Source organism: Anabrus simplex, chromosome 8 (genome assembly GCF_040414725.1).
Source record: "Anabrus simplex isolate iqAnaSimp1 chromosome 8, ASM4041472v1, whole genome shotgun sequence".
Classification (NCBI taxonomy): Eukaryota; Metazoa; Arthropoda; class Insecta; order Orthoptera; family Tettigoniidae; genus Anabrus; species Anabrus simplex.
In genome coordinates, this window is record NC_090272.1 from 217,671,582 (window position 1) to 217,815,760 (window position 144,179).

Sequence of the window (144,179 nt, forward strand, 5' to 3'; positions counted from 1 at the left end):
CCAATAATGTTTTTTTATAAAGCCTATTGGGATGTTATCTGCTCCTTTAGCTTGTGACTTAACTGAATTTAAAATACGCTTTACATCATTTACACTGACAGAGTGAAAAGAGAAATTATTTTCGTTTTCTGTAAGGTCACTGATTATTTTATTTAGATTGATATGATTTTGAGGTTGAGATTCCTTTATTGGGTTAGTTACGAAGTGAGAGTTAAGTGTATCGAGAGATATAGTTGGCATATGTGGCTCTTTGCATTTTCCAACACCCATAGCTCGAAGTTCGTTCCAGGTTTCACGTGCATTTAAGTTCCGTGTTACATTTTTAATATGATTAAATTTGCTATTGCGAATTAATTGCTTTGCTCTGTTACGTAAAAGACGATACAGTTCGAAATCTAGTTCATTATTTGTTTCCTTGTATCGGCGGAACTTTGCGTCACGGCGAGCCATTGTTGCTTTTATATTTACAAGCCGACAGGAGTTGCTTACGATAAAATATTACTGCACTGGATGAGGGAGTAACATTAGATGACCCACTGTCATAGACGCGGTCGGTTTGTCGTTATGCTAAGATAGTGAATTCGGTCCTGCTTTAGGTCGGTGACATTTAGGGAATCACTGGTTTCTCGGTACATCCGATACGGGGTGAGCTACATGTACTACCATGTGAAGGTGATATCTGTGGGTGTAGTGTAATTGTACGGGCTAGGAATGGGAAAAAAGCTGTCGTGGCCTTTGAAAAAGATACCATCCCTGCATTTGCCTAAAGTTTAATGGGGAAAACACGGAACACCTCTTCGAGGATGGCCGACGGGTGATTAGAACCGATCTCATTCCCAAGTACATAGTTGGTAGCCATAACTGGCTGTGCCACGATACACTGAGCTAATTTGCTCGGTTATTGTCTCCTAGTGGACTGTCAATGCATTGCCCCTACGAATAAGGCCTGCAACGTCTTGGAAAGGTGTGACTATTCTATTGAAGATTCCGCTGCCACACTGAGGTGAGTATTTCACTGTCTCAGTCGGTGTGACACATGCTGAAGAATATTCCCAATCTGAGTAAAACTGTATCCCATTGCCCCCCCCCCCCTCTTACATCCTCATAGACGTGCAGAAGTGGTACCGGTACGGTGCCCATCGGCACACACGTCGCGATGAAGGGAACACATTTCTGTGGCATATCGTGGCCATTGACGAAACATGCGCACGAACCAAAGGGACAATCGAATGAATGACACCACTCAGGATCGCCGAATCCGAGGAAAATTCGGTAGGAACATAGTAGAGTGAGGGCCATGTTGGTAGGTGCATACGACACCGGAAATGTCGTCATTAGTCATGCTGTACCCAAGGTGGAAATGCCAATGCAGCGTGATATCGCCGTTTCCTTGAGCACCACTTACGTGTGACTATGTGGCGAAAAAGTCCATATTTCTTGTGGGATAATCCACCTTGCATCTTGCATGACAATGCGCGTTGTCATTTGGCAGAAGTTGTGTCTACCGTGTTAGAAAGTCATGGAACATCCTCCATATCACGCTGACAAGAGCCCTTGTGACTTTGGTTTGTTGAATTGGCTGAAAGAAATTTTCCGATTCATCAGATTTCGTGATAATCCGTCAGGTGCTCCGTCGCTGTGATCAACCGAGACCACCTCGCTGACGGCATTTACAGCTGCCACACATTTGACAGCAGGTCCAGTACTTTGGCGGTGATTATATTCAAGGGAAGTCATGGCATTTTGCTGATGACTGCATTACACTCTTGGTATTACCTGTGTTTCCACAAGTATTTACATAGATATGTTTTATGGCTGGAGGTCATCTGAAAATTTTGTGTTGCGAAAGTATAGCCCTAGCAACCATGCAGGCTGCGCTGTAAGGTATGGATGGACGGACAATGTTACCTAGCAACCATGCAGGCTGCGCTGTAAGGTATGGATGGACGGATAATGTTACCTAGCAACCATGCAGGCTGCGCTGTAAGGTATGGATGGCCGGACAGTGTTACCTAGCAACCTTGCAGGCTGCGCTGCAAGGTATGGATGGACGGATAATGTTACCTAACAACCTTGCAGGCTGCGCTGTAAGGTATGGATGGCCGGACAGTGTTACCTAGCAACCTTGCAGGCTGCGCTGCAAGGTATGGATGGACGGACAATGTTACCTAGCAACCATGCAGGCTGCGCTGTAAGGTATGGATGGCCGGACAGTGTTACCTAGCAACCATGCAGGCTGCGCTGTAAGGTATGGATGGCCGGACAGTGTTACCTAGCAACCTTGCAGGCTGCGCTGCAAGGTATGGATGGACGGACAATGTTACCTACAAACCATGCAGGCTGCGCTGTAAGGTATGGATGGCCGGACAGTGTTACCTAGCAACCATGCAGGCTGCGCTGTAAGGTATGGATGGCCGGACAGTGTTACCTAGCAACCATGCAGGCTGCGCTGTAAGGTATGGATGGACGGATAATGTTACCTAGCAAACGTGCAGGCTGCGCTGTAAGGTATGGATGGCCGGACAGTGTTACCTAGCAACCATGCAGGCTGCGCTGTAAGGTATGGATGGACGGATAATGTTACCTAGCAAACGTGCAGGCTATGTCTTACGGCTGGTTGTTCATTTAAAATTAGCAGTCGTTGATGAATGGCCATAACTGAGACACATGTTATGATCATTTGATTTTCGCAAAGGAAAAGCTTTTTTCAGCCTTCGTAGATAAAAGTTTTTCCTGATGTTTATTTTTGTTTCATTTTGATTACACATAAAGCCTGATACATGTTTTGTATGTCCGCCTCTGTGGTGTAGTGGTTAGTGTGATTAGCTGCCATCCCTGGAGGTCCGGGTTCGTTTCCCGACTCTGCCACAAAATTCGAAAAGTGGTACGAGGGCTCAAATGGGGTCCAGTCAGCCTCGGGAGGTCATCTGAGTAGATATGGGTTCGATTCCCACCTTTGCCATCCTCGAAGTGGTTTTCCGTGGTTTCCCACTTCTCCTACATGCAAATGCCGGGACGGTACCTCACTTAAGGCCACGGCCGCTTCCTTCCCTCTTACTTGTCTATCCCTTCCGACCTTACCTCCCCGCACAAGGCTCCCTGTTCTGCATAGAAGGTTAGGCCGCCTGGGCGAGGTACTGGTCCTACTTCCGAGTTGTATCACCCGTCCCAAAGTCTCGCGCTCCAGGACACTGGCCTTGAGGCGGTAGTGGTGGGATTCCTCGCTGAGTCCGAGGGAAAAACCAACCCTGGAGGGTAAACAGATTAAGAACGAAAGAAAGGCATGTTTATATTTTAGTAGGAAAAATATAAGAAGAGATTTACTAAGTGGCATGTACATTTTCGAAGATTAGAAATTTTTAAAGATTTAGATACACATTCCTAAAACTCTGTATTTTAAGGCCAACTTCTGATTTTTTTCCAGTCAATTATATTGACTATTAACAAGCAAGTTTCAGGCTATTCTCGTCCAGGTTGGCTCACTGTAGAGTGCAGACACGACAGAGTCATGAAAAGATAAACAGGGCCGCACACACTGCGGTCGGTGTTTGGTTTTTGAGCACTTTGCAGTAGTAATAGCATTTATGCGATGCAAATCAAATAGTTATATGATTTATCAGAGTAGAGTGCAGTATTAAAAAATCATGCAATGGCTTCCACCTTTCGGATTTGAAATGGCGTATGGGTTTTAGTGCCTGGAGTGTCCGAGGACATGTTCGTCTGTTATATGACTCCCGTAGGCGACCTGCGCGTCGTGATGAGGATGAAATGATGATGAAGAAGACACATACACCCAGCCCCCGCGCCAGCAAAATTAACCAATGATGGTTAAAATTCCCTACCCTGCCGGGACTCCTGTGACCAAAGGCCAGCACGCTAACAATTTAGCCATCATACTAGGTTGTTTGAAAATAAATAGCCGAAATGCACAATGTTGATGTTCATCCTCCGTCGTATTCTTTGTGTCTGATATGCGATCACGATGCCAAGGACGAAAGTTACTAATTATAAACAAAGAGAAACAATCTGTTACCGCAGCGCGAGCGGTATAGTCACGTCTTTGTGAAACAACAGTGAACTGTCTTATAAATAGTTACTGTTGTTTTGGTCATCAGGCTATCCACTGATTTGATGCAGCATTCCACGCTACCCTATCCTATGATACCCTTTTGATTTCTACGTAACTACTGCATTGTACATGTACTCCAATCTGTTTTTCATATTCATTCCTTGGACTATCGTTTTTACCACATGAACTTCACTCAAAAACCCAACTTAACAGTCCCTGGGGTCTTAATATATGTGATATCATTCTATCTCTTCTTCTGGTCAGAATTAGCCACATCGATCTCTTCTCAACAATTCTATTCAGTATCCCCTCTCACCTTCAGCATTCTTCTGTAACACCATACATTTCAGAAGTTTATATCCTTCTTTCTTGTCGTCCATGTTTCATTTCCATACAGTGCCACGGTGCAGACGAAAGTCTTCAAAAATCATCGTTTTAATTCCTATATCAATGTTAGAAGTGAGCGAATTGATTTTCTTAAGCAAGGAATTCCTGGCATGTCTCCGACATGGCGCGCTCCGCCATTCGCGTAGAAAGAGCGAACGGTTCGAACCAGGGTCGGACCGCGACCTCCCAGTACAAGAGAGGTGCAAAAGAACATGTAGTAGATTTAAGAAAGAAAAGCTTAACTACAAGAATTACAGTGGTATCGCAGTGAAACGAAAGATAGTGAAGTGACAGTGTTCAGTGTAACAAGAAGTAAAGTGAGAATAATTTAATACATATACGAAACCCTGACAAGGCGATACAATTCCCTGATGGCTTAGAGTGGAGCCAAGGCATAACGAAATATTGGACACATCATAGCTCTTAGTGCCAGCTTACCACCGGTATGTAAATATTCAAAAATCGGGAGTTGGGAGCTTCAAAGACGCATGTAGACAATAAATGTATCCGTTGTCCTTAATAATTCTAGAACATGCTCGTGGTGACATCCTTCCCTGGTAAGGGAAATGGACAACCAATGAGGAAGGGCCAACTCAGCGTCAAGAGCAGGGCTAGGTTGGCTATCAAGTGGTTGGTTCTGGAAAATAAGAAGTTATTTAAGGAGGTGTAGAGGGCGAATTCCAGGAATTTGGTCTGAAGAATTCACGGGAGACGGTCCGGAGAGGGGACAAGGGAGTTTGTCAGAAGTAGTCGCGGGAATTGGTTTTGAGAAACCACGGAAAGGGCCTGTCAAACTAATTGGCAACGGAAGTCTAGGATGGGACTCAGGGACTCAGGCTAGTGAGAAAGGGAACGGAGTATGGCTCTAATGAGTTAATCCAGAGAGTTTATTGAGAAGAGTAGCTGTGTCAGTTCGAGCGGGGAGAAATCCTTGAATAGAGTCGCGATTGACGAAGTTAGCGGAAGTATACTTTTAATATAATAGCCTGAAGTCCTATTCGAACAGATGTTCGATTGGGAGAACTTAAGAGGACTACTAAGCCGTCTAGTTCAACGAAGTTATTCAGAAGCCAGCCCAAGAGTCTCCAATACGGTGAGGTGAATACAGCCTACTAGAGAGAAGAGCAACGTCATATGGGAAAGTGGTTCGCGAGGCAGGTTGAGAGCTTTTAATAGAACTGCATTTCCTTGATAGGTTTGGTGAGACGTGAAGTGCTGAAGACGCTCAAATGGCAACGAAACCAGAAACAAGCAAGAAAAGAGAAGACAATGCTTCCTGAAGCTAAGTATTTACCGTAATAGACAATCTTAAAAGAAGGGAAACAAAGACTCCTTAGTTAACTCATTAATGTGCAGAAGAGGTAGAAAGTTCCCTCCATTGAGAAGAGTGTATATTTGTGTATAATTTTACATATGGTATAAACCTGTATAATTCATTTTGGGTGCTTCAATATAAATTAACTAAACAATGGGCCAACTGACTGGTGTACTTAATTATTGTTACTGCTCTTGCAGCGTGCTGTTTAATTTCACTTTCCGTGTTTGCGATAAGAGAACAGGGTTTGAATCTAGGTTCTTCTATTGTAACAAATCAGAGTTCGAAATCTATAAAGATTGTTTTTTCTGTTGCATGTGTTCGCATCCCGCAAAATTTATCTTGTTCAGACAAAAGTATCCTCTGCAAAGTAGTAAAATGATTTTATCTGCAGTAAATAAGAAGTATGTCGGACAGAGATATACAACATTTGCAATTCTATGTGTGCGCGCTGAGTGCGACTGTATCAACAGAGAGAATAAACTTATAATGTTTCTGTTCTGAACACTAATAGCCAACATGTTTCGTCTTGTTCTACAATCAGTTCTAGTAAGAGCTTGTCTTGACGAAACACCTTCCTCCTCTCCCTTCTCCTCCTCCTCCTCCTCCTCCTCGCAGTTACTAAGGTTAACTCAATCCCTCCTCTTACGGATTAGTCCTTTATCATCAACATTAGTGTGTGCTTCGACATCGTACGCTATGGAACAGAACAACAACAAAACTGTCAATGTGCATGCTGTTCGCATGCTCATACGCAACATCTTACTTATCTCACACGAGTAAGTGAGGCTATTAAGATGTTCTATAAACACGGAACCTTGATGCCAAAACATCTGATTCAATGTTTTTTTTTTTTTTTGCTTTACGTCGCACCGACACAGATAGGTCTTGTGGCGACGATGGGACAGGGAAGGGCTAGGAGTGGGAAGGAAGCGGCCGTGGCCTTAATTAAGGTACAGCCCCAGCATTTGCCTGGTGTGAAAATGGGAAACCACGGAAAACCATCTTCAGGGCTGCCGACAGTGGGGTTCGAACCTACTATCTCCCGAATACTGGATACTGGCCGCACTTAAGCGACTGCAGCTATCGAGCTCGGTGATTCAATGTTTACCACCAAGATTTTTATCTACGTACGCTGCCCCTTACGTACATGTTTTTTGGGACATCATTCCTCTCCATAGTAAGATGTTAATCGATGTAGTTTTATGCAGAACCTGTCAACGTCATTACAAGCATCGAGGGGAAAATGGTGATGATGATTGGGATGGATCAAATCCGAAGATTGAACACTGTACACAGTGTATGGATAAACTTTTCCTAGTACATGATGATGATGATGATGATGACGATGATGATTCAGAAAAGGAATAACAACAAGGTAAGAAGTGCATTATCTTCTTTGGAAAGCATAACATACTTAGTATAATACATTTCTAAATGTTTCGTTTAATTTCAATGTTGCAGGAGGCATTACAATTTCGAAAGCATGCCGCAGAAAGCTCTTAAGAAGCATAGCAACATTGTCAGCAGCAAAACTAAAACTGTTTTAGTACATTGTAAATAAATATTTTATTGCATTCAAATATATTGTACTTGTTGCATTCCTTACACCTATTCATTCTTGAGAAAACGATCAAGTCTAAACGTGCACAATAACGTCATCGCTGCAGCACGTGCTCACTCTTGCCTTCACGATGCATGTTCGATAGAACTATGCCTTGAGAGAGGACGTCATAACAGCCTAGGTATAGCCGCCATCTTGTGTAGTAGTCTCTAAGCTAGGTTTCTTCATAACAGCAGCCGCCATCTTGCGCAGTAGAATGCATGTTTAAACTTGTTTGATAAGGAGATAAAGCTATGCCTTGACAGAGGAGGAAGTCATAACAGCCTATGTATAGCCGCCATCTTGTGCTGTAGCCTCTAAGCTAGGTTCTTCATGAGAGCCTGTGTATAACCGCCATCTTGCGCAGTAGAATGCATATTTAAACTTGTTTGATAGAGAGATAGACCTATGCCTTGACAGAGGAAGTCATAACAGCCTAGGTATAGCCGCCATCTTGTGTAGTAGCCTCTAAGCTAGGTTTCTTCATGAGAGCCTGTGTACAGTCGCCATCTTGTGTAGTAGGCCTCCTCAGCCAGGTTTTTATCCTAAGAGCAGTCTATACGAATAGAGTATAGCAGTTATCCTGCAGTTACCCTTGCCTCATTTTTCGAACTTCAGGATGATCAACAGACCAAATGCCAAATGGCCTAAGTAGAAACCGAACCGTTGATCTCATCATTAGACTCCTTTTTTTTATGTTATCGTGTTCCTGACACAGCGAACCTCGGTATAAGGCAGAAAAGTTTTGTCCGTTTTGCTCTACGACGCACCGTTTTCGAGATACTTAACATTTTGCATTTAAGCCCCAAATTTACTGAATCGAACCGTTGTTTCTAGCACGGCACGTTATACTCTATACCATATTAAGACCTGATCAAGTTATGAAAACTTGCTCCAAGACACAACATAAGAGGCTAAAACAGATCAAATGCCAAAGAGTCTAAGTAGGAACCGAACCGTTGATCTCATCATTAGACTACTTTTTTTTTATGCTATCATGTTCCTGATACAGCGAACCTAGGTGTTGGGCAGAAAAATTTTGTCCGTTTTGCTCTACGATGCACCGTTTACGAGATATTTAACATTTTGCATTTAAGCCCTAAATTTAATTAATCGAACCGTTGTTTCTAGCACGACAAGTTAGCCTCTAAGCTAGCTTTTTTTAATAAGAGCAGCAGCCATCTTGTGCAAGCGCCCTTAAGCCGTCTCATAAGAAGCTATGTATAGCCACCATCTTGCGCAAGCGTCCCTAGGGCGTCTCATAAGAGCCTTTGTATAGCCGCCATCTTGTGCAATTGGCGTCGGGAAGGGCATCCTGCCGTAAAACTAAGGTTAGTCCATTCCATGAGGTTAGGCTTGCTGTCTTGTGCGTCAAAAGTTAGGTTAAGCCCCTCCAAGATAGCGGATGTAAAGTAAAGCTCACTCTCTTGGGCGTCAGGAAGGGCATCCGGCCGTACAACTGAGGGTAAGCCCCTCCATGACGTTAGGCTAGCTCTCTTACGCGTAAAAAGTTAGGTTAAGCCTCTCCAAGATGGCGGATGTGAGGTTAGGCTCGCGCTCTTAGCCAGCGCAGTCAATTAGGCGGAGGCCTCTGTGGAGGGACCTGTGGTGGCGGTGGCGGCGGAGCCCTTTCCCGAGAGCGTGTGGAGGAGGAGGAGGAAGAGGAAGTGGCTGCTGAACCCGTAACTTATACTACTACTAATCAGACAAAGAAATATTCCGTTAAGCCTGCCTTAAGTGAGATACATCAAGTTTTATGTTTTAGGCCCTCTGTGAACTTTTTAACAAAATTTAGCCAAGATCCTACTTGCCCTTAATCTAAGCTTTAAAATAAACAAACATAAATGTCTCCACTACACGGAAAAATCATAAAATAATGGATACGTTCTGAAAACATATTTGTTAAATTTGACAGACTTCCACACATTAAGAGCAGGAAATATACTACGTTCACAAAATGTCAAAGGTCTTCCTATAATATTGTATGGAATGAAGCTTGTTTAGTCAGTTTTCGAAACTCGCACCTGAACTTATGCAACCCTACACGACTTGCAGTCTCGGTGCGCTTCAGCAGAACACGTGCTGCATTAGTACCCGCGTGTTGAGCAGCTACGTGCTTCCTGAGAGAGCTCAACCTCACCATATTAATTCTTTATTCCTATATCATTCACGGTCCCATAAATTTAACAACACAGATTTATTCAACTCCTGAAAGTAACAGAACTGATATAGGCTCTATTCAGATATATTTTTTAACATAAAGGAATAAAAATAACGTTTTAATGATTATCTCAATAACATCGTGAACAACCCCCATGATTTACGTATCATTAAAAATCCTATATTATATGTGCGAAAATAAAATTTCTTTCAATATTCTATCTCAAAATGTAACTAATATATGAACCTCAGAAGTCACGAAAAATATTATTACTATTATTATTATTATTATTATTATTATTATTATTATTATTATCTACGTATGAAACGCTAACGTGTATGTTTCACTAAATTCAAGCTCTACCACCTCAGCAACTTACTCTGTATCATGATCATGTCGCGTAGCGAAGTCAATATACTTCCTTTGACTTTTCAAGAAATACAAGATTTTTCCTGTACTATTGGGACGCACTTTTTAACTCCCTGTGGTTTAAGAGCTTGGGTTTCGCGAAACATACACGTTAGCGTTTCATACATAGATAATAATAATAATAATAATAATAATAATAATAATAATAATAATAATAATAATAATAATAATAATAATAATAATAATTGTTACCGTGTTTTGGTGGTAGTTATGCATGAAAGAAGGTGCTGGGTGGTGAATAGATCTCAAGCTACTAAAGTGAAATTAATTTTAAAATTTAACAAGGTTATATTTTCTTTTCAAAATTAGGTAACAACAAATCCCACTATCGGCAGCCCTGAAGATGGTTTTCCGTGGTTTCCCATTTTCACACCAGGCAAATGCTGGGGCTGTACCTTAATTAAGGCCACGGCCGCTTCCTTTCAACTCCTAGGCCTTTCCTATCCCATCGTCGCCATAAGACCTATCTGTGTCGGTGCGACGTAAAGCCCCTAGCAAAAAAACAAATAGAACAGGTACTTAGTAGCCGAAACACGATTGAAAAATACATTTACATAGGTTCCCCATTTGGGGCTTCAAAAGTCAGAAACATAATTCTTGAGCAATGAGCCCAACCTTACAATGAACACCATACAACAAAGGGGCCGAAAACTCCCAAACATGCCAGAAACATTTGCTTCCAATTACACCCAAAAGCCTCCTTGAGGCAGAGACAATTTTCAATAAAGGGCAACTTCCCCTTAAAATACAAGCCTATCATAGGCCACTCCGAACTCCACTTTTAAGCTGTCCTCCAAGGACGTATACACAGGGGTAAAATACCCAACCTACTGAGGTCTGTTAAATGACAAGAAAGTCAATACATGACCTCTAAAATACAATTTGAGAGGAGGCGAATTTGCACTCCTAATACACTTTGCTTAAGACCTACTTGGCACTAGGCCATTAATACAAGGGCTAATCCCATACTACAGAGGTGACTTAATAACAATTTACATTACATTACGGAAGAATTGGTTGAGAAAAATAAGTTCACCTCAAGACGATGTGAGTGGGAGCTCGAGAGGGTTAAGCACTCTCTATCCCGATATGTCGTTTTAAAAGAGAATATATGAAAAGAGTAGTTACATTTTAGGAAAAGGTTACATGGTTGAACGCTTAGAACCCGCCCCGAAAGTTAAACTGCTGAGCTAGCAAAGAAAGAAGTTATTAATCGGCCATTACCTTGTTGTTGACCGCTGCCGAAGAAAGAGGCGCTTCCCGCCCCCTGCTATGTACTTAACACACTGAAAGATGGAACAGAAGTGGCCCGGAGACCCGAAAATCAGCAGTTTATATCCTCTAGCGGAAGGTTCTAGGCGTTAGGGGAAAGAAAACACCCTCCCACAAACTCTTTATTGGGTAGGACCCCGCAACAGATTCAAGTTGGGGGAAGATACACCAGATTGGTCAGAAATTAATAGAAGAAATTCGGGATTGGATACATTCATAACAAGGGGAAGAAAGGGGTAAATATTGCCAACTTAAACAATGACAGAAAGAAATTTAACAGAGAACAAACTCTTGAAATTAAATTTTCTCCAAAAAAATAGTTCTTTGACTCCGCACTAGGTTGCACTATTGTAGATCTTCAGTAGTGTCCTCTAGAAGAGAAAGTTCACACTTCTTACTTCAAGCGAAACAAAAACACATCAAAAATGACACAGTTCAAAAACTCAAAATTTTCCACGTGGTGACATCTTCTGAGAAGGTAAAGAATTAACAGCGTAGATAAAGTTCAGACTTCCTCCAGCAGAGGAGTTTCACCTGGCGCAATTTTTAAATTAGCGGCGTGGAGGTGTACCGCCCGGTACAGACCTCCCCCCCCAAAAGTTCCTCCAGGGGTGACACATGAAATCTGTTTGAAACAAGGTCCAAGTTATGCTGTGGATATGAAGATTGATTGCAGAAGCCTTTATAAGATTTCTTAATTTGGTTTGATTTAGTTTCAAAATTTTGTTGTTGCAGATGAAGTAAAGTCTTTATATTTGTAGAAGTTGAATTTCTGAAGATAACTTTTTATACTTGCAAGTGAAGGAAAAAAAAATTTTCAAAGTCCACCAAATATTGCAGTTGAATTCCCAAGTGTAGTCATTACTTATAGTAACTGTTCATGTAGTAGATGGTGATGAAGTGGGATGGCCAGACCGGCCGTTGCGGCTTGCGTCCAAAGGAGGCCGCTCGGACCCCTCAAGTACCCTGAGATACCGCTCGTCCGCACTATGAGGGGAGCAGAGGTGTTGAAACACGCCGCGCCCGCGGTGAACATATACAGGCTGCGGGCAAGTAGCAGGTCGTGCGCCGCACATCCGCCTTGGCCGGGAGGAGAGCTCCGGCTCGCCGTGCACACGTCGTCCTCGCTGGGGCCGAGGGGGCCCGTCCTCGGACCCAACCGCGGCACAGCGCCGCGCGGCTGCGGGGGCACTGAAACATTAAAGCTAGGCGGCAGAATTGTGTTGGACCATCATCATGGTTTTGAGGGCACAGGCTTGGTGAGGAGGTTGAGGGGTCAGCGGCGTGCAGATATCCATGGCATTTACTCAAATCAAGCCACAGTGTGTATTGAAGCAGGAGACGGGAGCGTGGTAATGGCCGAGGCAAGGACAGAATGGCAGTTTAACGGATCGGGGAAGGTTTTACAAGAGGCTTACATATAAGACCAAAATATTATAGAAGGGGCAGAAAGCCTTAAAAGTTGAACTCAAAAAAATATAACCTTCATATTCCTTTCAAATTATATGAAGCAAGTTGACACAAAATTTACGCTGGTTTCACCTGTGACAGGTGAACCCTAAATATCCTCTCGGTGGCTGGATTGCTTACTAACAACGTAACTGGCGTAAGAAAATCGAGAATTATACAAGGCCCATGAAATCTGGGGGCAAGCTTGCCCGCGGGAACAAAATTCTTGACCATCACCTGGTCACCTACCTTCAAAGTGGTGGGTCTCCGTCCACGATCATACTTTTCTCTAACCTTTTCATGAGATACCTTAAGATTGGCTTTAGCCTTCTTCCAAAAACCTTTAATATTGTCCGGATCTATTGTCTCGGGCAGAATGTCACTCAGAGACCAGAGGTTAGAGAGCGGCGTGTTGGGAACAAACTTGAACATCAAAGAAGCTGGAGTGAATTTATGTGATTCATGAACCGCCGAATTCAAAGCAAAAGCTAACCAATGCAGGGACGTGTCCCACCTGGAATGATCATCATGATGATAGGCAATCAATGCGGACCTGAGATTACGATTAACCCGTTCAGCCAGAGATGGTTGAGGGTAATACGCAGAAGTAGTTACATGAGAGATGGATAAGTCAAAACAGAATTTACGAAATAAATTAGATGTAAAAGCCTTAGCATTATCAGATACAATGTATTGGCACGGACCAAACGAAGCAAAAATAGAATTTAGGCAAGTAATGGTAGACTGAGCGGTAGCCAGCTTAGTCGGAAATAACCAAGAAAATCTGGTAAAACCATCTACACATACAAAGATGAATTTGTTGGCATTTCCCTTCGACTGGGGGAAGGGTCCTACATAATCAATATACAGGCGTTCCATGGGGCGAGATGCTTGATGCGAAGACAAAAGGCCTACCTTGGTGGACATGGTCGGTTTACTGAGCAAACAAGATTTACAAGCTTTTACAAGTTCACGAATTTCGCCGTCCATACCTTTCCAGATGAACATTTCACGAATCTTTTCACGGGTTTTAAAGATTCCAAGATGCCCTCCTAATGGGGTCTCATGATAATACTTGAAGATCATAGGTACAAGAACCGCTGGAACAACAACTTTCATCAACTTATCATGCCTCGAAGGGCAACATAGAACACAATTCCTCAGAACATAAGGGACAGCATGTTCCCCAGAAGAAAGGGTTTCCATTATCGGAGCCAGCGTCGGATCTTCACGTTGGTATTTCTCAATATCCCTAAAAAGCATGGGAGCATCTGTTAAGATGGCAATAACACCAGATAGTATGGACTAGGAAGGTGATGAAATGTCGACCGGTTCGTGGGTCTCGACGTCGTTATGAAACATACGGCTGAGTCCATCAGCAACAACATTTTCGGTCCCTCTGATATGTCTAACATCAAACTGGAAGGCGGAAATACGAATAGCCCAGCGGGCTATACGACCAGTACGACGCGGCCTACCTAAGACCCAGCTTAAGGCTTGATTATCTGTCTCCAGGTCGAATTTGACATGTTCCAGATAGAGACGGAACTTTTCTAAGGCAAATAAGACTGCCAACCCTTCGAGCTCATAGATGGAATACTTGGCTTCTTGAGCCGATAGAGTCCTAGATGCATAGGCGATGGGTCGCCTCCCTAGTTCAGTCTCTTGAAGAAGGACTGCAGCTACAGCTGACGATGACGCGTCCGTTTGGACAATGAATTTCTTTGAGAAATCAGGCATAGCAAGGACAGGGGCATTACAGAGAGCTAATTTCAGATCTTCAAAAGCGGCTTGTTGAGAAGATCCCCACTCGAATTTGATGCCTTTCCTACGAAGAAGGTTTAAGGGCGCCGCTCTATTAGCAAAGTTAGGAATGAACTTTCTGAAGAAATTCACCATACCAATGAACCTGGCGATACCTTTAATGTCCTTGGGAGGTTTAAAATCACGGATGGCCTGTGTTCTAGAATGATCGACTGCTACACCATCAGGTGACACAATATGTCCTAGGAAAGACATAGAGGGCTTAGCAAAGGCAACCTTGGACAACTTAACCGTTAACCCAGCCTTACGAAGGCGGTCGAGAACTTCTCGCAGATGATCTAGATGTTCTTCAAAAGACTCTGAAAATACGACGACATCATCTAAATAGTGATATAAGTACTCGAATTTGATGTCGGAGAAGACCCTATCTAGTAGCCTAGTGAGCACAGCTGCTCCCGTAGGGAGCCCGAAAGGCACGCGGTTGTATTCATATAAATTCCAGTCCGTGGCAAACGCTGTAAGGTGTTTAGACTCTTCGGCAAGGGGAATTTGATTATAGGCCTGATTTAAGTCCAAGATGGTGAAGAACTTGGCCTTACGAAACCATGAAAAACAAGAATGAAGGTCAGGAAGGGGCACAGATTGCAACACCACCTTCCGATTGAGAGCCCTGTAATCAATGACAGGCCTGAAGCCGCCTTGGGGTTTCGGGACTAGGAAAATAGGCGATGAATACGCCGACTTAGAGGGCCTAATAATACCATCCTTCAACATCTGATCGATAATTTCTTTCAGAGCCTTCATTTTAGGTGGAGATAGCCTATAAGGTGGAAAACGGACAGGAATCGAATCCGTGACCTCAATTTTGTATTCAATAAGGTCAGTAACACCAAGAGTATCAGAGAACACCTCGGGAAACGACTGACACAGTTTGCGAATACTATCAGCCTGCTCCTCAGGTAGATGTCTAAGGTCTAACAACATCTCATCCTGGGTAGGCGAAATAGAAGAACATGACACAGAATTACACTTTAATAGTGGTATTTTACAACTAGAAGCAAATTTGAATGTGCACGACCTAGACTGGAGATCGAGCACAAGACCAGTGTGAGAAATAAAGTCAGCTCCCAATATAATGGGGCAAGACAATTGCTTGGCCACAAACAATTTAATTTTCCATGTAAACTTAAAAATACGAATCTTGACCAGTAAGGAACCTAGAATTTCTAATGGAGATGAATTAGCCGAAACGTATTGAACAGGAGAAGAGACATAGTCAGGAAGTTTACAAACCGATTTCAATTTAGAATACCATTCAGCCGAAATAATCGAACAAACACTGCCTGAATCTAAGAGAGCTGTTATAGGCTCGTTATTTAACTCAATCTTAAGAAAAGGAAAAGGTGCGGGGGTATCCGCCGCAATCCTAAGACATTCTTTAGGGCATTCAAAAGATGAATTTGAAGGCTGATCGTTCTCTGCATTTACAACCTGTTTACTACGGGCTGAGTCTCGGGAAGATGGATTAGTCGACTCAGCCGAAGCCACTAGTCACTTTTTATTATTGGCATAGGTGGAATTTGCACCAGAAGTTGAGCAGGAGGGGGTGCTATTTGAGTTGGGACAATTCTTGGCAATATGTGAGAAAGCCCCACATTTAAAACAGCCTTGTGATGACCCGGCTCCATTCCTTGTCCCACTTGACTTGATCAGCGGACACTTGTTGCGCAGATGGTCAGGCGACCCGCAAGCATAACATTTACGGGGATTGACTGGTCGGCGAGGTGGAGGCCGAGTGTTACTAAAGGAAGGCGGGGGTTCTTTCGCGACACGCAAAGAATCGGCGTATCTAACTCCTTCCGCTGAGACGGCCAATGCTTCAAGTTCAGAGAAGGTTTGCGGGCACGCCGCGAAACACAAATACGACCTATAGGGAGATGAAATTCCCTCTACAATAGCCTGTACAATCTGATCTTCAGGAAAATGAAGGGCAAACACCCTAGTATAAAACTTAATGTCTTGTATGAAATCAGCCAAGTTTTCATCCAAGCGCTGTACACGATAATAGTACTTCTGAATAAGGGAGGACCTGGCCCTAGCCGGGATGAAGTTAGCTAGCAAATGGGCATGGAAATCCTCAATAGATGATTGCTCGGCAATGGCTCTAACTATTTTGTCTGAGAGAATACCTATAGCATACGGATAGATAATTTGTAAAATTTGACATGGGGACAGAGAAAACACAAGGGCATGATCCTGAAATTCAACTAGAAATCTTAAAAATGAAATTACATCACTGGTGGTATTAACGGAAAACTTAGATATACCTCTGAGCAACATTGCCAATGGATGAGGCAAGCTACTAAACCCGGGTGACATAGTAGGTAAAGGCTTCAATGGCAAAGAAGTTAATTCAGAACGGATGTTACTCAATGATGCGCGACGTTCAGATTCGTTGTCCAATGGGGCAGAGATAGTTTGAGCAGCGATGGTTTTCCTATTTACTTCTCCCTTAGCAGGTTCTTCCTCGCTACCTACATTCACTATGGTGGGCTGATCAGATTTGGGAGGAACTTCCCCAGTTAACAATTGAGTGACCTTACTAGATAATTCGGAAATATTTTCCAGGAGCGTACTAGCTTCCTTCCTCTGAACGTCATTCAGTTTTAGAGACAACAGATCGTTAACCCTATTCGAAAAATGATATAGCCTGCCTTGCACACGCTTAATTTGATTCGGAGACGGATCATTTTCATCAAAAAAACTAACTACAGAAGCTAGCCCAGTAACATTCTCCGTGATCGTGGAAAGAGAATCGTCAATTTCTTTCTCTCCCAAATTGGGGATGGAAATGGGCAAATCAAGGGACTCTCTAAGCTTGTTAGTGTCTACTGCAACCGTGCCTCCAGATTGCACATTTCTGATATTTAATTCATAGATCAACTCCTCTTTGCGCAAATAATTAAGATGGAGAATATCGCGAGGGCCGGGCATGGTGACAGAACAATTTTGAAAAAGTCAAAAAATTCCAGCAGCTGAGAAAATGGTTAGAGTTCGGATCAAAACAATGTCTAGCCGTCAAAAGGGGCTAAATTGAGACCCATTCAACCACGCTCTGCTACCACTTGTTACCGTGTTTTGGTGGTAGTTATGCATGAAAGAAGGTGCTGGGTGGTGAATAGATCTCAAGCTACTAAAGTGAAATTAATTTTAAAATTTAACAAGGTTATATTTTCTTTTCAAAATTAGGTAACAACAAATAGAACAGGTACTTAGTAGCCGAAACACGATTGAAAAATACATTTACATAGGTTCCCCATTTGGGGCTTCAAAAGTCAGAAACATAATTCTTGAGCAATGAGCCCAACCTTACAATGAACACCATACAACAAAGGGGCCGAAAACCCCCAAACATGCCAGAAACATTTGCTTCCAATTACACCCAAAAGCCTCCTTGAGGCAGAGACACAATTTTCAATAAAGGGCAACTTCCCCTTAAAATACAGGCCTATCATAGGCCACTCCGAACTCCACTTTTAAGCTGTCCTCCAAGGACGTATACACAGGGGTAAAATACCCAACCTACTGAGGTCTGTTAAATGACAAGAAAGTTAATACATGACCTCTAAAATACAATTTGAGAGGAGGCGAATTTGCACTCCTAATACACTTTGCTTAAGACCTACTTGGCACTAGGCCATTAATACAAGGGCTAATCCCATACTACAGAGGTGACTTAATAACAATTTACATTACATTACGGAAGAATTGGTTGAGAAAAATAAGTTCACCTCAAGACGATGTGAGTGGGAGCTCGAGAGGGTTAAGCACTCTCTATCCCGATATGTCGTTTTAAAAGAGAATATATGAAAAGAGTAGTTACATTTTAGGAAAAGGTTACATGGTTGAACGCTTAGAACCCGCCCCGAAAGTTAAACTGCTGAGCTAGCAAAGAAAGAAGTTATTAATCGGCCATTACCTTGTTGTTGACCGCTGCCGAAGAAAGAGGCGCTTCCCGCCCCCTGCTATGTACTTAACACACTGAAAGATGGAACAGAAGTGGCCCGGAGACCCGAAAATCAGCAGTTTATATCCTCTAGCGGAAGGTTCTAGGCGTTAGGGGAAAGAAAACACCCTCCCACAAACTCTTTATTGGGTAGGACCCCGCAACAGATTCAAGTTGGGGGAAGATACACCAGATTGGTCAGAAATTAATAGAAGAAATTCGGGATTGGATACATTCATAACAAGGGGAAGAAAGGGGTAAATATTGCCAACTTAAACAATGACAGAAAGAAATTTAACAAAGAACAAACTCTTGAAATTAAATTTTCTCCAAAAAAATAGTTCTTTGACTCCGCACTAGGTTGCACTATTGTAGATCTTCAGTAGTGTCCTCTAGAAGAGAAAGTTCACACTTCTTACTTCAAGCGAAACAAAAACACATCAAAAATGACACAGTTCAAAAACTCAAAATTTTCCACGTGGTGACATCTTCTGAGAAGGTAAAGAATTAACAGCGTAGATAAAGTTCAGACTTCCTCCAGCAGAGGAGTTTCACCTGGCGCAATTTTTAAATTAGCGGCGTGGAGGTGTACCGCCCGGTACAATAATAATAATAGACTCTTACTCATCTAATGTGGGAATGACGTTGGGAGTAAATAAATGTAAGCTGCTAACAATTGAAAGTGGTCGATACACAGACTCCCAACCATTTAAGTTCCATACCGGATCTTTAACTGAGGGAATGACACAAACAGAGACATACAAGTACCTTGGATATGCTCAGAATGCAACTCCGGAGCACAAGAAAATCAAGCAGGAACTCATTGATAAATATACATCGAGATTGAATCAGATTTTGCGCAGCTACCTAAATGCCAAGAACAAAATTAAAGCAATAAACACGTACGCTATTCCAACTCTTGTTTATTCATTCGGAATTCTGAAATGGTCTGCTACAGACATAGACAGCATAGCATACAAAGAAAAACGAGAACTTTGCTCACCACCTATAGATTACATCATCCAAATTCATCCACGGAAAGGGTCACTCTCCCACGAAAATCGGGAGGCCGAGGAGTACTGGACCTTCAAGTCATGCTCCTGAATCAGATAAAGAACCTACGGAGATACTTCCATAAAAAGCAAGAAAACAGCCTTCTCCATAAAGCTGTAGTACTTGCTGACAGGTACACTGTTCTGTATCCACACAATGTCTCTGACACACACACAAATCACCAAGTATCCCTGCAGGAGAAAGAAAGGACATGGCGAGAGAAGACCCTCCACGGAAAATACTACAGCAATCTAAACCAACAGAGCATAGACAAGAATGCGTCATGTATGTGGTTACAAAGTGGGCGCTTATTTGGGGAGACAGAGGGATTTGCAGTTGCTATACAAGACCAAGTAATAGCTGCAAACAATTACAAAAAGCACTTCATCAAAGACACCAGCGTACTCTCCGACAAATGCAGACGATGCTCCGTTCATCTCGAGACCTTCAACGATATCACTGCGGGCTGCCCAGTACTTGCCCCCGTAGAATACACGAGACGACACAATCATGTCTCGGGAATCATACACCAGGCCCTTGCTCAGGAAAACCTATTAATTCAGGAGCGTATCCCTTATTACAAGTACCATCCAACACCACTCCTGGAGAACGAGTCGATCAAGCTTTATTGGGACACTGCTGTAGTGACAGACAAAACCGTCAACCGTAACAGACCAGACATCATACTGGTAAACAAGAAAACTGGGACAACTTTCATTATTGACATCGCTATCCCCAATGACACCAACATTGACAGGAAGTACCGTGAAAAAGTCTCTAAGTACAAAGAACTTGCAGAAGAGATCAAGAGGATTTGGAAGATGAAACTGGTACGGATAGTCCCTGTGATTCTGTCAGTCAACGGCCTCATTCCACACACACTTCACAAGAGTCTGCGAGAACTTGGTCTTCCACCGAGCATCTGCAAAATTATGCAACATTCTGTCCTCCTGTCAACATGCAACATTGTGCGATCGTTCCTCTCGCAATAATGAAGATCCCGTGATCTACAGTTTTGTAGATACCTGTACATCATTGTTTGTATTTAATGTGTAAATACTTTAATTATTGTAAGGCACTTGGTGCATCCCGTGCCCCGTTACTACCCATATTTCCTGTGGAGAAGTGTATGAATAATAGTAATAATAATAATAATAATAATAATAATAATAATAATAATAATACCTGGAACTAAGGTAAGGGCAAGGGTTATTCTGCCCGAAGGCAGGTCCAAATCTCCGTAGATGTGTTCCTGAGCCGGAGTTTACGTGCGGTAGGGTGGCCAGTTCCTTTCCACTCCTCCATTCCCTTACCCCCCACCAACATCGCGTGGCAACCCATCCAACTCCTGACCACGCCCAGTGTTGCTTAACTCCGGAGATCTCACGGGATCCGGTGTTTCAACACGGCTACGGCGTTGGCTGGAACTAAGGAACAAGAAATTTATGGTGACCTTCGTCGACTTGAAGAAGGCCTATGACTCGATAGATAGAAACAGTGTTATTCAAGTCCTAAAGTAATTTGGCTGCCTCTGTGGATCCGTGGTAGAGTGTTGGCCTCCGGATCCCAACATAGCGGGTTCAAACCCGGCAGAGATGGTCGGATATTTGAAGGGTGGAAAAAAGTCCATTCGACACTCCATGTCGTACGATGTCTGCATGTAAAAGATCTCTGGTGATACGTTTGGTATTTACCCGACAAAATGAATTAAATCTCAGCCATAGACGCCCAAGAGAGATCCGGTTTACTCTGTCTGCCATCTAGCGGACCTAGAGTAAAACGGAACGTCGAAATTGACGAGCAGACAGCCAGATGGCGTCAAATCGAAATGTCTGCACACGGTAGCTGAGGCCATACGATTATATTTATTTTTTTTGGCTTGGATAACAAAACCAGGGTAATCACCGAACGGACCCTAGCTGACACAACCACCAGAGCTAGGAGAAATTTCAGACACTTTCATCATCATCATCATCATCTGTTTACCCTCCAGGTTCGGCTTTTCCCTCAGACACAGCGAGGGATCCCACCTCTACCGCCTCAAGGGCAGTGTCCTGGAGCTTCAGACTCTTGGTCGGGGGATACAACTGGGCAGTATGACCAGTACCTCGCCCAGGCGGCCTCACCTGCTATGCTGAACAGGGGCCTTGTGGAGGGATGGGAAGATTGGAAGGGATAGACAAGGAAGAGGGAAGGAAGCGGCCGTGGCCTTAAGTTAGGTACCATCCCGGCATTCGCCTGGAGGAGAAGTGGGAAACCACGGAAAACCACTTCGAGGATGGCTGAGGTGGGAATCGAACCCACCTGTACTCAATTGACCTCCCGAGGCTGAGTGGACCCCGTTCCAGCCCTCGTACCACTTTTCAAATTTTCGTGGCAGAGCCGGGAATCGAACCCGGACCTCCGTGGGTGGCAGCTAATCACGCTAACCACTACACCACTCAGACACTTTCAAGATTTAAAAAATGTCATCCGCAAGTGGCACAAAGAAATCAACAACGGTGGGCTTCAAAATGGTATAAGATTTGGTTACAAAAACATGAATCTTTCAATTGTTTGTCCCCATTTTGCATATGATCTGGCAATTTCCTCTGATTCTTTAGACATGGCTACAGAGCGAATTAAGCACGTGAAAACGCAGGCAGAAAAAAGCAGGCCTCCAGATCTCTTTGGAGAAAACTCAGTTCATAACTACCAAGTCAGCATCAAGAGAGCTAAAAGTAAACCAGGGGGCAATCAAAAGGACAAGTAGATTTAAATATCTTGGTGAGTGGATGGAACCAAACATCTCTGAAAAAAAGAAGCTTCGGCGGCGTCGCGCATTAATAAAATGGAAATGGCTTACCAACTGATCAGAGATGTTTACAACAAAAAGTCTATATCCATGAACGCAAAATTCAGATATTATCGCACTGCCATAAGACAAGAGGCTTTGTATGCCTCTACGAACAAGGAAGTCCTGATAGAACAAGTGGAATTTAAATAAATTAAGAAAGAAAGAAAAGAAAGATCTCAAGGAAAATTCTTGGCCTAATGAAAGACAAAGATGAATATAGACGTCGGCTCAAGCGTGAGATGCATATTCATGCTAGAAGACCTCTGATGTCATTCGAAAAAGGAGAATTGCATTTTATGGCCACTTGCTAAAGCTGAAACCAACACAATTATCGGACCAGATCGTTACCTATTTTAAAGATAACAAGACCCAGCCAACTTGGTTTAAGGAGGTGGAAAAGGACTTACAAGAGATGGGGATCACTTAGAACGCAATCCACTCAGGAGGAAACTTAAGGACCACCAGAGTTTTCAAGAAAGGCCAAAGTTGAAGACAGGAAAGACGTGGACGGAGGAAAGAAAACAGCCACACCGCCAACGAATGAAGAAGCACTTGGCAAAGATCAAAGCCGATACAGACAAAGAAAATAATAATAATAATAATAATAATAATAATAATAATAATAATAATAATAATAATAATATCCGCCTCTGTGGTGTAGTGGTTAGCGTGATTAGCTGCCACCCCCCGGAGGTCCGGGTTCGATTCCCGGCTCTGCCACGAAATTTGAAAAGTGGTACGAGGGCTGGAACGGGGTCCACTCAGCCTCGGGAGGTCAACTGAGTAGAGCTGGGTTCGATTCCCACCTCAGCCATCCTGGAAGTGGTTTTCCGTGGTTTCCCACTTCTCCTCCAGGCAAATGCCGGGATGGTACCTAACCTAAGGCCACGGCCGCTTCCTTCCCTCTTCCTTGCCTATCCCTTCCAATCTTCCCCATTCCCGCAAGGCCCCTGTTCAGCATAACAGGTGAGGCCGCCTGGGCGAGGTACTGGTCATTCTCCCCAGTTGTATCCCCCGACCTAGAGTCTGAAACTCCAGGACACTGCCCTTGAAGCGGTAGAGGTGGTATCCCTCGCTGAGTCCGAGGGAAAAACCGAACCTGGAGGGTAAACAGATGATGATGATAATAATAATAATAATAATAATAATAATAATAATAATAATAATAATAATAATAATAATAATAATATTTTTCGAGACCTCTGAGGTTCATATTTTAGTTACATTTTGAGATAGAAATACCTGAGATTATGAATATATAAAACGCTAAGTTTTATGTTTCACAGAACTCAAACTCTTAAACCAGAGGGAGTTAAAAGGTGCAGTTTCTATCAAAATCTTCTAAATCGTCTCAGTATTTCAGGAGAAATCTTGCATTTCTTGAAAAGTCAACGGAAAAGTGTTTATTTTATGTAATTAATTTAATTACAAAGCGCACCAAAATTTGGATCGACCTTGATGGATAGACAGCGACATACTCTGTATCATAATAGTCCGGTAAGGAATGGTGTATATAGGAGGATGGGTACACAGCGCAAAATGAAGTAAAAATAATAATGATATTTGCTTTACGTCCCACTAACTACTCTTTTACGGTTTTCGGAGACGCCGAGGTACCGGAATTTAGTCCCGCAGGAGTTTTTACGTGCCAGTAAATCTACCGACACGAGGCTGGCGTATTTGAGCACCTTCAAATACTACCGGACTGAGCCAGGATCGAACCTGTCACGTTGGGGTCAGAAAGCCAGCGCCTCAGGCGTCTGAGCCACTCAGCCAGGCTGTTTTATGAAGTACCTTCCTTGCTAGGAGGTTCATGTAACTAGGCAACACACTGCCGAGGAATCTGTTCGTTTTCGCACCCGATGAAAAAAACAAAAAATATTATGTATCCACACGCATTGCAATGAACATCATGCATACATCATGCAAATAAACAGCCATTTATGTAAGCAAATAGAAATAGTTTGATCAAATTAATAGACGTAATAATATGAAAATTAGAACATATTTACAGAAAGTTTTTGTTAGTGAAATTACAAGTAAATGTAATAAGAAAAATATAAATAACAAAATAACCAAAAATAAAGGGAAATGTGTTAATAAAAAGCTTCATAAAGTAGAATAAATTAAAAGACACCTTTTATTTATTGAGGCGCAGCAGCGCACATTGGGTATCAACTAGTTTATATTATTTATCAAATTATGATGTACCTTAGGGACATATTAAATTCAGGCCCTTTTTAGTTTATTGATAGCCTTTGTTGTGAAAGAGGAAAGTGATCCAGTTGGCCTCTACAAGTTTCCGTGATGTGAGTGCTCGCGTGCTCGTCTTTGGTCAACAAGATTTACATTGGGGTCGCTTTGTTTTGTTGACCACGAAGAGAAGACTTTCTTGAATATTGCAACGCCCCTTCGTGCAGGACAGTCTTCAAGCCGGGAGAGCGCACGTGAGGTGTATTCATGCTCTAGAGTTCAAGGAAGGCGCCTCATTCTATGCCAGAGCCGGCAGTCGAAATAAACTGCAGAGCTTTATTGGGATATCGGTAATGTCTACCAGGAAAGTGATCGATTTCTCCTGAACTAAGATTAACATTCCCTTACGCCCTTCTGAATCAGTGCGTCTTATTCCTTGCGCAACCGAAGTGAGGAATATTTGGCTACGTCTGTCGATGATACCACGTCGTCTAGTTTGAGATTACCAGCCTTGGTGGCCGACTCATGGGTTCGATCCTGACTGTGGTGGTCGACTTTTTAAGAACGGTCAAAATTTTGACATTCCATGTAATTGTTGCCAGCTGGTCAATGATCTCTCGTGGCTCACTTAGTATCACCCGACAAATTTGAGTTTACTTATCCACCATAAAAGAAGTCTCGGAGAACCCCACTTCCGTTGCTAAATAGCAGCATAATAACGACAGGTGTCCCACAAGTAATATACTTGGGCCCATAAGAGTTCGAGTGGCAAAACCAGTAACTACGACATGCGATGCGTTGTTATAGTTACCTCCATCGGCGGCATATTTGAAAGTTTACTAAAACCAAATATTTCCGCCGGGCTGAGTGGCTCAGACGGTTAAGGCGCTGGCCTTCTAACCCCAACTTGCCAGGTTCGATCCTGGCTCAGTCCGGTGGTGTTTGAAGGTGCTCAAATACGACAGCCTCGTGTAGGTAGATTTACTGGCTCGTAAAAGAACTCCTGCGGGACTAAATTCCGGCACCTCGGCGTCTTCGAAGTCCTTAAAAAGTAGTTAGTGGGACGTAAAACAAATAACATTATTATTATTATTACATATATTTCCACTTCGTCCGGCCGTTCGGATGGACCGATTTGCTTCATTTCTTTTTATGATCTACCCAATTATCTTCCGGTGAATCATTAGGCACTAACAGGTCTGTGAGTTTAGTCTACTTTGAAACATTCTAAAATCAAATCATTAAATGACTTCTCCAGAAACTGCTGACGAGGGCTTACCCTAGCCCGCAATACATACGATAGGCAAACCCGCAATTTCAACCAAACTTCATCGTAGTACGCACATGACTTAATACTACCCGACGAATAATTCTGTAGAGAATAAGACACCCATAGCACGCCTAGAAAATGTCCAAAATAAACGAGCTTATGGATGTATGTGTGTATGTTCCAGCATAGCTCTCAACCAAAATTTGTACACATATGATTTAGGCCTACTAGTAGGAAAAAATTCCTTGGTTGTTCAGACACCCCTAGCATCCCTACGGTTTGGGATTGGGAGGGAGTAACATGTAAAAATAATCGAAAACGACTAATATTAGTGTCAGACCCACATTATTGTGACACCGTGGATGCCGTTGAAGTCCATGTTCAGCCTCCATAGGCATGGGGATCAGAAGGGATGAAAAAGAAATTGTCCAAAATGACCGACTCTTAGTTTTTGGGTTCGCTAGGCTGATCAGTGACAGTTCAATGACAGTCGGAATCGTGTACATCATATCTCTAGCGCGAGGCGTAAATACATTGAGTTATCGAAACCGACTTTCAACATATTAGGTCGTGTTACGTACATTTAGTAGGTGTTGAAGGGATGTTAAGTACAGAGTGACGGCAGTAATGCCAGACCTGTAGCTTAGATCCTTTCCAACAGAACAAAGATTAGCTAGGACACCATAGCTCAATTGGTAGAGCAACCGACGTGAAATCGGGAGGTTGTGGGTTCGGATCCCACTGGTGTCCGGTTGGCCATTTTTGTTCTGTACTTAACATCTCTTCAACACGTACTAAATGTATGTAACACGACCTAATAGGTTTAAAGTCGGTTTGGATTACAATGCGGTCGTGAAAATTCAATATACATAGAGTTATGTTATGACATTCGGATTGAGCAGCGGTCGCTTGGTAGACCATGGCCCTTCGGGGCTGTTGCGCCATGGGGTTTGGTTATGACTTATTTTTATTATTTATTTGAAAGGATCAGCTACTTCCCAGACAATCATCATCGTAACGAATTACTTCTTCTTGTACCGCTTTTCCCACACCTGTCGGGTGAAAAACTGAAATGGCGTATGGCTTTCAGTGCCGGGAGTGTCCGAGGACAAGTTCGGCTCGCCAGGTGCAGGTCTTTCGATTTGATACCCGTAGGCGACCTGCGCGTCTTGATGAGGATGAAATGATGATGAAGACGTCACATACACCCAGCCCCGGAGCCAGCGGAATTAACCAATTATGGTTAAAATTCTCGACCCTGCCGGGAATCGAACACGGGACCCCTGTGACCAAAGGCCAGCACGCTAACCATTTAGCCATAGAGCCGGACACCTGTCGGGTTCCGAGTGCGAACTGTGTCGCACATGTGGGTTTGTCCCTGTTTTACGGCCGGATGCCCTTCGTAACGCCAACCTTATATAGAAGGATGTAATCACCATTGCGTGTTTCATTGATGATTGGTAGTGTAGTGTGTTTTCTGAATATGTATAGGAAAGTGTTGGAATAAACACAATCCCCATTCCTCGTGCCAGGAGAATTAATCAAACACGATTAAAATTCCCGACAAGGCCGGGAATCGAACCCGGGACCTCTGAATCGAAGGCCTCAGCGCTGATCCTTCAGCCAAGGAGTCTGACATCATCGTAACGAACTAAGTAATGATATTTGTGCTTGTTATTGTGATTGTTTTTGTAGGCTTAAAAATCGCATGATCATTAACCCCTTTTTATGAGGAAGCTAATGACAATGATCATCGAAATGAGAAGAAAGACGTGACCGCCAAGCGGGAAGGAAACAAAATATGGTGGTCTACAATGTATTAAAGTCCTAAGTTGTTTTCCAGCAGTAGCATCATGTTACAGATTGTTGTTTTTAGTTCCTATGTGCTTTGTCCTTTCTGTTATCATGCACCCTTGTTACTCAGCGTTAGTGCTTCAATTAAACAACCTAACCCCTTAGCTATATTTACGAAAAAAAAATTATTTCATAACTACACTGCTCGTTTTAACCAAGAAGTATTCTGTAGTTCAGGTACTGGGTGGGGGGGGGGGGGGACCGTGATGTCGAGTGACATAGCCACTAGATCCTCACCAAGACGACCGTGAATCAGATCCAAGTTATAACTGGTTGGAATTCCACATAAAAGTAGAGATTCCTTGGCGAATTCAACGATACTAGTATTCTCGTGACTTTCTTGGTTTACTTACTTTATGTATTGTGTCCACCAGCCTTACGCCTTCTTATCGATGTTAGAAAGAAGCGATGGCGCCGAACGTAAGATATTCATCTTTCACCTGAAGGCAGAACGTTCGATTTTTCTCCCAATACGGCCGTACTTTATCTCGTCTGTGTCTCCTCGTCACGTGACTTCTTTACATAATGCGCCCGTGGTTGCCTCAAGGTTCTCTCTTCCTCTTAACACCGTTACTGGAGACTTCGTAACAATTGTACTGCACTTCACGTCCTTGTCTTGCTGCAGGAGAAGATGATGTCCTGAAGGAGGCACTGTGTGTTCTGACAGTCTAGTATTGGCTCATGAAAGAATTTTCTCTGAGGTTTCTATCCTGCCTTTAAAGCTTAAATGTAAAATGGATGTTGTGGTACACAAAGGAATATTCTCTGAAGTAGCTGTCCTACTCCCATGGCTTAAACATAAAACTGATGAGGGTATAACTGACAACAGTTATTTCACCAATCAGCTCATTCAGTGGATCATGAGTAGAGAATCGGCCTTCGGATCTAAAGTTCGTGGGTCCTAACCGGCGGGTGTAGTCGCATTCTTGAAGGCTGGGGTAAATTTTTTTTTCCTTGCTCGGGGCTTTACGTCGCACCGATACAGATAGGTCTTATGGCGACGATGGGATAGGAAAGGCCTAGGAGTTGGAAGGAGGCGGCCGTGGCCTTAATTAAGGTACAGCCCCAGCATTTGCCTGGTGTGAAAATGGGAAACCACGGAAAACCATCTTCAGGGCTGCCGATAGTGGGATACGAACCTACTATCTCCCGGATGCAAGCTCACAGCCACGCGCCTCTACGCGCACGGCCAACTCGCCCGGTGATAAATTGTTACAGTACACCATAGTGTATGATGTCGGCAGGTAAAAGATCATTTCTGACCGGAAAATGTTAAACATAGCCATAGGGCGCCGAAGAGAGGTCCGTTTCTCTGTCGTTTAGCAGGGTAAAACAGAACGTCAACTTTAACACGTGGGCATCCTGACTGGCGTTAAAACAAATGGTCTGCCCACATTAGTTCGAGCCTTATTATTATTATTATTATTATTATTATTATTATTATTATTATTATTATTATTATTATTACCGCTAAATAAAAGAAAAGAACAAAAGTAATTGGGTAACCAATTGTCACGTTTCAATATCAATACCCTTAGCGGACTGCAGAAACCTGCCTTGAAATTGTTAACGTCTTTCTTGATTTTCTATTTACTAATACCGTTTATAACGACTCCGAAAGGACCGCCAATAAACGTTCGTTGTAGATGATAGTCACGAAAACTGGTCATTTTGTTGTTGTTATTTGTTGTTAAAAATTTCATATCTATGAGTTTTAGGCTGCACACGTATATGGTTAATTAACAGAATAAGTTTAAACTTTAAAAAGAAAACATAAGTAAAATAAGTACTGTATTTGCAATACAGTGTTTATGAAGTGGGTCTGAGAGAATTTTTTCTTCTAAGGTTTGTACAGGACGTACAGCAATAATATATCAGGAAAATGTAAATTGATCAATAATGTGGCACACGGTCCTGGCCAATAAATGAGATGTTCTCTCTCTCCTTCCAAATTGTAGAAATCGTTCAGTATGATTTTTTTAAATGCTATTTGTTCGGGGCGTCGACCTATAGAGATAATTTGCCCCTTCTTGCACCATGTGATATGAACCTGCGTGTAATTGAAATGGAGGAAGTGTAGTGTGTTGGATGTGAGGAAAGGAGCGTTAAGGACGACACGAACACCCAGGCCCCAGGCAAGGGATATTAATTATTTACAATTACGAACCCCTGACCCAGCCGAGAATCGAACCCGGGGCCACCGGATGACAGGCGGACGCGTTGCTCCCTACACCGCGGCGCCGGATTTCGGTATGATACATCCAATTCCTTCGCGATGCTGACGTTGTGTTTCCCCATTTTCTAATCGCCCATATTATGTGTATTATATTAAAAACTTTCTTCTACCGAGTTCGATAGCTGGAGTCGCTTAAGTGCGGCCAGTATCCAGTATTCGGGAGATAGTAGGTTCGAACCCCACTGTCGACAGCCCTGAAAATGGTTTTCCGTGGTTTCCCATTTTCACACCTGGCAAATGCTGGGGCTGTACCTTAATTAAGGCCACGGCCGCTTCCTTCCCACTCATAACCCTTTCCTGTCCCATCGTCCCATAATACCTATCTGTGTTGGTGCGACGTGAAGAAAAAGAAAAGTTTTAAAAAAGTAGAGTTTTTAACTTTAAATACCTTCGAATTGTCATATCAAAAGATATCACAATAAAATAAAAACTTGATAGGACTCAAAACAGCTTCTCAATTATATTTTCAAATGAGAAATCTACCTTCGGAAGATAAAATACCCCAGAAAGCAAAATTGACAATGTTGCGCTTCTACCTCATTCCAGTTCTCCCCTATGGACTCGAAACCTGTACCCTACATAATAAGACTAATAGTAAAATCCAGTCAACAGAAATGAAGTTCATCAGAATAGAAGTCAAGACAAGACAAAATTAGAAATGAAGAAAGCAGAACAGAGGCTGGCATCAAAATACCTGTTACCGAGCTTTTAGGAAGACGCAAGCTACAGTGACGGTAGACAGAAGGAGAACAGAAAGGAATTACTTTGTCAGATAAGTGAGAGGGCAGAGATCAGTAGAGAGGCCAAGGAATCGATGGATTGGCACAATGAAATCGGAGGTCTGCAAGAGAAATGTCAAGTGGAAGGACATAGAGGAGCAGAAACTATATTTAGACAGGGAGAAGTGACGAGTGTTTCAACACCACACCCGCGATGATGATGATGATGATGATGGTGATGGTGATGGTGATGGTGATGATGATGATGATGATGATGATGATGATAATTTGGTTGTGAATGGTTTCGAAGATAATGCAGCGCCACGCAAACGAGTATAAATTTGCGAACGATTCTGTTATACGATGTTCTTTATGAGATGTGTTTCAGCTGGAAATATCCGTTGTCGAACATTATATGTCATGCTAGTCTCACCTTCTTCCTGCACTGTACGTCACCCTGCTGATATCTCACACAAATAACGTTCCACAAAAAGTGTAGGATCGCAACACTAATGACATGCGCATATCTACAACTTCATTCGTAAACTAAAAGTTCATTCCGTACGCTTACCGCTAACCATGCTCGCCGCGCTGCCTCACCGCATACTCTATCCACGCCCGTCGGGGAGAAAGCAAGCATTTCTCCAGTCCCCTAAGCCGCAGCACCAGCTAAGTGACGCTAACTTTTAGCTGTCTTTCCCTGCAGTATGAGTTGTTAGGATTTCTTAAAATAATGTTATTGATTTTACGTTCCACTAACTACTATTACAGTTTTCGGAGACGCCGAGGTGCCAGAATGTTGCCCCTTAGAAGTTCTTTTACGTGCCAGTAAATTTACCGACACGAGGCTGACACCTTCAAATACCACCCAACTGAGTCAGGATTGGACCTGCCAAGTTGGGCTCAGAAGGCGAGCCCTCTACCGTCGGAGCTTCTCATTCCGACTTAAGTGTTCTTCTTCCACATTCTCCTTACACGTGTTTTTAGCGTATAACAAGGCATCTATCTCGACATACAAGGGCAGAATGTCTGACATCAAGATGCACGTTTCTGTTGCCTTCTAATCCTAGTCCGTCTAGATACTTCTGCAATGCTCCAGTAGGATAGATATCACTCGATACCATCTCTGGAGAGGATTGTCCAGTACCTACATTCTATTGGCAGCTCTGTAGCAACCCAGGCGTGCAGTTCAACATCAAACACCACTAACATACACTTAGGGCAGTCACCCAGGTGGCAGATTCCCTATCAGCAGCTTACCTAGTATTTTCTTAAATTATTTCAATGAACTTGGAAATTTATCAAACATCTCCCCTGTTAAATTCTTCCAGTCCCTAACTCCTCTTTCTTTAAACGCCTTAATTTTTCCTGTTGAATTCCAACTCTATCTTCATCTTTCCTAATTTTAGAAGCTCCACACAAGCGAATTCGTCTACTAATATCATTCCATTCCATCTCTCCACTGACAGTTCGGAGTAGAGTACCTTGTCTCCTTACTCCCGAGTCTTCCCAGCCTAAAGTTTGCAACGCTACTCTTTTATCGAATACCACCCAGAACAAATCGTACTGCTGTCCTTTGGAACCTTTTCGGTTCTCGTATCAAGTAATCCTGTGGTGTGGGTCCCATACCCTAGAACCATACTCTAATTAGGTTCTTATGGGTGACCTTCGACAGGTAGGTCTCCTTCAAACAATGTACAGGATACGGTAGATACTCAAGACGGAGGGGAAGGAAGGAGAGAAGTTCTGGAAGACAGTTGCGCTAATGTTTCAAGTGGAAGGAAATTGAGGCCAAAGATAACTAGTCAGAAAGAGAATTCAGGAGAGGTACGGTGAGGAATCGGTATGAATCGCTCCAGGTATAACAGCAGAGGGAAGAAGAGGAACAGGGAAGGAGGGGGTAATAGAAAAGGCAAAGAAAACAGGCAAAACGTAGAGAACATTCAATTTGGACTGAGTGTGGCCTAGTGTTGTCGTGTACTAATACGATGCAACATTTGCTTTCTTCTACGAGATCCTGTGATTCAACCTTCATTTGAAAAATAGGACCACACTACGCATCTTCAGGAATGGCCACATTTCCATAAGCCGCACCAGCTGTTGTTTGCACGGTGTAAATGATCCTGTGTACGGGTTTTTGGTAGTAAAGTGAGGCAGTGACACGTCTTCTCTAGTTTTGTGTGAAATTCGATTGAAACTGAGAGCAATTCATATGTGAGAGGCATTATCACTTATTGAAACCCGGCCGCCTCACCCCACCCCCTCCCCTGAAATTAACCTGGTACTCATATGCACTTCCCGAAGTGAAAATCTCGTTTTTTAAATTGTTCGAGATCATGACAGGGAATCGAACCCACGTCCTTCCGGGTTAACCGAGCATGCGTTTAGCATGTTTAATATCTGAAGCCCTCACTAACCATTTCTGGCCTTTAAGAAGCTCTGGAGTGCTTTTTTTACCTTGAAAGAAACTCCTCAACGCAGGTGCGGGTATTTTATATCACAACCCTGTGCACAGAAGTTAAGTGCCTACCAATCTGTGTCACACTTATGGCCATCAATATATTAAAATGAGTATCCGAAGAGAAGTTTCTTTAGAATGTATTGTACTTGACAAACGACAGACAAGTCCTGAGGGCCAGCTGTCACTTTCTGAGCTGTCATATGACAAGCTCTACAATATTTACTGTATCTGGTAGCAGGGTCACATTGAACGACGTCAAACACACAAATCAATCTTAATATATTGCCTTGGACCGATATCTCGGAACACGACTGACTTTGACTGAAGGCCGCATACTTAGTTTGTAGGACAGAAATGGTCTCCCACTCTAAAATATAGCTTCACCGCAGTGCACAAGTTCCTTAAGGTGAACCCACACGTTTAACCAAGGAGAACTTGGGAAAGGCTCTTCAGAAGTAGGTGACATGTTAGGAAAAAATAAATAAGATATACCGGTACCACAAAGATTGGAACATATGACAGGAGATTTGTATATGTTACAACCTTCAAAACCGAGTAATTTTAATGTTATTTTATCTCAGTCCTCACTAAATGAGCAGCAAATAAACATCTGTGAAAAATATTATATGGTTACGATACAATCATATATTTCAGAACTAATATAAAAAGCAAGGGAAAAAAAAGAAAAGCAAAGTATTCTCCGGGTAGGACATGAAGTCCTATGTAGGTGTAGAGTGGTTACTGCTTCGCCCGGCCGCCTCTTCCCCCCAGAAATTAACCTGGTACTCATATGCACTTCCGGAAGTGGAAATCTCGTTTCTCAAATTGTTTGACATCCTTACAGGGAATGGAACCCACGTCTTTCCAGGTGAACCGAGCCTGCCTTTAGCGCCTCACAAGTACAGATGAATCGCTAAGTCTGTACAGATGGCGCAGCGAACGAATACCGTGCTCAACCGCACGCGAAGTGCCTCTACGCAAGTATAAGGTAGTAGTGATCAGTGAGACGTTGATGTTTCAAGCGGACAATGTATGTCAACATGCGTAGATGTAAGAATGTGCTAGAGTGGCAAAAGAGGTTTGGCCGTGTCCATGGCCATATGATGTGTTAGTGTTTCTCAACGTGTCTACAAGCAGTGGTGTAGCCTACTACACGTCGCCACGAAACACGACGTCAGAATTGTGGTCGGAAGAAGATCCTGAATGAGGGGGAGCGGAGACGCGTTTCACGGCCTGTGAATCAAAATCGCTTCCAAACCCGACAGGAATTGCTGCAGTCATTGAACGAAGGCCCATCCCAACCTGTTAGTGAGAGAACATTGCGACGAGAACTGCATGCAATAAACATTTGGTGTCGGTCACTACGCAAGAGGCCATTGCTCACACAGGCACAAACATTCTGCGCGTCTTCAATTAGATAGAAAAAAATTGGCGCATGGCTTTTAGTCCCGGGGAGTGCCCAAGGACAGGTTCGGATCGCCAGGTGCAGGTCTTTTGATTTGACGACCGTAGGTGACCTGCACATCGTGACGAGGATGAAATGATAATGAAGACAACACATACACCCAGCCCCCGTGCCAGCGAAATTAACCAATGATGGTTAAAATACCCGACCCTGCCGAGAATCGAACCCGGCACCCCTGTGACCAAAGGCCAGCACGCTAACCATTTTGCCATGGAGCCGGACAATGAGCTAGAAATTATCGAACGTGGACAGTACCTGGCTGGCGGAAAGTAATGTGGTCTGATGAGTCACGTTTTGGCCTGTATTCCAATGACGCATGTCGTCAAATGCACCGAAGGCCAAATGAAGCGTTTCATCCTGGACGTATGCAAGGTCAAGGTCAGGTTCATTTTTTTTTTTTGCAAGTTGCCTTACGTCGCACTGACACAGATAGGGTCTTATGGCGACGATGGGATAGGAAAGGGCTATGAGGCGGAAGGAAGTGGCCGTGGCCTTAATTAAGGAACAGCCCCAGCATTTTCCTGGTGTGAAAATGGGAAACCACGGAAAACCATCTTCAGGGCTGCCTACAGGGGAGTTCGAATCCACTATCTCCCGAATACTGGATACTGGCCGCACTTAAGCTACTGCAGCTATCGAGCTCGGTCTGTAATGTTTCGAGGGCGTTATTCGCATCGTTCGTTATTCGCATCATGGAATGGGCTGGCTCGCTCACTGAAATGACCGACATGAACCAGTATGTTTATTTAAACATTCTGGATCATCAGGTGTTGTCTTTCAGTCAACGTCTAAATGATTCTATTGATACCCCAATTTTTCAAGACGACAACAGCAAACTTCATCGGGCTAGACGCATATGTGAGTGGCTTTATGAACACTGTCCATTCTATTACACCTCGATTGGCCTGCAAATTCACCTGACTTGAACCCCATTGAAAATCTGTAGGGCATGTTGGAACAGCGGCTGAAACGCCGACACCAGCATCCCCGCAATTTGGTGGAATTGCGCGATCAAATCCTCAGTGAGTGGCTTAACCTGGATGCGACGCACCTGCACAACCTTGTGGACTCACATGCTAACGTGGATTCCAGGGAGTTATCAAGTCCAGAAGTGGAGTTACACGGTATTTAAAGATGCTTGCAATGATTACGCTAGCGGTGACTAACTTTTTGTCCGATGACCTTATGACAGCTAATGGTGGATCTGTTGAGGATTCAACCAGCCTTCGGGCTGAGGACTAAACATACATATATATATCTAGATTCAGAAATACAAAACTTACCCCTTCCAAAATACAGTTCCAAAATTTGTAACAATTGTTTTGTGTAATTTCAATATAACATTTCGCTCAATTTTTTGCACGAAAATAACTTTTGTCCAAACGACTGCCAACACTTGGCCCATGATTCTAGTTTGTTATGTAGATATTATACCTAAGAATACAAGAAAAAAAATATTTTTCTTTTCAAGTTGCTTTACGTCGCACCGACGCAGATATGTATTATGGCGATGATGGGATGTGAAAGAGTTTGGAGTCGGAAGGACGTGGTCGTGTCCTTAATTAAGGTACAGCCCCAGCATTTGCCTCGTGTGAAAACGGGAAGTCGCGGAAAACCATCTGCAAGGCTGCCGACACTGGGGTTCGAACCCAGTACCTCCCGAATACAAACTCGCAAGTGCGCGCCCCTAATCGCACGGTCAACTTGCTCGGTGAAAAATCATTAAGGTATACTACAAAGTTTAGAAATTATAAAGGACACATTGGAAACATGTAGTTAACGACAAATGAGGAATAAAATGTTCTCGCTGATACGCTGACCTCTCAGTGACCACTAAAACGCAGCTTCATATTTTTTGACTAGGCTAGGCAGAGTGGCTCAGACGGTTGAGGCGCTGCCCTTCTGACCCCAACTTAGCAGGTTCGATCCTGGCTCAGTCCAGTGTTATTTGAAGGTGCTCAAATACGTCATCCTCGTGTCGGTAGATTTTCTGGTAGGTAAAAGTACTCCTCTTGGACAAAATTCCGGTACCTCGGCGTCTCCGAAAATCTAGAAAGTAGTTAGTGGAACGTAAAGCAAATAACATTATTATTATTATTATTATTATTATTATTATTATTATTATTATTATTACGGGGATATCCGTGGAGCAGAAAGAGGTTAAAGAAGGTGCTGGGGTGAATGAGTCTATCTATAGTAACAAGAATTGAATTACCGGGCGAGTTGGCCGTGCGCGTAGAGGCGCGCGGCTGTGAGCTTGCATCCGGGAGATAGTAGGTTCGAATCCCACTATCGGCAGCCCTGAAGATGGTTTTCCGTGGTTTCCCATTTTCACACCAGGCAAATGCTGGGGCTGTACCTTAATTAAGGCCACGGCCGATTCCTTCCAACTCCTAGGCCTTTCCTATCCCATCGTCGCCATAAGACCTATCTGTGTCGGTGCGACGTAAAGCCCCTAGCAAAAAAAAAAGAATTGAATTAAAATTATAAAAGGCTATATTTTTCTTTTAGAATTTCAAACTTAACAATCTTTCACTGAGTGAACACAATAAGATGTCAGGTACAATGACAAACTAGAAACAAGACCAGAAAGATTCAAATTTTAGTGATTTTTACAACTCCTGGGTTTCAAGCCTCTCGCTTCACAATTTCTGAGCTCCCAGCTCAAATTTACAAAGAGTACAAATTTATTCAGGGGCAGAAATTCCCTAATTCATGGAGCGCTTGCTCCCAAAATACAATTTCTAGCCTTCTAGAGGCACTCTTTACAATTACAAAATTTGAGAAAGAGCTAACATGCTTTCGGTTTTCCAAGCCTACGCAAGGCAGCATCAACTTACAATTAGTGGCCTCTCAAGGCACCATTGCATCAATCTCGTGTCTCTTAAACCACCATTTACAAATGGACTTATTTTTACAGGGCTTTTAAATACCCAACCTACTGGGCCTTCGTGGAATAGGAATAACAGGTTAAATTAATGGCCCGAACACAAAACAAATGGAGGCGTATACTTGCACTCCTAGATATGAACACTAAAAAATAACCTAAGGGGCTCTAGGCCGATGAAACAGGGGCCATTCCCAAACTACTGAGGTGACTCGTATAGGAATTACTTTACCACATAACAGAATGAAAAACAGTTATAAAACGTAGTCACCTTAAACCAAGACGAAGGGGAGCTCGAGAGGGTAATTCACACCGTATCCCCGATTTACAGTTAAAGATTTGATGAAGGTTTTACCTTAGCCGGAAGGAAGTTACATTTTAGGAAAGCTTGTTACATAACTAAAGAGTCGGACGTTTCCCTCGGGTTATACTGCGGAGGTAGCAAGAAAGAATGAAGTTATGTGGCCATCACCTTGAAGATGTTCTAGCTGCCGACGAAAGAGGCCGCCCGCCTCCTGCTTAACACGCACACACAGAAAGATAACGATGAATTGGCAAACAGAACAAGGAAAAATTCAGTCAGTTTAGGCAACTGCACAATAACAAAATTACCACCATATTTCTGTGGTGACATCTTCTGAGTAAAGTTCTAAGTTCCTATTGTAGTAGTTTCCACATTAGTTCGATAGATGAGTTCATTTAAACGCCAAATTTGAATGCGCGGCGTTGAGGTGTACCTCCCGGTACTATTATTATTATTATTATTATTATTATTATTATTATTATTTACTTGATAACATAAAAACTAATGCAGATATTTTGAAAATTATTTTCCCAGAGCGTACTATTATGTTTGGGCTGGAAAAAAAATTGAAAATTCTCGACATTTTTAAGATTGGAAGCGACAAGGTATTTTGATTCAGAGAGCCCCAGGTTCAATTTGCGGCTGAGTCGATGTTTTCAATCGCATTTAGTCAATTCCACTTGTTCGGGAAATGGGTGTTAGCGTTTGTCCCAAAACTTTGATCTTCACACACACACACACACACACACACACACACACACACAGTACACTAGTAACCACCACAGATATACGTTATAGTGAATACTTCCGTAAACATAGGGTTGGCGTCAGGACGGGCATCCGGCCATAAAACAGGGCCAACTCCTCGTGATAAAGATCCCACTAGGGTGTGGGAAAGCGGAAGAGGAACAACAACAACAACAACAACAACAACTCTTCCTTTTACGATTGTGACATATGCCGATCCCCATAAAAGGGATCCCCAATTGTTGTTTCATCCCCATCCACCCAGTAACCCTAATGTCTATGGTTTCACTGGGTCGTGGTAAGCTATCCTTAGAATTTCACCTCCTGTCCCCATCTTTAGCCTCAACCAATATTTAATTATTCGCTGAACAGTATCTCCCCATATACTCAGCACTTTACACATCATTCTCACTCCACCGTTTGCAGTACAGCCTAGCAATCCCATTATTATTTTGGCAAATTTACTCGCAACGACATCTATTGCTACAGTTCCATTATCTAATCCCCAAATTTCTTCTCCATACAATACCTTACTTTTAACTACTGAAATACATTATTATTATTATTATTATTATTATTATTATTATTATTATTATTATTATTATTATTATTATTATTATTATTAACGTTATATTCGATGTTTGACGTCTTTTTCTCCAGTATTGTTATACTAACCTGGAACTTACTCCCTTCATTTTTGCTATTTCAAATCTCTTCCGTCCATCAGCCATAGGTATTCAACTTTTTAACAACTTCTAGTCTCGTCGTACCCATCCACCACTGAATACACTGGATTTGATCAGCCAGTGTATCACTTGAAAGTCCGAATGCCTTCGAAAAGGCTTATATGTATAAAAATACAGAAATTTCTCCAGCCTATCATACGGTAGCCTGAATGCCACACCATCCATATTTTAACACAGTTTATGTCAGGACATGGAAAATTTGGATCATAATTTGAGAGGTTTAAATTCAATATCCAGAGGCCCTACACTTGTACCTGTGAAATGCCACAAACTGTTTATCATCGTTTATTTCACTGTCCCCGTTTTGAAGGAAGTAGATATGAATTAGTAATTCACTTGAATATTTGTGATATAAATTATCAAGCACCTTTTAATACTTTATTTCAAAAAAAGTTGCTGTTGCAATGCGTTTTGCTAACTTTCATCTGTTATGTTATGTATTAATCTAGTTTTGTTATCCATAGCCCTAATATATCATATGCAAAATAGGGTTTGTATTTGGATAATAATAATAATAATAATAATAATAATAATAATAATAATAATAATAATAATAATATATCAATCTGCCAAATGCGACCGTTTTCCGTGTTGCTTTTGGCTGGGTGTAATGAGTACAAGCTTCCTATTTTCGACAATAGAGCTCGCATCATATCTGGCTACCGGGTTGCCACATTCGGTAAAAATAGGAGAACCTTCTTTGTTCCTTTGTAGAACCCATTTATACTACACCATACATTAGAGGTTTCACCACCGGAATATTATAAATTTAATTGGTTTAGGATTAACCACTTGATCACCGGCACCGGTATGTTATAAACTTAATAGGTTTCTTCACAACAAGAAAAGTCATGGTTCATGTTGTTATATTTACATTTTATGTAGACATAAATCGCTTCAATTTTTTACTTATATAACTAAAGAATACGTTTCGTTCTATATTGACTGACGCTCATAAAGCGCGTGGCGGGTGAAAACAATCTTGTTCATGCATTCCTCGACTGCTTCACGAAGCAAAGAGTCCGCTGGTTATGTTACTTGCAATGCTGCTTAGCGGGCTAGTATACCACGCAGGGAATGAGACAGCAGAGCTCTGGAGTACAGTATATTGGTATGTTTGTGGTGCACATGTGTGTGGTAGGAATTGATTACCAACAGAAGAGGAAGGAGAGGGAACAGCTAATTTTCCTCTCTGGCTGCGGGGTGTACAGTCAGTTTACTAAACTCCGCTACATTCATAGAGTAACATGGTGAACCAGCTCTGACCACATCGTTCCTTCTCGGCTTCACATCGTAGCAGTTTAATAATGTGTAGTAGGGCTTGATTTATGTGTTGAGCACACAACCAATATCATTTAATTTAGATCAGAAGACGTGATCAGAATGTGTTACAGTGACTCTTACTCTCCCCGTATCCATGGTAGTCCCTGTATGTCTTAAAAGGCGATTATCATTACCATTTTTCAATCCTAGTCAGAGCGTAAATTTTAGTCTATCACTTCATTTCGTTCAATCTTTCACCATTACAGGCCAATTACATAGATGTTAGGCCCCGTTAAACAACATACATCATGTTCTAGCATAGTAGCTTAGCTGATGGGATTCCACGGAAAAACCATCTTCGGGGATGCCGACAGTAAGTATAGTAAGGAATTCTCCTATGTCTCCTCCGACTGCAAGAAGACCAGCTCTGTTCTACACAGATATTCACCTACGGATCAATGTAAGCCATAGGAAAATATGGAGGGTGCTTTGAGGAACGGCAGTTTTCCGTCAGCTCAAAAGACTTACAATTAATTCATATAATTTTTGATCCGTTAACGTCATGGATTTCGACATTCATGAATTCAAACTATGAAGGTAATGCATAGATAGGTATCGTTGTTACGCCTGGAAAAACCACCAACTGAAATATTTTAGCTTACAACTTTGGCCGACAAAGTTCTGTCATCTAAGGTTCAATATTGTGCGAACAATGCGAAGAAATTCTCGCTCTTCATAATGTGTGTGCTGCGGGTCAGTATTCTTCCAACAATATTATCACATATCGGTTTTCACAGGCGCAACGACGATGTTCATAAGCAAGCCATTATTTGGCCAAATTGCTTCCTTTCCTTGCATTCAGGTCAGCATTAAAATGAAACTCCTGGCTTTAAAATCTTGAATAATCTGTTTATTGTTATATTATCAGCATGATTTCTGTTAGAGATATTTATTCACGACCTCAATTTCAAGAGATCGTTTGCTGTCTATGAATGATCCAATAGCATTGTGGAACGTCGAAATTTATATTCAGGTCACGCACCGCAAGATAACATCACTTATTCAAAGTATCCTTTTACTGAGACCATACAAGTATTATTATTATTATTATTATTATTATTATTATTATTATTATTATTATTATTATTATTATTATTATTTGCTAATCGGCCAGATACGGAACGCGATAAGTTTCATTATACATTCTGGCGTTTACTCACTTTTTAATTGATCCAGATTATTATTATTATTATTATTATTATTATTATTATTATTATTATGTCCGACTCGTTGGCTGAACGGTCAGCGTATTGGCCTTCGGTTCAGAGGGTCCCGGGTTCGATTCCCGGCCGGGTCATGGATTTTAACCTTAATTGGTTAATTCCTACGGCACGGGGGCTGGGTGTAAGTGTTGTCTTCATCATCATTTCATCCTCACTACGGCGCGCTGGTCGCCTACGGACGTCAAATAGAAAGACCTGCACCTGGCGAGCCAAACCCGTCCTGGGATATCCCGGCACTAAAAGCCATACGACATTTCATTTTATTTCTATTATTATTATTATTATTATTATTATTATTATTATTATTATTATTATTATTATTATTATTATTATTATTATTATTATTATATTTACAAATCAAAATTCTTGACCATCCTAAATAACATATACATGTGTTTATTAAAAATCAATTATTTAGCGAAACACTTTATTTGTGTACCGGGACAGTATATGCATTATTCTGCGTAACTTTGTGACCCGTTGCACAGAAAGGGATCCAAAGTCGGCACTGGAAATTTTACAACAAAGCTGAACGAAAGTGTCTGTGGTGTAAAAACTGAATTTATATCTATGCTTTGACTTCTTGTCCTACCTACGGGTCTTATTAACAAACTGAGTCACTCAGCAGTTCGACTCTTAACCATTCGATGTCATGAAAACTTTGCACACTTGGCAACAACATTAGTGAAATCTGTAATTGCGTTTTCCTCAAAGTACAGTTTTCTTAATATCAACAGTCAGTAATTTGTATCTTCTGAAGTATTGCACCCAAAAGCATGAAATCTTATATACTCTATATACCAGGTGTATGCATACATTTTTGCCGGTTTTTATGGTAAAGGAAACACGTAATTTTCAAGGGAAATTCATTTTTCGTTTATTCAAAATATTGGCTATCGGCTTCTATACAATTCGCCCACTTTTCAGGTACAGAAAGTTATGAATACCATGCCAGAAAAACTGCTTGTCTTTTGTTACAAACCATTCGTCGAGCCATTTTACAAGTCCCCCGAAATTGCTGAAGTACTGTTCTGCGAGCGCGTGCCCCATTGATGCGAAGAGGTGATAGTCAGATGGCTCCAGTTCGGGGAAGTACGGCGGATGCGGATGTCCCATCCAAACGATTTCAAGGTGTCTTTCACTGGTTTTGCTGTCTGGGACGGCGCATTGTCGTGTAAGAAAATCACTTTGGCATGTCTTTTGGCCCATTCCGGTCGTGTTTCGTTCAATGTGTGATTTATAATCATTTGTTGCGGTAGCGTTGTGCTTTAACGGTTTCGCTGGGCTTCAAGAGTTCATAGTACGCAATACCGCTCTGGTCCCACCAGACACAAGGCATGGTCTTCTGCCGAAGCGATTTGGCCTTGATGTTGAAGGTACGATTTTCTCCGCTTCCTGTTTTCAAGATAAATCAAGCGACTTTACGATTTCCACTTGCCGATCATTCAAACCGTGTGAGACACATTTACCGAGTTTATTGATCTTCCCCATTGAGTCCGACTCATTGGCTGAATGGTCATTGTTGAGGCCTTCGGTTCAGAGGGTCCCTGGGTCTATTCCTGGCTGGGTCAGGGATTTTAATCGCCTCTTATTAATTCTTCTGGCCCGAGGACTGGGTGTTTGTGTTTGTCCCAACACTTCCCTCTTCATATTCACACAACACACTACACCACCAACCACCACAGAAACACGCAGTAATGATTACATCGCTCCATATAGGGTGCGTCAGGAAGGGCATCCGGCCGTAAAACAGGGCCAAGTCCACATGTGTGACACAGTTCGCACACGCGAACTCGCGGTTGTGGAAAAAGCTGTAGAAAAAGAAGAATAATTGATCTTCCCCATTGTTCGCAAACGTCTGCTGATTGTTTCTTGTGACACATGTTTGTGCCAATTGTTATTGAGTTGGAGTCCAGAGCGCACATCGTCTTTCACATTGAAATCACTGCGTTTAAATTGTCGAAACCATGTCTCCCATGTTCTAATCGATGGAGCGTGTTCACCATATGTTTCTACCAGCAAATGATGATTTGCCACAGCCTTTTTCTTTTGATTAAATAAGAAAAGCAACGCGTGCCGCAAATGTTCTTTTTCAGGCACAAACGTCGACATGATCACTGAACAATACAACACAGACGCTAGTGTTTGGCGGACTTAACTTGTGTGTGTTGGTACGTTAATGTTAGGCGAACAGGCTGACGTATGTGTCAAATTCATACGCTGCGTACTGTTCGCTGTCGCCATCTCTTAGTGAAACCACAAAAGACTTATGCATACTCCTGGTATATATTTATATGTGTGTGTATGTTCAGTATCTTATGCCACTTTTAGAACCACAATATTCTTAAAAATGAAAAATTCGACTTTCGGTCCTTTTCCGGGCAAAGGGTCACATATTGTGGATACACCGTACTTCTGAATCCTATATTGCGAGGCAGTGTTTTCGTTCTGTTTGTTACAAACATTTAAAAACATTCTGGTCTCTTGATTGTGGATTTATATTTATATTAAGTTTGCATTCGCCTGTACTCTGTCTGGCAGGTCTGTATTTTAAAGCTCTTATTAGGTAGAGCACTACGTATTTTCCTCATTCTAGGTCAGGTTATAAGTGTTTCTATGAATATGAAAGACGACTGTACCCCGCAGTTAGCGTTAATATCTATGAGAAGTCTAGGTGTGTTCTGTGTTGAGGATTAGTACATACATATTTCCATTCTAATGAAATGTGACTGCGCTGTGCTCTGTACTTGTACTTCGTTAAAGTGGTGTTAAAGTACATCCCATGCAACGTACCTAATACCCCTTGAAGTATGCGTTTCATTGAAATGGTATTTTTTAAAATTATAATTGCTATAGCTTAGTAATCTGTGTTGCGGGAGAGTACAGCTTTTTGATCTGTGTTGCGGGAGTGTATAGCTTTGTAATTCGTAGAGATGAAAAAAGTCATGTCCCTGGTGTTAAATCCTAGAAAATTACCGCATTAGTTATAATGGTTTATGAATGGCCTTCCTATGTTCTGACCTATACATCTTTAACGCACTGTATCTTTAACTTTATGTTGAAATAAAAATGAAACACCCTTTTACACGAAAAGTAATGGGACAGCATTTCAGTCGTTAATTCTGATGTATAAGGGGGTCCTAATGCTGTATCTTATACGAATATATTTTAGTAAGGTGCAATTTTAGAAGGAATGTATCTTTAATGTTTTCATCTGATTAATATATATTTTAACACCTTCATTTATGAATTAATTCTGTCCGACAACTTGGCTAAACAACAAGCGTCACTGCCTTCGGATCAGAAGGTCCTGAGCTCGATTGTCGGTATGATCTAGAATTTTAACTGCGTCTGCTTGTTTCTTCTGTCACCAAGAGGGTTGGCCGTGTGGTTATGGTCTTCAGCTGTGAACTTGCATTCGGGAGATGGTGGGTTCGAATCCCACTATCGAGAGCCCTGAAGAAGATTTTTCCGTAGTTTCCCATTTCCGCACTAAGCACATGCTAGGGCTGTACGTTAATTAAGGCCATGCCTGATACCTTCCAGTCCTAGACCTTTCCCATCCTTCCATCGCTGATAAGCTTCGATATGTTAGTTCGACGTTAAACAAGTTGCAAAAAAGAATTACTATTAGTTCGAGATTAAACAAGTTGCAAAAAAGAATTACTATACCCATCAAAGAAACACGCAGTAGTACGTCCGTCAACATAGTGTTAGAGACAGGAAGAGGATGTGGCCAAGTTAGCACGTTCGCAAACCGGGACCTGTTTTGGGGAAAACGTGTGAAAGAACAAGAAATTATTAATACCAGTTACATTGTTCTTTTATAATCTGTTTTAAGTCGCACCGACGCAGATAGGTCTTATGGCGACGATGGGATAGGAAAGGGATAGGATTGGAAAGGAAGCGACCGTGGCCTGAATTAATGTACAGCCCCAGCATTTGCCTGGTGTGAAAATGGGACACCACGGAAAACAATCTTCAGGGCTGCCGTCAGTGGGGTTGGAACTCACCATCTCGCAAATGCAAGCTGGTAGTGTTAAATTGTATTATTATTTGCTACAATTAGATGTATTCTTCAAAATATTCTTCAGTTGGTATGTCATAAAAGCTGCAATGAACATCTTTTAACGCCAGCTTCAAAGACTTCAGTAACCTGTGTTGCGGGTAGTATTTACCTATCCATTTTCTCGGAAATGGGTGGCAACTGAATCTTGCAGGTTGTACCAGTCATGGCCTACACCAGGGCCTCTCAGGGTTGCATGCGCGTGGTGCGTGCACTGTGCACGGTGCAAACGACGACTTCGCTTGGTTGACCAGAGTGCAGACCTCCACTCCTCGATTTCGAGCAATAGCGCTTACTCTCTCTTTCCTCACGCCTGTCTCGCTCGCTCCCCCTGTCTCCCCCTTCCCCACTTGCTCCGTAGCGCTCAAAATCCGAGCTGAGTTGAGCCGAGTAGAGCCGAGCTTAGCCGAGCTCAGCCGAGTAGCCCGAAGACGAAGCGTTGGTCCGAGCCGAGCCGAGCCGAGCGGCAGCGATGCACAGTGCACGGAGCTCTTGCGCCTCGATCTGCACGCGTGAGGTTTTGGGCGTTTGAGAGGCCTTGGCCTACACGTACATTGAAAATGGATCGGATCGGTGGGGATTACACGTTAGCAAGTTCTCCTTGTACGTGTACATATACAAAATGTACGTTCATTACGTCCAGCAATCCTTGCACTGAAATGAAATGTCGTATGGCTTTTAGTGCCGGGATATCCCAGGACGGGTTCGGCTCGCCAGGTGCAGGTCCTTTGAATTGACTCCCGTAGGCGACCTGCGCGTCGTGATGAGGATGAAATGATGAAGAAGATAACACATACACCCAGCCCCCGTGCCATTGGAATTAACCAGTTAAGGTTAAAATCCCCGACCCGGCCGGGAATCGACCCCGGGACCCTCTGAACCAAAGCCTAGCATGCTGACCATTCAGCCATCGAGTCGGACATCCTTGCACTGACCGATTGCAACAAAATGTCCGATAGGAGGCGACGTTGGTTGTATAAGGACTGCATGCGTAGAGCCGTGCATATCGTCCAAGCCACCTGGCTTTCAATTGACACGCAAGATCTGGTTGGTTCTTAACCGAATAAGAACCAGAACTGGCAGGTGAACCGATTTCCTGCACAAATGGAGAAAAATAACTTCTCATGTTGTGACTGGCGCTGAAAAGCAGACCGTACACCATGTAGTTAAAGAATGTCCTCTGAGAGCTTACCCTGGCGAACCAACAGTTTCCGACAGAGGGATCAGTGACTTCATTCGTGGCTTGGATATTAGTTTGTAATTTTATTATGTAAATGGAAATGGAAGTGCCGGGAGATCCCAATTTTAATATGTGATAATTGTAAATAGTAATTTTTAGTGGTGTATCCTTACACTAAATAAAATAAAAATGCATGCGTACTGTACCGGAGGTACAGTAACTCCGTGCATTTAAAGTAAGCGCCTTTTAGAAGGCCGTCCGTTATATGAACAGTGAAACTCATTTCAGAAGAGGTTCCGAACTTTATCTCTAGGCGACTCTACTGTCGATTATGTGCTCCCTCTGGTGGGAAGATGAGCAATTAATTTTCAAAGAAATTTGTAATTTCGAGGTTTTCAGAACTGAAATGTTGTAAATTCCTTTTTGTGTTCTTAGGTTATTAGCACTGCTATCTCCGGAGGCTCCAGGTTCAATTCCTAGCCAGGTCAGGAAATTTTACCTGGATCTGAGGGCTGGTTCGAGGTCCACTCAGCCTACGTGATTACCATTAAGGAGCCATCTGACGGTGAGATAGCGGACTCAGTATAGAAAGCCAATAATAACGGCCGAGAGGGCTCGGCGTGCTGACCACATGACACCTCGTAATCTGCAGGAATTCTGGCTGAGCAGCAGTCGCTTCGTAGGCCAAGATCCTTCGGAGCTGTTTCGGTATGTGGTTTGGTTTATTGAAGCACCGGATCATATACTACGGCTCAAGGACAAAGTTTAAACCACGTTACAAAGTTGATTTTAGGGAACTCTTACATCTCTATTCCGAACCGGTTTACGAGCAACGTCTCGCAGAGAACGGTTATCCTTAAGAGAGCTGTTTTAGGAAGTTTGTACATCTTACTACAGAACTGTTTTATAAAATATACCAGAAATTCTCTGTCTATGAGCGTCAATAAGATGTCTACGAATTTCACTAGTTGACGAATGGAACACACCCACCATCCCACTAATTTCATTCAGGGATATTAGCGCCTGCATAACCCAAGAGTTCTTGTAACAGATCATAATTTATCGATAACAGACTGGAACACAAACATTTGTACTGATACATTTTGAGATCTTACCCATGTTTGTTTAAAGGCCTTATCCTTGACTGTTAATTATTTATGAAATAATAAAACTTACGACTGTAACAGTTTTCATAATTTCATAAAGAAAGTATCTGTGATAACCGTGGTATCACGTTAAAGAACTTTTTTATAAACAGTATCTCAGAGAGAACGATTGTTACTTGTTAGAGAACTGTTTTATAAATAACGTCTCAGAGGAAACGATTGTAACTTGTTAAAGAAATGTTTTATAAATAATGTGTCAGAGAGAACGGTTTTAACCCGTTATGAACTGTTTTATAAATAACGTCTCAGAGAGAACGGTTGTAACCCGTTACGAACTGCTTCATAAGTAACTCAGAGAGAACGGTCTTATAAATGTCTCAGAAAGAACGGTTTTAACTCGTTGAAGAACTGTTTTATAAATGTCTCAGAAAGAACAGTTTTAACTCGTTGAAGAACTGTTTTATAAATGTCTCAGAGAGAACGGTTGTGTCTCGTTACAAAATGTTTTATAAACAGTGAATCAGAGAGAACAGTTCTAACTCGTTAAGGAACTGCTTTATATATAATGTCTCAGAGAGAACGGTTATAACTCGTTAAGAGGACTGTTTTATAAACAGTGTCTCAGAGAGAACGGTTGTAAGCTGTTAAAGATTTTTTTTGTAAAGGACGTTTCAGAGACAACGGTCATGTTTTCTAATAATAGTGTTCTTTCTCGTTCCAGAGCTGGCGGCTCCGCGATGCTCGCCTGTTTGTGTGACCCGTGATGTCCTCGCTGGCCCTGGGGGTGGCGCTGACTGTGCTCTCCCTGCTGGGGCTTCTTCTCAACGGCTACATCGTGCTGGTCGTGCTCCTCACCAAACAGGTAACGCAACTAAACTTCTAGTTCACTAGAGACTCCTCTGTCATCATTCCTCCACGAAACATTCCTCCCACTCTTCCTCTCCCTTATGTTCCGCTATAAGTTTCCAAGTTCCACTTGAGCACGAGGCCCTTCATATGATTAATTACTACAGTAGACATGTGTCTGCTGAAGCGAAGTTCCACTTTAACATGACTGTCAATCTTCTTATCATCAAGTCATGAAAATCCAAAATGTTAAATTAAAGTCCTCCAAGAGGTCTCCCTGTAGAGTTTCCGGTTCTCTGCCAATCTCATTAACCATAATGTGACATACAGTATATATAAGTTCGTTGGGACCGACTGAGCACCACAGTGCTTGTGCTTTGACTGTGTTATTGTCAATGTTCGCCGCTTCTGGTGTTCTTGATGGTAGGTTTGGTTGCTGCTTTCTTCTTCGTATCTTGAGCTTTTCTGTTGATCCATTCATTCTTAATTTTCTTGTTGAACTCTATCTTGCGTTCGTCTGATCATTTCCTGGTCTCAGTGTGGTTTTCTTCTATAAGGTATGTTAGGAAGGGCCTGGTTTTAATAGTTGAACGGTAGTCATTCATCATTCATTTCCGTTTCCGATCAGCATTTCCAAAAAGCAAAACATCTTGTGATGTGCATGGGTTGTGCAGGAGGGGACGGATAAGATGGTGGCTTGGGTCTTGTTCAGCACCACATTCACACGAGGTGCTGGAAGGATCCCCCATTTCTTCAGGTTGGTCTTGCATTGAGGGCCGCCCACTCTTAAGCGGTTGAGGGACCTCCATGCAGCGACAGGAGCTAGTTTTCCCTTTGGTGACATGTCTGTGGGCAGTGAGCTCCTCCATCTGTTAAGACGAGTTGTCTCTGGTGCTCCCTCCGCCGGCAATCTTAGCAAGGAAACTCTTGGTGAGACCTTGCTGCTTGGTGACCATGGAGTGGATGTCGATGGCCCTTCTCTTGCTTTGCTCTCTCGGCGTCTGCATCAGTGGCCCTCCGGATGCTGGGTGGTGCCATTCCTACAATCGGGTACAGTTTCTACACTGGTGTTGGTTTCAGGGATCCCGAGATTATCCTTGCAGTATCTTTGATCGCAATATCAACCTGCTTAGCAAGCGTTCCACACAGGAGCAGCATACGCAGCGACTGACACACACAGCGCATGTGCATAAGTCCTCAGGATGTGCGGGCTGGCTGCCGATCAGCTTCTTAGGTATGCCTCTAGTTAGAATGCGATCTAGTGCGATACCTAAATAAACTGATGCTGGGCAATGTTTCAGTCGTTCCCCTCGCCATGTGATGTTCAGCTGTCACCGCGCTTCCTTGGTTCCTAAATGAGACGTACACACTTGTGTTTTACTGGGGTTAGCTTCAGATGGTTGTCATCACAGTACTGTTAATTATTATGGCATCATTAATATTAAGTTCTCCAAGATCCTTCCCTACCTGCTCGATCGGCAGCGATCCAGTGACTTTACCCTTGTTGGCTTCTTTGAAGATCTTATAGGGCAGCCTGTGGGAGTCCATTCTATACAGGTGTCCGTATAAAGCCATCTTTTGATGTCATCTGTGAAGGCTTCTTGGTCTTGGTAGAGTTCACGGTTTTGTTTGTACCATCGCCTTCCATCTGAGAGAATCCTTGGTCCTGCTGTCTTTCTCAGGAACTTCCTTTCTTGTTCTTTCAGGCCTGTTAGAGGGGTCTTCTTAGTTAGGCAGTCTACTGCGTAGAGGATTATCGGTCTGACTATTTATTGAATGAACCGACGACTTCCCGCAATTACGGTTTGTTGCAATTGACAAAGTATAGCGTATCAGGATACAGAAATTTTTACGTTACAGAAATATAGCGGTGGTGTGGTATTCAAATTATGGAAGTCCGAACAAGTGGGATCTCAGGATATTTACAGATCCACGTGTGGGGGTGGTAACGATACTTTCAGTGCTGTTCATGGCCAACTGGAACGTTTTCCAAAATTCCATGAACTAGGCAGGTATAGTGCCACAATCCCCAAGCATTAAACCGATAATATCTATTTCATTGAGCTGGTACTTGTTTTTGTAAAATGGTAGTGTTGTGAAAATAAAATAACATTCTTCATAACTGAATGACTGAATTATATTTATATACAGGTTGGTCGGAAAACCTAGTATATGAGCGTTAGAGGGTTGGTCACACTGGAAAGTAATTTGAGAAAAATAATTCGATAGGTTGTCATGTTATCAGTTTCTGAATGTAGTCAATCAGATCGCGTCGCAGGTGAATTCAAATGGGCTTACCGAGGTGTTGTTGCTAAATCTGAACGTGGTTTAAGACCAGCCTGAGAACACCAATTGCTACGTGAGGGATTTGAACATTGGCCTCCGAAATACCATGATCGCGCCACAGCGACGACACCCACTGAAACTTTTGTGTTTGATGCTGATCTCAGCATGGCCCTCAAGCGACGTGCAGATGTAGCAACATCGCGTTGCAAAGCCCGTTTGAATTTGAATTCGCCCGCGAACTAACTTAATAGGCTAAGTTTTGCAGCTGATGAAATGACAACAATTCAAGGTATCGAATTATTTTTTTTCAAATTATTTATCGCTATGACCAATCCTCTGTCGCTCATGTACCCACATCACGTTGTTTCTGACAACCCTGTATGTTTGTAATAGAGTTGAGCCTCTATGGACTGCGTGATAACCCACTTTACTAGATCTTGTTCTCCTGGCTTTTACATCCTCCCAGTATTTCTTGAGCCCATCATTCACCAACTTCTACTTTTTGGGCAGGTCCTTTTGGGTTTTGATTACATCTTAAAGCCCTGGTACATCTTTACCACCTGAATAAATTTGACCCTGTCATTAAAGTTACCCTCTAGAATACCGATCTGCCTCAATCCTTTTCACATTCGTGGAACCACCTCACATGTGTTGATTTTTCTTTCGTGAAATTCCGTATTCCTTTTGTTAGTCGCTGGTTCATCTGGCATACTGAAAATGTGTCCGTATCTACCCACTGACCCACCTGTTACCTTGGATCTTCCTTATTATCCTGCGTATCCCTTTTAAAGACGTATAATCCCTTCACTTTAACAGCTGTAGTATAGTGCCTGAACTTGGCTCTTATGCTTATTGTCCTCTTGTTGTAGGCGTTCTTCGTTAAACGGTATGCTCGGGCTACCTTACGTATTCTGATCTTAATAGCTTCCTGTTCTAACCTATTCTGCTGGGTAACCCCACCAAGATATCTGATATTTTTGATTCGTGTAATCTTCTCGTACTGAGTGATCATCCAGTCTGGTCCATCACTGATGTTAATCATATATTTTGCCTTTTCAAAGGAAATCTACAATCGTGCTTTCTCGGCCATTTCTATCAGCCTATTGATCTTATTGATTGCTGAATCACTGTCATTAGCAAGAATGACCATATCATCCTGCAAATGCCAGGCAGTCAATGTACACATCTTTGAGTTTGGGACCAAGTCTGAACCGATCTTGGTTTGTTTCTTCTTGGCTCAACATTTACCTCAATAATAATAATAATAATAATAATAATAATAATAATAATAATAATAATAATAATAATAATAAACTGTTAATTGCTTTAACAGACAATGGGGTGCCAATATTTTTTCTGTAGAAGATTTTTTTGCGTGCAGAAATCGAACGAGAAAAGGTGGTCGTATTTCAGCACTTGTAAGAACCACTAATCACAGCCGGGAATGAACCTGCTACGTTAAAGTCAACTACTAGCTCATCCAAAACTTGTTGTGACTAAATCTATACAACTGAAAAAACTTCGTCAGCAGCCATGAACATAGTTTTCCGCACTTTCCTATTTCACACCAGGCAAATACTGAGGAATGGCCGCTTCCTTCACTGTCTAAGCCATTTCCTATCTCATTAGCGCCGAAAATGTATCTATTCGAAGTAGTGCGACGTTAAACCGGTAGCGATAAAGAAAGTTAAAGAACCACAGCATCAATTTCTCCCAAAAGTTTATATTTCCCATCACTCCTTCTGCAGTCCTCTGGATATTGAGGTTTTATCGTAACTAGAAGACTAAATGCTTTTTATGAGAAAAGCAAATTCGTTCACAAACTGAGTGGTGTATTCTTTTTTAGAGAGAGGCTGGAGGGTTCAAAAAGTTTAGCTCAGCGCTGTCCAATGTAGCGAGTAACAGTTTACACAATTCTGCTCTCGAAACAGAAAACTTTTCAGCTACATTAGCACACACTTGCTTATCTTGAAGTTCCAAATCTCGCTCGAAGCCACGTCAAGAATATTATAGCACTCTATATTTCACCCTACAGTGTATACAGGGTGTTAGAATAAAGTATGCCCAAACTTTCAGGAAACATTCCTCAGATGTAGAAGAATAAAATACAGTACCGGTCAAAAGTTTAGGAGCACATTAAAAAAAATCATGAAATATCATCTGGAACCTAAAATTGTGCGACCAGACCTCTGTATTTTTTCCTGAGTTCTCGCATCCAGTATGATATAAGTCGCCTGATTTCAATGAGTTACGCCAAATATTGCAGAAGTGATACTTTTTTAACTGTTGGAAGATCATATCAGAAAGTAAAAATTTTTTGGAAGTATTGTGTACTATATAATCTAATTGGTTTCATGTATCACCACCAAGATTCTCTTGTAGAGTTAACAATAGGTGGGGATCATTTTAACATAAATGTAAAAATTCCGAAAAAATGCGGCATCGGTTTTTGTGCGTTTATATTTTTTTTTCAAACCAGTGCTAAGATGGACAATTTTTCCTTGTTCTTCTCATAGGTCTCAGTGTGAGCTGTCGGCAGCAGAAATGTCTTATTGGAGGCCATCTGCAGAGTGCAAATGAAACTACTGTATCAGGGCAGAGAAGTCTTATGCCAATAGTTCGCCCCGAGACCTTGGGCTATACATGACAAAGACAAAGAAAAATCAACCTTCTTGGCGCTGCTTCGAACAAAAATAAAACACGCAAAAAAGCGGTGCCGCATTATTTGGAATTTTTTATATACTAAAATGGCCCCCACCTGTCGCAAAGTCTAAAAAAAACTCGGTGGTGATACTTGCAACCAATTATACTATGCAGTACATCATATTATCAACATTTATGATTTCTTGGTGTGATCTTCCTGAAGTGAAAAATTCGTAACTTGTACAGTACGTAGAGTAACTCAGTGAAATCAGGCGACATATATCCTATTAGATGTGAGAAATCAGGAAGAAAATTACAGAGGTCTAGTGGCACAATTTTAGCCTCCTCAGTCCGTATGTAGCGTATGCTCTACATGTGGTTGTGTTTGCTTACAATAATACAAAATAATTTAAGGAAAAAGTAATAATAAAACGACTTAGTAAAACACACTAATTTTCTATGGTGAATATTTTAAAATTATTTGAGCAGAATATAACACATTGAATGCAAAAACAGGTTCGGGACTGAAGAGGTTAGGTTCTAGATGAAATTACGTGATTTCTTTATGTGGTCCTAAACTTTTGACCGGTACTGTAAGTCATACGGACAACGACCCGCAAACGCTTCATTCCCATGTCAGAACTCATTTTCTACAACTCTGCACAGTACATTAATCACGGGAAACACCCAGGAACCGAACATACCAGTATACCATGTGAAATGTTCAAAATGCCCTCCGTTATTATTGATACATGCATCTCATTGAATCTCGGATACGCTGATCCATTCCTGGAGTATTGCGCATGGTTCCACAGCCTTTTAGAACAAGGACACTTAACTCACTGCATCTCGAACCGGGTTTCGACAATCAAAAGCTTTTAAATGCACACAGAAATAAAAGTATAGTGGGTTAAGGCCTGGAGATCGTGGCGGCCACGGAAGTGTTTCCGGACCCATGACCATATAACATATTTTCTTGTTCTGCGTATGAGTATTGTGTCCTGAAATTTTAGTATTGTTACACCGTGTACTTTCCGAAACAAAACCTGAGTTAATTTTGTATGGGAGAACCAGCATCTTTCGTAAAAGGATCTTTCTTTCCTCGCTCTTTAATATACACTTGTTCAGTACACACTTTGTGAAGTTGTATTGTGTTACAAACGTGGCAAGCGGCGTTTAAGATAACTCGTAGCGAATGCCGCAGGATATTTTATTAATTGAAACATTGCTTAATTCCAACCGATTAACTATTAATTTAACAAAAAGAAACTACATATTTTTTTCACAAACGTTCATATGCATTAAATTTGGAATGATCTTCATTGGGGCAATCACAATAACAAGAAACAAGGCAACAGCAGGCAGTCTGATCCCCCCACTGAGTGACTGAACAGTCGAGCGGTCTAGTATATCGAGCCTGTTATTGAGTTTAGGTTGACACACACTGCTCACTGTTTACATATCGCCCACTTCGCCTGAGTAGCAGTGAGTCTGGCTAGAGTAGGTCCAGACTCGTTCATTTATGAGTCGGTCTCTGTTCGTACTAGCAACAAGCTCGTTCTCTGACCAAACGAGCTAAGTATTTGAAGTGGGGACAGAATGAGGTCAGACTCGCTCTTTGCGTGGCTCTAGGGTTGAGTGGATGTTACAGGGATTTAATTTTTTCTGACTCGGTTCTCCACTTGAAAATTATGAACAGGTTCTGTTGTGTATCGTCAATTAATTCTACTTCCACACACGCGGTCCCCACATATATTAGAGCTAGACAGACACATTCATTCTCATTTAAGCTATTAGAATCACGCCAATGTCCATCCACCCTCCAACACGTACAGAAACATTCACTCAGGTAAGAAAATTTACATTACGTACAGGTTTAATTAAATATACATTCTTTTTACATCTTCACAAAAAATGTAAGTAGGAAGTTCTTATTCCTGTGGTGTGAGTTCATTCAAGAGCTGAACAGAACGAATAAAGAAGCCGTTTTGATAAGCTGTTGTTCCTGCAAGTCGTAGGGAAAAGGGACACCCCTCAACCTCTTTCGAGGCGCTGCCCTTCTGACCTCAACTTGTCAGGTTCGATCCTGGTATTTGAAGATGCTCAAATACTTCACCCTCCTGTCGATAGTTTTACTGGCGCGTAAAAGAATCCCTGCGAGACCTAATTCTACCTCAGCGTCTCCGAAAACCGAAAATGTTGTTAGTGGGAGGTTAAGTCGACAACATTAATTATCTTTTGCTGCATACCATAAATTATTGCAGACCGAACGAGTTGGCCGTGCGGTTAGAGACGCGTAACTGTGAGCTTGCATTCGGTTTCTTGTTGATTCCATTGCCACCATCGGCAACCCTGAAGATGGTTTTCCGTGGTTTCCCACTTTTACACCAGTTAAATGGTGGGGCTGCACCTTAATTAAGGTCACGGGCGCTTCCTTCGCAATCCTAGCCCTTTCTCATCCTGGCGTCGCCAAAAAGTTCGGTGTGTTAAGGAGACGTTAAACAAGTAGTAAAAAATTCGCAATTATAGAGAAATCGACAACTGAGTTCCATAACTGCTGAAGAATGGTACTAATTAATTAATAAACGAACTGGAGTCTGGACAGAGAGAACTGTAATCTCCGTCGTGAGGGAAGCACGTGCTGCTATATCCGGCAAATAATGAAAACAAACAAGTGAGCTAATGAAAAAAGAAGACTGCTGGGCGTAAATTGGTAGTGAAGTCTCGTGAGAGTGCTTTAAAGAAGAGGATATTGAACTAGACTTGCTAGCGAACAGCAGCTAAATGGACCACACACACACATCAGTCAATTAAGTTCTGCATCAAACATTGTCTCCATCATTATCCTCCACTCGCGTTGAAATTGAGGGCAGTAGGTATACAATCAGTAATGACTTTGTGGATCAAAATAAGATTGAAGTACGATTTGAAACATTTATACCATGTTTCTTCAACTCTGTATTAAACAGTTGTTAACTAACAGTTGTCAATGTGACACTTTCATTAAAAGTTCCCTGATTCACTAACGCATTTCGAATCTTTATGTGTTTATTCACGAAGCACAGTATACAGCTACACTGAGCAAATTCCACTTGCACTGTAAACAGACTAATTAACAAATGTAAACTTCCATAATAAAATATAACAAACAATACAAAATCAGGTACACAGTTTACTAATAACTGTCCAAGTCGAAAACCATGAGAATATCCATGTTCATAGCCAAGCCGTCGTGGGTCAAGATGACGGTATAATCCCTTCACATCGACTTATCTTCAAGAGACTATTCACACCCCTCTCGAATATGCTTTTATTTGATGCTATATCAAGCTCTATCTCCTATCTCTATCTTGTCTCCTATTAATATTGTTAAGGAGTGTTGGGAGGCGGATTATGATAGATCGTTGAAGTATTGAGTGCTGAGTGTGAGGAATGTGGATAAGGTCTTTGGTTCTGGTGGAGCGGGAAGGAACACGGAGAGAGAAGAATGAGACAAGATGTTCCGAGCGGTAATGACCATTTAAGTTCCCGCGGAAGAAACTCGGGTCAGCTAAATGTCGCCTGATGTGCAGCGGTACCCTTAATACCTGCTGCGTAGACAGATTTCTGAGCTTGGAGTTTCTGTTTCTTACAATTGCACCAAAGAAGGACACTGCTCTGTCTAACTGATTAGTACTGGAGGGGGAGGCTCTTGTCCAAATCGGAGAGCAGTAGTTTAAGAGAGGTTGAATGATCGTGAGGAAGAAGTGACGAAGAGCAATGGAGTCAGAAATTTCTGTGAAGCGGTAGAGAATGCCTAGTAATTACGTAACGATTGCTAGAGACAAACTGACAATCTTTAATGAGATTTCTTAATGCGCTTGAGAGTGAGTCGTTTGGTTTTTGTTATACACGGTGTATCAGAACTATACCGACAAAAAATCAAGGATGCTCTTCGTGTTATGTTAAAAAAGGATGGTGTAATCGGATTGTCGGAGAAAATGAGGTTAGACTGTTACTTCCGGGCGTGCGATTCAAATTGACGACCTCACCGTATTTGCTATGCCAGAGCACAAGCCACTGCCGTGCTTCAGGGAAGAGAAAGGGAGGGAGGGAAAGTAGGGTGTGTGATGGAGACAGAGATAACGCTCCACGGGGCTGAATAATATAGGGCAAGTCTTGAGGTATTGAATACATTAGCGTGTGTAAGAGCCAAGGTAGAGAAGTTTAGAATTAGTTAGCCATAGGGGTGGCGTTCACATGTGGATTGGTTTCCGCTCTTGTGAACGTCCACATAGTAGAATTTATATAGGGGTGGAGCTCACATGTGGATTGGTTTCCGCCCTTGTGAGCATCGACATAGTAGAATTTATATAGGGGTGGAGCTCACATGTGGATTGGTATCCGCCCTTATGAGCATCGACATAGTAGAATTTATATAGGGGTGGAACTCACATGTGGATTGGTATCCGCCAATGTGAACGTCCACATAGTAGAATTTATATAGGGGTGGAGCTCACATGTGGATTGGTATCCGCCCTTATGAGCATCGACATAGTAGAATTTATATAGGGGTGGAACTCACATGTGGATTGGTATCCGCCCTTATGAGCATCGACATAGTAGAATTTATATAGGGGTGGAACTCACATGTGGATTGGTATCCGCCAATGTGAACGTCCACATAGTAGAATTTATATAGGGGTGGAGCTCACATGTGGATTGGTATCCGCCAATGTGAACGTCCACATAGTAGAATTTATATAGGGGTGGAGCTCACATGTGGATTGGTATCCGCCCATGTGAACGTCCACATAATAGAATTTATATAGGGGTGGAGCTCACATGTGGATTGGTATCCGCCCATGTGAACGTCCACATAGTAGAATTTATATAGGGGTGGAGCTCACATGTGGATTGGTATCCGTCCATGTGAACGTCCACATAGTAGAAGTTATATAGGGGTGGAGCTCACATGTGGATTGGTATCCGCCCATGTGAACGTCCACATAGTAGAATTTATATAGGGGTGGAGCTCACATGTGGATTGGTTTCCGCCCTTGTGAGCATCGACATAGTAGAATTTATATAGGGGTGGAGCTCACATGTGGATTGGTATCCGCCCATGTGAACGTCCACATAGTAGAATTTATATAGGGGTGGAGCTCACATGTGGATTGGTATCCGCCCATGTGAACGTCCACATTGTAGAATTTATATAGGGGTGGAGCTCACATGTGGATTGGTATCTGCCCATGTGAGCATCGACATAGTAGAATTTATGTAGGGGTGGAGCTCACATGTGGATTGGTATCCGCCCATGTGAACGTCCACATAGTAGAATTTATATAGGGGTGGAGCTCACATGTGGATTGGTTTCCGCCCATGTGAACGTCCACATAGTAGAATTTATATAGGGGTGGAGCTCACATGTGGATTGGTATCCGCCCATGTGAACGTCCACATAGTAGAATTTATATAGGGGTGGAGCTCACATGTGGATTGGTATCCGCCCATGTGAACGTCCACATAGTAGAATTTATATAGGGGTGGAGCTCACATGTGGATTGGTTTCCGCCCATGTGAGCATCGACATAGTGGACTATGTATATTTGTTCTTTTTTATTTTATTTATATTTTTATATTATTTTTACTTTATTTTTAATTATTATTATTTATTTTATTATTATTGTTTTTCTTGTCTGGGAATGGGACGGAATTACTCAAGAGAAAGGGATGGGGCGGGCCTGTCCCAAAGTTGGTTGGCAAAGGTGAATATTTAAAGGTCAAAGGGGGAGAGGGAGACGGGTCACCTTGGGTGCTGGAATCCAGTACGCGGGTGGCCTGTAATCCAACGGAATGGTGAAGATATAGCTTTGTCAACTCTGTATAGGGCCGGGCGTAACGTTCCAGGGGGGGACTGCTACTTGTTTCTTCACCGGGGGGGGGGGGCGGCACGGCCAGTCAGTAAGGTAGTATAAGGGTGGCGCTCGAGTGTGGATAGGTTTCCTGCCCACGCGAGCGTCCACATAGTAGGCTTAGTTTATTTTCATGTTTCAAGGGGAGCGATTGCGTGTGGCCCGGTCATCCGCCCATGTAAGCATCCCCATAATAGAATAAGTTTATTTTTATTTTGAGTCACATGGTAGAGTTAGTGCCTATTTGTTTAGTTTTTTCTTCTCTTTTGTAACGGGAACATGTATATGGACAATGTTCTTAATACGAATGCTCTGCGCATATGCACAAATATCCTCGTTCGACTCGCACAGGATTGTCCTTGTAATTAAGACACATTTGTCAGTCAAGGTGTGCACCAAACCGTTTTTCCTCTCGTCTGTTTGTCTCCGTAACGTTCTTTATTGCACTGAAGAAAATGGAAATTGCAACACCCAGAAGGAGTGGTGCTACACCACTGCAATTGAACACGCAGGACGAATGTTCGGTTGTGCTTCGATGATTACACTTTCAGATCCCTCTGACCGCAAGTTTGGACAACAATCAATACAGGATGTGCCCACCACGAGCTGCAATCACTGATCTCTATACATGGATCGCTGATGGCAGGTCTCCGCTGCAGGAGAAAGTACGCCAAGTTGAGCGCGCGGTTCGCCATGTTGGCGTACCCAACCCAGAGCTCTCCTTATGGGGAAGCAATGATAATATAGTAAATTTTAAGTCGCAATTAATGACGCATTGGAATAATTTAAAATATAGAGACATGTTCACTCAAAGCATAAGGACATTGGGATCACTGACACGCCATTCTGAGGTCAGTAAATCTCCGGGATAGCAATAAACATGAGTGTATAATAACGGCCGACAAATATCAACTTAGGTGCTGAATACATGCAATTAGCGATCGGTAACACAATGCGAGTGAAAACCAGTTTCTGGAAACATTGCTGTAAATTGTATACATGTATGCCACGAAATTATGCATTCTTAAAATGATGTACCTATAAACGTAGCTCACTATACAGGCCTAGATTCGACATATCGTAATCGGTGCTTGATAATGAATTTCTGTTTCCTGTTTCCATGAAACAACGCGCATATTATCAAATTAAAATATCATTGAAGCAAATGTACACATTTATAAAACCAGCAAATATTCAAAACTTGTCAATATATCACATTACCTGCAGCTTAATTTACTATTACAGACTTCTTTAATTAAATTCAGCTAGCAAAGCGATATTGATAGTCATCATCAGAAATATGTAACACCAGTTAAAAGAGTCCCAAATACCACGAATAGTATAATGGGATAGCCCCAAACACCCACCACACTTTCCCTTCTCCCACCACTCCAGTGTCTGAAACCCACAATTATTACTGATGTAAATAAGGTCTAGAATTCCTCCAGACTTCATTTTCTAAGATTTTTATAAGGTCACGTCAATTATTTCATCGAAACAGTCAGTTTAATTATGCGAAATTTAAAAAAATAAGTAAATCTTTACTTGCAGTTAATGTTCAGTAAAATTGAAAACAGTTGGCTGTACATCACTTCTAAGGTGTACAGTTTGTCCATTTCTATCAAAACAGTCTTCCTCTAAGTGATCCGAGCAGAGAACAGCTGTTTTTTTTTTTTTTTTTTTTTTGCTAGGGGTTTTACGTCGCACCGACACAGATAGGTCTTATGGCGACGATGGGATAGGAAAGGCCTAGGAGTTGGAAGGAAGCGGCCGTGGCCTTAATTAAGGTACAGCCCCAGCATTTGCCTGGTGTGAAAATGGGAAACCACGGAAAACCATCTTCAGGGCTGCCGATAGTGGGATTCGAACCTACTATCTCCCGGATGCAAGCTCACAGCCGCGCGCCTCTACGCGCACGGCCAACTCGCCCGGTAACAGCTGTTTTAGAAGGCTCCCAATTCTCCCGCCTGATACTCCTAATCCATGATCTTAGAAGTTCGGGTCTCAAGAAAGGAAACCTACAAAAATTAATTGCCATTTTGCTCCCGGAATATGCGAAAAAAAGATACAATAAACCTAAAACTCAAAACACTACCCTAGGAAGATTCTTATGTACAGTATAAAACTCCCCGATGAAATTATTTCTCCTTCTGCTGATCGGTTTTGTTTGTACATCCATAAGCTCAACACTGCGGTATGTTAATACCTCGTAGAATGTTTCTTCATTCATATTTCAGATAAACACATACATATTTAAATTGAATCTTGTAATCCACAAGTATACTACAAGGCAACGAACCTAAATTCGTAAAATACACTACCGGTACTATTTACTTTGCAATAACACAGCACAGAACACTCGTGGAACTACAATCAAGGGGGTTGGCGTCACTGAACTAAGCATAAACAAAGCAAGCGCGCTCCTCGTGGTCTACTGCACCGTGCGCTCGCTGCCATCTTACTACGCCAGTCATCTTCTATTCGGCTTACTGCTATCCAAGCTACCAGCCATCCAGGTATAGAGATCAGTGGCTGCAATACATTGATGAATTCGTCGAGGCATGGAGTCAATAAGGCCCTAGATCGCTTCCTGAGGAATTGTGGCCCATGCTTGCTGCACTGCACGGGTCAGTTGTTCCAGAGTTGTGGGTGGCTGAGGACGGTTGGCCAGTTGTCGACCTATCATGTCCCATACATGCTCAATAGGGCTGAGGTCCGGGGATCTGGCGGGCCATTCTAAGGTTGTGATGTCGTGGAGAGCTTCTCTGGAAATGCGTGCAGTGTGAACCCGGGCATTGTCCTGCTGAAACATCCCATTAGCAATGTTCGCATCATAGGGACAATCACTGGATTGAGTACCCTATCAACGTACTGTCGAGCAGTCATAGTGCCCTCAACAAACACTAATTCTGATTTCACATTAAAGCCAATAGCTCCCCAGACCATAATGCTTGGTGTTGGCCCCGTATGCCTCACGATATTAAGATCTGGGCGGCCCCTCTCCCCGGTACATCGGCGCACACGATTCCGGCGATCACTGCGGGCAAGACAGAAGGGCGATTCATCACTAAAGACGACCCTATGCCATTCGTCGACCCACGTCGATCTTTCTCGACACCAGGCCAGCCTTACACGTCGCTGTTGTGGGGTCAATGGAACACCTTCTTCAGGGACACGGGCTCGTAAGCCAGCAGCACGCAGGCGATTACCAACTGTTTGTTGTGCAACGTGGGGTGCCACAGCTGCTCGAATTTGCGCTGCTGTTGCATGGGGTTCCATCCGGGCCATCCGAATGATGCGGCGATCCTCTCTCACAGTTGTCTGTCGCGCTGGGCCTGTGCCAGGTCTACGAGTGTGGGTACTTTAATTTGACCACTTCTGCCATACACAATGTACCGTAGATGCCTGTCGACCAACACGTGCAGCAACAGTCCTTAGCGATAATCCAGCCTCGCCGGGAGATAGTGGGTTAGAACCCCACTGTCGGCAGCCCTGAAGATAGTTTTCCATGGTTTGCCATTTTTACACCAGGCTGTGCCTTAATTAAGGCCACGGACGCTTCCTTCCCACTCCTAGCCCTTTCCTGTCCAATCGTTGCCATAAAACCTATCTGTGTCGGTGCGACGTAAAGCAGGTTGTTTTCAGAGTGCCCCGCACGTGGTCATTTCGGATCCAATCCTTCCTGGTGACACCACACATCCTCATCTCGGCTACCTCTAACCTGCTCATCTCGTTCTTCCTAAGATGCACCATTTCAGCGCCATATACGAGGTAGCATAGCTGGCCTGTACATTTGTATATAAATATGGCTTACGGCCTGGGGTCATCTGAAAATTTGCGTTAGGGAAATTAGCGTGACGGAAGTGTAACCTAGCAGCCGTGGAGGCTGTGATATAAGGTATGGATGGATGGTCAGACAATGTTACCTAGCAACCGTCCAGGCTGTGAGGTAAGGTATGGATGGATGGTCAGACAGTGTTACCTAGCAACCGTGCAGATTGTGAGGTAAGGTATGGATGGATGGTCAGACAATGTTACCTAGCAACCGTGCAGGTTGTGAGGTAAGGTATGGATGGATGGTCAGACAATATTACCTAGTAACCGTGCAGACTGTGTTTTATGGCTGGCGGTCGTCTGAAATTAGCAGCCGTTGATGGATGGCCATGACCAAGAGGGAGGTGGTGCTGGTGGTGGTGATTATTATTGTTTTATGAGGAAGTACAATTGGGCAACCATCCTCTATTAACACTAATCAGAGGGGAAAATGGAAGGTATTGGCCAAAGAAAGATAATGGCCACGAAAGGCGTGAAAATGAAAAAATGCTTAGGCCTCGAATGCTCTAGTACCGTCGGGGTCGGAAAAGAACAAGAGTTGACCAAGGAAGGTCGGATAGATAGATGACAGCTAGGAGCCTGGCGCAAGTAAATGGAAGCAATGCCGGGACTGAGCAAGAACCCAGACTCCCAAGTTAAGAGCCCCTGGGCCCCTTTTAGTCATCTCTTACGACAGGCAGGCGATACCGTAGATGTTATTCTACCGCCCAAAACCCACAGGGGGATTTGTTTGACTCTATAGTGGTGAGAATTAGTACGAAGCCCATTATGAGAACAGGTACCGATTACACGGGAAGGAGGTTCTTTTCTCTCTGTTGTATCCGCGGGAGAAGGGTGCACTCACTGCTTACATTAGGCACTTCACGAAGGTTGTAAGAGTTGATGTTACTATGGTGACTTTTTCTTTGGGGGGTCATGTTACTGAAGTATCTCATGGACCTCTATAGCATGTCCGAGAAGCTTGATTTCTTACAATCATGTTTCTAACGCTCCTTTCAGGCCGTTCTTTCTCTGTTCAATCACTTACAAGTGTTAAATTTAGGTTAATGATGTTTCTCGGACACCTTATTTATTATTTGTGTTTTACTGCATGTGTTTCAGGTATGCTGTATGATATCAACTTTGTAAACTGCATGCATCAAAACTTTAACATTACAATAAATACCCCCTCCCGGATCTATGGTTTCCGAGGTTATGGGAGACGGGTATTATGTTGTCTTAAGAGTTGATATTAATTACTATTGCTGCAGACCTTTCTGGATATTCACACACACACGCGCGCGCGCACAAAATACATCGAAATGATGACCTTGCGGAACAGACAAACACAAACAACAATGATGCCTCTGGCACTCAGTCGACAGCACATCAATAGCCTTTTTATTACTATACCAATCTCTTTAGGGAGAAACGCCACTCGAACATGATAATTAATCCCTTTCGTTTGAAATATGTGCTGTCTCGAAAGTAGATTAGTTAAGTGTCGTGGAGACGGTGGCGTATTTATTATGGACTGTCAGCTAAAGTCTTCCCCCTTCCACGAAGTATTTCCACGCTCAAGAACAATGCTTTCCTTAAAACCGATTGAACTCCGCCCAATACTTAGGTTACTTACATGAATATTGTACATTTCTGAATGCCCTCAAAGTGCATTTTTTAAGTCTCGCCCATTGAAAAACGTTAAAGTCCTGTCTAAAAATTCCTGATTCGTCTCTGAAGACGAAGTCGTACAACTAATTACGTGAATCGGATCATTTTGAAAAGAGCACATTTCCGTAAAAGTATTTTTACAGGAGAGACAAAAGTGAATAAGTGAAGTTATCAAAGCTGCATTACCATTGCTTGTCGCAAGTTATGGATATTTACTTCACATATTACTAATTTCAGATTTCATCCCTGAAGGATGTCAAATTTTGTTCTCTGGAGATGTACCCTTTTCCAACTGAATTGAACTTTCTTTTTTTATAATTGTATGGTCAATGTTACATAATTAATTATTTACTAAACAAGGTTACAAAATTACTATATTTCTTTAATATTAAATCTGGACTCATGTGTTATTTTTTGTTTCTGCATTATAGTGGCTTTGTTGTATGAATAGTATATTTTTCTTATTTTCTTCCCTTTCTTCCATATAAATTAAATATTTAATTTGTAGTACTTGTATATAGAATGCATCATTGAATGAGTGAATAATATAATTGGGCTTACTGCCTGTATATTCACATTAAATAAAGAAAGAAAGGAATGAAATGAAATATCTATGCGCCCCAAGCACATTTCGCCGCGGAAATGATAAATGGACATTTTAATTCGTGTTGTCACAATGGTTTGGTTTATTTTCCACAAACTCAAGTAAACGACGAACTTTAAGGTATGGCGCTACATGATAATGATTTCATGAACCATATAACAGAGAGCACAATGCTCTTTCCATCCTCTGCTAACGTAGCCACATTCCAGGATTAGCTGCTTACTGTTTTAAGATTCAGGGGATGATTTATAGGTACATTTCAGATTTACTGCCTACTGAAAGCTGCTGAGCCTTATACGGCCAGCTTATTGTGATAGATTCAAGTCTTGCGAACAGAATTCGTTGTGAAAATTCTATAAATTGTCAAGGTTCAAAAATTCCATATACATAGTCACAATGAAAGTGCAAGTCTTCCGGAGTTCAGATATTTTCCGTTAGTTTTCTCTCGCTTCCTGTATCATCAGTTTTATTTTTAAGTTTTTGTTCGCAGCTGTTACTGAGAGAGGTCACTAGTTGTAATTGTAAAACTGAGAGGACTTCTTCTCTTCGTGGAACTTATAACCTGTCTCTGGGTAGAAGAAAGGCTCGGTCGCGAGTCTGATATTTGATAATAATATGAATAAATTACAGGCAACTGTATCTAACAGCACACTGATCGCTTTTCAAACTGAGCAGGTGTCTGTGACTAAGGTGAAAGGTATTGAGTATTGGGGTCAGAGTTCCCTTCCCGCTGATAACAGTTCTTCGGGAAGGTATCCTGTTAAATTTAAACCCGATGCTCAGGGATCTATCAGGTGGTCTATTCCTGTCCAGATTGGAAGACAGGAGTAGCACAGTCAGTAAATCACGACCCGGACGTGGTACTGTACCGCAGTAATCCTCTTACGACAGGAACCAAGTGATATATCGACCATGACGTCAGCGAAGTCTTGAAAGGGAAAAGAGAGCGCTTCATCTCGACTCTACTCTCAGCCCATGTGACACCGTGTGAAATTATATAGGGACGTTATTGAAGAATTTTTAAAGATACTCTGTTTAATATACACTTGCAAGTAAAAACCTGGTCCATGCAGAAACGGCGATTTTCATTGGTAATACTGTAATGTGTCTAACAGAGTCCCTGGGCTGTGAGTAGCTCAAGAGATCGAACGCTGGCCTTCTGAGCCCACCTTGGCAGGTTCGATACTGACTCAGTCCGGTGGTATTTGAAGGTGCTCAAATACGTCAGCCTCGTGTCAATAGATTTACTGGCACGTAAACGAACTCCAGCGGCACAACATTCCGGCACCTCGGCGTCTCCGAAAACCGTAAAAATTTAGTTAGTGGGACATAAAATCAGTAACATTAATATTATCTAACATAGTTCGGTTGTTTGGTTGAATAGTCAGCGTGCATATCATCGGTATAGAGGATCCGAGTTCCATTCCCGGCCGGGCCGTGAGTTTTAACTGCATACGGGGTTGATAGGAAGTGGGTGTATTTGTTCGTGTCAAAACAATGCATCACACTACAAACCACCACAGGAAAACGCAATAGTCAGTACATCCATCCTCGTAGAGTTGGAGTCAGGAACCGTATCTGGCCGTAAAATGGACCGAATCCACAAAATTGCTGACCGCAAGAAAACTGGAAGGAGGTCAGGAATAAGAATAATTATATTGCCTAACAGTCCCGCTTTCTCCAGTATCAACATCATCTTGCATGCATTTAGCCTTTCCCAAGGCATGAACACTTCACAAGGTTGAGTCTTTAATCATATTAGATTGGTCTGTTCCTTCTCCCTAGTTTCACAAATCACAGCCAGTTTCATTGAGGGAGGCTATTTCTGCTCCACTCTTCATTTCACGCGGAATGTAATCGTTCATTGGTTCATATTTGTTTCTCCGCACTTACTTCAAGCCAGTTGCAGAGAGAAGCTTTAAGGGTTGGATGGAGTCAGGTGTTAGATAAAGTGTAGAAACCTTTCGGAAGGCAAAATACTATTTCGATGTACGGGTATGGACCAGTGTTCGTCGAACGAATTCCAGTTGGGGAGACTATTTGAAACTGTTGTTAACACCTCCGATTTGGGGGCTGCTAAAGAAAAATATCTCCCCAAATCTTAAAGGTGATGGAACATACCAGGAAAACTCGATCGGGGTTTAATTTGTTTCCAGTTACTTGTCGATACGGTTCCAGTGTATGGGACCCATCATCATCAGGATGACTTCATTCGAAAACAAGATACAAAGAAAAGTTGCACGATTAGGTCTGGGAGATTTCCGACAAAAGATTATTGTTACGAAAATATTACAAACTTTGGTCTGGGAAGACTGAGAAGTAAGGAGACGAGCCGTCAGTTTTCGGGAAGTGTAAAACTTAAATTTCGCGAACGTTTTCCATATTCGGTATGTCCTAATCACGATAACAATGAGAGATGTAATTAAATTTTGTGAAATTGGATCTGTATATGATGCTCCGAGAATCGATAGGCCTAAAATTTTAACCGATCCAGAACTGGGAGAAATTTCTGATGTAATGTTGAGGAATTAGCACAGGAGACTCTCTCTCTCTCATCCTTGGCCTTGACGATATGAAAGTGACTGACGTGATGAACGACCCACAGTAGTAATATCATTCCTTACGCAGACTGTCCCGTGATAAGTGGTGTGCTGGTTTTATTTGTAGGGTTGCATAGTGTGCAAAACTTCAGTCGGCTTGGAATACCGACGACTCGGTGATGAATGTACTTGTGTTGTTGATTATTTTGTTAAGGGGAAGTACAGTGCGGAGCAAAACTGTCTCCGCAGCGAGGTGGGTGCGCTTAAGTGGGTAACAACGAGGTAACGAAGCAATACCTCAAGTAGGTACTATCCTTGAACTGAACAGCATAACGAAGCGAGTTGGCTCAGCCCCAAATCAAGCTGTCAGCTTGCATTGGAGGGATAGTGGGTTCGAACCCCACTTTCGGCAGCCTTGAAGATGGTTTTGCGTGGGTTCTCATTTTTTTTTTTTTTGCTAGTGGCTTTACGTCGCACCGACACAGGTAGGTCTTATGACGACGATGGGAGAGGAAAGGCCTAGGAGTTGGAAGGAAGCGGCCGTGGCCTTAATTAAGGTACAGCCCCAGCATGTGCCTGGTGTGAAAATGGGAAACCACGGGAAACCATCCTCAGGGCTGCCGACAGTGGGATTCGAACCCACTATCTCCCGGAAGCAAGCTCACAGCCGTGCGCCCCTGACCGCACGGCCAACTCGCCCACTGGTTCTCATTTTCACACCCGGCAAATGCTGGGGCTGTGCCTTAACGCCACGGTTGCTTCTTTCCTACTCCTAGCCCTTTACTATTCCATCGTCGCCATAAGACCTATCTATGTCGGTGCGGCGAAAACAGTTGTAAAAAACGAACAAAAACTAAATACCATTCTAAGTTAATGAGAAAGTTGTGGTTTTAACAAGTGGGTTTGCTTTTGAAGTCAATATGTTAACAGTTGAAATGAGAGAGCTTTTAGTGGAGTACATCTTTCGTGAAGGTGGTAAGTGCCGAAGCTTGTCGCACTCCTCTGGGGCAATGATGAAATGAACTTTTATTGGAGAGTGTTGCTGTAATGGAAGATGAGAGGAAAAACCGGAGTACCCGTAGAGAAACCTGTCCTACCTCCACTTTGTCCGGTAGAAATGTCACATGGAGTGACCGGGATTTGAACCACGGAACCGACCGATGAGAGGCCGGCGCGCTGCCCCTGAGCCACGGAGGCTCCTAAAATGCATCCCAATACATTTAATTTAGTACATCTTCATTCCCAATGTCCAGCTTCATGGCTAAATGGTTAGCTTGCTGATCTTTGGTACAAGGGACCGCGGGTTCGATTCCTGGCTGGGTCGGAGATTTTAACCTTAATTGGTTAATTCATCTCGCTCGAGGACTTGGTGTCTTCAACATTAGAATTCATGATAGGTACCGCTGTCATAATTTTTCGGACAGGCAGAGTTCCTTTACGTTTAACATAAAAAGATTCTTCTGTTCGATTTTGGCCACTATGGACCACGGAGTAACAACTACGGTATCCTGGATCATCGTTTCCCTCCCCTGGCTTTGAACTTCTGCCAATATAACTTCATTCGTTCGCCCATGTGCTTCCTTCTTTCTTTTGAAAAGATCACTTTTGAAGATTTATTTTCTCCTTCTTCTCGGAAGCCTCTGAAGTCTGAAACTAATTGTCGAAAGTGATTCCTGTTTTGGATGTCTTCATAAAAAGATGAATAACAAGCATGTATAGTTCAATTTTGCTTACTCCAGAATGAATGGTTACACATACATATGCACTTCATTTCATGATACACAAAAAGTTTGAAACTTGACGAGGACACAAGCTTATTTTATAGGTAACAGTGGCCTATATAATCCGCGATAAGTACAGCCCGTTTTTTAGACTTTTATAGAAGAAATTATTAGTCTTTTCGGGTTTATAGGAATTTTGTATTCTTTTATAGATATTTTATGACAGGTTGAGAATCCAGTCAGCCCTATACTTCCTATATGTATGGAAGAATAATTTGAAACTAACCACCTTCGTTATCTACTGATGTTGGATTTTTTTTCTAGTGGCTTTACGTCGCATCGACACAGATAGGTCTTATGGCGACGATGGGATAGGAAAGGCCTAGGAGTTGGAAGGAAGCGGTCGTGGCCTTAATTAAGGTACAGCCCCAGCATTTGCCTGGTGTGAAAATGGGAAACCACGGAAAAACCTCTTCAGGGCTTCCGACAATGGGATTCGAACCCACTATCTCCCGGATGCAAGCTCACAGCCGCGCGCCTCTAACCGCACGCCCAACTCGCTCGGTGATGTTGGAATTCTCTTAAAGAACTCATTATTATTGCAATTTGGAGGTATCCTTGTGGCGATGCTTACAAACAGTAGTATAACAACGAAATAAAATTAAAATATAAATTACATAACAAGGAAAACAACCAAAATATAACGAATAATTCCATGAAAAAATTACAAAATTGTTATCGAAACAAGAAATTTCACGATAAAAAAAGAATAAAATGGAAGTACATTAAGACAATAAACATTAAACTGACAGCTAAAAATGGCATACGAGTAATGTAACATGATAATTAAAAGCAATTGCAAAGAAATGAATACGAAATTTGCGAAAAATAAATTACATTGTCACCTTACATGTAGCGAAACATAATTAAAGCACAGACACATCATGGAAATTCACCGAAAATGTACAAATACCCGGTATTACAAGGCAATCACATAAAAATTCACTCACAAGTTAAATTATTTCCAGCACCTTAACAGTACGACTTTAGTATATTGCGTGATTTGGCCGTGCGATTAGGATCGCGTAGCTATGAGCTTGTATTTGGGACGGGGTGGGTTCGAATCTCACCATCGGCAGCCGTGAAGGTGGTTTTCAATAGTGTCCCATTTTCACACCAGGCTATACCTTAACTAAGGCCACGGCCGCTTCCTTCCCAAACCTAGCCCTTTTCCATCTTTGTTTCGCCGAAAACCTTGGAAAACCTATCACATACAAATGCACAAACAACTTAAATATGTTCAATGCCCTAACACTGCGACTTGCAGTAGATTGAGCTTAGCAATGAAATAGACAGCATCACACAGAACGCAAAGTTTACAGAATATTGGAGTCTATTCTTGAAACATCTTGCATATTTTGACATAAATATGTCTTATGGCTGGGGGTCATCTGAAAATTTGCGTTACAAAGTTACTGTCACAAAATGCGTGACGGAAATGTAACCCTAGCAACCGTGGAGGCTGTGATGTGAGGTCTGGATGGATGTCCAGACATTGTTGCCTAGCAACCCAGCAAGCTACGTCTTATGGTTGGCGGTCTCTGAAATTAGCAGCCGTTGATAGATGGTCATGGCCGAAAACATAAAGGTGTTATCGGACCTATATGTTTTCTTATATATATATAAATGATATGAGTAAAGGAGTGGAATCGGAGGTAAGGCTTTTTGCGGATGATGTTATTCTCTATAGAGTGATAAATAAGTTACAAGATTGTGAGCAACTGCAACGTGACCTCGAAAATATTGTGAGATGGACAGCAGGCAATGGTATGTTGATAAACGGGGCTAAAAGTCAGGTTGTGAGTTTCACAAATAGGAAAAGTCCTCTCAGTTTTAATTACTGCGTTGATGGGGTGAAAGTTCCTTTTGGGGATCATTGTAAGTATTTAGGTGTTAATATAAGGAAAAATCTTCACTGGGGTAATCACATAAATGGGATTGTAAATAAAGGGTACCGATCTCTGCACATGGTTATGAGGGTGTTTAGGGGTTGTAGTAAGGATGTAAAGGAGAGTGCATATAAGTCTCTGGTAAGACCCCAACTAGAGTATGGTTCCAGTGTATGGGACCCTCACCAGGATTACCTGATTCAAGAACTGGAAAAAATCCAAAGAAAAGCAGCTCGATTTGTTCTGGGTGATTTCCGACAAAAGAGTAGCGTTACAAAAATGTTGCAATGTTTGGGTTGGGAAGAATTGAGAGAAAGAAGAAGAGCTGCTCGACTAAGTGGTATGTTCCGAGCTGTCAGCGGAGAGATGGCGTGAAATGACATTAGTAGACGAATAGGTTTGAATGGCGTCTATAAAAGTAGGAAAGATCACAATATGAAGATAAAGTTGGAATTCAAGAGGACAAACTGGGGCAAATATTCATTTATAGGAAGGGGAGTTAGGGATTGGAATAACTTACCAAGGGAGATGTTCAATAAATTTCCAATTTCTTTGAAATCATTTCGGAAAAGGCTAGGAAAGCAACAGATAGGGAATCTGCCACCTGGGCGACTGCCCTAAATGCAGATCAGTATTGATTGATTGACATATTTTATGATGATGATGATGATGATGGTTGTTGTTGTTGTTGTTTTTAAAGGGCCTAACATCTAGGTCATCGGCTCCTAGTGGTACGAAATGTAATGAAAAATTAGGAGTCCAAAATCCTCCACTGACCAGAATTCAAAATGTGAGAACGAAGAATGAATGGATGGATATGAATTTAAAGCAATCAGTGGATCCGACCCGCAGTGCCTCACATTCACAGAAACTGACGTAAAACAATAGCATTACTGACCAAGGGACTGCTTCTATAGCATAATACTGAATCGATGATGGTTGTAGTCTTAAGGGGTGCAAAATCCAAGTCATCGGCCACTCATAATGATTCTTATCGCTAGGAAAATAGAACCATCGTATTTGTCATGTTGCGGTACTAATCGAAAGTAGCATAGACTCGCGGTGTTCCGCACATTATGGTACTACGCACAGGTAATGAAATTCGCACATGTAATACAGACCTATGGTGTTTCGCAAATTGCGGTGCCATGTACAGGCAACGTAAGCATATGGTGTTCATCACATACGTGTACTAACCACAGGGACCCGCACTACCCCGTGGTGTTCCTCATATAGCGGGTATTAATCATAGACAGGCTAGAACCATGGTGTCGCTCCTAAAGTGGTACTAATCACAAGTAGTTTCATGGTTCTCATACAATCATCTCTTGGTCGCCCCTTTTAGTCGCCTTTTACGACAGGCAGGGAATACCGTGGGTGTATTCTTCGCCTGCGTCCCTCACCCACAGGCGGTGCATATTTTATGATCATTTGATTTTCGCAAAAGGAAAAGTGATTAATTCTTGTGGAAAGTCTCTAAAAGTGCTGCATGTCTAATTATCACTTCCTCGATTTACAAATTAATATTTACCATAGCAGCTTTATGCAGTCTACTTTTTTTTACTTTACTGCTTATGTAGCAGGGCTTTCCTAGTCGACTGTCCAATTCTCCTCAAGCTGGCTTACTCGTACAGACATTGCACAAGGCACATAACCGCGCTCTTTTCCTTCAAGGAGAAGGCGTATTGATGAACCCTGATCCGACGAGTTAAGCAACATTTGGTGTAATCAAGGGTGAAACAGAAAGTAATCAGACACTCTACTGCGAATAAACTTCGGTTCAGATTCCTAATATGGGTTAGTCAAGATCCAGGACTGAATTCATTTTTTCTGTATATCCATCACTCGTTGAATTTTCCATCAAGAAACTGAAGCAATCTCCTGACGGATATTACGTTCCAATTCTTCAAGGTTAAGTGCATTTGTATACTTCTCTCTGTTTTAATTTACTCCATTTTCATTCGCCGAGACACCAAGGAAATAGAGATTCAAAAAAACTGAGACAAAGATATAGGCTACACGTTGTCGGGGAACTTCAAGTAGTTATTGTTAGGAAGTGAAAATAATGGAGAATTCAAGAGTAGATGCGGAAATCATCAGAAGGTTGCAGATCACGAGGGCTTCCTATCACATAGACCACAGTGGAGCAGTCACTGGATCACTCGTAAGCCTGGGCTCGGTACGGGGCAGAGAGATCAGAATACAGGAATTCTGAGGAGAAAAAGATGTGTATATTTCTCCGCTAAACAGAAAAGCATAGAATCATGGATATCTGTAGATTTACAAGACGAGAGAGTGAGTACATGTTCTTTAGTTGTTCCCCTCTTAGTAGTCTCTTACGACATGCAAGGGGTATAGATAATGCATCCTTTTACTCCTCCCACAGGGGATATGAAGAGGTCCGTTAAATCGAAAGAAATATGTAGGATCATGACCCATGTCCAACAACATGGCAGGTGATCCAATACACAACATTCTCATGCCACATCACAAGATTTTTGTCCAACAAAATGGTCCCTGATTTAGCACATAATGTTATGGCCATAAATATTCGCAAGATGAATATTATGAGGAAAGTTCTGCTGCCTTCGGTGATGTTACCGTTCCGTGTACAGGGGGCTTTGCTGTGACCTAGACGAAACGCCAGTCAGACAGTGCAAACTCGTTTAAAACACGGCGCCATTTATATCTACTCCATATAGAAGGCAGCGTTCTGGCACACGGTAATAACGTGAGGAAGATGATGACGAACACCGGTTACGTGGTTACCATGGTGTCGACTGTATGTCCACGCTAAAATGATGACGCTAATTCCCGATGGACCCCCAGCCCTAAAACATATCCATGTTCAGAACAGCACGTGGTAGAGATGTAGATGCTAAGGTGGATGTGTGGGCTTATGTAAGGAATGAAGAAATCAGAGGATGTGTAAAGGAGATAGAAATATCAAAGAAATCCGCAAATTCCACAGGTAATTGCAGTGGTAAACACATTGAGGTGCGATCAAGGTGGTGGTGGTGATTTGGGGGGGGGGGTGAAATTAACGTAGATGAGGGTAGGAGGAGAGGAAGGGCGAAAAAAACGGTGGATGGATTGTGTGAGAGAAGAGATGCGACGAAGATGGATGGAAGATGACGTTTGAAACCAGGCAAGGTAGAATAGTTTCAACAAACCCTGACGCCGCCTGAACGGGAGAAGACGTAGTAATAGATGATGATGATGATGATGATGCGGCATTGAGTGGCTTTGACAGTAGAGCTCAATTCAGCAGGTTTCCTCTTGGCTTTGTCCAGTGGTATTTGAAGGGGTCCAAATAAGCCCAACGTGTGCGGGACAAAATTGCGACACCTCGACGTCTCTGAAATCTGTAAACGTGGTTAGTGGGATGAATATTATGAATATAATTTTATTTATTTATTTATTTATTTATTTATTTATTTATTTATTTATTTATTTATTTATTTATTTATTTATTTATTTCGGAGAATCAGTGGAAGAGAGTTAGTCATAATCGAGCTCGGGGGTTCGATCCCGGCTGAGGATAGTAAAAATAGTGGCACCTCATATCATTATTGTTGGCATGCTGGGGCTGGAAGTGTTTATTGTTTTAAGATGAAGTGAAACTGAGCAACATATCCTCTCAACACTAATGCGAGAAAGAAATGGGAGAGTCGGCCCTTCAAAGGATGAAGGTAAGAAATAACGAAGGGCCACGAAGGGTGTAGAAATGAAAGATTCCCTATGCCTTGCAAAGTTGATACCGATGGCATCCGAAGTTGAAGATTAGTAGGTTCCGAATCGGCAGCCCTGAAGATGGTTTGCCGTGGTTTCCCATTTTCACACCAGGCAAATTCTGGCGCTGTACCTTAATTATTAAGGCCACGGCCGCTTCGTTTCCACTCCTAGCCCCTCCTATTCCATCGTCGCCATGAGACTTATCTGTGTCGGTGCGACGTAAGTAGATTGTAAGAAAAGTTAAAGAGTTGACCAAGGGAGGTTGGATAGGAAAGGCGGAAGTGATAAGCCTGGTATTATTGTTCTTCTCTATAAGTTAACAGCCGACACCTCAAAGGGCTGCCAAGAAGTGAATGGGACGGGAAGCGGAGTTGCCAGATTTCTTCCTGCAGTACTGTGTTCATTTGTTTCAAGTTTGCTGCTCACTTCATTTTCATTTTATGGTTTGGTCAATTGAGTTGTACGTTGTGAGTTCCTTAGTACGCAATAACAATACGACAAGATATGGCAACCCAGTGCGTCACTCCACGTGGAGTTGACAGACTGTCATCCAGAATTCTCTGGTTTTCATTCGATACCGCAGGGCTCTCACTACTGCGGCTAGAGCCAACGAATATTTCTCCCTAGTGTCCGGCTCCATGGCTAAATGGTTAGGGTGCTGGCCTTTGGCCACAGGGGTCGATTCCCGGCAGGGTCGGGAATTTTAACCTTAATTGGTTGATTTCGCTGGCACGGGGGCTGGGTGTATGTGTCGTCTTCATCATCATTTCATCCTCATCACGACGCGCAGGTCGCCTACGGGAGTCAAATAAAAAGGCCTGCATCTCGCGAGCTGAACATGTCCTCGAACACTCCCAGCACTAAAAGCCATACGCCATTTCATTTCATTTCATTTCTCCCTAGTCTATTGAGGCAGTCACTGGAGCGGCAAAAGACAACGAATATCAAAGCAGCACCACAGGGTAACATTTAGAGATATGCAATATTATAAGTGGAATTAAAGTCAGGTTCAGCTTGGGGATTCGTGGCCGACAACAACTAGAGCTCCTCTTTTAGTAAAGTCTTGTCCTCGTCCTGAGGTGGTGAATCTCTCTTCAGGTTAATCCCCAATGGAGATACGCTGTTTATCTTCATAACAACATTCTCCACTCTTAAATTTCTTACAGTACCAGAAATCTAACCCGGGCCTCCGACGACGGCAGCTAATAGCATCAACGGTTACACTACGGAGGTGGACACCCGTTTAAGTCACATCTTACGATAGGCAGGGTATGCTGTGAATGTACTCTACCACCCCACCCACCGGGGGATTGGTATAATAAAGATTGACAATGGCGCACTCGCCGGTCCCGCGGTCCAAGGGTAGCAAGTCTACCTCTTACCCCCCGCCCCCGCCACACTTTCGATTCCCAGCAAGGTCAGGCGGCTTTACCTGGATCTAAGGGCTGGTTCGAGGTCCACTCAGTCTATATGAGAGCAACTGAGGAGCTGTCTAACGGTGAGGCAGCTGCTCAGGGTCTAGAAAGCCAAGAATAATGACCGAGAGGATTCGCCGCAATGACCATGGGTCACCTCATAATCTGCAGGCCTTTCCGCTAAGCAGCGGTTGCTTGGTAAGGCAAGGCCCATCGGCGGGCGAGGAGGGGAGTGGCGCACTTAGTATCACCCGACAAAATAAAATTAACTCGGCCGTAGGAACCGTCCCGTAGAATTCCACTTTCACTGCTAGACAGCAGCGCAATTGGTAGGCAGGTTGCACGGATGACACCAGTTCAGAAGGTCTGCAGCTCAGTAGTTTTTTCATACGATTATTATTATTATTATTATTATTATTAATATTATTATTATTATTATTATTATTATTATTATTATTATTATTCCGCCTGGGCGGTGTAGTGGTTAGCGTGATTAGCTGCCACCTCCAGAGGCACGGGTTAGATTCCCGGCTCTGCCACAAAATTTGAAAAGTGGTACGGGGGCTGGAACGGGGTCCACTCAGCCTCGGGAGGTCATCTGAGTAGAGGTAGGTTCGATTCCCATCTCAGCCATCCTCGAAGTGTTTTTCCGTGGCTTCCCACTTCTGCTCCAGGTAAATGCGAGGATGGTACCTAACATAAGGCTATGGCCGCTTCCTTCCCACTTCATCGCCTGTCCCTTTCAATCTTCCCATCCCTCCACAAGGCTCCTGTTCAGCATAGCAGGCGAGGCCACCTGGGCGCGTTACCGGTCCTCCTTTCCAGTTGTATCCCCTGACACAAAGTCTCACGCTTCAGGACACTGCCCTTGTGGTTGTGGAGGTGGGATCCCTCGCTGAGTCCGAGGGAAAACCGACCCTGGAGGGTAAACATATTAAAAAAGAAGGAAAGAAAGAACATTATTATTATTATTATTATTATTATTATTATTATTATTATTATTATTATTATTATTATATAGATCGTAGGGATGTGGGTCGGCAGATCGAGAAATCTACACGCGCTTACAAATAACTCAATTTAAGAAACGAGATTTCCACTGGCCCTGAGGTTCACTCAGCCTACACCAAAAATGAGTACCGGGTTAATTCGTGGGAGCAAAGGCGGCGAGGCGTAGAGCTAACCACTCTACCCCACCCAGCGCCGAGGTTACGGATGGGGAAAGTCTTTAACTTCCACCCTCCAGGAGTCTTCATGGCTTAAACGGAGATGACTTTGGTTTTTCTTACAAGTAACTCTGTCCTTGGTAGGCAGGCCGCATGGATGGCATAAGTTCAGAAGATCTCCAGCTCAGTAGCTTTGTCCATGCGATTATTATTATTATTATTATTATTATTATTATTATTATTATTATTATTATTATTATTACTATTATTATTATTATTATTATTATTATTATTATTATTATTAGTGCATTTTCTCTTGTTTTGAAGGCTTTGTGTCGCGGTTGACGTTTATACTTAATGAGAGAACTGAAACTAAAGCCGTGATGTAACAGGCCGTCGAAGTCCTTGGCTTGCCAAGACGACTGCTGCCTACTTTGATGGCCTGCAGATATTATTAGGGGGCACTTGGCCAACGTAACGACATCTTAACTTGGCTTTAGCGTACTGGCTGTCTTTGAACACTTAATAAATTATTTACTGAAGAACATGATTTTTGGCTGAATTGCCAGTGTCGCGGCCTTGGGTTCAGAGGGTCGTAGGTACGATTCGCTGCCGTTTCAGAGATTCCAAGCGTATCTAGTTAATTTCCCTGGCTCGGGGACTAGGTGTTTGTCTCAATATACACCTCTTCACATAAAGTGGAAATGCTTACGCGGTACGGGCCGTGTAGCCGATAGCTTGCAATCGGATAAGTTCGAACTCCACTTTTGAAGATGGTTTTCCGTGGTTTCTCATTTTCAGGCCACGGTACCTTCCTCATTTATTTCATTTACCAGTGATCGGCATTTAGGGCTGTCGCCCAGATGTCAGCTTCCCTATCAAATTTTTTACAGTCTTTTCCTAAATGATTTCAAAGACGTCAGAAATTTATCGAACGTGTAAATTATTCCAATCCCTCATTCCCCTTACCGTAAAAAATCCAATTTGTCTTTTTTAATACCAACATTATCTTCGTATTATATTTTCCTTTTTTTTTTTTTTTTTTTTTGCTAGTTGCTTTACATCGCACCGACTCAGATAGGTCTTATGGCGACGATGGGACAGGATAGGGCTAGGAGTGGGAAGGAATCGGCCGTGGCCTTAATTAAGGTACAGCCCCAGCATTTGCCTGGTGTGAAAATGGGAAACCACGGAAAACCATTTTCAGGGCTGCCGATAGTGGGGTTCGAACCTACTATCTCCCGAATACTGGATACTGGCCGCAATTAAGCGACTGCAGCTATCGAGCTCGGTCCCATTTTTTTAAACTGCATCCAAATTATTCCTCTACTAACGTCGTTCGACGCCCTCTCTTCACTGACAGCTTGGAACATATAGCTTAGTCGAGCAGCTCGTTTCCTTATTCGCAAGCCTTCCCAGACGAGAACAACATATAAACACAACTTAAACCCAGTTCGTGACATAGAACAACCTTGTTTTAATCCTTTACTTGTTTCAATAATTTCTGATATATTGTTACCAACCTTCACAATTGCCTTGCATCCTTGGTACATTCCTATTGCCAACTCTACTTTTGCACCATCCACATTAATATTTTCCAAAGCGTTCCGTAGTAACTTCCTTGGCACAGAATAGTTAAATTTTTCTACATCAACAAACACCAAATTAAGATGTTGATTTTTGCCATCTTTTTCTGGCACATCTGGCGTACACAAGAGATTTTGTCCACACAAATTTTCCCAGCAGTAAAACCGCCTGCTGCTGAGATAAAACAACATTGTGCAATCTTTTCCGATCTGGTCTTTACTACACTACCGAATAACCTACTCACCTGGATTACCCTGCGTAATAAAGGTGAGAGGAAGAACAGATAATCGGAAAAATGTTTGACGTGTTCCTACTATATTTGTACCTTCTTTTATATAAGTCAGTGACTTCTTTTGAACGTATTACCAGCAGTTATTTTTCTAATTTCCATTCAAATTTTCTGGAGTAATATAATGTCTAAGAATAGTTTGATCCTCTTGCTCCGTAGACTGCACGAGAGGTTCTGCTTATTCAAGTGCAGTTTGTATAGGAATACGAGTCTCGTCTTCCTCACCACTACCCACAGCCGCAAAATCGTCGTTTTTCGAATCCTTCAGTTCTTCTAACGATTGTTTCATTCTCCAACACTTCGTGCATTTTCTCTTAGGTATTAACTTGTTTTGAAGGCTTTGTGTCCCTGTAGACGTGTATACTCAATGAGAGAACTGAAACTAAATTCACTATAGTTGACGAGATTAATTAATTTCTTGTGGCTATTTCTAGCCGAGTGCAGCCCTTGTAAGGCAGACCCTCCCTTGAGGGTGGGCGGCATCTGCCATGTGTAGGTAACTGCGTGTTATTGTGGTGGAGGATAGTGTTATGTGTGGTGTGTGAGTTACAGGGATGTTGGGGACAGCACAAACACCCAGTCCCCGAGCCAAGGGAATTGGCCATTTAAGGTTAAAATCTCCGACCCAGCCGGCAATCGAACCCAGGACCGTCTGGACCAAAGGCCAGCAGATAACCATTTAGCCATGGAGCCGGACAGTTGACGAGATGCAACCTTGTTTTTTTGTTGGTTTTTTTGTTGTTGTTTTTTTTAGTGAATTCTCCGTGACGATCAATAGGCTGGTCTCAACAGCAGCTGGTAAGTCTCCCGCTCACTCAACAGATGAGAATAGCACGTGTTGTGAATGGCAAATGTAGCCTCGCGTAGGGTCTCTTCTTGGGTGCTTTGTACCTTATGTTTATAAGAGACGCAACGCTTTATTATATTTTAGCTAGGATTATTGATCATTTAAGAAATGAAACGAGCATCGGATATCCGGTGGTCGGTTAATCGAGAGACGGATATTCGAGGTTATACTATAGTAGATGAATCTGTGCGCATTTCTGTTTCATGTATTAAATTTTCCTCAGTGTACCCGCTCTGTAACACCGTGTGTTTGTTCCAGGTACAGGCCGCTAACAATCTACTGCTACTCCATCTGGGAGTGGTAGACACACTACTGTGCGCTCTCTTCCTCCTGTTCTCGGCTCCAGGAATGCTCCGAGGTGGTCCGCCGGGCTGGCTGACTCTCACAGGCCCTTGTTCGCTCCACGGATTCCTCTTCACTCTTCTTCACCCTGTGGCGCTCTGGACAGTCTGTGGTCTCAACTGCGATCGCTATTATGCTATAGCGGCGCCACTCCACTACGGAGCTGTAGTCAACACCCGCAAGGTGGCTTTGGGGCTGGGTGCTGCCTGGATCGTCGCACTAGCATTCAGCATCCCGCCTCTCTTCCTTGTAGCGCCCTATCGCTATAGCCCTGGGATGGCAGGCTGCGCTCCTGACTTTGGACTCGGGGATGGTGCCATCTGGTACTCCTCGATTTTCACATTCCTCACTCTTCTAGTTCCTGCCGCGCTCATCCTAGGGTGTAACATAAAGGTATAATAGATTCAGTATTCTATGTCATTAACGCAAGGAAAGAATTTTTAGACATTAATGTTGGAATGCAAATGCATTTGAACAAGGCGCACGTATCATCTAGGTGCTCTACAGTTGTAGGTAAAATGAAATGGCGTATGGCTTTTAGTGCCGGGAGATCCCAGGACGGGTTCGGCTCGCCAGATGCAGGTCTTTGATTTGACGTCCGTAGGCGACCTGTGCGTCGTGATGAGGACAAAATGATGAAGACAACACATCCACCCAGCCCCCGTGCCAGGGAATTTAACCAATGATGGTTAAAATTTCAGACTCTGCCGGGAATCGAACCCGGGACCCTTGTGACCAAAGGCCAGCACGCTAACCATTTAGCCATGGAGCCGGACATTATGTAGGTGAGTAACATAAATTTTGAGGGTTCTATAGTTCAGATCGCTAATACGGAGATCATTCCATAAGTCATGGCAACTATGGAATATCGTGCAAACATGTGGTATCGCTGTAATCGCAGTAAATACATTCGAAAGCCGGCAGGGAACAGTACCGAAATCAACTGACTGATTTCGACCGCATGCGAGGATGTCTCGGCACCATCGCCTGAAACCTTCAGTTTGAGCTTGGCCATGCTACGCATGCTACGAGATGGATGTAAGCAGAGTGGAACAGCGAGCATACGTGAAAATTGCCTTTCTCGCTGGCAGAAATACTACTCAGTGTCATGCGGAATTACGAGCAACTGTGGGTGATCGGGCATTTCCCTATCGAACAAATGCACGTTGAATGGAGGCTTTCCGACATGGACGCGCAACAACGACAGACTCGCCGCGAAGTGGGCGATTTCCAGGCGTATGCTGAGGGCTACCAAGGCTATCGGTGAAGTCCAAACCTCAAATGAGAACGATGGAAATTTAAAACACATTATAATATAAGCATCTGGCACATTGATCCATTTACAAAACTTGAAAGCAATGAGAAGAAACGTCGCACGTATTTCTGAGAGCAAGGCATCGGAGACAGATCTTGCAGCACTGGCTCTGCGTTCCTCTCCCCTGGACCCACCTCGCGCGGCTTACTGATGTATGCCCGATTGGTGCGGGGAGCCGGGGGGGGGGGGGATAAGTGTGCCAGGCTTCGGTCTATCAGATCGCCACTGCTAACATCGTATATACATCCTTGTAGGAAGACAATGCAGGCCTGCTGTTATAGGAGTAATATAGTTTTCTTTTTATAGGTGGATCTGCTAAAATGAAATGCAATCTTTCAGGTTTAGTATTCTCTTTTGTTGGTTGAAATCGAACCCGTTATCATGGGTCAGATACCACCACTGATCTCCCGAGGAAGCTAATAAACCAGTGAACAATGACTACGACCTCCGGTAATGCTGTAAAGTTCAAAATGTGCATTTAATAATAACACGAATAATAATAATAATAATAATAATAATAATAATAATGGTGCATGGCATCTGTACAGGTTTGGTGGTGACCTAATGAGGATGAAATGAATGGCGAAGACGTCATAAATATCCAGTCCCCAAGCGAAGGGAATTAACAGTACGAGCGAGTTAATTCTAAGATCTGAACCGGGGCAATCGGACCAAAGACAAGCAGTCTATCCATTTAGCCACAACGCCGGACTTTAATTTGCTAAACCTTGGGCTACCATCTCCACTGATCAGGTGTTGATGATTGACAGTAGCAGAGACTAGGGCAGTAGCTTGTGAAATAGCGTTGGCAACACAGCAGGCTACTTCATTAGCTATTGGCTGCAGCTCAGAACGCTTAGGGCTTGACATCCACTAAACTAACCATCGGAAAGTGCTAAACTAAGTCTAGTGATAGCCCACGTCTTGGACTCAGCATACGCCACTGGCCCGTACTGATCTGTCCGGGGCTGTAATTGAACAGTGTTTAACAAAGGACCGACGTTGGACTGTGCAGGAATTAATGACACGGGCGGGTATGTCGAAGACAACAGTGTTGCTCATGTTACGGCAGGACTTGAAGATGCGCAAGAAGTGTTCAAGATGGGTACCACATCAGTTAACAGAACTGCAGAAGTGGACGCGATATGAGTCAACTTGGAGTGACTTGAGCGGGAAGGGAATGACATGCTCAATCGCATTATTGCGACTGATGAAACCTGGGCACGAGCGTATGAACCAGAATTGAAGAAACAATCAGCAGAATGGCGTTGTCCAGGTTCACCACTACGTTACAAGGTGCGACAGAATCCCTCGCCCACAAATGTTACGCTCATTCTGGCGTATGAGAGCCGCGGTATTCTGGAGGGCCACGCCCTCAATGCCCAATACTACCGCAAATTTCTGCTGTACAAACTACAACTTACACTTCGGCGCACTGCTGGATAATTCAGTCATACTCCATGAGAACGCTACAGCCCACACGGGAGAAGTCATCAAGAATTGTGTACAGTGGTGGGGGTGGGAGATCCTACCCCACCCACCCTACTCACCAGACCTCATTCCACTACTTAAGAAGCCATTGCGTGGGAGGCGTTTTGCAAACAGGGCGGATGTCATCACGGCATATCGGCGACAGGTGGCGCACATTGATGGCAATGCCAATGGCATTCAAAGCTTTCCTCATCGTTGGCAACGCTACGTGGATGCACTGGGGGACTATCTTGAAGGACAGTAGCCGAGTTTGATTTTGATTCATTTTTGTTCCATTTGCACTCCTGCACAGTAAATTTACACAGTGTTCCAATGCATGTGTTTCATTTCAACTTTTGCCGTGACGTTCTGTACTGGAACCCTATTTTAATAATAATGCTATTTGCTTTACTTCCCACTAACTACTTTTACGGTTTTCGGAGACGGCGAGGTGCCGGAATTTTGTCCCACAGGAGTTGTTTTACGTGCCAGTAAATCTACCGACACGAGGCTGACGTATTTGAGCACCTTCAAATACCACCGGACTAAACCAGGATCGAACCGGTCAAGTCGGAGTCAGAAGGCCAGCGCCTCAACAGTCTGAGCCACTCAGTCCGATAAAAAAAAAACTATTTTGTGTTGGCATTCAGATATACACTGCCTTACCCGTTTAATGCACATCGTGGAATTTCCATGCTGTCGCATTATAGCAAGATACATCATAGTTGCCATGACTTATGGAAAGACCCTCGTATTTACTTAAATCTCACTACAGATCCGTCGTTCGGGTAGAAGACACTTGCGCCTTGGTCAAATACGTTTACATCTTAACCATAGTAGGTTCGAACCTCTCTGTTGGCAGCCTTGAAGATGGTTTTCCGTGGTTTCCCATTTTCACACCAGGCAGATGCTGGGGATGTACCTTAATTAAGGCCACGGTCGCTTCCTTCCCAGTCCTAGCCCTTTCCTGTCCCATCGTCGCCATAAGACCTATCTGTGTCGGCGCAACGTAAAGCAAATAGCAATAGTAAAAAAAAAAAAAAATACATCCTAACCTATTAGTACATTCCTTTCCTTAAATTAGACTAACAAGAAGGCTATTACAAGATATTAGAATCATTCCGTATTGACGGTTTTCACCTTTGTAAAGTGAACAAGAAGGCTTTCATTTAGCTAGTTCGCCATCGGAGAGGACTGAACAAGTGAGGTCCTCTGCCGACAACACACGGGCACTGGCTGCGCCTGCCTGACTCTTAACACATTTCGTTCCTGTGTTGTCTTTCTCCTTTGCTCTACCAGGTGTATATATAAGTTTTTGCCGGGTTTTGTGATAAAGAAAAGACGCAATTTTCAAGCGCAATTCATTTTTATTCAAAATATTGGCCATCGGCTTCTACACGCTTCGCCCATCTTTCAGGTAAGTTATGAACACCATGCCAGAAAAACTGCTTGTCTTTTGCGGCAAACCATTCGTCGAGCCATTTTCCAACTTCCTCGAAATTGCTGAAGTGCTGCTCTGCGAGCGCGTGCACCATTGAGGCGAAGAGGTGATAGTCATATGGTGCCAGGTCGGGGCAGTACGGAAGGATGTCCCATCCAAGCGATTTCAAGATGTCTTTCACTGGTTTTGCTGTGTGAGACGGCGCATTGACGTGTAAGATAATCACTTTGCTATGTCTTCTGGCCTTCCCCATTGCTCGTAAACGTCTGCTAATTGTTTCTTGTGACACATTTAATGCCTGTGCCATTTGCTGTTGAGTTTGAGTTGGTTCATCATCCAGTAACGTCTGCATTTTCTCATCTTCGCAGTTTATGGTCTATCAGAGCGCGCACTTAAACTTTGAAATCACCATGTTTAAATTGTCGAAACCATGTCTCACATGTTCTGTTCGATGGAGCGTGTTCACCAAACGTTTCTACCAGCAAACGATGACTTCCCACAGCCTTTTTTCTTTTGATTAAATAAGAAAAGCAATGCGTGCCGGAAATGTTATTTTTCAGGCGCAAACGTCGACATGATCACTGAACGATACAACACAGACGCTAGTGATTGGCGGACTTAACTTGTGTATGTTGGTACGTTAATGTCAGACGAACAAACTGACGTATATGTCAAATTCATACGTTGCGTACTGTTCGCTGTCGTCATCTCTTAGTGAAACCGGAAAAGACTTATGCATACACCTGGTATATGCGACAGTTATCAACCTGCACGAAATGAGTTGATTATCAGATAACATGTCATCTTTAACTGGTGCATCATAGATATTGTTAAGTTATATAAAAATCCTGAACTTGGCGCCCTGATTACAGAAATACATATTTATTAAGTGACTTTCTCGTATTTTTTTTTCAATTTTGTTTCAGTATTTTTGTCATTTTCAGCAAATCATTACTTTTCTGTTTTTAAGCCATTTGTTCTTGCTCTGCGTTGTTATTTAGTCATTCTTATGCATTTACTTTGGGTAATAAACATGTGTGTATGTTGTATGTTGGGTATTCAGCCCGAAGGCTGGTTGGATCCTCAACAGATTCATCATCAGCGGTCATAGATGGCCTAGGTGTCACTGAAGAGGCATACTAGGGAAATGAGGAGTGATGTAGTTTCCCGTTGCTTTCCTCACTAAGCCAGAAGTTGCTATTGCACAACAGTCTGCCAAACCCACCGAAATGCGTGCACCAACCGACCCTATGAGCGAAATTTTCACACCATTCATAGCAGGGACAGGCTGCATAAGGAATGGCATTACTAGCGTCACTCATACCTTAGCCACTTTCATATTGTCAAAGCCAAGTATAAGACTGAGACAGGTCAATGAAAGTAAAAATTTTATTCTAGCCTATATCAGAAGACACAGTGCACTATAAACACTACATCTTGCCAGCAAAGGCCTGTAATGAACATATCTGAATAATTATTCAAGCTCTTAATAAAGCACAATACTCAAACATGAAAAAGTTCAATACTCAGTTCCAGACTTTGAAATAAAATAGCCTTTTACAACTCTTATCCGCATCCACTGGAAATCCACATCACTAGAGTGAGATGAGGCATTTTTTCTACCCTGAGTGGGTTTACGATTAAAGTGGTAGGTATTATCACTCTAGTAGGTACAAATTCACATTTCAGTAAGTGCTGAAGTGCCTGAATACTAACATACCTACATATACGTACTGGTTAGTGCCATTTCACACAGCGCGAGTTTTGTTTATTTTTTATGCGGTTCACTTCAAGTGTTAGAATAACAAAGAAGAAGCCATCTAAAGCTGTCCATTGAAGGAACATGATTTCAGAATTTGGAGAGGATATTTTTTTCTGCAGACGGTCAGGTATCTTTCTGAAAATAAGTGAAAGGGGCAGGAAATAAAAGACATATCATTCATCAGCATGTGGGTTGCGACAAATAAGTAGTACCTAGAATATCAGAGAATTGCATATTATCCTACAGCAGAGGTGTTCACAGTGGTCATTTCGTCCCGCGGGTGCCCAGGCGGGAGGGCAGCCACAGTGACGTTGTAGTTACGTCACAAGCCGCAAAGGTTGGCCGAAGTTCTCCCAGTCTCTCTCGATCTCTGCGGCGATACACGAGTTTGAAATGGAGGTAGAAAATAAGTAAAGAAAGAGGGAAGAAATCCACGTCATTTTCAATTTACGTTGTAAGAAATAAGTTATTTATGTCCATTGCAATTCATGTACTTTGACCGGATACAATAAATAGTTAGGCCTTCAACCTCAAATATTTTTGTAATGTACGTAGTGAATTACAATTTTCACTCTTAAATTTTAAGAGGTACTTTAGAAGCATTTCTAATATAATACAGAGTTAAGGTGGATAAGCTGTGGCTTGTAGTTGCTTGGGTTTAAATTATTTGATAAACTCACCAACAGTGCAATCATGCTTACTGGGAATACCATCAGTTAGGTTATTTATTCGAAGGCCTACATCTATTTGATAGATGCATTTACATTGTTGTAGTACTTTAATCTTGGATAGTAAATATCTATGTCCCCACTTGTGATGAAACTCTCTCGCCATTTAGAGGCTAGCTATTATCATCGGACGCCTGATAAGTTTTAAATTTAAAAAAACCAAACCCCATGGCACTACAGCCCTTGAAGGGCCTTGGCCTACCAAGCGACCGCTGCTCAGCCCGAAGGCCTGCAGATTACGAGGTGTCGTGTGGTCAGCACGACGAACCCTCTCGGCCGTTAATTTTGGCTTTCGAGACCGGAAGTTTTAAATACTATTTTCATAAATTCAGTGAACAGGAAAATTCAAACAACGCTACAGAACAATGCAAAATCAAGCAGTAAACTTGTTGAATTCTGTAAATATATTACTTTTTGCTGTATGAATAGCAGGTATGTTACTTTTTAAGAAATGTAAATACTGTCATTCGCATGCAAGGAATTGTAAACCGTAGCTTGTACGCTTGAACCCTGTACCTTTGTAAATTGTAACACAAAAATTATAATGTGTTCGTTTTCTATGAATGTATAAATATAAGAAAATAAAACTGACTGTTTATATCGAGCGCAGTATGAATCAAACCGGAATATCTTGAAAAGGTCGGTATTCTTGCGATTATAACTTATTTTTCTTAAATACTGTACCCCATTCAGCATTTCGCTGAGTAGTGGAGGAGAGCTTCGTAATGACAATGGACTTCACTGTTCCCTTTACTGCAAAGTGCGTTCGCTCTCTCGCTTCACTGTGGCGTATGCTTGCTACGTAAGCTGCCCGCATTTACGTCACGTCAGCCCGGCCGCACTGGGCTAGCCTCAACGGGCGCCCAGCTGAGCACCTCTGTCCTACAGTGATAATGACGATATACAGATTCTCAGCTATTTTGATAGTGAGAACTGCATTTGTTTAAAGACTGAAAATTGCTTTACATCGCATGGATATAGACAGGTCTTATGGCAATGATAGGATAGGGAAAAGCTAGGACTGGGAAGAAATCTGGTGTGAAAATGGGTTAGATATGATTTTCTCTGGTGTTTCTGTACCTCCTTGTTATATTATTATTATTATTATTATTATTATTATTATTATTATTATTATTATTTGACGACGCGTATTAATTGTATCGTCACCTTTTAGAGTTGAAAGTAATGTGGACAATGCAAATACTTATTAGTTTATATAAAAATATATTTTCTTTCACATTTTTGAGTCATTTTATTTTTGGAGAATTTTTAGGTCACTTTATAGGAATGTTTTCGGCATTTATCCGGTCATCAAAATCTGGGCGCTGGTGAATAACATTGGAACAACCGTATTCCTGTGTGAAGTGCTTAACCACGACTCTGTTCGCCAGTCTAAAAGGACACGTATTTAAATATTTCCTGAAGTTAAGCCTTCCTCAAGATGTGCAATCGAGAAATTCGCAGAGAAATTCGGATTAATTAGTACGATGCTTCATAAAAAGAAATAAACCGTAGACATGCAACACTAATTCAAAATAATATAGGCGAAATTAGAGCTCGCCTATCTTATTCACAGCGGAAATCACCTCCAAAACATTGTGAACAAGTAAATATCTCAAAGGTTCTGCAAAACTGTTACTGTACACTGAAATCTCATGTCTGGTGCAATATCCTTTGTGTTTTCATTTTATTGTATGGTTGATTGTTCAGTAGTTGACTCACACCTCCGTTCACTTATTTCTTTAAGGCAGCTCAGTTTGATGCCATTTAAGGTCCGTATTCATCAACGTGAGTAAAAGTTTTTATTTTGGTTTTAAGTTAACAAACCGAGATAACAGTTTCGTTTGTATTCACCAACATCATTTTCCCCTGTGGATGGGAGCAGTAGAATAACACCCACGCTATCTCCTGCTTGTCGTAAGAGGCGACTAAAAGGGGTCCTAGGAGCTCTGAAATTTGAAGCGTGGGTTGGCGACCATGGGGCCCTGACCTGAGTCCTGACATTGCTTTCACTTGTGCCAGGCTCCTCACTTTCATCTATTCTATCTGACGTCCCTTGGTCAACTTTTGTTATTTTCTGACCCCGCCGGTATTAAGGTATCGAGGCCTAGAGAGTCTTTCATTCTCACGTTCTTCGTGGCCCTTGTCTTCCTTTGGCCGATATCTTCAGTTTTCTAAGTGTCGGACCCCTTCCAATTTTTCTCTCTGATTAGTGTTATATAGAGGATGGTTGCCTAGTTGTACTTCCTCTTAAAACAATAATCACCACCACCACCATCACAATTATCTCAGTTAACGGGGATTGTTTCTTTCTCGGTTTAAAATGTTACCGGAGAAAGGTTGACCGGTAAAGTAGGAATTCTGAGAGAATAGCCTTTCAAGATTGCAGCTCACAAACGACTGGAATGTTTAAATGAAAGAGAAAATCACAGGGACGAGGAAGATGAGCAAGATTGTGCAGTAAAACGTAGGTGGATGAAAAGAACGCGTTGCATACTTTGAGGACTACTACGACACATTTTAGGTTATCTAAAGCATCGAAAGTGTCACTCTTTTACATGTTCGAACATAACCTGGAATTCCGAACAGAGAGGTACTGTAGACTAGAGTTGGGGATCTGATTCGTTTAGAAGAACCGATTCATTTGAAACGATTCACCAAAATGATTCGTTCATTCGATTACCACGTGAGGGAGAGCCAAAAGCGAAACCATGGACCAAGACCGACTCCAATCCTCAGATTTTAATGCTACTCTCGATCGTTCAAAGATGGCGAATCGAGTAGCCGAAATTGTTGGAAAACTGGATTTGTTTTGGTTTGTTGTTATCGTATGTAGTCTGTGTAATTTTTATGAAAGTCGACGATAAATGTTAGTTTCTTTGTGGAATATAAGTGTGGGAATATATTTATATGAGTCAGTGGACACATACGATCTGTAATTATACTCAGTAATGTGAGAGTATGCTTATTTTAATCGTGTTTTTACCCATTAAAGAACATGAGTGCACTAGGTGAATCAGGTTTTAGTCTGACTATGGCAATGCCTCTCATACAACTATTCGTAAGTTTCCTACGGATTAGAACATTAAGATAGAAATGGATTAGGAATATACATCGTGATTATTTTGAAGTCCATGGCAAAACTGTAGCGTGCATACATCATTTTGAGAATAAGTCTGAGGTTAGGGAAACCATTTCACTACTTCCAAACTATTCGTGTTCCTCGAAAAATATTAATTTAGATAGAATATAATTGATATTGTGTTATTCTGTCAGTGTCTATGAGCTTCAAAGTGGTGAGTGGTTTAGATGCAAGTTTATTTTACAATAATCTGTGCTTTGCCTGTGGAAATGTTTGGCTGAATCTTGGAGTATAAAAAACTTATAAGTGTGGTGGTGGTGGTTATTGATTTAAGAGGAAGTACAACTAGGCAACCATCCTCTATACAACACTAATCACAGAGAAAAAATGGAAGGGGTCAGACACTTCGAAAAATGAATGTATCGGTCAAAGGAAGACAAGGGCCGCGAAGGGCATGAAAATGAGACTCCCTAGCTCTCGCAAACCTAATAGCGTCGGGGTCGGAAAAGAAAAAAAATTGACCAAGGGAGGTCGGATAGGATAGATGAAAGTGAGGAGCCTGGCACAAGTAAGTGGAAGCAATGCCAGGACTCAGCTGAGGGCCCCGTGGTCGCCAACCCACGCTCCAAATTTTAGAGCCCCTGGAGCCCCTTTTAGTCGCATCTTACGACAGGCAGGGGATTCCGTGGGTGTTATTCTACCGCCCCCACCCACAGGGGGGGGGTCTATTTGAAGTAAACGTAACCTAACATTTCTCAACGAGCTGGAAATTGAGTGTATATTACAATTCCGTGAAGTTTGTGACTTGAAACTACGTGGTAATTTCTTATTTAAAAAAAAATAATAATAATTTTCCTGTAAGGTTAGGTTAGGAGTATTTGACTTGTGAACCGGACTTTAAGTTTAGGTAAAATAAAAAAATAACGGAGTCGTTCTTCACAAGTTGCCATTGATTGAAAAATGGTGGATACCCGATTTGGCGATATGAATCAGAACGAACGTGGAACCAAGGAACGAGTTGCGGCCGCCATCTCTCGATTCATAAACAAGTCGATTCATTTCGTTCACTGAATCATGATTCAATCGTTCAGTGCAATGATTCGTTCATTATGAATCACTCGTTCAGAATCTCCCCATCTCTACTGTAGACCTAAGATGCATTCTCGATTATAGCTTATATCTTGTATAGTAAACGATTGGGTACGATTGTTTAATGAAGAACTAAGGAAGATTGCATTATTTTTAAGTGAAATATACAATGTGTAGGCAATACCGGTACTTTGTTATTTTATTCTCTATGATGTTAACGCTTTTTGCTATCAAATTGAATCATTCCTTTCCTTGGAACGTCATAGTAGGCTTCTTTCTTCGTTTCTGGTCAACAGCGGACATAATTTACGATAAATTATTTGCAAACAGCGAACGTAATTAAAAATTTGTTTACGTGATGCCGCCATTATCGAAAAAGTAGTCATTTGTTCAAATTTAGATTGAAACGAAAACTTAGTTTAAGTAAACCGAGATAATAAATTATGTGGTGAACACAGAAGTGAGCATCATCTGGGATTATGACATTATCGGAGTTTTGGAAATCTAAGGTAACAACAAAAGTAACAAACTGTGGTGAAAAAGGGCCTAAGTCAGCGAGTTCGCACCCATAACAGTCGCTACTGAAGCTCTGAAAATTAAAACACAGACAATTATATTGTCCACAAAGTTCAACTGTACGAGTAGCGTTTGGTTTGCTCCTATAAAAAGAAAGAGGATTATTGGCTGTAATGTACCGAGAGTTCAGGAGAGACCCTAGAGCTCGGAGACGTATTTCTTTTGACTATTTAGCGAATAACAACATAATTTATAACTATTCAGAAAACAACACATTCAGTTTGGGCTGATACCTTCTATTGATTGTGCATCCTGTGGTCAAGTGTACATTATAGAGATGTTTCAGTGCGCAGTTCTGATGAACTTACATTTAAAAACAAGTGCACGTAGATGCGATAAAATTAAAGTGATAAACATATATAACTGTAAAATTGAGGCGATAAGCAGCTGTAATTGGTTGAAATTCGAATATAAGTTATATCGGATTGGCCATTGAATCATAAGCTGCATAGTCAGTCTAAAGTTTTTCATGACGTTTACGAATTTAGAAAAATAAGACGCGCGATTTTTGAATGTGTGCTTAAAACATCTCACGGAAGATGAGCGTGATCTTCATTTATTTCCGAAAGAATCAACAAGATCTCATACAGAACTTAATTGTGTAGCTACAGTATAATAAGTGAAAAAGTGTGATTAGTGTCTCCAACGAAAACCATACCTCACATTATGTAATTTTTACTAGTAATTCTAAAAAGCAGACTGTGCCAATCAAACACTCACAGATAAAAAGTGAAACTCAACATTGAACTCGAGACTGGAGGAAAAAGAGTTCATACGCTTCCTCGAGAATGTGTTGAAGATGTGCACGTCTTGTTCGTGAAAACAGGATCACCATTTACAGATTATTAGGGTTAATTTTGAGTCGTGCCAATTTTGCGACAGTCAGTTTTCTATCGCTCACTGTGTTGACCGGTAGACACCAGTGTTGCCAACTTATTTTCTACTGTGTCCTTACAAACTACTCAAAATGTCCCTATGTCCACTCTCAAAGTCCACATTCCAAAGGGAATTGTATGTAAATGAACAAAATAATATATCAGAATAATATTGAAGTTTATGAAGACAAATACGTGGTTACTGATATGGAAGCTTTGTATTAAAGGACTTAGATGAACGCCTGTTAGGTTTTTCTTCTTCTTCTGTCCCGCTCCTATTTTTTTCTCAGTTCTTTCGAGTGTTCTCCCTGTAATTTCCTGGTCCTGTACGGCTTTGGAACTATCCAAAGAAACATGTTATCGCTACCATGCCAGTATTTGATTTTTAAACTTAAATACCGACTGAAAACTATACCGTCTGAACCGATTACCGCATTGTGTAATAATACAGCAGCTAACTGAATTTGCTGCATGATATAAACTACTGCGGATGGAGAAAAAATAGCAGGGATTCACTTAGCACACACTTCTGTACATGATGAGATGTCCACCAACCTACACAAACAAACACATTAGGCAGTTTGTCTTGTATAATTGAAAGTGGTGGCGGGAGGAGGGGGGGATATTTCATTACTTTTTGTGTCAGTATTTGGTTTAAAACTCGTAACATTTCGAAGTAGATTCAGAAATCCGTGCCGGCCCCGTGGTGTAGAGGTAGCGTGCCTGCCTTTTACCCAGAGGCCCCGGATTCGGTTCCCATCCAGGTCAGGGATTTTTACCTGGACCTGAAGGCTGGTTCGAGGTCCACTCAGCCTACGTGATTAGAATTGAGGAGCTATCTGACAGTGAGATAGCGGCCCCGGTCTAGAAAGCCCAGAATAACGGCCGAGAGAATTCGTCGTGCTGACCACACGACACCTCGTAATCTGCAGGCTTTCAGGCTGAACAGCGGTCGCTTGGTAGGCCAAGGTCCTTCAAGGGCTGTAGTGCCATGGGGTTTTTGGTTTGGTTTCAAAAATCCGTCCGTATTTTATAACAAAATGAGCCGAACATCTCCTACTGTTGGCAACAATGCTAGATACCATCGTACAGTGAAATAGCTCGGTGTCGTTGAATGTGTTACAGACATAATACCTCCTTCCTGTCACAAAAAGTAACTTTCAAGGAAACTGTTAGGGTTGGACAGGACAGATTTCAATGAAACTTGCATGAAGGATCAACATGTCCTAGATTTAACGGTAATATTGATTTTTCTGTAAAATTAACGTAATGTTATAAGTAATTGCTGAAAAACAACTGGACGGCCCGAAGCTGTTAGCTAATGATGACATATGGCCTTGTTTATACACTGTAGAAATATATCGATTCACTTTTAAAGTTACATAAATTAAGTAGTAAGAAGAAGGGCTGTCGGTGGAGAAATGGCTTGGAATGACATAAGTAGACGAAAAAGCTTGAGTGGAATTTCAAATAAAGATAAAGTTTGAATTCCAGAGGACAAATTGGGGCATTATTCATTTATAGCAAGGAGAATAGGACACTTTTCAGTAGAAAGGTGCAAAGTGTCAAATTTAAAAAAAAAAAATCTTGGACCTTTTTGCTAGAAGAGTACAAAGGTTAAAGTGGTATTTCATATCAGGGCTAGGTTCAGAGAAGAGAGTAAAGGGTTCTTACGCCCACAAATGCAGATCAGTGGTGGCTGATTAACTTATACCGAATTTTCACACCAGGCAAATGCTGGGGCTGTACCTTAATGAAGGCCACGGCCGCTTCCTTCCAACTCCTAGGCCTTTCCTATCCCATCGTTGCCGTAAGACCCATCTGTCGGTGCGACGTGAAGCCACTAGCAAAAAAAAAACTTATACAGAAAATGAGATGTTCACAAAACGAATAGAATTTCACGTTCTACAAACATGTTTTAGTAACACGAAGCCTACATATCTGAATATACCAAAATATTAGGGTTGTAGTAGGCTACTTTTGTATCGTTAATAATGGAAGCTTAGGCCAAAGTATTATGTAGTATGAAAGTTTGGTTGTCTGTATACTATGTAATATTTTTTCAGCACAAACAAGGGAAGTGTCCCCACTGTCGGCAATCCTGCAGATGGTTTTCCGTGGTTTCCCATTTTCACACCAGACAAATGCTGGAGCTGTACCTTAATTAAGGCCGCGGCCGCTTCCTTCCCACGCTTCTAGGCCTTTCCTATCCCATCATCACCATAAGACCTATCTTCAATCAATCAGTTACTACTGATATGCATTTAGAGCAGTCGCCCAGGTGGCAGATTCCCTATCTGTTGTTTCCCTAGCCTTTTCTTAAATGATTGCAAAGAAATTAGAAATTTATTGAACATCTCCCTTGGTAAGTTATTTCAATCCCTAACCCTCTTTCCTCTAAACGAATATTTGTCGCAGTTTGTCCTCTTAAATTCCAACTTTACCCTTGTTGTGTGTGTCCTCCGCGTCTACAATCTCCGCAGCCCGCCCGACACATGGATGTTTCCAGAGACCACGAGGCAGACTGCAGTGCGCTGACATGATCGTCGGTGACGTCAGCCAGCGCTATAAAAGAAGCAACGTTTCTCACCTCTCCAGGACTACCACAGTGTCCAACGACCAGACTACACCGCAAGTCAGACACGGAGGCACCCTCTTAAAAATGTGTTCTGAATAGGTAGACTGATTCCTGGCCGTGAGGTTTCACCCCTGGACATTGCCTCATTCATCCTGCCTCCCGTAGCCACGTCGAGCACCCATCCAAGCATTCTGCTTCTCACTCAAGTCTCCTACAGTGCTCCGACTCCAATCATAGCATTCTGCTATATATGAACATTAGACGCAAGTTCCTTGCAAGTTATACACCTCCTGTTAGCATTCTGCTAATACGAACTCTCTCTACAAGTTCCGCTTGTTATTATACATGACCGATAGTTTTCAACTATCAAGAACATTCTCTCATTTGAACAGACTGTCTCATCAAGACAAGATTGAATGTATATAGGAATCCCAATTCTTACGTATGTAAATATCATTCAGGCCCTCAGCCTACTACCTTATTTGTGTGCAACTCAACAAGCTTCAAGAAAAGTTTCGTTCTATTTTATGTACATATTGTATACATGTGTTGAAGGAATAAACTTTTATGTTGTGCCTTGTATACCAAGTTCCTTGTATACAACAATCCTCATATTGTGATCTTTCCTACATTTAAAGATACCACTCAAACGTATTCGTCTACTAATGTCAATCCACGCCATCTCTCCACTGACAGCTCGAAACATACCACTTAGCCGAGCAGCTCGCCTCCTTTCTCCCAAGTCTTCCCAGCCCAAACTTTGCAACATTTTTATAACGCTACTCTTTTGTCGAGGTATCTCATTGATTAGTATACCAGGCAAAGTATTCACAGGCATCTTGGAAGGGAGGGTGCGATCAGTCGTTGAGAGGAAGTTGGATGAAAACCAGTGTGGTTTCAGACCACAGAGAGGCTGTCAGGATCAGATTTTCAGTATGCGCCAGGTAATTGAAAAATGCTACGAGAGGAATAGGCAGTTGTGTTTATGTTTCGTAGATCTAGAGAAAGCATATGACAGGGTACCGAGGGAAAAGATGTTCGCTATACTGGGGGACTATGGAATTAAAGGTAGATTATTAAAATCAATCAAAGGCATTTATGTTGACAATTGGGCCTCAGTGAGAATTGATGGTAGAATGAGTTCTTGGTTCAGGGTACTTACAGGAGTTAGACAAGGCTGTAATCTTTCACCTTTGCTGTTTGTAGTTTACATGAATCATGTGCTGAAAGGTATAAAATGGCAGGGAGGGATTCAGTTAGGTGGAAATGTAGTAAGCAGCCTGGCCTATGCTGACGACTTGGTCTTAATGGCAGACTGTGCTGAAAGCCTGCAGTCTAACATCTTGGAACTTGAAAATAGGTGCAATGAGTATGGTATGAAAATTAGCCTCTCGAAGACTAAATTGATGTCAGTAGGTAAGAAATCCAACAGAATTGAATGCCAGATTGGTGATACAAAGCTAGAACAGGTCGATAATTTCAAGTATTTAGGTTGTGTGTTTTCCCAGGATGGTAATATAGTAAGTGAGATTGAATCAAGGTGTAGTAAAGCTAATGCAGTGAGCTCGCAGTTGCGATCAGCAGTATTCTGTAAGAAGGAAGTCAGCTCCCAGACGAAATTATCTTTACATCGGTCTGTTTTCAGACCAACTTTGCTTTATGGGAGCGAAAGCTGGGTGGACTCAGGATATCTTATTCATAAGTTAGAAGTAACAGACATGAAAGTAGCAAGAATGATTGCTGGTACAAACAGGTGGGAACAATGGCAGGAGGGAACTCGGAATGAGGAGATAAAGGCTAATTTAGGAATGAACTCGATGGATGAAGCTGTACGCATAAACCGGCTTCGGTGGTGGGGTCATGTGAGGCGAATGGAGGAGGATAGGTTACCTAGGAGAATAATGGACTCTGTTATGGAGGGTAAGAGAAGTAGAGGGAGACCAAGACGACGATGGTTAGACTCTGTTTCTAACGATTTAAAGATAAGAGGTATAGAACTAAATGAGGCCACAACACTAGTTGCAAATCGAGGATTGTGGCGACGTTTAGTAAATTCTCAGAGGCTTGCAGACTGAACGCTGAAAGGCATAACAGTCTATAATGATAATGTATGTATGTATGTACTCTTTTGTCGGAAATCACCCAGAATAAATCGAGCTGCTTTTCTTTGGATTTTTTTCCAGTTCTTGAATCAAGTAATCCCGGTGAGGGTCCCATACACTGGAACCATACTCTAGTTGGGGTCTTACCAGAGACTTATATGCCCTTTCCTTTATATCCTTGCTGCAACCCCTAAATACTCTCATAATCATGTGCAAAGATCTGTATCTTTTATTTACAAACATATTTACGTTATTACTCCAATGAAGATATTTCCTTATTCGTATTAATACCTAGGTACTTACAGTGATTCCCAATAGGAACTTTCAACCTATCAACGCAGTAATAATAAAAACAGAGTACTTTTTTTCCATTTGTGAAACTCACAACCTGATTTTTAACCCCGTTTATCATCATACCATACCCTGCTGTTCATCTCACAACATTGTCGAGATCATTTTGTAGTTGCTCACAATCTTGTAACTTGTTTAATAGTCTGTACAGAATAAGGTGTCGGTGCGACATAAAGCCAATTGCAAAAGGAACAAGAAAGGCTCATTTTGGTTTTGGCTGGGATGCCCTTTCTGTCGCCACGTGATTTTTTAGATTAAAATCTCAAATCTCAACCCACGATTGACCGGCATTCGAAACTCAGCCTCTCGGGAAAGAATCCAGGAGGTAAGCCACTGAGCTAATCAAGCTCTCATCTCGTGCTGAGATAGTTTATAAGTTACATTCCAATGGAAAATAAAAGAGTTCATACCCTTAACTTTGAGGTAAACTCCTTTCATATACCTCGCCATCTTCAGTGCTTCCGATTACATCATTTCCTAAGTACTTGCTGATGGTGAACTCATTCAGTCCCTAGACAAGACCACTTCCTTTATTATTATCATCAACATCATCATATCAGTGGGAGGAGGGCGCTGGTACAATGGTCTACCCACTCGATTTCCAACTAGAGTGTAACTTCAAGTCGGGTTTGCAATAGGAAGGGTATGTATGTTAACTGCTTGATCTGAAAGCTGGTTGGATCTTCAAAAGCTCCATCACTAGCTACCATAAATAGCTTAAGCGATATGAACCAGAAGTGAAATGGTTTCCCGTTGTCTTCCCCACCGAGTCAGAATGTGCTATTACATGTCAGTCTGAAGCTTCACACCAACCGACCCTATGAATAATGACAGCTTCACACCTTTCATCACAGGGACTGGCGTCCTGCTCCATGGCTGAGTGGTCAGCGTCTTGGCTTTCGGGGGCCCGGGTTCGATTTTCAGTCCATCGAGGGATTTTAATTCACTTTGTTAGGAAACTGGGTGTTTGTGCTCTCTCCAACATCTTGCTCATCTAGCTTGTCCACACCAGAGCGTCTGGGCTGCACCAGATTCCAATATCCACACGAAAGTAACCTATTATTATTATTATTATTATTATTATTAATGTAATAATCTTACTGGTTTAACGCTCCACTAACGACTTTTACGTTTTCAGGAGACGATGAGGTGTCAGAATTTTGTGCCGTAGGAGTTCTTTAACGTGCTAGTAAATCTACTGACACGAGGCTGACGTCTTAGAACACCTTCAAATGCCTTAGCCGGGAGCATACCCGCTAACTTGAGCTTAGAAGCCCAGCGCTCTGCCACCTTCTGAGCTACTCAGCCCAGCTATTATCATTGTTATTATTATTATTATTATTATTATTATTATTATTATTATTATTATTATTATTATTATTATTATTATTATTATTATTATAGGGAGGCTATGTAAGAAATTGTATTATACTCATTCCTTAACCATTTTCATACAACTAAAGCCTAAGATGAGACTAAACCAGATCAATGGAAGTTACAAACTTGTTCCAGCCCATACCAGAATATGCAGTGCACTGCAAACTCTTTATCTCACCAGGGATAGATCTGGGCTTGTCACAATCCCAGTATTTTACATAGATTTTACAATGATGTAAAATAACTGCATTTCCATAGAACTACGCTCATTGTTTCTCTGTTCCTGTCTACAGGTGCTGATGATCGCGCGGTACCATCGTCACCGGATTGCCTCGGCGATCTTCGAGGTTGCGTTGTCTGCACAGGTGACAATCACCCATCAGAGGAACCCGTTCATGCCCCCAGTGCTGGGCGGTTCTCCTCCAAAGTTCCGTAGCGGGCGGAGTGCTGTGTCCACCGTGTTACAACTTCTGGGCTCCTTCCTGGTACTCTACTTCCCCTACTATGGCTACATCCTGTGGGAATCTTCATCGTCTACGTTCGTCTCTGCAGGTAGACATGTCCATCCACATCTTGTGGCACTAGCTTCCACTCTACTCACCTGCTCACCACCCGTCAATGGACTTCTTTATGGAGTTAAGAGCCAACTGTTGAGAAAGACATTCCAGAACTACTGGCGGAAACAGATGTCCAAAAGTGAAATGAACCAGGAGATTCAAGCTCGAACCCCGTCTGCCTGTGGGTCACGTCGGCCATCACTCACCCCACTTGGTCTACTGACTCGTCCCTGTAGCGCTCACCTCCAGAGACGGTTGTCGGAAGTCTTGCTAGACCCTCATCGGTCAAGTCCTCATCAAAAACCAAAGATACAGCGTATTGCGTCGGAGCTAAACTGGAGACCATCGTCAACTTCCGGTTTGACTGGACTTGACGGCGCTAATATCATGCAGCGGTCGAGATCCTTCAAGGACAGGATAAACCAGCATGCAGCAAGCTGTAACACACTACAGGTACCCAACGTAGAAGAAAACGAGACGCATCCAAAGAACATCAACACTTTCCGTAGCAATATTGTGTTTAACATGAATAGCCGCAGCACGCTGTCTATAACAAACTCGAGACCAAATTTATTCTTGCAAAGAGTGTTTGGGATTGGAAACTACGTGGACAGGACTGCAACTCCCGGCACTAAAAGGGCGGCAGCCATACAGACAGTGTTGGCCAGTACTCCTCGACGATCTCCGCGGATCCTCATCACTCGCGCTTTCTCCGAGGAGAGTGACCATTCTCCACCAGCAGCCCCTCATGGAGACAAGCAGTACTCCACTTCCACTACCTCCCTACTAGATCGTAGATGGAAGAAATCTGTTTACCATGCAGAGACTAAAGAGAGCAGTAGCGAACAGGAAATGGGGACAGCATCAACAGGCGACAACAATAACAACAGCTGCACCTCATCATCAGAAGACGAAGACGTTTCAGACGAGTCTTCCGGGCGGTTATATATGTCTCTGGATGGAACGTCCCGTACCAGCACAGCACCTCTATGTGGCACAGCAGGGGACGCTACATCTACTAGCGAGGGGAATAGTGGAAATGGGGACGCGTCTGTCCCTGCCTATATCCTCTCTTGGCCAACGTCGCGACGGAAGACAATGGCTGTTTCATCAAGGACTCGAGTACAACTAGCTAGGAGCTTTGTAGACATAACAGATGCTCCTGAGTTCGTGCTTTAGAAAGCCACAGACTGCATTTATATTTACTGCTGCAACTAATACATATCGGGGAACCTGCCCCGACGTTCAGCTGTTTATACGGGTATTATTAAAACATATTTTATTTTACATAACAGATAATTTGTATATTTACGTAGTATGTTACATTATTTACAATCACATAGAACTGCAAGCTAACCGATTTATTGTTATAATGGCCCTTCTTCTTAGCGTTGTCCCGCTAGCGCAAGGTCCGTTTTGTGAGTTTTGCGCTGTCTTGTGTGTCGTTGAACTTCAAACCGGCAGTTTTTAAACCTGAATTTACTATATCTTGCCAGTGATTTTTTTTTTTTTTTTGGCGCTGGCCTTTGACGTCAAAATTGAGACAGTGTTGCCAAATGTACCAGACACTGAAAGGTGGCCATGGCTATACCATCGGATGTGTTTCTTTCTCACATTTTTCCAACTCTGGTGCAGTACCATTTGTTGCTGAATTGTGTCGTTCCTGATGTGGTCGATAAAGGAGATGCTCTCACCCAACAGAGCATTCTTATTTCCATGCCATGGAACTGGCATTCAGTGATTTTGTTGGCTGGTCAACTTTCATCTCCATACCGGTACAGTACAACTAGCTGTACCACTGTACTATACATCTTCGACTTCCGGCAAAGTGGCATACTTTTTTCACAATACATCTATGATCTCCATCCATCGCATCCAGGTTCATTTATCCTTGCTTGCATTTCCTGATATCTTGTTATGTAACCCTCATATAAACAGACATTTTAAGTCCTAGACAACAGATCCACCAGAAAGTCTCAAAAGTACATTTCTCAACATTCTGCTGATAAAAATTAAATTCCACAATTTTTCTTTGGTATTTTCATTCATAGCATATAAAAAGGAATTCCTTTAGAACCTTTGCTTCGTTTTTAAGGAAAGAAAGGAAGTGTGCAGGATCACATTTACCTCTTTGCTGCCTCTATGCCAAACACCCCTTGCTGCTCCTTATCGCATTTCTCAAAATGAAAGAATCATTACTTTAATTATTGAAGGTGTACAATCGCTGTACGCTATTAATTAAATGATAGATACTTACAGGACCTGAAAAACGTATCAAAGCGATACAGAATAAATTATTTAATTTAATTTACACTCTTTCTTAATGAGAAGTCCTCTTACTTTATGGCACACTAAATCATATTCCAAGCCATCAAATTCCATCTTCTGCATCAGTCTCCATTCAATGTTGAGGAGTGTAAAAACTAAAGTATATTCCTCGCCCATCATGAGAAAAGTCTTTTAATGCTTCGAAGTTGAGAAAGAGGATTCCCCCGAGCAATTCATGGCCGTGTGGTTCATGCCGTCCTTTTACTTCCCATGCTTTGATTGGCAGTTCTCGTTCATCTGTGAAGATGGGAAGACAGTTAATTTTTTGTACGTAAATGATGTTATAAATACAAATTGGCTCCTCGAGTTGTGCGGCTTTTATCAAGAGGTTCGCCGGGCAATTTCCTCCTTGCAGAACTTCGATTAATGATCTTGTGAATAAGTTTGGCACTGCTGGCTCAGTGTTTACTTCTCTCGGTCATTGTGTCTCTTCAGGGATATTTCATTTTTTTTAAAAGACATTTATCACAATTAATACTGTATTTTCCCAAGGAACCAACCATTTTATGAATATTGCACTGTACATAAATTGTAAAATGTAACAGCTCATCTGTTGGAATTTATAGGTAAAATAATTTAAATATAATGTTGTGCTGTGGAAAGAAAATCATCCTGGTAAATATAAAATGGTCTTCTTTATTAATCACTCAGTTTGAGAGGTATAAACCACAAAATTATCACTTTCCTGAGTGAAAGAAGAAGAAAGTTATATTAAACCACATGAACAAGTTCCTGCTCCACTCCCCCAGAGCGAGAAATGAAAACATTTCAAATAACAAATGAATCTTAACAAACAATCAGCCAATCAGCAATATTTATCACAATCATATTATGCACCATAGCCTATATGTTTTTCCCTATGTATAGGGCTTCTTCAGTGCAGCAGTTTCATTTTTTTGGATGAAGATTATAAATATAAAAGATTACAAATAGTAATCAACAATAACACAATCGGTCCTGCTCTTTTTGCAGTTAATCTTCAGTCAATTGTCAACTCCATTAATACCAAGTTAAACATTTGGTATTTGGATGATGGTACTATTGCTGGTGAATCTGACTTTGTCCTTTCATCTCTGGATGTATCCTAATTTTTCTAAGTATGAAGTGGGTTTTCTTGGTGTTTATCAGGAACAAGCTGAGATACTGTACGAGAAGTTTAATGCTTCTGCCCCTGGAATTTGTTTTTTAACAACATCCATTACTTGTCTGTTTGATGCAGCGCTATCCCATGAAACTCTGTGCAGGATATTGGCTGAAAAGATGTCACAACTTCAGTTGTTTATTTTACGCCTTTCCATGTTTTCGGCACATTCAGCCTTCTTCTTCCATGCTTCCTTTTCCATCCTGCGATTGATGTACTTCTGAGTTGTTCTCCGTCTTGGCGTGAGACCCCACTATTGGAGGAATTTGATTGTGTATTAAAAACTGGCCTCAAAATCATCCTTAATTGCTCCCCGAGTGGCAAATGCCTGGTTACAGGCTTCTCTTCCTGTTGGTTCTGGTGGCCTTGGCATTGTGCTGTTGATTCGGTGATTCCATCATATTTAGTGTCTTTCCACGATTGTCTTTGCATTGTCAAGGCTCTCCTTCCACCTAGAGGATGCCTGGACCCTGATGCTGACGTACAAGAGAGCACACCTCGGTGGTCAAGCTTAGTCAGGGTATTTCCCCCTGATATTGGGTACTAATCATAGGCTACGTAGACCCATGGTGTCGCTGATATAGTGGTACTAATCATAGGCAATGCCCAGACTTGTGGTGGTTTTCATATAATGGTACAAATCACAGGCAACATAAGTCTGTGATGCTCTGCATATAGTGATACTAATCACAGGTACTGGAAACCCACAGTGAACCGCTCTCTGCTGCTACTAAGCAGAAACCTATTGTACACCTAACATAGTGGTACTACTAGCAAGTAAAGGCGACCCATGGTTTTCCCTGCGTGATGGCACTAATCACAAGTAGTTTCGTGGTTCTGATTCAATCATCCCTTGGTCACCCCCTTTTAGTTGCCTCTTACGACAGGCAGGGGATACCATCTGAGAGTATTTTTCATCTCCATTCCCCACCCTCAGGGGGGTAGAGAGAGAGGAGAAAAACAAAAAAAGAAGGGATCCGTTACTTCGAAAAATGAAGTAACAGACAAAGAAAGGCAAGGGCCATGAAGGGCATGAAAATGAAAAACTCTCTAGCCCTCAAAGCTCTAATACCATTGGGGTCAGAAGAGAACAAGACTTGACCAAGAGAGGTCGGACAGGATAGATGAAAGCGAGGAGGCTGGTACAAGTGGAGGCAATGTCAGGACTCAGCTAAGGACCCTGTGGTTGCCAACCCACGCTCCAAAGTCGAGAGCCCATGGGGCCCCTGTTAGTCACCCCCTGTGACAGGCAGGGTATGCCGTGGGTGTGTTCTTCATCTGCGCCCCCCACCCACAGGGGGTCATATGGCTTTTAGCGCAAGGACTGTCCAAGGACATGCTCAGCTCAGCTAGTACAGTTTTTTTTTTAATTTTATGCCCATGCATGACCTGCATGTCTGGATGCAAGATGATGATGAAAATGAGATAGGGTGATGATGAATTCCAGTGTTGGAACATAGCCCACTCCTTTTGAAAAACACCAAAATTTTATGTACCTAATAAATAGTACTGATTGGCTGATTAATTGTTAGATTCATTTTGAGACCTTAATGAGTGTAAAATGGACGAAGATTAGTTCTAACAAAACTACTTCAAGGTCATAAAAGTAGAGGATTTAAATAGCTCTGAAAATAATGATGTAATAAAACATTAAATATATTATAATCAACGAGTGTATAGTTGCAGAGAGTTAATATAATTGCATTCCAAATGATTGAGTTTTTGTAGAAGAGAACAAAAAGGAAACAATGAACAACATATCACACACAACATGATGACTTGTTGTACCGGAGCAATGCTGCTCTCAGTATGAACGAGGAAGTGTGCGGTTGTGTTATTTGCTCACTTAGGTTGTGTTCCCCTCGTATCGTGAGAACATATCATCGTCTGGGCCTAACAATAAGACTCGCCACATTATTGGTGTGATGAATTTAGTCGTAGCTCAATCTCCTTCTGCGTCAGCATGAACCAAATGTGGATAGTGACCAGCTTCATGTGTGAAACTGCATTTACTGTCACTATTTTTGATCATATTTGCTAGTCAAAAATAGTCAATGTCTTAATGTACTTGTTGGTAGTGTAATAGCTGTACTCAGTAATTTTAAAAGGAAGAATATCAGAAGGAAAAGTGAAACATGAAAAATATCTCACTGTAATAACGCCAAAATATTGTATGAACATATTTCAGAAGTTCCCTGAAAATGTAATTGCTATCAGTGGCAGAAATTTTTGTTTGAGGTTACCACATGAGTAAAGACGTTATGTTGACTAAGAAGGCTACTATAGCTCTGTGCCAAGATCGTTACTCTTTTAACCCAACTTTTATGTATCCCATTGTTTAATTTTTAAGGTAAAGAAAAATTTTAATGTAAAGATAGATTAACTATGGAACATTCATTAATCTATTGAAATTTCAGAACATTGTAGATTTTTGCTCTTATCATAAAATAAAAGGAGAATAAGTTGGATAAGCAAAATATTAAGAGGAAGAGTGACACACTTAGGCATGGATACAAAAGATAAGCACATTGTCTGGTTGAACTACACGTAGTACAGTACAAAGGCCTATATACACAGCCTACACTGTAGTAACAACACAAGAGATGAAGTGCATAAATTAAGAAGTGGACTCATTAATTTTACCTTGTATTATATGCAGGAGAGATAAGTTTTCATTGCCACTGCTGGGGACCTACCAAAGTGCTCTAAACAGTATCTTTACTTTTATAGTGAAAACATCAAAAAACGGAGTACATTTTCCAAAGTTGCTGGGTGTAGGCATGCTGCAATTTGCTGAAATCATTCAGTAAAACATTACTCCCATAATTCAATACATGTACTTATCTAGCAAGATGTCATGATCAACTACAGGGCAATAAAAACTCATAAACCAACGGTGATAAACTCACTCTCTCTCTAAACAAAGACCACCGAATAGTTACACCTTGAAAGAGAGCTCTGCCTTCTGCAGTGGGCTGGTCCCACCATCAGCTGTCCTGAGAATGGTTTGCAGTGGTTTCCCATTCTCATTGAGACAGATGCCATGAGTGTTCCTTTTATAGGCCATGGCTGATCCCCTGTCACCTTCACCTCACCTCAAATCGCTACAAATCTCCTGGTCTGAGGTTTGCCTCCTGTTACCTGTATCCCATTGTTTAATTTTTAAGATAAACTGTGAAACATTCAATAATCTATTGAAGTTTCACAACATGATGGGTTTTTTGCTGTTATAAATATCTAACTCCTTATACCTTGCTTCACCAGTGTTGAAAAATTATCTTCATTTTGCGGCCTGTATTTACGTCAACAGTTGGTACCATCATCTAGTGACCTTAGTCATCATCATCATCATCATCATCATCATCATCGTCGTCGTCTGGTTTCCAGCTGTTGGCCGGGTCTGCTTCTAGTGACCTCAGTAAGCTGCTAAAAACAATACAGCATAGTCCTCCATTCCCATCACAGCGCTCTCTCACAGAGCTAGTCTTGTAAAGTTCTATCAGTTTTCATAACAGATTATTAACCTCTTCCCTCCAGCGAAGTGAAAGCGGACATGAAACATTGGGGACGAGTGGCTACAGCGGCTGTTGTACCCACTGTACGGAATTCTTTCTGCTCTCCGCTATTTTGCTCACATTTGTTCACATTGTTAAGTTAAGACACAACAGGTTGACCATTTTCTTAAATACAGACATATATTTGTGTATGTGTTAGTCATTTCCATTCATGCAAAGCTTCCCATCCTTCTTTTAGATCCGTAGCTTTGGTCAGGGCGTTTACTGGATTAAATCTTTCCAGTCTTTTCTACTCAATCCTTTATCTGATATGAGAATAAGAGCTTCATCCGCAGTATTCAGTTTCTCATTTAATATGAAATACAATACCACAATGTGTTGAAGCTACTTATAAAAGCGATAATATGTTGGCACTGAACAGCAATTATTACATGGCAAATGATGAACGCGAAGGTCACTTGAACTCTTACCTTCTAAGCCATTGCTCACGACATGCAGTAACTCTACAAGCAATTATAGACTTGCAAGACAACTGCTGGATAGAATGAAGGTCGAACTTCTCCATCAGTCTACTGTAGTGAAGCAAAAAAAAAAAAGCTGAACAACACACAACTGCTACAGCAGTTCACCAGAGTGGAAGGTTTTAAGCTTTTTCAGTCAGCAAGTATCTGTGAATTAAGTCTGTCCATATCCCCATATTTGCAACTAGCACCATGACCTAAATTTCTTCTATATCGTTTGAAAAGATATCATTAAAAACAGTTGGAAACAGACTTCTTCACCATATGCTTAGCTTTCTTGACTGTGCCGTTGCCTGCTTATATTACACAGCTCCTAAACTGAATTCACAAGATTTAGCGAACCCCATTCCAGCCATTGGTCCACGATTTAAATCATCGGATACCGGTATGTCAAGAACTGAAGCCAGGGCTTCTGGGTAAATGGTAGACATAACACCCCTTTACCGTGGTAACTCTTGCCCTACATTATTAATACAAAGTGTTCCCGAACATGTGGGGAGTAATCAAGGGGTGGATAGTGCACTCTAAAACAATGTAAAAAATCCCAATGAACATATACCCTACGGTTGATCATTTGTGAGTTACAGAGTTTTCAACTTTGTACGGGAAGTATTGGTAACAGCCTTACCTGGCATATCCCATGTCGAGTAGCTGTCTCCATGTGGATGTACCAGCACAGATACAGCATTCTAATACAAGTAGTGCTCAAAATAGCCACCATACTCCTGAATGAACACCTGAACACGCCATCTCATTGATTGTCAGACATGTTCGAATACTCCAGGCATTGAATGTATTTTGATGGCAACCTTGGTCCCTACACTGGTGATGTACAGCAATGACTGTAACAGCATGCCTGACTCCAAAATTTATCCTAAATACAATAACTAATAACTAAACCAGGCAGAGGTCATATGTTTATAGGGACTTACTGTGTTATTTTGGGGTGTAATATCTACAACCCCCCTCCCTCCCCAATTGCCTACTTCCCACATGTTTTGGAGCATTCTGTACAAAATTAAAAACAAAAAGGGGTCTAAAAATGCTACCTTGAGATACTCTTCTCCTAAATCTCTTTCCCTACTCTAACCTGCTGTAACAAACTAATAAAGATTGTGGGTTCAGTCCCAGCAGAAGGGCAAAATAAAGGCCATCATCATCATCATCATCATCATCATCATCATGATCATCATCATCATCATCATCATCAATTGCCAATGATCTGCATTTAGGGCTGTCACCCAGGTGGCAGATTCCCTATTCCTTAAGTCCAGGCAGAAAGAGGGTAGAGCACTTCCCAGCCCAGTTGTGCTACACACACCAGAATGTTCTCTTGCAGAACAATGGGAGGATATAGATAAATAATGGGTGAACCCTGCCTTCGCAGGGCTCCACATGTAGGTCTGTGAAGACCCTTTGTGTCCCTTAAACAGGTTTGCCTAGTCCAGCCCTAGTGCTCCTATAAAGGATACCAGTGTCCGGATGTTGGCATTCCTGATGTCTTCCAGGCTCACGAAATGTGAGCCAAGGTATCAATGTCTAGTGCTTGCAAGAGCCTCGCACTGACATAACACATGCACGGAGGTCTCCTCCTCCCTACCGCATCTTCTACACATCGGATCCTGACTGATTTTCATGATGTGTAGGTGTCTCTGTAAGGTATTGTGGCCTGTCAACAGTCCAACTACCATTCGCATTCTGGTCCTATTCAAATTTATCAGGACCTTTTTATAACTTTGGCTAGGCCCTTTGATAAGTTCACGTGCCTGCCTTGCTATAGTTAACCTCTTCCAAATGTTTAAGTGAGACTGGTTTGTCCACTGGGATATTACCAGTTTCACGCTTCGGAGTGACACTCCCAGGAAGGGCCCTGGTCCTATGAAAGGACCTTTTGAGCCCTGTTTCGCTAGTTTGTCAGCTTCTTCATTTCCACTGATACCTGTGTGCCCAGGGACCCATAATAGGGTAACTGAGCTAAGTTCACACAGCTGATCTAACATCCTTTGGCATTCCCATACCATTTTTGATGTTGTTTTAACTGCACATAGTGCTTTTAATGCTGCCTGGCTATCGCTGCAAATGGTGATGCATCTTCTGTGTCCAGGCACGTTCCATATATATACAGCACAGGCCAGTATTGTGTATACTTCAGCCTGGAAAACAGTAGCGCATTTACCCATAGGTAGGGAGAGCCTTGTCTTAGGCCCCCAGACCCCGGCGCCTGTGCCCGTCTCTGTCCGCGAGCCATCTGTGTACCATGTACAGCCCCCAGACCTAAGACGGGCCCCAATATCCGCAGCCCACTCCTCCCTTGTGGGTATCACCACTGTGAAACGATGGGAGGAATCAGCAAAAAGAATCACTGTTATGTTTCAAAAATGAAGAGTAATGCTGCCCATTCACAGTCTGCCCTGTCCTAGTATGGTATGCACTAGGATAATGCCATTACAGTCGTACACCAGAATCATCACCACCTTCACCTTGATGAGGTTCTGGCAAACAGTTAATTTTCATGAGGACTCATAATGATGCTACTTGTTCAGTTGGTGTTTCATTTTCAGCTCATACAACGGAGCCATGTCTCGTCTTGAGTAATGATACAGTGAGAGAAAGTTTACCCTTTGTGTTAATAGTGCTCCAAGTGGATTTGTGCAGCATCGTTGCCAATTCTGCAATCCTATCAAATGGTGCACAGCCTGTTATAGGTGGTCCTTTAACACATGAGTCTTAGGCTAACTCACGAATTATCTGGTTGGTATCCTTAATGAGCAACTTGCGCGTATGGGCTGCCAAGGGATGTCTGTCACACTTGGTGTCCGTCATTGAAGATTTATGCTCGCTGTCCCACTGTTCTGTAAGGTGATGCCAATTCCCCACAAAGACCTTCATGGCATATTTGCACTCTAAGACCATGGGTTCAACCAGTCTTTCTCCAACTGCACTATTCCACTTTCCAGAATTGCCTTTAGACTGCCAGCATGGCACATGCTCAGAGCACTGGATGAGAGAGGTAGGTATGGTATGGTGTGGTAGGTTAGGTAACAACCTGATGTCAAGAGATACTGTGTTCATTTCCTAACATAAATACAAAAACAGCAGCAATACGGCAAGGCATTGACTTGACAAGGTGTTGGAATCATTCCGGAGGGATCTGGACCCATGCATCTTGCACTGCTATCCGCAATTGGTCCTGGTCAGCATTGACAGCATCTCATAAATGATCGACTGGATTAAAATTGGGGGATCTGGAGGGCCACTTCACTGGAGTGCTCCTCCAACCACCTGTGTGCCACATGGTGCATTGTCCTGTTCAAACATGGTATCTCCATCAGCATACTCTAGGGCCAGAAAGTGATGCAGATGGTCTGAAAGAATGTCCACATAATGTGCACCTGTCAGCGCTCCCTGCAGCCGGACAATGGAGCCTAATTGCGACCATGAGAATGCTGCCCAGACCAGAACAGGCACAGAACTGCCCCGCCTGGACACAACCTTCTTGACACACAGGATCCATAGCTTCATGGGGCATATGCCACACTCTCACGTGCCTATCAGCTCGATACAACTGGAACCAGGATTCATCGGACCATACCACATGCCGCCACTGTTCCATTGTCCATTGCCGATGGTAGTGGCCCATGCACGTCGCTGAACTCTGTGTCGAGGTGTCAGCGAAAGGACACGAGACAGTCGTTGGCTGGTGAAGCCTATGTGGTGCAGTTGCCTCCTTACAGTCCTGGTAGAAATGGGTTCCTGACTTCCAACATTCAACTGGGCCCATCGAGCGCCCAGTTTGGTTCTGCAGAGGTGACATGATGCACATTCATTAAACATCTGTGGTCATCCCGTGAAGCGGTTTACGCGGGTGGTAACATTCGCTCTGTGATGTTGAAGATCCACCTTCGACACTGTTGACCTCGGAAATCCAAATTTGCATGTAATCTCCACAATGCTATGACCCATGTGCCATGTGCTGATGATCATCCCACGTTCAAAGTCGGTTGACTCGTGACGTGTTGCCATCTTCATGACGCTGGTGTCTGTGACAGACTGCTCAGCCATACCGCAACACTCGGGGGTCATACACGGCACATTTTCTAATGGGACACACCTTCCCATGACTTTTGGCCACTTGGTGTAAGTCCCCTGGCTGAAACAAATTGAACCTCTTTTTAGAAACATTATTAATGAAGACAGGAAAAAATTCAGCATCATTTTCAACTTCAGTTGTAGACAACTTACAAAGTTCCACTTCTGTCAGAAATCAGACCTTTATCAATGGACACACTAGTTGCAGGAGACCTAGAAAGGGAAGGCCAAGATTGGGCTGTATAATATTTTTGACTAGGTCTGCCCTAGACTAATGAACAGATATGCAATTTCAGAGTTTAATGGGGCAGGAAAGGAGTAGTTTTCAGGTAATCTATTGGTGATTTTTAACTGAAAGACACTCAAAGGAAGCACTGTCAGAGCATAAGAAAACTACTGTTGCTTTGTTTGAATTTTGTTTCTCGCATTCATTCATTCTCAGATAGGAATGTATAACTAAAATCTTTTGACGAGTGAAAGATAAAGTTGTCAGTAATTTACCTGTCTCTGCTGCTTTCCGTATTCAGTATGCTGCCAATTGCCTCTGGAACACTTGCCAATCTATAGTGTTCCTTCACACACAGATTTTCTTTCTTTGAGTACTTTTCCTGTTTGAATTATTCAACTAAGTGTGTATTTCTATTATACTTGCTTAGGTATGTCACTCTTTCACTTCATTCTTTATCCAAGTTCATTTCTGGCCTGTATTATGGTTTTGTTTGGAGTTCATTATAAAATATTTGATCTAGAAGACAAGTAATTGGTCTGTATATACACCCTTAAGAGAACATTAATCTGGTAACCTCATTAGTGTATTACACAGAAAACATGCTGAATTTTCTATACTTTGTAATATGTCAAACAACAGAACTCTTGAAAGAACCAGACAGAAGAAATCTTAGTGCATCAATAAAATACTGTGGTTTAAAACTGTGAGTACTGCTTATCCAAGAGACAATGATTTTGAATAGTAAGGTAACGAAATTGTTCCAACTTGTAAAAATCTTTTGTCAATTATAAGACAAGGGAATGTGTGAATGAGTGTCAAATCAGTGTTCCAAGAACAACAGGGTATTACCACGTGCAAAAGCCCCTGTATACATATCTAGAGGTATTTTTGTACATTAGACCAGATTACAAAACATGTTCTAGTCATTAGTTATGTAGGAGGAGATGCAAGCCTTAGAAAATTTATTAATTTGTGTAATTTATATTATGATATTAATTGAAACAATGTTGCATTTGTTGATATTATTATGGAAACAAAAGATTTAAATCTCTGACAACAGAAGTCTGTAATATTTTGACATCTGGCGCTCGTGTTCCGTATTTCTTACACTATGTAGGATTGCTCTCTTTGATTGGAAATGCTGCCAAATTCTGAAGTATGAAATACTAGATTAATATTTTTTTAATTATTATTATTTATGAGTACGATGGGTCCTATCTTGTTTGAAAATTTAAAAGTTACATTATTTTGAAAAACAACCATGAATTCCACTGAAAAATATTAATAATCTAGACTAATCAATGCTAACCCCAGTCCAGACTGCCGCTCTCTTCAGTTTTAATAAATATGTCCAAAATTTGCCCATTCAAGTCTAATGTTAAGAGATACCCATGAAAACTTTTCTTTAGACTAGATTGGTACTTTTCACCTAAGTACTCTGTTTAAACAGAAGTCTTTCCTAGCTATTGTACAGTATATGTTAATAAATAGAGTTATACAGTATATAGAAAGAAAAGAACATGAACAGGATCACATAATGGATATACAGTATGACAGGTCAATGTGAATAGAGGGAGGAATAGAGAGAGAAAACAAGGACAAGTATGAAATCTTCATATGCTGCTTTTTCCAAATACAGGTATGTACAGGCTTAGCTCGCTAGAACAGCCCACAAGCAGCCACTGCCAGTAAGCTTGCAATGACTTTCAGAGTGGCAATTAACAACCTGTATGGTCAAGGCAGGATTCTCTTTCAAGCGTTGTTTTACAGTCAGTTGTTCTGCCACTACAATTAATAATTTTTATCTGAAATCAATTTAATAATATTACTACAATGCATAGCATAAACAAACTATATACATAAAATAACTTGTCCTGACTGACTGACTGACTGACTGACTGACTGACTGACTGACTGACTGATTCACCATCGCCAAGCCAAAACTACTGGACATAAAGAAATGAAATTTTGGAGATATATTCATTTTACAATGTAGGTGCTCACTAAGGGAGGAATTTTGGATATTCCATCGCTAAGGGGGTGAAAAGGGAGGTGAATTTTTAAAATGAGTGTCTATATCTTGAAAACTGAACAGTTTAAAGACATGAAAATTGGAATTTGGAATCTCCTTTAAAAATAGAGAAACAGGTATTGTTTGTTTTTGGAAAATCCTGTTTTAAGGAAGTGAAAAGAGGTGAAAAAGGGATTGAATACCTTTTATGTAGATACTTATATCTAAAAAACCGAAGATGTTACAGTCATGAAAATTGGTATTTGGAATCTCCTTTAAAAGTAAGCCAACATGTATTTGTTTGTTTTTGGAAAATCTACTTACGGGGTGGTGAACAGAAGTGACAAAGGGGGTGAATTTTTAAAATGAGTATTACTCCAAAACTTAACATGTTACAGCCATGAAAATTGGTATTTGGAATCTCTGTAAAAGTAAAGGAACACGCATAATTTGTTTTCTGAAAATCCACTTAAGTGGAAGTATTAAAGGGAGGGTAAATATTTGAAATGAGCAAATATACAGTATATATAAAACTTAACACATTACAGACGTGAAAATTTGTATTTTGAATCTCTTTTAAAAATAAAAGTAACACGCATTTATTTTTGGAAAAAATCTTCAGTGGGGAGGGGGGTAAAAGGACTGAAAAAGGGGTTAATTCCTTTTATGTGGATACCTATATCTCAAAAACTGAAGATGTTACAGACATGAAAATTGGTATTTGGAATCCTCTTTAAAAATAAAGAAACATGCATTCTTTTGTTTTCAGAAAATCTAATTAAGGGGGTGGGGTGGGTGAAGACAAGTGAACTTAGTTGAATTCTTTTTATGGGGATACTTATAAAACAAATACTGAAGATGTTACAGACGTGAAAATTGGTATTTGGAACCTTCTTTTAAAATAAAGTAACACATATTTTGTTTTTGGAAAAATCCTCTAAAGGGGCTGAAAAAAGGAGAGAAAGTGGTTGAATGCCTTTTTAGGATACTTATATCTCAAAAACTGAGGATGTTACAGTCATGAAAAGTTTTATTTGAAATCTCCATTTAAAAATTAAGAAACGCATACTTTTTTGCTTTTGGAAAAATCACTTGGGAGGGGCTGGAGGGTAAAAAAAAGACTGCAAGAGGGGTTGAATTATTTTTATTAGGATGCTTGTATCTCAAAATCTGAAGATATTACACACGTGTCAATTGGTATTTGTAGTCTCCTTTAAAAATAAAGAAACACATTTTTGTTTTTGTAAAATCCACTTAAATGAGGTGTAAAAAAGGACTGAAAAGGGGTTGAATTATTTTTATGAGGATACTTATATCTCAAAAACTGAAGATTTACAGACATGAAAATTTGTATTTGGAATCCTCTCTAAAAAAAAGAAACATGCATTCTTTTGTTTTTGAAAATCCAATTAAGTGTGGATAAATGAATTGAAAAATGAGTTTAATTCTTAGTATGAGGATACTTATATCACAAAAATGGAGGACATTATGGAGGTGAAAATTTGTATTTGGAATCTCCTTTAAAAATAAACATGCATTTTTATGTTGGGAGGAGGGAATCAACTTAAGGGGGGTGAACAAGGAGTTGAATTCTTTTTATGAGGATACAAATAAGAAATGGACATAAAACAATACATCCCTAAGGGGTTTTGACTGGGGGATGAGGAATGATGACAAAAATATATGTTTATACGAAACTGTTTGAATTACGAAGTTAAAATGTCAAATGATATCCTCGGTGTTGAATAATAGATGGTTTGAAACAAATTCAGTTTGGCGTACAAAGTTGTAATTTTACAAGAAGGGTCTTCTTTTATGTCCTGGGTGTAAAATACTGTATTCTGTACTTCAAAACATTTCTCCCCTAAGAGGTTTATATGGTAGTTGACTCTCAAAAACATAATATCCATTCTTCCAAAACCGTTTCAGGCACGAAAATAACTCTTTTATGAAGGATCGTCTTCTATATGCTAGATGTTAATAAATTTTTCAAAACATTCACCCCTTAAAAATGTATTCATTTCTCCATTACTGTTTGACGTACAAAATCAAAATTTCACAGTTTGGTCACGTTTGCGTCCTAGGTGTTAAATCAGATATGGTTTAAAGCATTCAAATTCTTTTGTACGGGGTTCAAATGAGTGTAAGATTATAAAATAAATAATCATTCCCCCAAAAACGTTTGACGTACGAACTGAGGACGTGTTTTACAGGCTCAGCTTACAGTGGACCCTCCAAAATGTAAAACTTTGAATATTAACTTTCATTTTAAAGCCGTAGCAAAGCATGGGTATCTTCCTAGTATTAAATAAAGCAATAGTATAAATGTTTAATCTTGCCTCACAAAAGTTTCGATTTCTCGAATGCAATACAGTCCTACTCACAGTCATTCACTAGGCTAGGCATGTTTATAGTTTTATAACTTTCCCTAATAAGGGCCAGCCATATATACAAAGTATAAGTATTGTAAATCAGATAATATACTCGGAACTTAAGGAAAAGCTTGGCAAAGGAGAAGTACATTATACATGAATTACATTTTGTATACGTGGTTTTTCACAATGCTTAGGGCTGCAAGAGCTACAGTCCACACGGAACTGGAATAGGATTGACAGCTGCTTCAGCACGTGTTCTCCAGCTGTAATGAGGATGGAACGGGAAGAAAGCGTTGGTAGGTTGTCTCGACAACCCAGAATTTGACCCTTTCCTATCCCATCATTGCCAAAGACCTACCGGTATCTGTGTTGGTGTGACATAAAGCAGATTCTCATATACATTGTTAGTATACAGTATATTATATGCCTAGAATCTTTTAATTTTAATCCAATGACAGAAAGTGAAGAGAGGAATCATTTCAGCAAATCTTTCCTATAAAGGGACACATTATTTGTTATGTACGAGAGTACTTTGAAAGGGAAGAAGGTAATAATGGTCCTCTCATTTCTGTAAATAAAGTGTAGAACTACAGCTGTGGTTAGAGTAAACAAGAACACTGTAGTTTAAATAGGAAATGACAAGTATGATTATTGTAAACAGGCAACTGTCATAGGAAAATTATATTTATTGACATAGATAAATATTTGTTTTTGCTGCATATACTAACCTTAATTTCATTACATATGCTTATTTTTATATTTTACTTTGAATATCTGCTTGAATTGTTTAAAATACATATGTAACGCACGTATTCACTTTGCCATGAAGAGGCCTTTGTTGAGTAATACGACGTGGCAACACGGAGCATCTCGCTCTCTTAAACGTCAGTCCCATTCTAGTTCTGCACAGACCGCATCTCTCACATGTTCAGAAAATACACTGAACACCCAGGCAAAACTACTGGACATAAAGAAATGTAATTTTGGGGATATATTTCTACTACAGTTTTGGCGTCCACTAAAGAAAAGCTTTAAAAAATTCCACCCCTAAGGCATGAAATGAGGGGCAAAACCCTGAAAATCTAAATATTCATTCCTTCTAAATCATTCATGAAACAAAGTCAAAATTTCACTCAATAATTGCTCCTTTATGAACTAGATGTTAAATAAAATTAGTTTAGAAAAATATTCAGCCCTTAAGGTTCAAATGGGGATTCCCAGAAACATTAATATTAATTTCTCTGAAAGCATTTAACACGAGGTTGAAATTTCACATGATGCTTCCTCCCCCATGTTTTAGATTTTAAGTATGAAGTGCTCTTCAAACAATACATCCTTGAGGGGGATTTGACAAGGGAGTGCGGCCTGAAAAAATATTCATTTCTCTGAAACCATTTGACACGAGGTTGAAATTTCACATGGTGGTTGCTCCTGTATGTCTTTAAATAAGAAGTGGTCTTAAAACAATTCATCTCTAAGGAATTTTCACAGTGGAGTGAAGCCTGATGAGTGAGCTTGCATCCGGGAGATAGTAGGTTCGAATCCCACTATCGGCAGCCCTGAAAATGGTTTTCCGTGGTTTTCCATTTTCACACCAGGCCACGGCCGCTTCCTTCCAACTCCTAGGCCTTTCCTATCCCATCGTCGCCATAAGACCTATCTGTGTCGGTGCGACGTAAAGCCCCTACCAAAAAAAAAAAAAGCCTGATGACAAAAATGTTCATTTTTCTGAAACCACTTGACTTTCGAGGTTGAAATTTCACATGATGGTTATTCGTCAATGTCTTAGATTTTAAATGAGAAGTGGTCTTAAAACAATTCACCCCTTACAAAGGTAAAATTTCACATGGTTGGTCCTCCTCTTAGTCTCAGATTTTAAATAAGAAGTGATCTTAAAATCCCTAAGGGGTTTTAATTTGGGGTGAAGACTAATGAAAAAGTTATTTATCCCTCCAAAACATCTGATGAACAAAGTTGTAATTTTACAAGAGATTCGTTCTCTTATATCATATTTGTCACCTACTGCATAATTCAGAATATTTCGTACTTATATAAGGGTTGTGATCATGGAGAAGTTGCTAAAGTTCTAAAACTAACTTCAAAGTAACCAAGATATTGGACTGAATTTCGAACTCTTTATCACTGCCAACAAAATCTACTGTATTTGTGAACTTCCTAGGTGGGCAATAATTCCATTGTGGAGTTTTATCTCCCGTATACAGTTATCAGACTGTGCCTCTTATATAGGCTTCTGATAAGTTTACCTGCATACACCCCTGCGTCAGTGGGTAGGGTCTGACACATCCCACTCTGATGAGTCTAGTGTCAGACCTAAGACAAAACGCTGGTTAATAGAGCAAACGCCTGAAAAGCCTTACATCTGATCTGTTTTTTTTGACATGCTCTATTGGTGGAAAAATATCTAATTCCCTCCTTGGGAACTTAGAATTTCCATTATGGTGGTATATATTTTAAATCCCAGATGTGAAATGGGAAATATTTTTAAACATTCCAGTCCTAAGGAGTTAAATCCGTAAACAAATTGTTTATCCCTTCAAAACTGTTTGACGTACTTAATTGTAATTTTACAAGGAGGTTGTTCTTTTATGTCCTAAGTGTCAAATATCACATACTCCAAAATATTTCTCCCTTAAGAAGTTTAGATGGGGGTTGACTCTAAGAATCACAATACTCATACTTCTGAAACCGTGGTCTTCTGTGTCCTAGATGTTAATTAGGAAATATATTTAAAGCATTCTACCCCTCCAACACAAGTCATAATTTCACAGGCTGATCACTTCTGTGTCCTAGATGTTAAATAAGATAGGATTTTAAAACATTCCAATTCTATGGGATTCGAATTAGATTTAGATCTGAGAAATAAATAATCATTCCTCCAAAACAGTTTGACGAACAAACAGAGTGCATTTTACAGGCTCGGCCGTCAGTGGACTTCCTGAAGTTTGAAACGTTCAATGATTCAGTTAAAAACCGTAGCAAAACACGGGTCTCTTGTTAATACAGTACATGGCTTGAAAACAGTTCTATAAACTTTCAAATCTGCTTTTTTTCTATACCGTGACAGACAGTACAATACCTATTCAGAAGTTGATTGCATTTGCACTTTCAAACAAAGAATAAAGATTTTTTCCTACTGTTAATTTCAGTTTGATGATCATAGTTATGACAGCATTAATATTTTTGTAGGTTTCACATATATTCAATATTAATATTGACCATATGGTAACTGACAGTACTTAAAAATTACTGACAGATATTTTAGATTCAATTCTTAACGGCATTTAAGAGCCTCCATGGCTCAGGTGAGACCACGCCGCCTATCACTGCTGGGTTCTGTAGTTCAAATCTTGATTGCTCCATGTGAAATTTGTGCGGAACAAAGCAGAGGTGGAACAGGTTTTTCTCCAGGTACTCCAATTTTTGCCTGTCAACTTTCATTCCAGCAACAAATTCCAATATAATTTTTATTTCATCTATCAGTCATTAATCATTGTTCCAGAAGGGTGCAACAAGCTTCAGCAGCCAGCACAATTCCTATCCTTGCCGCTAGATTGGGGTTTCAGTCATTTCATTCCTGACTCAGTCAAATGACTGGAAACAGGCTGTGGATTTTCATTTCATTTCATCTCTTAACTGCATTTATTAATTTACAGTCGTTTTTGCTTTCCTCGAACAAAAGCTACCAACGACAAAGCAAATTAAACAATGAAATATTAAAGAAGGAAACAATGAAAGAAAGAAAAAAATACAGTCTGGATAAACTATTTAAACCATGCAATTTCAATAACAGTTCCAACAAACTATATATCAAGTATTTGGTGGTTACACAGAATATAAATTATTTTTCATAATGGCCAGAGAGCCCTTCAGAGCAGCAAGGCAATAGCACTCATTAACGTTTTATCCAAGGAGGATGTCTATATTTCTTACAGACATCTGCAAAAAAAGGGCAAGGTATAGAACCTTTCACTCCAACCATCAAACCTATAACTCAAATGGATGTAAAGTGATAATTTTTCCAGAATAGTAGGGAATGACAGGTTTGTAGATTCTGCACTTTTCTTCATGTACTCCTTGAGACTGACACTGACAATCGCAGTGGTGGGGTTAAACTATAATCCAGTTCTGCAGTACAAAGTTCAAATTGCTTATCATCCATTTTATTAAACGTTTTGTAGAACCTTCAAGTAACCAACCAAGAAAAAATTACTGCAAGTGTAGGTAAAACTTTACAACACACCGCAGCATAAGTTACATTATTCTGAAAGATGAATTGATAACTCTTACCTCATATTATGTGGAGGAGAGAGACGTGTTCTTAGCCAAGGCTAGAGATCTACCGATGCACCCCAAAAAATATATTTAATCTCACCAGGATATCTCTCAATCACCAGGATGCACCCTTGATGATTTAGATCCATACACTGTAATGTCACTACAAGCCATATCTGTTGAAACCATTGGGTTGTTACTAGCTGTTGTCATGTTAGCTGTTCTTGCAGAAATGAAAATCTTCAACCTGTTTCCAGTCATTCGACTGGGTCGGGAATGGAATGAATGAAGCTCCCATCTAGCGGCGAGGATAGGAATTGTGCCAGCTGCCAAAGTCTGTCAAACTCCTCTGGGGCAATGAATAATGACTGATGAATGAAATGAAATGATACTGGAGAGTGGGAATGAAAGATGACAGGGAAAACCAGAGTACCCAGAGAAAAGCCTGTCCCGCCTCTGCTTTGTCCAGCACATATCTCACATGGAGTGACTGGGATTTGAACCAAGGAACGCAGCAGTGAGAGACCGCCTTAGCCACGGAGGCTTAGCTGTTCTTGTAAAATACTTTATTTTAGTAATGGTCATCAACGACAGTGCCTTTCTGTGCTCAGTTAGGTTACAGTCTCTGTTGCCCAATTCTTTGACATCATCAAAAGTTGATAGTGCTACTGACAGACATATAAGCTACGATCTCATTCACTAGCAACAAATGAGTATCGAGCTATAGGAGCTTGAGGAGCATATGATAAAGTTCTGGCCAAGTGGCATTATTCTGGAAGGAGAAGAGTGACGTGATAATCAAAAAGCTGTGCAGATAGGAAAATTTAACTACTATTATTAAATCAATGTCTGTCACTATTTGATACTGTCAAGAGCCATTTGAGCAAATGAGGGGAGTGGGGCTTAAATGCAAGTATGTAAAAATAACAAATATGGACACTTAATCAGAGCGCACTACACTATTATCATAGATCTTTTATCACTACAAGCAGAGAAACTTATTTAAAATTTCATAGAAACAAACAAACTGTATCCATATTTGTTAGAATACTTAAGATGCTAGTTAATTATGAATGTAATGCAATTGGCATGTTAGCTTTTCTTGTTGTAAAATGTGCTTTATTTTAGTAACGGTGATCAACGACAGTGCCTTTCTGTGCTCAGTCTCTGTTGCCCAATACTATGATTATCTAGCTCACAAGTATGCAATAGCGTGATTTGAGGGAAGATACTCCTCTCAGAATGCAATAAGATTAGGAGGTATTTTGCTGAGAATTATGACCAAAACTGATAACTTTCCAGGAGCTAATAATTATTAATAATGAAGATAGTCATTAAAGATGTGATGAAACAATATTCAAAGCAAAATATAATCGGAACTACACACTATGTAAAATCAAAATGATTTCCAAAATAAAATTCTTCTTCCAAATTCATTAAATGTATGGAATTACTTTTGAAATGGTTCATAGTTAGAGGTGCCATATATCATGGATTGCACGGACAATCTGCAGTTTTATAGAGTAAGCAGAACGTCTGGGCTGAAAACACAAGTATGTGATGGTATTCTGTAGTATTATTTCTAAGTTTCTAAGCATTGTGCAAGTATAGAAAAGGTATTTTCTCTTATGTCTGCTCAATGGATGAAAGAAAGGAGTAAGTGAACACCAGTGTCTGTGTACACAGTTCATGAAACATTCAAGTTTTAGTGTGTTTTATAGGGTCATTCAGAAAATGAGCCATGCTCAGTTCTCCTATTCTTGGCTACAGAAGTATGAAAGACAAATGCTTAGTGCATTATAAGTACACTACCTACACATTTTTGTAACGAAACATGCTTTCACCATTACATGAAGTTTATACAAGCATACTAATGTTATTTTCTTATGATAAATGCCTCTTTATATTGTCCGTATTAATAGGTGAATATGACCTAGGTTTGGACTCTTAAATTGTGACAATGTCCCGGTTTTGGAATTTGGATTATGCTAACCCTATTCGTAGTGAACTTCATACAACACTGTAGTAAGTGTTGTTAGTGATGTGGGTTGTTGGGATCTAGAGCGATTTCACCATTCTAGTACATCCAAGAGTTAACAACAGGGAGCATTATCATGCTGAAACATACAATCAATCAATCAATCAATCAATCAATCAATCAAGATCTGCATTTAGGGCAGTCGCCCAGGTGGCAGATTCCCTATCTGTTGCTTTCCTAGCCTTTTCCTAAATGATTTCAAAGAAATTGGAAATTTATTGAACATCTCCCTTGGTAAGTTATTCCAATCCCTAATTCCTCTTCCTATAAATGAATATTTGCCCCAGTTTGTCCTCTTGAATTCCAACTTTATCTTCATATTGTGATCTTTCCTACTTTTATAAATGCCATTCAAACTTATTCGTCTACTAATACCATTCCACGCCATCTCTCCACTGACAGCTCGGAACATACCACTTAGTCGAGCAGCTCTTCTTCTTTCTCTCAATTCTTCCCAACCCAAACATTGCAACATTTTTGTAACACTACTCTTTTGTCGGAAATCACTCAGAACAAATCGAGCTGCTTTTCTTTGGATTTTTTCCAGTTCTTGAATCAGGTAATCCTGGTGAGGGTCCCATACACTGGAACCATACTCTAGTTGGGGTCTTACCGGGCGAGTTGGCCGTGCGTGTAGAGGCGCGCGGCTGTGAGCTTGCATCCGGGAGATAGTAGGTTCGAATCCCACTATCGGCAGCCCTGAAAATGGTTTTCCGTGGTTTCCCATTTTCACACCAGGCAAATGTTGGGGCTGTACCTTAATTAAGGCCACGGCCGCTTCCTTCCAACTCCTAGGCCTTTCCTATCCCATCGTCGCCATAAGACCTATCTGTGTCGGTGCGACGTAAAGCCTCTAGCAAAAAAGTTGGGGTCTTACCAGAGACTTATATGCACTCTCCTTTACATCCTTACTACAACCCCTAAACACCCTCATAACCATGTGCAGAGATCGGTACCCTTTATTTACAATCCCATTTATGTGATTACCCCAATGAAGATCTTTCCTTATATTAACACCTAGATACTTACAATGATCCCCAAAAGGAACTTTCACCCCATCAACGCAGTAATTAAAACTGAGAGGACATTTCCTATTTGTGAAACTCACAACCTGACTTTTAACCCCGTTTATCAACATACCATTGCCTGCTGTCCATCTCACAACATTTTCGAGGTCACGTTGCAGTTGCTCACAATCTTGTAACTTATTTATCACTCTATAGAGACTGGTCTTCCATCATGGCCAAGACACAGCTGATCAAAATCTCCTTATAAGCTTCTGCCCTTATGATGCTCTATAGTATTACCCGAGGACCAAGTACCTTCCACTGAGCTGGATAGCTGCAGTCGCTTAAGTCCGGCCAGTATCCAGTAATCGAGAGATAGTGGGTTCGAACCCCACTGTTAGCAGCCCTGAAGATGGTTTTCCGTGGCTTCCCATTTTCACACCAGGCAAATGCTGGGGCTGTACCTTAATTAAGGCCACGGCCGCTTCTTTCCCATTCCTAGGCCTTTCCCATCCCATCGTCGCCATAAGACATATCTGTGTCGGTGCGACATAAAGCAAATAGCAAGTACCTTCCCAAAAAAAAAAATACACCCCCACATTTTCATCCTATCTCTGCCAAATTTCACTGTGGATACTGTAAAGGCTGGCATGTATTACTCACCTGGTATTCGCTGCATGGAGTAGCATGATTTTTCACTGCAAATCGCCTCTCTCCAATCATCCACAGGCTGATGGCAGTGTTATTTATACCAGTGAATGCTAAGTCTTGCATTCAGTAGTGAAATGTGTAGGTAATTAAGCCTTGACCGCCAGTCCTAGAATCTTGCAGTGCAAAGTCATTGATGTTAGCTGCACAATTAGTGGCACTGCAGAATTCACGAGTGACGGCGTAACACAGTGTAGTGCAGTTTTCCTGTACCACCTTCTTCAGTGTTCAACAAGTTTTACTGGTCAACTTATGTGGCCTACCTGGCCAAGGTTTTGTTGCGGTTTAGTCCTATTTGCACTTCACAATCACATCCCAACTTGGGCATCCTGAGTAGGGTAGAAATACTCCTGTTTGTTTGCTTACTGATGTGGCAACCAATAATTATGCCACCTTCAAAGTCACTAAACTCCCTTGTTCCACTCGTTCTGCAGCATATCTTTGCTCTGAACAACATCGAGCACATAACCGCCTTTAATAGCATCAGCAGTCATAGTGACATCTAGGTTCTAGTTTGTGTGTACAGAGGGATGACCAGATATTCTTGATCAGATATTTATGGAATTAAATAAATATTAGTACACTTTGTGTAACTTTACTGTACCTTTATCTGCCATCTAAACAAACATCAAAGAACTTAAACAAAAACAATAACAAATGTAAAGATTATTTCATTGATTGATAATCAGAGAAACACTTTACAGCCAAATCAACATGGAGGCTGAGTGCACTGACTCTTGTCAAGACTATCTTCAAAGATTGGATTTATTTTGTAGTTTTGATCAAGTGTGTTTATAAGCCCTGCATCATACAAATGTGATGATGTAATTCTGTACATTTAGCATATAACTGAATTAAATTTTAAGAGAGTCTCTCATGGATTTAACCCAGATGATAATCTTCAGAATATAATTAATTAATCTGACCACTGAAAGGCACATCTACATTTTATGTCCAGATAATACTCGTCTAACTACTTGATGTGGTGTGTTATGGAAGAATGTTATTGTTGATGTTGTTCTAGTTTTAACTGTATCTATGTATATATGTAAATTTGTGTATCATTAAAGTGGTGTATCTATTTTTGAAAAGCAGATTGTGGCACCAAGCAAGAAACATATTTTTGTGCAAGATAAATGATGAGGGCTTTGTACTGGATTGGTGATATAAAATCTAGGGATACACATTTCAATAATAACTAATTCTAATTTGCAGATTTTCTGTGCATTACTGTGTCATCCCCAGGCACTTGTGACTTATTACTGTGGAGTGGTGACCAATGAACCCAAGCTAAGTCTGACATTGTTTCCACTTCCTTATCTCCCCAATCCCTACTCCCTTTGTCAATTCTTGTTCTCTTACAAGCCCAAAGGTCTTAGGTTGGTCTTTCTTGCATTACATAGCCCATCCCAAGTACATTAAAGCTTACAAAATGTTGAAGAAGATCGTACCAAAGGTAAGTTCCCAAATGCAAATGTTGTGCCCCAATCAGCAGTAAAATCTGGACAGTAAAATCCAAGAAAATAAACACTATACTGTAATTTAAGTATTCACAATTAAATTTTAAAAGTACTGCAATACTGCCCATAGGAAATGATAAATGCAGGAGCAAACTGATATAGAACTATGTTATATGTATGTTTCATAATTTTAGGTAGATGGAATTACACATTCTGCACTGCTCGGCAAAGGGGGATTAAAAACAAAAGGCTGTATACAAATTTATTAAATATATGACATTGACTGAAATTGATCAACGGCCTTAGATATTTCCCAGCACTTTGAAGCACAGGATAAACTCCTGTTGCACATAAGTCTCTCTCAACTTATGCTCTTTCACCCCAAAGAAGGAAGCAACAGTAATCATCACTTGTCTCTGCCAAGACCAAAGAAGCGTTCTTCCAGATCTTAGAAGAAAAACTGCTGTTATAATATTTGAGTTTAGAGAAACAGAGCAATGGGTGGAATTTTTGTACAGGAGAGTAAGAACAGCAATCAATTCTTTATTATTAATTCTTGTAATGTCTGTCTTCTCAGGTTTCAATACTGTCAATGGAATATCTAAACTACGTGAGGATAGAAAATGAAGACCAAAAATAAAGAGTAAAATGGAGCAGGTAATGTCTACAGTTCCGTGTGAAATCACATGTATATGTACAATCAGATCAATGACAAACAGATTCACTTCCCTGTATTTCATTAGGAGAAAAAAAAAGGCAGCAATAAGAAAGGAATAATCAAAGGAGACATCAATGTGGAAACAACTGAACCAGTTGACAATAAAACACTACAAATGTAAGTATAGTTGCTTTCCATTAGCTGAAATCACCAAAGATTGCATGCTGAAGAAGAATGACTGGTTCTCCTCCATATACAAGAGAAAATCGTAACATTCGAATGGCCAGTTGAATTACTCGAGTAGAGTTACAATATCTGTAATTTAAACACAGAGAAACTCACCTTGGTCCTTGTCTTTGATTTCCACCCTCATAGATGTAATGACAATGTATGGATCCTTGGCTGAATATTCAGCATGGTGGCTTTCCGTTCAGAGGCAGAAGGTCCATGGTTCGATTCCCAGTCAAGCTGGGGATTTTAGCCAATTCAGGTACTGGGTGTTGGTGTTTGTGTTTGTCCCCATCTTCATCTACCCACAACACACACCACACCACAGAAACTCTTAATAGCTGAATACATATTTCTACACACGATTGGTATCAAGAAGGGTATTGGGCTGTAGAACTGAACCAAGTGAAATGTGCGACACAGGTAACACCTAAAAATACACCAGGGTGTGGGAAACCATGGAAAACCATCTTCAGGGCTGCCAACAGTGTGGGTTGAACTCCCCATCTGTTATATGAAAGTTTATATATTAAATATATGGCCCAGACTGCATAACCAGCTCAGTCAGTATAGATAAGGTCTGTCATATAAACCCAGACCGTCCAGCAGCGTTTTTACTCTCCGAGAATTAAACAGCAGTATGGGAGGCACACGCATAGTTCTTGACCTTGCAGGGAGCGTGCACGTGTTCGACCTAGCAGTCGCCAGTCTCAATCTCGGCTGTTAACATGGTAAGACAGTTATTTTTGTACGTAAAAGTCATTTTAAGTACGAGTCGGCTCAACGGATGTACAATGCATTTGTTCAGCAATATCCTGTTGAAGTGCCACCTTCACGAGCTCAGATTCATGTAATTCTAAATAATTTTGAAACTGCTGGTTCAGTGCTTAATAAAGGACACGCACACACACGAACAGTTTTAACACTGTTTAAAACCTGCTGATCCAGCCACAAGAGTGAGATATTTTGATTGGTATCTTACATCATTGAATGATCATTTATTCGATCCACAGCTTGTGTTCTTTTCGAATGAGGCCTGGTTTCCGTGTGAAGTTAAAACTGTTGCTGTTGGTGTGCAGAAAATCCTAATGGTGTTTATGATATCCCTCATTATGATAGGAAGATTGGTGTTTGGTGTGCTGTTAGTGCAAGATGAATAATTGGGCCTATTTTCGAGATAACAGTAAATGCAGTGTAGTAAACTGAAAGAAAAAAGTGTATCGAACAAATCCTCACACATTACAGGAACTAAAAGAAAATATTGCAAATTAAATCAGAAACATTACAGTGGCAGAACTCACTCGTGTCAGCCAGAATGTGGTTACCAGATACAATGCCTGTACAGCCCAAGAAGTTTGACACTCCCAGCATCTTTTATAAGGTAAGATTCACATGAGATTGTACACACGCTTAAAGTAGGCCGGCCGCGACATAAGTTCGGCTGAGGCAGCTGCTCTAGCGCAGAATACAAACACTGTGCGTTCTGTTTGGGTTTATATGAGAGACCCTGTATATGTCCTGCGTTCTGTCTACAGGTAGGATTTCACATAGTATTGGCTCTCCATATATCTCTGTCATCCACCAATCTCTTCATCAGCATGTGTCCCCCTTCCACTTGTATATTATCTGCCATCTTTTACATCCTCTTTTTCTTTTTCCTTTCACTTTTCCCTCCAGAGTATCCACCAGCAACCAATCTCTTCTCAATCAGGGACCCAACCAATTTCTATACAGGGAATATATTGAAGCTTACAAATTGCTGAAAAAAGATTGTACTAGAGGTAAGTTCCCAAACGATACTGTTGACCCCAATCAGCAGTAAAACAGCGATAGTAAAATCCAAGAAAATAAACCCTATAAATGTAATAACTGAAGTGTTCTCAATGTTCAAAAGTGTTCATCTAGGATATAGATCTTTTACTTTTTTTTTTTAATGAATTTTTTGAAATAAAGGAAGGTATCATTTAACCCTTTTGTATATTGATGCTGACACATTATTTGTCAGCCTACAGTGACTGGAACAAATCATGGTCTCAATAACCCTCAAACTGAGATTCAAACATCATCCACAAAAAATGTTTTCTTAATTTCTTCCATTTCAATATTGGTTCAAAAATGTCCAGTTTTTCTATAGTAGAAATTTAATTGTTATTATAAATTTAGATTATGGAAATTATAACAGAGATCAATCATTTATTATTAATTTTTGTAATGTCTGTCCCTTCAAGGTTTTTACTGTCAATGAAATATCTGAAATAAAGAGGATAGAAATTGACACCAAGCATAAAAAGTAAAATGGACCAGGTTCTTTCTACACTTCCATGTGAAATCATATGTAAATGTATAGTCAAGTCAATGAAAAACAAATTCACTTCCCTGTATTCCATTAGGAGAAAATATTTACCTCCTAACCATTTTTGCAAAGACTATGAATTTGGAAAATTTTATTTTTAGTAATGCTGTATTTTGTTGAACAATAATCTTTTGTCATGTGTACCCCATAGATTGGACAGAATTATACAGGTGTGAACTGGAACTTGTGTTTTGTTCTCAACCCTGCAAACTGAATGTGCTCTAGTTACTCCATTATGTTCTGCTCAAGCATATAATAATCAAACAAAGCAGCTAGTTTAGAGTAGGAAGAAAATACTACCTAAATATGCTGGGGCTTAAGGCCACAGTCATTTCCTTCCCACTCCTAGCCCTTTCCTATCACATCATCGCCATAAGACCTATCTGATTCAGGGTGATGTAAAGCAAATAAAAAAATTTTTAAAAAATGTTCCTTATTCATTTCTTCCAAAATGAGATATATTGAATATTATGCTAGCTCTAATTAACTCTTTAACTTAACATTAACTCTTTAACTTAACATTCTTTGTATAGACTAAATATTGATCCAAAAATTTTCAATTTATCTGTTGCTCAGATTTAATTTTTATTGTAAATACAGATTATGGAAATAAAAATTTTCAAAATGAGTAACAAAAAAATGTTACTTGAGCAAGTTTTAAAAGAATTTATATTAAAAGCCTGAATATGTTTGTTGCTACCGAGTGAGTTGGCTGTGCGGTTAGGGGCACGCAGCTGTGAGCTTGCATTCGGGAGATAGTGGGTTCGAACCCGACTGTCAGCAGCCCTGAAAATAGTTTTCAGTGCTTTCCCCATTTTCACACCAGGCAAATGCTGGGGCTGTAACTTAATTAAGGCCACAGCTGCTTCTTTTCCACTCCTAGCCCATTCCTAACCCATCATTACCATAAGACCTATCTGTGTCGGTACGACGTAAAACAACTTATAAATATTCATTGCTGCTAGAAATGCTGTTTAAAGACGATATCACCGTTGGTGATGTTGTGATCTTTTAAGGCAAACGTATCATCGACATAGAATGTCCAGAACACAATTCCTTTTATTTTATTATGAATTTTGGTGTTTTCCAAATGGTCTAAATAAATTTCTGCCATTATTCCTGAAGCTGAAGCCCATAGGAAGACTGTCCTGCTTGTAGATTTTTTAATGTCAAAAAAGTACATTTTTTGTTGTGGTTGTAACACTAGGTTTTTAGTCAAATTACAAAATTTTATACAATTCCTAATAAGGCTGTGGTTCTCAAACAGGTAGTCTTTTTTAAAAAGTTATGGATAAATTATGCCTATGCTGGCAGGACCTAGTGTTTACAGTGGATTAAGTCTTCTGGTATAGGCTAGAGCAATTTTGTTACTTTCATTGATCTGTCTCATCCTTGGCTTTGACAATATGAAAGTGACTGAGGTAAGAGCAATGCTAGCAATGCCATTCCTTATGCAGCCAGTCCCTGCTATGAATGGTGTGAAAATGTTGCTCATAGGGTCCGTTGGTGTATGCATTTCAGTGGGCTTGGCAGACTGATATGTAATAGCAACTTCTGGCTCAGTGAGGAAAGCAATGGGAAACTACCTCACTCCTCATTTCCCTAGTACGCCTCTTCAGTGATGCCTAGGCCATCTATGACAGCTGATGGCGGAGCTGTTGAGGATCCAACCAGCCTTAGGGCTGATGACTGACTGAACATACACACATGGATAAATTTGGAAGTCTTGTAAGCTGGGCTGTTCCTATAGTTAACTATGGGTCTTATGGGAATATCTGTTTTATGGACTTTAGACAATGCTTTGGCTGTAGGAATACTGGGGTTTATGTTTGATTAGTTTCTGAGAATCATATTCATTGAGAATAAAGGATGTTTGTTTCAATATTTGTTTTAAGTTATTTTGAATATTATTATTTGGATCTTAATCAGTTTAAATGGATTTTCCAAAAAAAAGTTTCGGTTTTATGCACTACTCTATTACTGGTAACTTACCAATTTTATTGAACCATCTCATATGTTCAATATTTTAATTTACACTTTTAACAGTATTCAAGTGTTGTACTCAGAACATTCCAGCATATTCTTCAACATTTTAACTGACGCATTCAGTAGTCCGAATTATTTTTAATATGTTTTTGTCCTTGTTCTTTGTTCTTAATTTTAAAAACTTTTCAGTTGATGATGTCTACAAGATAGATGAAACATGTTCCGTTATTTTTAAAATGTTATTTAAATAATTAAATTTAAAAAAAAATTAGTATTGTAAAGGTGAAACATTTGACCATATCTTTTCTTCTTCTTGCTAGGGGTTTTACGTCGCACCGACACAGATAGGTCTTATGGCGACGATACCATATCTTTTAAGTGTACATACAACAATACGGACTTTATAATAAAATTCATTTTATGCAACTTTTATATTCCCGTTACACAGGAAACAATAACAACATTCACAGTAATAAGCACACTTCAATATTGTACTCTATTCTCCGGACCACCTTTTGAGCAGACTAAAGCGGAAGTGACGTCATTGTCTCGTCACACTCGCCGTGGTTGCCAAATGAGCTGGCGTGCGATTCAAAGTTGTACTCCACCACTATAATACAGCACAGCTCACGGATTGAACCTCGAATGAATTTAAAATAATTAATACATTAACGTATGCGTGTTAGAATCCCATACAGTTTTTTAATGGCTTACATCTTTAAACAATTAATTTACTGAATTACATTTTAAATGTGAAAACCTACAATCCGTTTTCCAGTCAATGACCGGGTCAGGGATGGAATAAATGAAGCTCCATCTTGCGGCGAGGACAGGAATTGAGCCGACTGCCGAAGCCTGTTTCACTCCTTTGGGGCAATGATTAATGACTGACAGATGAAATTAAATGATACTGGAGAGTGATGCTGGAATGAAAGATGACAGGGAAAACCGAAGTACCCGGAGAAAAACCTCTCCCGCCTCCATTTTGTCCAGCACAAATCTCGCATGGAGTGACCGCAATTTGAACCACGGAACCCAGCGTTGAGAGCTCGACGCGCTGCCACCTGAGCTACGGAGGCTTTCACAATTTTAATGTACTAACTACAATTTCACAGTACAATTTCAATAAATTAGTTATTACAAATATATTTTTATAAAAATATTCTTCTTCTTCTTAATCTGTTTAACCTCCAGGGTTGGCTTTTCCCTTGGACTCAGCGAGGGATCTCACCTCTACCGCCTCAAGGGCAGTGTTCTGGAGTTTCAGACTTTGGGTCGGGGGATACAACTGGGGAGAAAGACCAGTACCTCGCCCAGGCGGCCTCTCCTGCTATGCTGAACAGGGGCCTTGTGGAGAGATGGGAAGATTGGAAAGGATAGGCAAGGAAGAGGGAAGGAAGCGGCCGTGGCCTTACGTGAGGTACCATCCCGGCATTTGCCTGGAGAAGTGGGAAACCACGGAAAACCACTTCGAGAGTGGCTGAGGTGGGAATCGAACCCACCTCTACTCAGTTGACCTCCCGAGGCTGAGTGGACCCCGTTCCAGCCCTCGTACCATTTTTCAAATTTCGTGGCAGAGCCGGGAATCGAACCTGGACCTTCGGGGATGGCAGCTAATCACACTAACCACAACACCACAGAGGCGGACTATAAAAACATAATTACATATTATTATTATTATTATTATTATTATTATCATCATCATCATCAATATACAGTATATATAATATTTTATTATTTATTATTAACTATTATTATTTAAATATATGGCCCGATTTCTGATTGAAACGAGTTGCTACTCACGAGCGATTTATGAAAAAGGGAGAAAAGTGAGGATTATATATGGGCCTACTCGTACTGGAATTAACTTGGAAATGACAGATGGAGTTGGGAATCCAGGCAAAAACCTGTCCCACCTCTGCTTTGTCCAGTACAATTTCAATAAATTAATTATTACAAATATATTTTTATTAAAATATTATTACATATTATTATTATTATTATTATTATCATGCAGGAGGTTTCAGCGTCAGCTTACCTTGTGCCGCAGTAATTAATCTGTGTCACTATCGAGTGGCTGCACACCCAAGTCAGAATCAGAACCGGGGTCAGCACACGAGGTAAACTAATCCCGCCGTCAATACTATTCACTCGGAAATGCTTATAAACAGACAGAATCATATTTCTCTCACCGGAAGTAAAAATCTTGCGTTTCTTCTTCAACTGATAACAGTCTGGTGAATTTTTGTTCGGATCCATTGCACAATAATATCCAATAACGAGTAAGAAGAAACCTACAAACGTAGAAGAGACTACAAGAATTATGAATTAGCACGCAATACGCACATACACTTTTTTTTGTAAAAGCGAAGCACACTGATAAAATTCTCTCACTGATTTTTTAAACAGACTGTGACTGAAACTGCACCCACGTGTTCAGGACATCCACTGAGTGAGTAAGTATGGCAGCTCTGCATTGACTGCACCATTGCCAAAACTCGCTCTGAGTAGCGCACCCCCCTTGCCCCCTCACCTACCGTGTGACAACACCGAAGGCGCTGCCCCTGTCGCCCGCGCCATCCCCTGGTCTATTCACTCACTTCCACTTTAGTCTGCTCAAAAGGTGGTCCGGAGAATAATAATGTAGGCATAAGGCAAATGTCTATTGACTTTCTTCCTGCGGAAAAATTACTTAGAAGAAAAAAGGCAGATATCGCGCATGCGATCTTGCAGCACAAAAAAGTTTTCTGCAGAAGGCGGATGTCCCACATGCGCCCTTTCCGTCCTAAAAGCACTCTGGACTACCGCCTTTATGCCACAGGGAATGGCAACAGGACAACCGCCTTTATTCCATAGATGCGGTCGATTATACCGAACACAAAAATGGATATAACTAAGAGTCACAAAAAATGGACATACGCCCTTTTCCCTCTCAGGTACGGAAATAATGTCCTGAACTTCCTTTACGAAACTGTCAGCAGCGACTTTATCCCCTAAAAAAAAAAAACTTTCACCAGTCACTGAAAGCTGGTGTATGCTATGACGAGCTTTCCACCTTTCCAACAAACCCTGACTAGCTGTGAAGTTAGGATCTCCATTTGCTAGCTTGCTGTTTAAACTAAGCGCCTTTTCTTGCAAAATCAGCCGTGAAATCAGAACACCATGCTCTCCTTTTTCGCTAAACCACGTGAATAATGAGTCATCTAGAGATTCGTTTCTAGTTTTCTTTTCTGTGGCAAGATTCTCTAAACTAACTCTCACCGAGCTCGATAGCTGCAGTCGCTTAAGTGCGGCCAGTATCCAGTATTTGGGAGATAGTAGGTTCGAACCCCACTGTTGGCAGCCCTGAAAATGGTTTTCCGTGGTTTCCCAGCTGGGGCTGTACCTTAATTAAGGCCACGGCCGCTTCCTTCCCACTCCTAGCCCTACCCTGTCCCATCGTCGCCAAAAGACCTATCTGTGTCGGTGCGACGTAAAACAACTACCGATTCTATCTTATCCATGTCTAAATTGAAAGCCTATATTCCGCATCTCTTGCGAGGAAGCAAAAGCCATCTTTTATTTCTTCTTTCGCAAGACCGAGCTCGATAGCTGCAGTCGCTTAAGTGCGGCCAGTGTCCAGTATTCGGAAGATAGTAGGTTCGAACCCCACTGTCGGCAGCCCTGAAAATGGTTTTCCGTGGTTTCCCATTTTCACACCAGGCAAATGCTGGGGCTGTACCTTAATTAAGGCCACGGCCGCTTCCTTCCCATTCCTAGCCCTTCCCTGTCCCATTGTCGCCATAAGACCTATCTGTGTCGGTGCGACGTAAAGCAACTAGCAAAAAAAGCAAAACCTTTAAGGGGTTAGTACAAGTATCTCTTATCATTTCCATTCTCTCTCCTTCACTAAAGTGCTACTCGGTGCATGTGACTTGCATCGTGCCTACATATCAGATTTGTTCCATCATTCCGTTCAGGTCCAGTCTTCGATCGAAAGCTTAATTTTGACATAACATTTCCCTGTGCTTTTCCTGTTTTCCCAGAAATTGGGTACCCTGAAGGTGGTTAATGAGGGTTCACAAAAATAAAGCATACAGACAGAATAAGGAAGATGAAAAGTGTTTACTATGTTCTAAAGAAATGGGATGGGCACATCTTATAAGAGACTGATTAAAGATAAAGGAAATAAAAGAGAAATTTATGAATGAGGAGGATATGAGGAAAATTGATTTGACTGTATCAAATACAGTAGACAATACGCGACACTCAGCAAGATATCGGGGAACAGCTATTAGAGCTCTCTCTAGCCGATGGACCTGAGAACTACTGATTCTGTCATGAGAGCATGTGTATTTTGTGGGAAGTTTTTGGTGTTATTTATGCGTTTTCAGTGAGTTGACATAATAAAATAGTGGCGTGTGTCGTTCCTTGATATCTCCTCTCAGCATGAGGGGAAAGGTATGTGCTGTGTTTGGCTGCAGTAACTATGAAGTAGAGAAGAATGCGCGGTCTTTCTTTCGTTTACCCCATGACAAGAAAATGTAAGTAATATTGTGTTTGCATATGTATTCTTACAGTGACAAAGATGTTTTCATAGTACTTCATAATCTTCTGACCTGCTCAACCCATACTTTAAGTGGCTTAAAATATAATACGCATATTTTATTGTATAGTGCAGCAGTTAACCTTCAATACCGATGTGTTGTTGTAGGTGTAATCTGTGGGTTTTGAAATGTCACAGAAGTGATTTGGATAAGGTGTACAAGAAAGTAATAATAAATAATGCTACTATTTTAACATCCCACTAACTTCTTTGACGGTTTTCGGAGACACCGAGGTGCCGGAATTTAGTCCCGCAGTAGTTCTTTTACGTGCCAGTAAATCTACCGACACGAGGCTGACGTATTTGAGCACCTTCAAATACCACCGGACTGAGCCAGGATCGAACCTGCCAAGTTGGGGTCAGAAGGCCAGCGCCTCAATCGTCTGAGCCACTCAGCCCGGCAATGTACAAGAAAGAAGGAACGTTACACTTATATAAGAATTAAGAGGAAAATTGTCCAGCTTTAAAGTGTTAATTCAGTGCATCATGTGTGTAAGGAATGTGCCGATATTTTTACTGACAAGTGCCTTAATGTGATGATAAAATGTTTTTTAAATGAGAAAAAAGACAAATCTAACCTAAAAGTTCAGGCAGGAATGCTAAAGCAAAAAATGTAATGCATAAATGAAAGATCAAGCCACTTCACATCTTGTTTATATGTCTAATTTCAGTCTTTTAAATAATTCTTCATTCATTTATCCAGAATTGCTTTAGCAATAACACTTTCTTTCTCGACGTAATTTATTTATCCATTTTCGTATATGCATTTCCATTGATATTTGAATTTAGCGCGACTTTTCAGGTTAAGTCACTAGGAGCGCCACCGTCGAATTATCTCCCATTTTAACAAGGCTAAATCCGTAAGTGTCGCGTATTGTCTCTACTGTATTTGATACGGTCACTTCTTCCAATCGAGATATATCGATTCTCATATTACTTAACCTTGAAAGTTAGATTCTGAAATTGCACTTCACTGAATACACCACTAAAAACAATTAATTTCATGATATACTTATATCCTAATTTAATTAAGAACTATAATTTACTAAATTTTGCTTGTCATTCTCTGGCTTATGACAATTCTGTAGCCCTCTGAGGTACAACTACTGTCCTCAGCCGGCTGGAACCCATGGATCAGCTGGTCTCCACTTCTACATCAGGTTGGTAGGTCGGCCAGTGACTCAGTCATCTCCAGGTCAGTCCAGTGCGGATTTAGCAGCACATATTCATATTGTTCTTTCTTGCGCTAGGCTCAAAATAAAGCTTTGATATGTACAGGTTCATATCAGTTCCTTCAATAGTTTAAAATAGTCTATCAATGTTGTTGTTCTTTGTTTGTCACTTTATCTTCAAATATACAGGGTGAAGTGAAATTCGCGCACTTGGGCATCGCAGCGCGACTCCTCACATGCCAGCAATAAAAAAATGTCTCTCACAAAAATTGGTCCTGCAAGTATATCAGGCAGAAGGAGGATGTTGAAGAGTGGCAGTTTGGCAACACTGTAACCACATGTAGGGTAACTACCTCTGTCAACACACGTTATTCGTGCTGTACAGTTGGTGCAGTGGATAGAGTTTTGGGTTAGCATGCAGGAGGTCGAGGGGTCGATCCTGGGTTGAAGCGTATATTTTTTACGTAAATGTGGTCCAGGTGGTATGGTATCTGGCATCTTAATCGTCAACAGCAATTGCAGTGGGTCCTCTAGACACCATTTGCACTTACATACAACGATCCTAGAAATGGATGAACAATCGTTTTCATTGGTCAGCTTTGAAAGACGCCCTTTCCACGTCGTGGGCATGAATTCATTCGCACCACTTCATATACTAGATCCGAAACCTGCTTTCTTTGTACCCTCCTCCAATGGTCTCAGATTAGTATCAACTATTATTCTTGCTTCGTTCAGGTCCATTACATTTCGTTAGGGCCTTACGTTACCAGTAGGCCTAGCAAAGTATTTGTTGTGTTCAACGTCACAAAATGTTGTAAATGTACGATACACATGACCTAAGGTATGATGTCTTAATGTCGGATGGAAATTAGCAAATAAAAAATGAGCATCAACCCAGGATCGAACCCTCGACCTCCTGCATGCTAACCCAAAACTCTATCCACTGCACCAACTGTACAGCACGGATAACATTTGCTGACAGAGATACTTACCGTACATGTAGTCACAGTGTTGCCAAATTGCCACTCTTCAACGTCCTTTTTCTGCCTGATATACTCGTAGGACCAACTTTTGTGAGAGACATTTTTTTATTGTTGGTATGTAAGGAGTCGCACTGCGACGCCTGTGTGCGCGAATTTCGCTTCATCCTGTATAATACTGGGATTAGTATAGCTCCATTATGAATTTGGCCTTTTTATGTGAATTCAAATAATAATTTCGTTTTCTGACGTCTTTGTGTCTCTTAATTCTTTCTTCTTATAATAATTCTCATCCTCTATTTATTTGACGATCTCCGATTCCAATAGCATTCGACGTTACAGTCCTTGTCTGACCACTTGCTCGCTTATTTAATCTTAATCTTCTTATTTTTAGCTGGGCTTCCATTCTTTCGTGTTGAATATATATTATTCTGCTATATCTTCTTCTCTCAACAGTTATTTTCAGTATCTTCTAACGGAATCTGGCTAATTTCTTTACGATTCCTTCATCTACCATTGTTTCACGGCAATTTAGTTGTGTAATAATATATTAAATTTCATCTTGTTTCTTTTAAACAGTCCACTTAGCATTTCAATGTTCTTTTCTTCCACAGACTTAGTGATTATGCTCTCTTTCTCCAATTTTGGCCCCCTGTGAACTTCTGAATCATAGTTTGTTTTACATAATTCCATCTTGCGTGAGCTATACATCTACTTTGACACCATTTTATAACGTGCCAGAAAATGCAATGGGCACAATACTAATTAAAATAAAATTCCATGAATAAATGTCCATTGATCCAATTAAAGACATGATAAATAAAATACAATGGTGGTCCCTTTATGCAAACAATAAATCAATAACAATATGCAAGAACATTTTTCCCACTGTCGGCAGCCCTGAAGATGGTTTTCTGTGATTTCCCTTTTTCACACTAGGCAAATGCGGGGGGCTTTACCTTAATTAAGGCTATGGCTGCTTCCTTCCCACTCCTAGCCCTTTCCTATCCCAACGTCACCATAAGACCTATCTGTGTCGGTGCAATGTAAAGCCAATTGTAAAAATGAATTAATTTCTGCTGTTGATACCGTTTATTGAAATGTAATGATGTAAATCAACCCAATCATAACCACATAATCGGACATAGGACTCGACTAACTCATAATAGACCAGAAATGGGAATAAAATAACCTCTATACACAACTACTCAGTAAGAGAAAAATGTTCTGCTATGTGTCTACTTCTACCATTTCGTTTGACAGATTAATGAAAATTATGACTTCATTTACGTTTTGCTCGACAATCTAAATTCTAGTAGATACATCCTGAATATATGTGAGAATTCATCTAGAGTACTCGTATTGCAATTGTGTATAATTATTTGATGACCAATGACAATGTTGGATATTCCCGTGAATAATATATGCCCTTCTCACTTCTGCCTTTTAATTGGGAAGACTAATTCAATGCAAGATATTCACACACATAGGTTATTATCTTATGTGATATATTGCCGTGTAATGAAATGCCGTGTGGCCTCCGGAGAGGCCTGGTGCAGGTCTTTTGATTTGACGCCCAAAGGCGACCTGAGTGTTGTGATGAGGATGAAATTATGATGAAGACGGCACATACACCCAGTCCCTGTGCCAGAGGAATTAACCAATTATGGTGAAAATTCCCAATCCCGCTGGGAATCAAACCTGGGACCCCTGTGACCAAAGGCCAGCACGCTAACCACTTAGCCATGGAGCCAAACATATACTACCATGCTATGTCCATTTGTTACCTCTGGCTTGCTAACTCAAAATCATTCCTCTTTACTCAAATACATAAATAAATTTCAAAGATTTAATTACCTCATTGTACACCACCTACATCTTAAAAATCATATTTTACTACCACGAAGACCGGGCGAGTTGGCCGTGCGCGTAGAGGCGCGCGGCTGTGAGCTTGCATCCGGGAGATAGTAGGTTCGAATCCCACTATCGGCAGCCCTGAAGATGGTTTTCCGTGGTTTCCCATCTTCACACCAGGCAAATGCTGGGGCTGTACCTTAATTAAGGCCACGGCCGCTTCCTTCCAACTCCTAGGCCTTTCCCATCCCATCGTCGCCATAAGACCTATCTGTGTCGGTGCGACGTAAAGCCCCTAGCAAAAAAAAAAAAAACTACCACGAAGATCCACAACTTGATTCTTGAGGTATTCTCTTTCATAATAAACATTCCAAAAACATCCTGACATACATTTACTCAATCAACAAATTGAAAGCATTAGTTGGGTCTTAACCAAATATTATTGAGTACTATCAATGAATCATCTTCCTATCTCGAAACACCTTGATTATCTCACGAAGCTACATCTTCATATATCGAAGAATACCCCAATCATATTAAATGTACTTTATTATAAACATATCAGAAGATCCTCTAATAATCTCATCCATCTATAACATCATAACATAATGAGTTTCGCATCAAACTGAAAACTTCCCTTATTTGCTTGACGTAACATTAAGAGATATTGAATTAATGTGAAGTAAACACAACAATTTTCATTACAAGTTTAGAGGATCCAAATAATCTACTACATAATTTACATCTATAAATCCTCTACTCTTTGAATATTACACGATTATGTCATGAATGAATACCTTGTAATGCCAATAAAATTATGAAGACACAATTAAAATATGAACTTGCTCAAGTGAATGAACTAGATAATCCTGCATACTACTTTACTTTTAAGAAAATCTATTCCGAAGAAAATATTAGTAAGAGAACTCAATAAATTACAAGAACTAAAGAGAAGATAATGAGAGGAAAGAAAAATTTTAGTTATAGTGGATGTTAATGCCTTACATCTCTATGGTTTCCTCATCTTATGATCCATCATCCTCGGCTCCCACACATAGGAAGCCTAGCTGGAGGTCTCGGCTGCTCTACATTTCATATCGAGGCTAAATTCCATATTTCTACTGTGATATTCCTGAAACTGTTAAGTACTCATTAACATCTATGCACTTTTCAGTGTGTTAAACTTTCTCCAATTCATTCCCTGACACACCCGTAATTTATATTATTTATAGATATCCCATTAAAGTACTTTGTTCAATTAAGCATTAATTGTTTATACTCTTATACACTTTTAATAACGTAGTTACAATTATTCTTATACAATTTGCCTCGCAATATACTCATTTTCTTGAATTACAATCGCTATGCGATGTTAAGCCTCTTAAACTCCTTTTCTTAACTTGATATAATAAACTAGATTATTTTATTATGTAACAATCACAAAGAAAAGAACATAATCTGATCAATAAGACAACAAAAATGGCATAGTAGTGATTCAATCACAAATACAGTATTGTTTCACACAGATACATCTTAATCTTGGTCTTAAATGTACCTTAATATGAACCACTGACCTTTACAAATCCTATTACGGTATTTATTATTACTTGCTTTGCATCATATAATATATAATGTTAAAACATTACTTATTTTAGATGATATTTTTTAAAAAGATCAAGGTTCTTCAGCATCTGAAGATGACCCATACGTAAGGTCAAAACTGGTACTGTAATTTAAAATGTTTTAAGCACCTTATAATATATAATAGTATTGATTAGTTGGAAAGTCCAACCTTTATACTTGTGATCATTGGAAATTATCAATACGGTACATGAAGCTAATAGATTAAGATATGTCTTACAGCAATGATGGGATAGTTAAGGCCTAGGAGTGGGTAGGGAGCAGCTGTGTCCATAATTAAGGTACAGCCCCAGCATTTGCCTGGTGTGAAAATGGGAAACCATCTTCAGAGCTGCCAACAGTGGGGTTCGAACCCACTATCACCCAGATGCAAGCTCACAGTTGCGCGCCCCTAACTGCACAGCCAACTCACCCGGTGCTTTCCTAATCAAAGTTACGTAAAATGTTCCATTATATCACAATAGACACACTATTAACAAGTTGAAAAAGAAAGAATGACCTTGCTGCAATTAGTACCCCTCTTTACCATGTCTATTATCATAACTTAAAGACTTCTGCATTGCAGTTTGCAGATGCCATTCCTGTACATGACTATGCTGATGATTAATGCCATCAGTGTATGTTGTCAAATGTTTGAGGTTTGTATTGATACAATGGCCTATTCTATATGTTTTGTGTACCAATTCCAAATGCACCACAACAATCAAGAACAATAATCCAGTATTAATATTAACTAAACCTACTGTATGTCTGGCCAACGTACACCATACCAAATTATTTGTACAACAAACATAACTGTCATGAACACTACCTTACAGACCAGCTTTTCAAACATCCATATCTTCCAATTGCCATTCCCACAAATCAGAATACGGTACCATACTGGGAGTTAGGCCACCATTGCACTGACAGCCTCATTTATATCCTCAATATCCTGTAAATAACAACAAATTGACCTTGGTAGGTTAAGTCTATTGTCTCAGCAGAGAAAATTGACAGCATGAATATTACTAATCAGTTCCTCGATGTAAATCTGAAAGATCTAACAGTATTGTGCGAGGTATATTTAAAGACAAAAGTAGTATTCAAGGGGTCATCTAACACTATCAAAAGTACCGAATAAAGATAACAGATCTGAGGAATGGCCACGGTATGCCGATTCTTGTGTTTAACATCCGAGCCCTAAATACTAGATCAAGAGTGCCAGAAAATTTTGAATGCTATCACTCTGTTTAGTACATGTCTATATTTTGTGACAAGTTAATTGTGTTTCTGGATTGAAATTTTGTGTGCAGAATCAATCTGCATGGCAATGTTTAGTCTGAAATATTTTAAATGTATCAACATTTTCTAATTGAAGTCCCCAGGTTATTATTTGTTCACTTAAATAGTTTGAAATCCTTAAAAATTACCGTCATCCACAGTCCCTCACGCCGAACAAACGAATACAAAATAAGACTTTCTTGACTCACAGTCAGCCACGACTTCTTACTAAACCACGTTTCAGAAAGTTCTATTTTCTTTTTGCCATCTATTTGTGTACATGTAATTTTGTTAATGTGAACTGTTTAAATTCCAAGTTTTTTTTTTCTAACTTCAACGAATGGAAGAGAGTATCCAATAATCTACTTTGTTCACTCTAAAATCTCTCGTAGGCATAATATATTTCCACCAGCTGCTATTGAGCGAAATCAACTATTTGTAACACCAGGGCCTGTGCAGCATAGCCGTAAGTACTGCATGAGTTATGCAGCTGCCTCATACTGTGGAAGGCAGTTGTAAGCAGAGATAAGGATAGAAGAACTTGGGACAGTCATGCTAGCAGAGATAAAAGACAAGTGGACACTCTTCAGCTGGCCCCAACAAGTAGGCTATATTATTTGATTCGCTTTGTTGTAAGTGAAGGTACAGTGACCACTAAAAGCAATTAGTGAAGCTGAATTCCAGATTATATATAGGATAGCTTTATTTAGCTTTACCAACTAGTCAATACCACTTTGGAAATAATTATGAGCAAGTAAATTACACAATTTTTACGTGTTAAATGTTACATTGGTGGAGCCCAGCCCACCTGGGCCTTAATGATAATCTGCGACTGATCATATGATGTCCATACAAAAAAAAAAAATCATCAAAAGATGTTGCAGCACATGGGACAGGTTTAGTGGCTCATCTGACAGTGTAACAATTGCATAAGGATCACCACTCAAACTCCTTGGTTACTGGCAT

The 144,179-nt window shown here is 41.2% G+C and overlaps 1 protein-coding gene and 1 non-coding gene across 2 annotated transcripts; both read left to right on the forward strand.

Moving 5' to 3' along the window:
* The first annotated feature begins 26,484 nt into the window (after window positions 1-26,484).
* On the forward strand, window positions 26,485-26,557 carry TRNAS-UGA (transfer RNA serine (anticodon UGA)). Its single transcript has one exon. It is a non-coding gene; the product is annotated as a tRNA-Ser (tRNA).
* Window positions 26,558-48,887: 22,330 nt separating this feature from the next.
* LOC136879373 (uncharacterized) lies at window positions 48,888-101,957 on the forward strand. The gene is made up of 3 exons (XM_067153188.2): window positions 48,888-48,986; window positions 81,392-81,868; window positions 100,515-101,957. The coding sequence occupies exons 1-3, from the start codon at window positions 48,888-48,890 to the stop codon at window positions 101,955-101,957; spliced, it is 2,019 nt and encodes a 672-aa protein (XP_067009289.2).
* Window positions 101,958-144,179: the final 42,222 nt, after the last annotated feature.

Coding starts and splice junctions, on each gene's coding strand:
- LOC136879373 (XM_067153188.2), top strand. CDS start 48,888: ATGTCCTCGCTGGCCCTGGGGGTGGCGCTGACTGTGCTCTCCCTGCTG. Junction 48,987..81,391: donor TCGTGCTCCTCACCAAACAG/GTAACGCAACTA, acceptor TGTTTGTTCCAG/GTACAGGCCGCTAACAATCT. Junction 81,869..100,514: donor TCCTAGGGTGTAACATAAAG/GTATAATAGATT, acceptor TCCTGTCTACAG/GTGCTGATGATCGCGCGGTA.